Below are 144179 nucleotides of genomic sequence, written 5' to 3'. Positions count from 1 at the left end.
CACACAGCCCTACCATACAGTTACATACAAAAGCTGCAAAGATAAGCTCATTCATACTGTCAGTGTATGATAAAATGAGAGAACATTCATGTCAGGGAAGTGACCGTATTTTAAACGTCAGATTTTTTTGGGGAGGGGGTTTACAGCAATTTTCATTCTTGATGAGTTGCAGACATTTCAACCCCCAATGAAGTCAGAGGATTCTCCCTAGTGCACGGCAATTGCATATCATTTACTTCCCACGAAAGAGCCCAATCATCATCTTCAATATCTGACAATCTGTCTTGATCAAGTGCCATGCTATTTCCTATCATTCTCCACTGACTTCATATGAAAAATATTATAAACGTAGTGCTTCTACAAAACAATAACTACCAGGGACATATATCAATGGAAGAATGCTTCAAAGAACGCTTTTCTAGCAGCCAGGTTTTTGCTGCCCTAACTACCATCTACCTCTGAGTGGCACAGCTCAAAACCACAACACATAATCCTCTCTTGCAGATCTAACCTCTGAATCCATCCACTTTCACATGTTGTTTTCACTTCAACTACATGTACAAGCAATGATTATGAATAGCCAGTAAGACAACCCCACCACCAGACAGTCAGATAAGACAGTATGAAGAATGGAAATGTACAGGTCAAATTTTGCAATAAACACATCAGAGTAATATCCGAGAGTTATTTTGAACAATGCTTATGTGTATAACACGGTTGTGTTGGCTTGTTTTGCATTAGGCCCTACTTCGCAAACTAATGATGATGACACAAGTGCAGTGTGCTCTCAGCAGCCATTTATGACAAGGAAAGGCTGTGTATGCTGCATCATGGATGTAAAAATATACTTTACATCCATGGCTGCATGCTGGGCAGCCTAGACTTCTTGTTGAGACCAGTCCCAGTTCAAACAAGCCCTGCCTAAATGTAAACTTTCTTGCGCTGACAGATTTAAGAACAGCTATAGCCACCGATCAAGAAAGACTTTGGATATGACAAACACAGCCACACAGTACACGGGACTGTATGATGTTACGAGTCCAGTCAGTGGCCCAGATTCCGTACGTTTTAGGCAATGCGTTGTTGTCACCAGCAAGCCTACGCAGTAATAAAGGAAAACATGCCTACACAGTGCATTTTTAACGGAACCGAAAACCATGGAGCTAAAAACGATTAGCTCCATGCAAAAAACTGAGAGAATACGCGACTGAAAATAACCTAAATCGAACCTCAGCTTGTGCTGTTCGAAGTAAAGCGTGTGTGGCAATCATCTAGGGCAAGGCGTTGTTGAACCTGGGCGTGAAACGTCCATTGTTGAACAAACACGGCACGGGTAGTCGTTCTCAGTCATTTCATCATTTTACGTAAATGAACAACGAGAAAGTGAGGCAGCAGTATGATCATTACTTCTAATTAGGTTTTGATTATAGGAAAACAGACAAATAAAACTAATTTGAACTGTAAAACTGATTTGAACTGAAGGCGCGGTGTCCTCTGATCGACACAGTGTTCCGTGCCCGTGTTTATTTACACAAACATACGGCCGCGTCAACGATCATTCCTAAATTAGTTGAAGAAATCCCGTAACTACCACTTGCTAGCGGTTACACTACTTTAGAAACACAGATATTTGACGATAATTCAGTTGGATGATGAATGCTGTGGAAGGGATGACATTTACATTTGTACGGCATCTGGTGTCGTACGGAATCTGGTAGCCTAGATTCCCTTTCCGTCCAATTGCCTCCGTACCTCCGTCCTGGGTCGGAGGTACGGAGGCAAGCATACGTTATAGAATCTAGGCTAGGAATCTGGGCGCTGTGACCATGCTGTGACTGAGTGTAAGTTGCTGCAACGCGTTCCGTGTGTACAGACAGTGTGACCCGGCCACATGAATTCAATGATTCGATAACCATTTTGGTGGCAGCAACATTCACTTTACATACAAACAGTAATGCCATGCTAAGAAGTTTTCGGACTCACCTTGAAAGTGTGATAGGAGACGACGGCATAACAGAATTAGCAGCAGCAATATTAGCCGCCGCGAGCCTAGGTTCATCAGGAACAGGATGGCATTCGCTGCAATTTCGACGGTGGATCTGCAGTAAATGAGCTGCAAAATCTGTATGCGAAGATTTGGCATAATGGCACAGCTTTTCAGTTTGCCAATCATTGTGAGCGGCACGCAAATATATATTTTTGTTGCGTCTCGCTTTTTCCAAGCATCCCGCTTTCGCAAAGTCTCATACTCCATAGCCGCCATTATTTTGCAGAGATTAGTGAGGCATTCTGGGATATGTTTACAACAAGGGGGGACCCCCTCACAAGCAAGCGCGGCACGACGACCACTGCGCTTTAACCTAGCCAAGGACGTACGTTATCGGGAATATCTCTCAGATGTCCAGTCCTCCATCCACGATAACAGCAAACGCTTCTGGGGTTATGTGAAATCAAAACGCAAATTAACTCTGAATTCTTTGAACTTTGAATTTAACGGTAAGCATTCTAACTCCAGTTCCGAGGCTGCTCAAATGTTTGCAGATTTTTTTGCCTCTGTGTTCACTGAAACAATGATCCTAATCTGCCCGAGCTTAATTATTCATGTTTTGGACAATTATCACATGTTAATATATGTCCGGACAGTGTTAAGAAAGTCATCGCTTCTCTAGACTTGAACAAAGCGAGTGGCCCGGACGGTATCTCCGCCTGCATCATTAAACACTGTACCGATGTTCTTGTTGTTCCCCTCCAAATTTTATTCCAAAAATCCATTTGTCTTGGTCAGTTTCCTTCTCAGTTTAAACAGGCCAATGTTGTCCCCGTGTTTAAATCTGGTGGTCAATCAGCAGTTGAAAATTACCGCCCAATCTCCTTGTTGCCTCTTTTTGCTAAGATCTTCGAGGCAGTTATTGTTCCTCATATCTATCAACATATTAAACCAAATATTTCCATCGACCAGCACGGATTTGTCAAAAACAGATCCACTACAACTAACTTAGTGGATTATACAGATTTCATCTCTGTTTCACTGAACAATAAACAACAGGTAGATTCAATTTACACAGCAAGGCTTTTGACAGTGTTTGTCACACACTTCTCCTGTACAAAGCCGCCGGTATATGTGGTAATCTGCACAGTTGGCTGGCTTCGTATCTTCATCTTAGACGACAGAGGTAGTGTTTGGTAGTTGCTCGTCAAAATGGTACATTGCTTCGTCAGGTGTGCCCCAGGGTTCACTCTTGGGGCCACTACTTTTTGTTATGTTTATTAACGATATTTCACGGTTAGATATTTCTGCAAAGCTCAGCTTGTATGCCGACGATGCCATGATCTATCGCACCATCACATCCCTTGCTGACTGTGTCATGTTACAGCAAGATCTTGACAAATTTACACAATGGTGTAACAACTGGAAGCTGTCACCTAATATCAGTAAATGTAAATTTATCAGTTTTACACTTAAGAAAAGAATCATTTCCTCTCTTGATTACTCCATCAATGGTACCCCTCTTCAACGGGTCTCTGTTGTCAAGGATTTGGGCATTTACCTTACTTCCAACCTTAATTATTCTTTTCACATCAATAACATTGTTTCTAGAGCCTTCAAATCTCTTGGTTTTATTAAGCGTCTCTGCCAGCCATTCAATGACATTTCAGCAATTATTTCTCTGTATTTTGTTTATGTAAGATCTATTCTAGAGTATGGCTCTGTTGTGTGGTCACCCCACCAGCAGGGCCGGTCAGAAAAAATCGAGAGAGTACAAATTAAACTTGTGAAATACATTTGTCGCAAACTCAATGTTCACTGCAGTAATTCCAGCTACCCATTTTATTGCAGAATTCTGAACATTCTTAAGTTACACAATAGAAGACTAACCTTGACATGTGCTTTTTGTACAAAATAATTCATTCACATTATGATGCTCCAGATATTCTAAATCAAATCTGCTTTTATGCCCCCAGTAGAAATTTACGCAGGAAACCCCTTTTTAAACCAGACTTGTGTTCTGTTAATTGCAGAAAATTCTCGACAGTGCCCAGATGCATGTCTGTTTTTAATGATATCTCTTTTAAATGTGGTATAGATATTTTTTCTACGCTGTGTAGTTTTAAAACTATTTTATCCAGTCATTTTAACAGTTCTCCTTTTTGATACGTGTATTTTTTTTTCAATTTAATGTATCGTGCTACTTTTATGGTTGTCTTGTATATTTGTCTTGTGTTTGTGTGACTTTTTTGTTTCGCAGATCTGTAAGTGGGTTTACCCGTTGATCTGTGTATCAAATAAAATAAAATAAAATAAATAAAAATATATGCGTTAATTATTTCCAAATCGAGTCGTGAAAGTGCTATGCATTTTTTGTGTTGAACGTGCATGTAAAATTGTTTTACTGTATACAGATTCACGGCCGACCATACCGGACGATGCTCACTGGCTTCAAAGACAGTTTAAATTTCCTGTTTTATTCGTTTTCTACATCTACAAATTTACTGCCATTGCCAAAACGTTAAAATTATTGCAATGATGATGTACCCTCTCCTGCCCCATAACGGACGCAAGCCAACTTTCTACTCCATGATGTACTCGACTTCGCCTCGTACATTAAGTCGTGCAAAGGTCGCTTTCGTCCATTATGGGCCTGGAGTGGGTACATTATTGCTTGAACAATTGAAATCGTATGTTTGATTAATCCATGGCATTCTATCAGTCTTCAAAACAATTGTTCCAATCTCTTTAGTGTGTATATATGGCATAATTTTATGGTGAATTACGTGCATAATTTAGGGTGGGTTTTTTGAAATACTCAGTTTGTTGATTGAAGAACGTAGGGATGACAAGGTAATTAGTGTAAGAGCTTCTTAAGGACATTTCTCTGTGTGTGTCATACATACATACATACATACATACATACATACATACATACATACATACATACATACAACATACATACATACATACATACATACATACATACATACATACATACATACATACATACATACATACATACATACATACATACATACATACATACATACATACATACATACATCATACAGACATACAATAAGCCTACATTTAAGTAAATGACTATATTTGCATCAATATGCAATATCAAACAAACATTTATCGAGGTATGTGGCCGAGTTCCTATCCTGACGTTCACAAATGGTGAGCATGCTATCGAAATCTACTATAGCAATATATAAACCAGGGAATACTGGCTTATTTGTTGAAAATGTACCCTTAAGACCTATGTTTTGTAATATGTAAACTGTCAATTACTTTCAGGCCAAGGATTTTCGATCACGAGAGTTTTTCGTAGTATTGTTCGCCCATTCAGATGACTCTTCATGTAATCGTCAATCACAATGCATGTCTACTGTTGATGACAGCAAAGTCAACGATGTATACTACCAAACAGGTAAGGTATATCAAATATAATTAGATTGCCTTAAAGTTATCCTTAATTTAGGGCTGATACGAAAAGCGTCGATTTCGCGACCGGAAAACCTCACAATTTTGCTCTTTAGTTGCAAACCTATCAACTATTTCTCAAAGAACCTTGGGAACAGCGCAAATGTCTATCATAAATGTTCATACAAACTCGAGTCCTCATCTACAGCATCTAAGGACGTAAATTCTATTTTTGACAAATTTAATGCAACGGAAGGTAAAACTTTAAGACCCACTTCATGTACGATAATATCCACAATGTTTTCTAGTGTCCTTCGCCTTCGTCACGCTGAAATAATACCAAACTGTCAATAATCAAAGGTCAAACATTTCTTCTCTGAATTACATCTGATTGGTACCGGTAACGACTGAATATTTTACTCGTGTTTAACAGCTTAACTGGAATTAAATGCAACCTCAATATATTGAGAATTATTATACATCTACCATCGAGAACAATAGAATTTAGCGTGCGCTAAAAAAGCCGTACGGAACTCGCGCCCGTTCCGTACGGCACGGTTTCAAGGCGCCCCATTCCCTGCGGCTGTATCTGCGCGTTCACTGTAGAACGGTTTCAAGGGACCCCTTGGACGAGTGCCAGAACAAGTCTCGCGCGCGCTCTGTACGTACGTATGTGTGTAGTGCACACACTCCAAAACTTGCAGAAGCGCGTCCGAGGTAGCGTTCCACACTGGCGCGATAAAATCGGAAGAAAAATTGTTGACATTGCACGAAAACGGTCACTACTCCAACATTTTGATGCCCCGATCAGGAATGTAAGATGTATAATAATAAGGTTATTACGAAAATACCGCAAAGGATGCACTCGGACATTGGCGCCCTCGCATCGCCCTCCGCTTCGCGTCGGCGATACGCTGCGCCAATGTCCTCGTGCATCCTTTGCGGTATTTCGTAATAACCTCATAAACATAGAATGAAGAATAACCTCACTATATCGAGAATAATAAAGTTCAATATGTATTAACGGGTCATATATTAGAACCTCTTTCATTTCCCGCACTTTCTGTATTTAAATCTATATCGTAGCCGCCTACATTAACATTCATTTTCTGATAAATACGTTTTCTGTTTTGCCCAGTGAGCTCTACTTCTTCAGTGCACGAATTAAGATTGAAAAATGTGACGCTAGAAATAATACCCACAAAGTCAAGTGAGTAAATACACAAATCTATAATAACACCCCGTCACCTAATATAATGGCAATAAAGGCGGCAATAAAGGCAGTATATCTGGCATTAACTAAAGTGTGACGAGCTCAATTCCAATGATATAAACGTGTTAATTTCAATATAATTGTGGCGAACGTCAGACTTTTACTGTCTAGAATAACTTGATCTTTTTGACAATTTTTTATTTCATGACAATGAAAGACACGTCGAAAGTCCTCTGGTATTGATTTAAGCACAAGGCGAAACATGTCTCACTCAAGCTTTAATTAAATTTGGGATATTTGTATCACTTTAACATTTTGCAAAATCAACAGAGACATTGAGTAAAAATTGTGCATGTCTTTTGCTGCTAGACCTTGTAATTGAAATACCAGTCTCACACAACTTCGTAAATTCTATCAGAAAGCAAAACTACCCTATCTATTTTGCTTCAATATCCCGCGCATCCGTCTGTAGGTCAACTTTAAAAAGGTGTTCAACTCTCATTCAAAAAGACTTATTTGTTTTGTAGGTAGCGCCTACTGGACTGGCACCATGGTAACGACGTCACTTTTCCTTTGTCTTTATATTGCCTTCCTGATTGTTTTCATACTGTACCGGTAAATATTCAGTTTTTCCGAACAATCAAATTTGTTTTATTTAAGGGTTAACACATATATGGACTAAAGGCAAATCATTATCGATTTAGATGATTTTCGGTAGCGCTCTCGCAATTCACAAGCGTTTGCATTGAACAGAACCAAGGCATCCGGCGTCTTATGTCAATCAATGTTTAAACAGGTTCGAAACAACGAAACACAAATGTCTGCAATGATGTAGATTAACCCCACGTTATTTGCAATTCTAAAAGTTGTATTTGCATTATTATATTTATATATATATATATATATATTTATATTTGCTTTAACGTTATTTTTCAGTAAAAAATGGACAGACGGAAAATATGAAGGTATATGCAACACTATTTACTCTTGAAGCAAATTTTAGTAATCATGTTTACGTTTCTCTGTTAAATATCGAAATATTTATGTGAACAGGCTTCATTCATTACTAGACGAAGAAGTTAACATCACGCACGACATTGCTTCAGCAGATCCTCCATGTCTAAATAAACACCAGAAGAAAGACACCAATATTCAAAAATCGCTGTAAATCCCTCCCGATTGTTATCGCGCTCGATCGTCGTACGGAGAGGGGACGCCATTTTGTTGTTTACACTGAGAGCTGCCATGTCAACAGGCGTCGCGCGCGCGACATCGCTGTCACACCACGCGCTCTCTATTCCTGTTTTGAGGTAGATGTGCCGTGCGAGCGGCAGAATGTATGCTGGAGCTGGTCTACTAAACTTAACAGAAATACCATGAGAAAACAAGACAAGACTCAACATATTATAATTACTTCCGAATTCAGCAAACCGAAATACCAGTGTTCCTCCATAGACAGTACCGTCTATGGTTCCTCGAAGCCCTTAAGATTTTTACGTCGGCGACATCGCTTCGCAGGCATAGAGCGACAGCCATTTTTTTGTATACATTGTTTGCAAATTGCAAATGCAGTTCAGGAACACTCCAAAACCGATTATGTTTATTGTGAAATATCATGGCTGATATCTTACGGTCAACGTTACCACGATGAACCGATATGGGCATGGGTATATGATAACAGTAATAATTATTTCACCATATGCCCTTCCCGTCGCATTTTGATTGGTCCAGCTGAACCACGTGACTGACCACTAATAGACGGTACTGTTTTGTTTATATGCCCGTTCATATGAATAATAGGAATAAAAACTCAAAGTAGTTTAACTTTACCACTTTAAAAAATCGTAATCAATCACAAAATAAAATGGAGCACTTGTGGGCAAAGTTAAGATGCCCTTCTTTATGAAAACATCTCCGGATTTGCGAATTTGTACAGCAGGCGTGACAATGCGTCGCGTATTGCTCAGTTCTGGCGCACCGTTGTCGTTCGCTTTGGAAATTTTCGTAATTTGACGTTATTCTTAGGTTCTTTGATGATATAGTGGAAATAAAAGACTCCACCCTAATCATTAACGTTTATTTATGGATGTGAGCTCCAGGAAAGCCAAAATTAATGGTAGTGCTCGGCATGCCTCGCCTGTTAAATAAATAAACGTTAATGGTCAGCGCATCGCCCGTATTTATTTATTGTACTTTTTGAGCCAAGCACAAATTCCATTAGCAAGAAAGCAAAGTCAGCAATTATTTTGCAAGTTCACAAACTGTAATCTGCTTCCCTTCCCTAAAATTGAGAGAGAATCGATTGACTGCAATGTATTTGCACAAGCTATGGAATCAACGTGTACTGATTTAGGCATGTCCCATGATAAAATAATAATTGCACTTAATGAATTAAAAGCGGAAAAGTTTGTTCTTATTAAAGACAGAATCTCTGCTGGCATCGACAGTGGTCAATTAAGAATTTAACGATGAAAGGTTTACTGCTATTCTTTACCTTGTCGACATAAATTCTATATCGAGCGTTGTCATCTATATTGCATTCAGGTAATGGACATAATAATGATGGTGGCGGTGAGAATACGACAGAGGTATGACATCTGTTCAAGCTTATAGTGTCATCATTTGTTATAAAGTCTGTAAAAATGTGACGTCTTTTCATCGGAACAAAAACTATCAATACATTTTTTTCTTTACAATATATATACATATACGATCGTTTTGAAGCTGACACTGCACTGTGGCGGCCTGGAGCTGTCATCGATAACAAACATCATTTACGGCATTTTGTTTCTTGTTTAACGTCATTTCAACGTGATTGTTTAACAAATGAATTTAAGGTTCCAAGACAAGAAATGTGACCTTTTTAATCTAACAATTCTCTAACGGTTAATAAACTCAGAAGCCCGTAAAGTATACATTTTCTGAAAGCCTACATATATGGGAAAATTTTGGAAACCACAGTGTCACCATTATTTACATAAGTATCACGTGATAACATAATTTGCATAACCTTTCAAAAGTCGGTTTTCCCTATGTTTTGTCTCAATACTTCAAATACCTTACTCAAACTTGCTGGAATGCAAGCTGTCACAATGCTCTTTCAAAGCATGTCTCAGATTTTTTATATCTTGCTGAGTTTTTTTTGCAGCACAATTTTAAAGAAATCAACTATGGTAAAATTCACTGCTCTGTAAATTTTTCTGGCATAAAAACTGTTTAAGAAGGTTTAAAATAATTCTGAGACACCCTTTTGAAGATCTGTAGGATAGCTTGCACTCACATGAATTTCAGCCACGTATCTCAAAGCATTAAACAAAACATAGGGAAAAGCGATTTTGAAAGGTTATGCAAATTACCTGTCACGTGATAGTTATGTAAACAATGGTGACATTTTGGTAACCAAAATGTTCCTCTTTATCTAGGCTTTACGAAAATATACAATTTACGGGGGTTCTGAGCTTATTAAACACTAGAGAATTGTTAGTTTAAAATGGTCAATTTCTTGTCTTGGAACCTTACAGCAAATAAAGTAATATCGAAATGTAAACGATCACAGACTTCAAATAATACAAAATAAGTTTTTGAAAAAAAATTATTTTGAAAAGGAAAAAAAACACTTTACGATTACAAACTTAAATCGTTTGTTTTATGTTTGATTAAAACCAGCAAAATTTCATTTGAACATTTTTTAAGAAACAAAAATAAAATCATAAATGAGATAAAACTAAATTAAATGAAATTGGAAATTTCAATTAAAATAAAAGAATGGAAAGAATAAAAAAATCAAAGTAAAAATAAAAATGAAAATTCAACCGAGACAGTGAGTGAAAAACTCTGCGTGTCTTTTATTTGCTAGACCTTGTGCTTGAAACACCAGTCCTACACAACTTCATAAGTTCTATCAAAAAATAAAAAGTTGTCTATTTTACTTAAATATCCCCCATCTATAGCTGAAATTTCCAATAGTATCTACCTTTCATTCGAAAAGACATTTGTTTTGCAGGAAGCGCCTACTGGACCGGTATCAGGGTAACGACGTCATTTTTCCTATGTTTTATATTACCTTCTCTATTTATTTTTTCATACAGTACTGGCAAATATTCAGCTTTTTCGAACAAGCTACGTTTTTCAATTTAAGGGTTCACACAGATATGGACTACAGGCAAACTCTTATTGCTTTAAATGGTTTTTGATGACGCTCTTGGCGTTTGCAAGGAACAGAACCAAGGCACTCAGGGTCTTATATTTATCAATGTTTAGACATGTGCGAAACGACGAAACACAAATGTCTGCACTGATATAGGTAAACCTTACATTATTTGCTATTCTAAAAGTTTTATTTACATTTTTTAGTTTTTACCTTATTTTTCAGTCAAGACGGAAGAAATATAGGTAAGTGCAACACTATTAACTCTGGAAGCAAATTTGAGTCATCCATGTTTACGTTTCTGTAGTTTTGATGTAATTCAACGCCCTGCACATATTTGTGTGAACAGGCTTCATTCATTACTAGACGAAGAAGTTAACATCACGCACGAAATTGCTTCAGCAGATACTCCATCACTTTAGGGAAAATTGCGAGACTAGAGCGAGAAAATGACGCTTTCTCGCAATCGGTAAGAATCTGTTCTTATTCCCACCGCTGTTGGTGAGAAAACTTTAATCTCCATTGGAGATTGGTGAGAAATGCACTCCTTGGCGAGAATCAAGTGTGAGAACAATTCTCACTGGTGAGAATGGAAATTCTCACCAAGTCACAGTTAGAATTGAAATTCACAGGAGAGAATCATCAAGACTCCTCATTCATTCAGATTCATTCTGATTCTCGCCAATGAATGGGGATTCTTGATGATTCTCGCCAATGAACGGCGAGTCTTGATGATTCTCGCCAGTGAATTTCAATTCTGTGGCCAGCGGTGAGAATTAGAATAGATTCTCACTGATTGCGAGAAAGCGCCATTTTCTCGCTCTAGTCTCGCAATTTTCCCTATAGTGCATGTCTAAATAAACACAGGAAGAAAGACACCAATATTCAAAAATCGTCGTACAGGAGGTGGAACGTCTGCTTTAAGTCCCTCCCGATTGTTATCGCGCTCGATCGTCGTACGGAGAGGCGACGCCATTTTGTTTGTTCACACTGAGAGCTGCCATGTCAACAGGCGTCGCGCGCGCGCGACATCGCTGTCACACCACGCGCTCTATATTCCTGTTTTGAGGTAGATGTGCCGAGCGAGTGGCAGAATGTATGATAGAGCTGGTATACGAGAACTTTAACAAAAATACCATGAGAAAACATTACAAGACTCAAAATGTTACTTCCGTATTTGGCAACCCGAAATATCCGTGTTCCGCAAAGCCCTTCAGTTTTTTTTACGTCGGCGACATCGCTTTGCAGGCGGTGAGTGACAGCCATTTTTGTTGTTTTCTTTGTTTGGCATCAAATTGCAAATGTAGATCGGGAACACTCCAAAGCCAATGACGCTTATCGTGAAATATCACAGGTGATATTTTACTGTAAGCTAACCGTCACGAGGATGAATCGATAGGGGCATAAATGTATTATAGCAGTATTTCTACATGTTGAGTCAAGCACAAATTTAATTTGCACGAAAGCAAAGTCAGCAATTATTTTGCAAGTCCACAAACTGTAATCTGCTTCACTTTCCTAATATTGAGAGAGAATCGATTGACTGCAATGAATTTGCACAGGCTATGGAATCCACATGTACCTATTTAAGCATATCCCATGATAAAATAATTGCATTTAATGAAATAAAATCTCTAAAGAGATTGTTGTTATAAAAGACAGAATCTCTGTTGGCATCGACAGTATTACTGCTAGTTGTTACCTTGTTGACATAAATTCTATATCGAACGGTGTCATCTATATTGCATTCAGGTACTCAAGATGATGATGGCGATGACAAGACAAAGGTATGACATCTGTCCAAGCTTATAGTGTTATTATTTGTAATAAAGTCTGTGAAATGTGACCTTTTCTACTTGGAGCAAAAACTATTATGAAATATTTTTCATTACAATCTATGTAAATATGTAATCGTCTTCAATATTAATACTTTTGTTCTTTAAGACGAAAATATATAACTCTCCGAATACTCAATGCAAAATTTCTGCGAATAATGTTGCATTTTGTAGATGACTTAGTTATATTTTGTGTTTTTCAAAACTGTAACCACGTGTCTCTGCACAGGAGGAGATGTTGTATTCATTGTACTTCATACCAGTAGCTGTCTTCTACGTATTGCCTGTTTTACAACTCGTCTTCTCAAATCATATGGTAAGTAAAAGGTTAATAAAACCTGTAAAAGTGGATAACAAATGTGATTATTCTTCAAAAATATGCATTGATAATACAGTCGCGATCACGTCAGATTACGGGAGTCTCAGACAAGTTTCAAAGGTCTCATTATATTTTGTCACCTTCACGAGATGTGACTATAACCAATGCGAGAGTTTCTCTCTATGACAGAAACTGATTACATACACCTTTATGTGAAGAGAGAGAGAGAGAGAGAGAGAGAGAGAGAGAGAGAGAGAGAGAGAGAGAGAGAGAACATTTTACAGAAGACGACAAGTTACGAAACAATTTGCCTGAACTCTCTTTAACAAAATTGCTAAATAATTTTTAATCAACCATAGTTTATACAATGTTTAAATATTCCAATTAGATACAGAACTATACTGGTATAAATGAAGAAAAATGTTACTTCAACTTTATGTGTGCAAATTCACTGGGTCAACTGAGGTAAGTTCTGAAACTACGAATCTTCACGTCACTAAGGGTGGAGATAATAGGGCTTATTAGGACACTTCTCGTCATATTCGAGTGACAATGATAATTGATATTCCTTCAAAGAAGGAACCACAATATATCTCAAAGGGATAAAATACAAATATAAGTACATCAACACATCTTAAAATGAATGGTTTTAAGACGAAGTTTAAAATACTGGTATGGCCATCCAAGTTATTGAGCGTCAAAAGTAAAGCGAATTTAGTAACAATGGGATACCAATTGTAACAGGCGTGAAAAACAAAATTATTCTTAGGCCAAAGATAAAAATTGTGCTGTTTCGATAACCCGACCTACCCTCTTTTTTGCCCGCCTACCCTAAACTTTTTTAAGAGCTACGCAAACAGGAAGTAAAAAAAGAAATTGTAGCTTTGATATTAGTCCGTGGGCTAGAGGGGGTCTACGTGCACCCCCACAGGATAACGAACCTGTATTTTTCAGAACCCTTGGGATCCCTAGAATACGAAATGGAATTTTAACAGAAAAATATAGGGACGCAATAGCTGTTATGGTCATGTTTTGAGGGTACCGCAAAATCACGATTTTCCAAGCCAAATGCATTTTCGTCAAATCTGTCTTCTTGTAAGTCAAGTGCTGAGCTCATTGTTAAACATAACCTCACTTGTTTGGTATCATTAGAAAGGGAATTTATTCTTCTTTAAGATGACATATTGCATTATGCAATATCTTCTACAGTTTTTGTCAAATATAACCAAAACTTACCCCTTACCCCAAAATTTAACATTACAAATTACAGAAAATCTCAAATTCTACCAATTTTTTAGCTAGGCATAATAAAAAATGCAATGCTTTGTCTGAAATCTGTTTTATTTGATACAGGGACATGTCAGAATTATGAAATAGACTTTTAACAGAAAAATATTGGGAATCTACAGCTCTAACAGTCTATTTTGAAGGGTACCGCAAAATAATAGTGTTGCAGATTTGCATGCATTTTTGTTAAATTTGTCTTCTTATAAGTTATCTGCTGAGCTTGTTTTTGAATATAACCTGGCTTGTTAGGTATCATTAGTAAGATAATTTACTAATCTTTAGAATGACATATTGCAACATGCAATATCTTCTATAGTTTTCATGATATATAACCAAAACTTACCCCATACCCCTAAGTTTACATTGAAAATTGCAGTCATAGCTAAAACCAAATTCTACATTTTTTTGCTTGACACAAAAAATCTGGCCGTTTTTGCTATTAAATCTATTTATTTGTTACAGGGACATGTCAGAATTATGAATAGACTTTTAACAGAAAAATATTGGTAATCTACATCTGTAATAGTCATATTTTGAAGGGTACCGCAAAATCATAGTGTAGCAGATTTGCATGCATTTTTGTTAAATTTGTCTTCTTATAAGTTATCTGCTGAGCTTGTTTTTGAATATAACCTGGCTTGTTAGGTATCATTATAAGATATTTACTAGTCTTTAAAAGACATATTATAACATGCAATATCTTGTACAGATTTTATGAAATATGACCAAACTTACCCATACCCCAAATTTACATCGAAAACTACTGTCATAGCTAATGTCAAATTCAAGCAATTTTTTTACGCAGACATACAAAATTAGGCAATTTTTTGTATGAAATCTGTTTTATTTTGTACTTGGCCATATCAAAATATGAAATGAACTTGTAACAGAAAAAATATTGGGATTCTACAGCTGTAACAGCTGTATTTTGAAGGGTATAGCAAAATCTCAGTATTCCTGATTCGCATGCGTTTTTGTTAAATCTGTCATCTTATAAGTCGTCTAATGAGCTTGTTATTGATTATAACCGGGTTTGTTTAGTATCATTGAAAAGGTAATTAAGTAGTCTTTACAATGACATATTGTAACAGGCAATATCTTGTATATTGTTCATGGAATATGACCACAACGTACCCCATACCCCAAGGTTTATATTGAAAGTACTGTCATAGATAACGTGATCAAATTCCGTGAATTTTTAGCTAGACATGATAAAAATAGCTCTGTTTCGGTATTAAATCTGTTGTATATGGTACTGGGTCATGTCAGAAATGTGAAATAGACTTTTAACAGTAAAAATATTTGGACTGTATAGTTGCAACAGCCATATTTTGAAGGGAGATGCAAAATCGCAGTACCGCAAACTGGCACCTTTTTTGTTAAATTCTTCTTCTTGTAAGTCATCTGCTGAACTTTTTTTGTGACACAACCTGGCTTGTGAGGTATCATTAGTAGGAAAATTTATTCTTCTTTAAGATGACATATTGTAATATACAATGTCATCCATAGTTTTCCTGGAATATGGTCAAACTTTACCCCATACCCAAAAAGTTCAAATCGCAAATTACAGCTTTTTTAATTCTACCATTTTTTGCTGCACATGATACAAAAGGCAATTCTTGTTTAAAATCTGATTTATTTGTTACAAAAGTATGTCACAAGTATAAAATTAACTTTTAACGGGAAGATGATACAATTTAGTAGCCATTTGGATCATTTTTGGAGGGGGAACCCATATATTGCAAATGTATGTGTTAGGCAAATTTGCCCTGATACCTGGGTACCCTTCCAAATATGATCCAAAAGGCTACAAAATCATATTATGTTCCTGTTAAAAGTTAATTTCATATTTTAACATACTTTTTTAACAAAAACACATATTTCATAGATTGCATACAAGCATTGCCTTTGGTATATAAAGTTAATAAATTGTAAAACATGATAGGGTTTCAGATATGCAGTAATTTGCTGTGTAAACCTTGGGGTATGGGGTAAGCTTTGGTCCTATTTCATGAAACCTAAACAAGACATTGCATATTACAATATGTCATTTTGAAGTTTAGTAAATTACCTTTCTATTGATACCTAACAAGCCAGGTTATGTCAAAAATCAAGCTCAGCAGATGACTTTTAAGAAGACAGATTTAACAAAAAAGCAAGTGAGTTGGCATACTGTACATGTGATTTTGAGAGACCCTTCAAAATATGACTGTTACAGCTGTAGAGTCCCAATATATTTTCTGTTAAAAGTCTATTTCATATTTCTGACATTCCCCCATACCAAATAAAAGATTTCATATAAAGCATTGCCTTATTTGTTATGTCTAGCTAGAAAATTGGTAGAATTTGACGATAGCTACGAAAGTAATTTTCGATATAAACTTTGTGGTATGGGGTAAGTTTTCGTCATATGCCATGAAAACTATATAAGATATGGCATATAACAATATGTCATTTTAAAAATTAGTAAATTAGCTTTTCAATGGTACCAAATAAACATGGTTATGTGATAAAATAAGCGCAGCAGATGACCTACAATGGGACAAAGTTAACAAAACACATATGAGTCTGCACTGCTGTGATTTTGCAGTACTCCACAGAATATGCCTGTTACAGCCATAGAATCCCAATATTCTTTCTGTTAAAAGTCTATTTCATATTTCTTATATGTTCCTGTACCAAATAAAATAGATTTAATAGCAAAAACGGCCAGATTTTTTGTGTCAAGCTAAAAAAATGGTAGAATTTGGTTTTAGCTATGACTGAAATTTTCAATGTAAACTTTGGGGTATGGGGTAAGTTTTGGTGATATATCATGAAACTGTAGAAGATATTGCATGTTACAATATGACATTCTAAAGATTAGTAAATTATCTTTCTAATGATACCTAACAAACCAGGTTATATTCAAAAACAAGCTCAGCAGATAACTTATAGCAAGACAGTTTTAACAAAAACGCATGCAAATCTGCAACACTATTATTTTGCGGTACCCTTCAAAATATGACTGTTACAGCTGTAGATTCCCAATATTTTTTCCCCCGTAGAGTTAAGGTGAAGTACTACGAATTACGTCAAAATTAAGTTGTGGTGTCATTTTCTTGAAACTTTGCACAGATATTCTTGGAAGTTGTGCAAGTGCAAAAATGAAATAAAAAATGGGGGTCACCACGCTTGTTTCCATGGAAACGGACGTTAAAATGACGTCGTTAGAAATAAATAAAAATGATATAATTCACTTAAACTAAAGAAAGCAACTATAAACGCTCAGCAAATGAGTTAATTTTAATAAATACCAAGACTTAAGATCCATATTTATTGAATGTATAGTTTTCATGATGTTTGTGAAGAATTTTAACATAAGTATCGATTACAAAATGACGATATCGAAATTATATCACTATATAATTTTCGAACTTTCTTCCTGTCGTTTGAATGGTGTCATTTTGACCAAACTTGGCGAATAAACTCCTGACATAATACAATTTAGTTTACACTTTTAATAAAAGGGTGTCACCACGCTACTTTTTACAATATCTCAAGGTAAATGGGTAATTTGCGCCATATAAATGGGAGAGAAATGTTAAATTTTCGCTCACATTGAATAAAAACCAGCTTCCTAGGGGTCAAAATATGAGAAGGTTATAGGTCACATGCATTTCTAAGACCTGGGTCAAAAAATTAGGTAAAAGCGCAATTTCAACAATGAAAGGTGATGTTAAATACATGCGCTACAAAATAACCCATTTGCGGCAGGCTGGAGTCAAATCTGCGCAGAAACGTTCTAGCGTGTGCGCGTCCGAATTCGTCGCCCTTCACCTTAAAAGTCTATTTCATAATTCTGACATGTCCCTGTATCAAATAAAACAGATTTCAGACAAAGCATTGTAAGTTTTATTATGCCCAGCTAAAAAATTTGTAGAATTTGAGATTTTCTGTAATTTGTAATGTTAAATTTTGGGGTAAGGGGTAAGTTTTGGTTATATTTGACAGAAACTGTAGAAGATATTGCATAATGCAATATGTCATCTTAAAGAAGAATAAATTTCCTTTCTAATGATACCAAACAAGTGAGGTTATGTTTAACAATGAGCTCAGCACTTGACTTACAAGAAACAGATTTGACGAAAATTCATTTGGCTTGGAAAATCGTGATTTTGCGGTACCCTTCAAAACATGACCATAACAGCTATTGCGTCCCTATATTTTTTCTGTTAAAATTCCATTTCGTATTCTAGGGATCCCAAGGGTTCTGAAAAATACAGGTTTGTTATCCTGTGGGGGTGCACGTAGACCCTCTGTAGCCCACGAGACTATATAAAACTGAAGTCATGATGCCTTATGCTGTACTTCAGTGCAGTTGATGGCAGGCAATCTAGAAATTTTATCATTGTAATGGTAGTTCATACTGTGTTTGATAAGATAGACAGACTTATTGCTGTGAGTTTTTCACTTCATTTCAGAAAATTTAGCGCGATTACACTTGAGTAACATGTTGCATTCAGTTTAGGTTCGAATGCGCCTACGGTACAGATATTCTGATTCTCAAGTTATACAATTCTTCTCTGATCTCCCACAAAGGTCTTGTATAAGGAAACTTTTCGTCGTCTTAGTTTTTCTAAAATCGAACGTTTGATTGTTTTCATAGGGTTAACACAGGGTGGGTTAACACAGGGTGGCCATTTTGAATTTCAAATATCTGTAAGTCTTTGGTATTTTGTTTCTCGATAACCAAATTTGCATGGTGACTCCCAACCTTTATTTTTGATTTTGAAAGGGAATGGTTGAAATGTTTCTTGAATAAAGTTTTAGCACAGGTGTAAGTCTTTTTCTTTGGAGGCGTATGCTACCTTAAGTTGTGCGAAAGTTTGTTTATTCAGTCTTCGATAGTATCCGAGAAGTCTATGTTTTATTTTTCGGTTGGAATTTGGGTGATGTTATGCAGCAGATTGTTAAATATACTTCGAGTCCCGGTTGAAACCATCATATTCTCTACCCTGGGTTGATAGTTTGTTGATGGACAGAATTGTCCCCGAGGCTGTCTTCCGCCCAGTGTAAAGCGTTGTATTCATTGCTTCGCTTCGATATAGTTTGTGTGAGATGTATGATAGCGAGTGCGCAAGCTTAAGCGTGAGTGCTTCACGAACTCTACGTCGAGCGGAGAGGGCGCATACAGAATTTACAGGGATTTAGCCGAGCGGTTTGTCTGTTGGCCTCTGCGTGGTGATTGGGTGCCGTGCGCTGTGGGTTCGAGTCCCGGTTGAAACCATCGTATTCATTCTGCCACTGAGGTCACGAGTTACATTTGTACAAAGCTTGGAAATAAAGACAAGTTTTAAACAACTAATGAAAGTTCACGAACAACTAAAAACTGACAATTGCCCCATTTTTGCAAGAAATCAAGAATTAAAACATATAAAAATTCTACAACATACTAATTTGTATTGAACTTTTTCATCTGTAACGAAAATACTGAACCTTAGAGAACACTATGATAGCAACCGACACTAGGAGTCACTGCAAAAATTTTACAGGAGACATAGCCTGTACTTTTTTTTCAGTTATGTTTTGGGAGTTTTTGTGCTCGATTTATGGTTCCGATGAGGGTATTTGCACTGTTTGGATGGTACAACTCGTTTTGGGAAAATTTGCGTGCAGTAGAAAAGCGATTGTGCGCCGTCCATCGTAGTCTGCAAGCAGACTACATACTTTTCAGCACTCTGTCGTGCCAAGTGTATAAAACTAGTTCATTTTCAATAGGCGTTGTTAGTTTTTGGTAAAACTGTGCTTAAATGTACATAAAAAGCTGAAAAGAATCAACAATTGCACCTATAACTCGACCTTCGGATACTTACTAGCTCTGTCCATTTGGCTGTATTCATGTAAACATCCCAACACTTTGCTGTAGTTCCGCCAACATTGAAAATATGATTCATTAAAACATTGAAATATTGGTTCGCATCAGTACTCTCTAAACAAGAGAATGGCAGTACAGGCATAGCATATATCACCTTGACTCTAGATGAAAATTTGAACTGGTGCTGTTATTTACTGCGAAGTATTTCATAACAAATATGGAAATACAATAATCAAAGTTATGACATGTACAGCTGTACTTCATCAGTGATCGGTAATAAAGACATTTTCAATTTTGCCATAGATGATCAGTACACGCAAGAAAATAATCCTGAAATTTCCTAAAAAATATAAGCGCTCGCAGTCATTTTGTCTCCTGGTCACAAAAAGCACCATACATAGAAAATTGTGTTAGTTTTCCACAGCATCCTCCAACTGCAAAACGCTTCCGTGCTTTAGAGGCTGAGTGAATTCTGAGCAGTCGTCTTTTTTTGTTAGAATGATGTACTTTTGTAAATACATCGTTGCAATATGGCCCTATACGTTTTTGGCATGTAAAATGACCGCATTGTCCGCAATCAATTGTTCTACTTTCTTTTATTTCAGTGCGTTTAACAGTGTCTTCAGCAACATAGGGTACATATTTGTTGGCGTTTTGTACCTGTTAATAGTGCGGTTGAAATCTAAGCTTACTTCCGATAAAGGATTGAAGGTACGGTGATTTAAAACTTTGTAGAAACTCAAATAAACTGCAATGTGCACATAGCCAGAAGACATATATAAATGTTCCTGATGAGGAATTTACTCGTCTTCGTTCACCATTTATAGCTCATCAAGTTCTTCATATAACAAACCAAAATCACTACCAATGCCGTTCAGGGTGATTTACATCTGAAAAGCAAGATTTTGAAATAGTTCAAAAGAGCATGCCTTCCGTTACACTCCTGCGTAATGACAAATGCAGAAGGCAAACACAATTCTTCAATTCGATAAAGTCTAACTTTAAGCTACATCAGTGATACTCATTTATAATCTTAAATTACATGCTATTATCTTTATGGAAGGAGGATGATTTAGGGGCAATGAATTTTTGTCCTCCAGGAGATCATCGAAGGCAACAAAACTGTACAATTAATCGATACTTTTTTACAGGACAAAGGCATCAAGAAGTATTATGACCTCCATTACACTCTTGGTATGGCACTTATAATGGAAAGTGTTCTCAATGGGTCGTATCATGTATGTCCTAATGGTTCAAACTATCAGTTTGGTGAGTCCATCGTCATAACATTGAAATTTTGTATGTGTCCATCACGTTAGCTAGAGTTACTGTGGTTACTTTCAATCCTGTAAAAATTAAACGCTGTAAGTGAACTTTCATTGTTTTGACATTCCTGACAATGACGATGATGGTGATAATGAGAGAGAGAGAGAGAGAGAGAGAGAGAGAGAGAGAGAGAGAGAGAGAGAGAGAGAATTTTGCAGTAGACGACAGGGTACGAAACTATTTGCCTGAACTTTCTTTAGCAAAATTACTAAAGTTTTAATCAACCATATTTCATACAATATTTAAATATTCTAATTAGATACAAAACTATAGAGGTGTAAATGAAGAAAGCAGAAAATAAGACAAATATGCACCGACAAAAGTTGTTTTCTACTAGTTACTAAATCTCGGCAATCAATCTCATCATCGACGATAATTACAAAGATGCTGTTACCCTGATCTCAGCGACCGAACAGACAGACAGACACACGCACACATGTATACATGTGTTATCGTGAGAAATTAGAGGGATAGATGCCAAAGGCAGAGTGTTGGGAATAATAACACAGACTACTTCAAGCACAAATTGATAGATATGTTACTTAAGTTTTATGGATCTCGAAATTTTCAGACTAACTTGTCCTTAGGTCTTAGCTGTCATCTAAATAGACGTCCCATCCATGTACATGAATATAACTTTTCTTCCAGGCACCACCAATATATGTATGTACATTATGGTATGCATTTCGACACTGAAACTATTCCAGAATAGACACCCAGACAAGCTGGCCAATGCATATATTACATATACTTGCCTTGCTGTTTTGGACATCGTTGCTTTCTCTGGTTTGGTGAGTTTCAGTTGCTCGATCAAGCCGTGATTTATAGAAGCAAGACACATTACTGCAAGTCTTTAAATTTCACACTGTTTTTAAGTAAGTGTGTTGTGCTAATCAACCTTATGAGATTTTAATACGCATGAATTGAGGCTAAACATATACATATTGATGCAGACCGGCTTTGTAATGGACTCGTCAGTTCCATGCTTGCTTGAATTCTATTGAAAGATAATCTGATAATCTCAATTCGTTATTCTCTGTAAGGTGTTTGGGACATTCTTGGCATTCTGGATCATTTTTGTCTTCGTGCACATTGGCATGTCATGCATCCTAACTTGGCTGTATTATAAATATGACGTCGACGAAGGACACTTGCCATGGTTTAAAGGTAAGAGTCAATCTGTTAACTTATTATAAAACGCTAACAGGCTCCCGTATGTATTTACTAAAATAAACGGGTGTCCAAATATCATCTGGAATAATTATCATATCAATATTGATTTATGTATGTCTGTTATTTCAGAGACACATTTTGTGACACGCGTTATAGAATGGCGAACCTTGAATTATACGTTAGACGGTATCAATATCACTTTATCCTTTATCACTTTGAGTAAATGTTTGCTTTTAGCTTTAAATGTATCCGAAGGGAAGCCATTCTGTCCCCTCAAAAGGCGTCAGACACACAAATCGCTAGTTTTACAAATGGATTCGTTGTGAAATTAATCAGACATACTCCATTCTTTTTGTTTGCCTCGACAGAAACGCCTCAAACCGGCGAATCGGATAAGAAAGCGGCGATTGTAAGTGTTGCATGCCAACGTTTAATGCTTTAACGTCTTTAAACGTTTGATGTATGATAGTTCTATTTATCTGTACACAGTTCATTGGACCACGTCCTAAATTTTCATGAACTTGTCTTTTGCTGCATGGCCTTCGAGGCTAGGGCTGAGATGCTGAGGTCTTGATGATGGGTTTACAAAAATATTAAATATATTTAAAATTGTGCCAAAAAGGATTCTTACAAATTGTAAGCTATTAAACTTTTGTTGGATATTGGTTTGTGTGTCCATGAAATATGACAAGTGCAAGTTTTTCTTGCTATGTACTGTAGTTATGTTTATAAAACGAACTTTCTCTTTCGAGTCCAAGAAAGCATGTCTAAATGCTTAAAGTTAAACACGACCTATTTTTGTCAATGTCGTAGATGACAACTATTTTTAGTGCAGGAGCAGGGAAGGATAATGTAGGAAACTACATTTGTGGTCAAGATAAAAGATATTGAAACAATTATCTGAAATTGAAGTCTCTTTAATGGCACGAGGATTGTCCAAGCACATAATTCGGTCCTGACCAGTGTAATATTTGTACAGTCAGCAGGAAGCTATTAAAGATTGGAAGTCAGCAGAAACATATTAAGATAGTTTGCGCCCCGATAGTGAAAGGCTTAAAATTTTGCCTAAACTTTCCTAAATGAAACTTTCGACCATTATCTCAAGATTTGCTATATTTGAGATTCGAATGGCAGTCATCCCTGAAGCTTTAAAATCAGCTTGCACTTGTCAGAAAAGAGTTGTAGAAATTTGAGAGTCCGAATATCTGTTCCAGTGGCGCGTTCTTCCTTTAAGGAAAGAATCCCCGTAGTTTGCTCTGCCACTTGTCTATGATATGCAAGATGATATTGTCCCCATTGACCAACCACACTAGTTTTTATCTATAGATATTGTTGACATATATGTAGAAGTTCCCTTTCCAAATATGACACAGTGGTCGCTCTAAGTTTTATTTCTTAATAATTATAGAAAACGATTCGTCGTCAAAAAACAAAATGTTCATGTCTACGTTGAGTAGACTGTGATTGCCTGAGTAGTTGTGTATTTTAATTAGAATTAGACATGCGATTTATCCATTTTTTGTTGTCTGTTTTGTTCCAAGGGCAAGACAGTTCTGATCGTTGTCCTTAATTTATTCAATCTCTCGGTGTAAGTAAATGTCCATTATCCATGTGGAAGTTGCTGGCAATTGTCTATTAGTATGTTATGTGAAAGAATACATGTTTGTTTTGCTACAATTCTATATTGATACTTATCAGCTTTATTACAAAACCGAAAATGTTCGTCTCCATGGCAGTGATTACATTATGGTTTAGTCTGACTTTTCATTGCCTTGCATAATGAATATTTTCATGTTTGCTCATTGTGTTCATGCTACTGTGTGTCTGATTTCCCCCTTACATCATTGAGAATTGATATTTTCTTCTATCGGTTTGCTCTTCAATCGAACTATTGTGAGAAGTAAAGCTTGTTGTCTTTGTCTTCCCATATTTGTTCCCAGCAATCTATTTGCATATATATGCGCGTTTCTTCTCAGGAACTTGCTGTTAGTCACGCTTTTGATTTGTCCGTCGTAGCTCGCCTTAAAAGAATGATATGATTTTAATTTCTTTGTAGTTTCGATTCTCTCCAGAGCATCCATTTTGTAATAGCCTAGCTTGTTTGTACTTTACAATGGCCTCTGGAGAGTTCAAAGCATTATTTGACTGTTTTAGAACAAAAGATACCAGAAACCGATGTATAAGTTGATGTTCATTTAATGACTTAGGAAGTCTGTCTGTCTATGTGTCCGTTTATGCTTATCTTTCTCTGACTCTCTGACTCTCTCTGACACACACACACACACACTCTCTCTCTCTCTCTCTCTCTCTCTCTCTCTCTCTCTCTCTCTCTCTCTCTCTCTCTCTCTCTCTCTCTCTCTCTCTCTCTCTCTCTCTCAGTGCCATAGCTGCTGCTGTTGTACAACCTGAAGATTTTGAGGATTATTTGTTGGGAATTTTGGTGGTCAATTCAGGCTTGTACTTCTTGTTTTACACAATTATGAAGGTAAATAAATTACCCTACAGATGCGTACTTGAGCTTGAATTTACAAAAAAGTACACCTGCTGGTAAAACACGTAATTTGAACGATTTCAAGATAATTAGACGTTGACGATCTTTAGTAATCGTTCCATGACGATGATCTTGTCCAATGTAACTCTAAGCGTTCTTAAGAAATATATCATCATCACACTAAAATCGCTTCGTGTACTTATTTGTAGTATTTTATAAATCAAGTTTGATTCTACCAAGGGACAGTCAATTTACTGATCGGTCTCACAATTCCCTGATACAGGTAGTTTTAGGTGAGAGATGGACAGTGCCGCCCATCGTGTGTGCCATAGTTGCGTGTTTTCTATGGGTACCAGCATGGATCTCATTAAGTCAAGGATTAACTCGCTGGGAAGTAAGTGAATTTACTATATATTTTGCTGTAAAGTGAAAGCTGTTCAATATTTTAGAAAATAGGAGGTAGGAGAAGTTGCTCAAAAGAGGTTTTTCAAATCTTTCTTGTGTTGTTACAAGTTACGATGTCAGGTTGAAACTGTATCAATATTAATTTATATCCCGAGCTATCAGTCAGTAATGTACGAGATCTTTGACCCACAGCTGCATGGCTGATAGTGATGTTGCACATGTTTCCTCACACTGCATAAAAACCCTATAATACTTACTGTATTAACATGGATTATTGCCTGTATTTTAGATGAAGAGTGCATATACAGATGAATACATTCAAGAATCCAATTTTTGTATTCAGCCTGTATTCATGTGGATTCATGTGAATTCACGTGTATTATACTATAATACAGGCAACTCATTAATGTGAATTTATCTGAATTATTGGGTTTTCATGCAGTGTCAGGCTTCCTTTCTTCCCACGTTGTTACTTCGCCACTTGATAGCTCTTACCTTTATATTCACATATGCGTACATGAACATTATACACACGCACAATCACAAACCAACCAATTCCTTTGCAGTCAGCGACATGAGTTGACGATGGCTTCAAAGAAGATATCGCCTATTAATAGAGTAAATCCCGCCATTTGTTCATGCTAAAATATTCTGGGCCATAATTTGAAAGATACCATTTGTATTATGTCGCGGACAGCACATGCAAACTAGAACTAAATAGTCTGAGAAATATAATACTTATTTTCACAAGATGCTTCGCAAAACCCTTCTGAGTGAAATAGTTCCCGATTATGTTGCGTAAGAGCTTCTGCGCTACCAAAACGATTGAGAAGCGAAGCGTCAGATCCAAAATTGCTGAAGTGCTTTGCCTGGAATAGTTAGTAATTCAATACCGAATTTAGATTACGTCCTAGTGTTTAATATCATTATACTCAATTTTTTTCTTTGAATTTCTTTTGTATTCCATTTGATTGTGCTAATTTTTGAAGATTGTTCAATGAGTCCGGCTCTGTCTACTAGGTTTAGATTTTCCTCGGGATCTGAACTTCAGCTTAATATCATTAATTCTACTTTGCATGTGGTCAATTAGGACACAAAATTCAAAGTGATATTCACTAAATACCTACGTCTTCAAGCACATATTCGTCTCCAATCACTTTTTTGAAATTGTTGCCAGTAATTACTGAGCATGCTGAGTGTGCCTCGCCTCGTACGTCTCTTGGGTTGGATAAAGGTCATGACCTCAGACGCGGTCTATAAACTTGTCTGAGCGAAAAAATACTTTACATATGTACCACAGTTTACTTGCATCGAAGCCCGCTCGTACTACCGGTATTTGCACTGCAGTGCAATACCAAAAACATTATGCCATTCCTTTATGTTAATGAGTATTTACCAATTTTGACCCGGAACTATTTTTGTTGAAGTTTGAGTCTCAGACTGGCAATCAGTCATTGATGCTGCAGATTGAAAAATGTAATAAAACCTTTAGACATCGAATATTTCATTTTTTTCTGCATTTTGTCATCACAGATAATTGGTAAAGTGTAAAATGTATGATAAAACCAAAATATAACTTCGCTGTAGGCTAATGTGGTTAGTTGATTAAAATTAGTTCAGTGTAGAAAAGAAGGTAGAATAAATTCGGATTGGTGAGTAAAAAAAACGATTCAGTACTTTCGATAGGATTTTCTGACTCGATGTGCGGCGTTAGATGTTCGTTGTCTGCTCGCAAAGTGATTCTTTTTCACCCTGTGGAGTGCGGCGACAAAACGTTGTGGGACGTACGCCACACTGTTCGATTGATAATCTTGTTAGACGAAAGTTGCAATTTGTGAACCACTCACAGACCTTGATTGGCCCTTTCCGAATATTGTCTCAATTTTATACCACGTGGGGGGAAGTTTATCTTGAAGGAAAGTCATTCATTGATGCCAAGTCACAACTTTGAACAAAGCGAGAGCCCGGGGATGTTTGAGTACGATCACCCGGCCTCGACAATCACCCCAGAGACGTTGGCGTATCATACCATGTAAAGTTTTCTTACTACTATCTCGCATTACTTTTTTGCGGATATTTTATAAATCACACATTTCCAATCGCGTAAATAACAAGTCATCGTTGATGACACAGTCCCCACTTGTTAATCAGTATTTTGATTACAGGTCCTCAAAGAGGATAGAGTCCTCTTCATTAGGTCTGTGATAAAAATACTTTGACAGATAGCGCTCAATGGCCAGAATGACCTACATACAAGAAAGACCTACATTTGTATGACATAGGTAATGTCCTTGTACCAACTTTGAATAAAATCGGTTGAGATATGCCTGAGTATTATGGCTCTGTACATGAAAAAATCGTAACAAAATGGCCGCACGGCAGCCATATTGGATCGTATCACATAACAATTGACATGCATATGTATGACAGTAGTCAATCTCCTTGTACCAACTTTGAATAATTCGCTTGATACATGTCTGAGTATTATGGCTCTGTACATGAAAACATCGTAATAAAATGGCTGCCTAGCGGCCATATTGGATCGTATCACAAAACAAATAGACGTACATATGTATGACATAGGTCAATGTCCTTGTACCAACTTGGAATGAAATCGGTTGAGATATGCCTGAGTTTTGGCTCTATACATGAAAAAATTGTAATAAAATGGCCGCCTGGCGGCCATATTGGATCGTATCACAAAACAAATCGACGTGCATATCTATGACATTGGTCAATGTCCTTGTACCAACTTTGAATAAAATTGGTTGAAACATGTCTGAGTTATGGCTCTGTACATGAAAAAATTGTAATAAAATGGCCGCCTGGCAGCCATACTGGATCGTATCACAAAACAAATTGACATGCATATCTATGACATTGGTCAATGTCCTTGTACCAACTTTGAATAAAATCGGTTCAAACATGTCTGAGTTATGGCTCTGTACATGAAAAAATCGTAATAAAATGGCCGCCAGGCGGCCATATTGGATCGTATCACAAAACAAATAGACTTGCATATCTATGACATTGGTCAATGTCCTTGTACCAACTTTGAATAAAATTGGTTGAAACATGTCTGAGTTATGGCTCTGTACATGAAAAAATTGTAATAAAATGGCCGCCTGGCGGCCATATTGGATCGTATCACAAAACAAATCGACATGCATATCTATGACACTTGCTCAATGTCCTTTTACCAACTCTGAATAAATCGGTCGAAACATGTCTGAGTTATGGCTCTGTACATGAAAAAATCGTAATAAAATGGCCGCCTGGCGGCCATATTGGATCGTATCACAAAACAAATCGACATGCATCTGTATGCCATATGAAGTAATCCTTGTATCAAGTTTGAATGAAATCGCTCCAGGCATCTCAGAGATATTTGCGTGAACGGACGCACGCACGCACGGACATGACCAAACCTATAAGTCCCCCCGGACGGTGTCCGTGGGGACTAATAAGCTTATGCTCCATGCACTGAGAATACACCAAGGGACGGACTACGTCGCATAAGAACATTTTCACGTCCTTTCGTGTGATGATCGACCTTCGCCACTCCATCCCGGTGTGAGCCCCGGCCGGACTGGATGTGTTTAATCACGGCAATTTGACAGCATTACTTGAAAAGAAATACACTACATCCCTACTCATTGTAAAACTTTATCTTTCTGACATTATTATCCAAACATCCTTTCACAAACTCCTCACTTTGCGCGATATGCTGGATATGCACATAAATATACGTTTTCCCAGGCCAGGAGATACGGCGCGCCTTTCATCGGCTTGCAAAATACATAGGAGTTCGTTGACCTCATTGTACGTCTGGGCGACCGACTGGGCGACGCGCGCGAAATCGAAATATCGTTTAAAAATTGGAAGTTTTGAATAGTTCATGTTGTTTAAAGGTTACAATTTTTAAAAGTTCATGGCTCCTATCATATTCATATCTATTGATCTAAATCTACGCCTCTTTTACGAGCGTATACCGTTTCGGTCAACAGGTTCATGTTTGTCTGCACTGGCGAAACATCGTCGGGGGTGCGATTCCGCGGCTTGTCCGGTGTGTTCGTTTGATGCCGCTAATTCACATTAAATCAAACCCATTCACAATTTGAAAGACGGGACGAGTAAACAAAGGTATGGCTGGAGTAAATTAACATGTCTCGGGACATTAGACGCGTAAAGATACTTGAAATTAGCGGTTTTCGTTTGTGCTGAATTTGTTCCGTTAGAACATAGGGTAAGCGACGGGGGTCACGTATAGCGGTCGGGCGCACTTACAAACAAAAAGTCGGTCGCGAGCCCCCCACCGGAGACGGGATATTATAATTATTAATCGCAAAGACGGAGATAATTTAAGCAAACAAATTAAACCAGGTGAATGTCAAAATAATCCGCAAGAAACATATCAAAATGTACCTCATTAAATGCGATTGTGTTTTTTTATATTTGCCTTTATTATAATTTCTCGCGCGGGGGCACCGTCAATTGTTAGGGTAAGCGAGAGTACACGGATTTTGCGAGAGATTTTGAAAAATCGCATTTTTTATCAAAATTATGAATTTCTATCAACATATTCTGTACCACCGTGTTCCTGAAGGAGAAGAGAACGTGTGGCCACAAAACAGGTTCTCTTTACGATCTGTGCTTGGAGAACGGGGTGAAAAAAAGATCCGGGCGTAAATAGGTCAACCTGAATTCTTTTTACATATATAGTAATAATTATGAAATGTTGATGCTTTCAAAAAAAAAAAAAAAACGTTTTGGTAGTGCGTCAGGGTTGAGCTTCTCCTCTCTCTTCTGCTAGGCAAACTTGATAAAATCACTGAACGTATATGAATTATGCTCGACATTGTAGTCAATGGCGCGTCCCTTTTATATACTTATGCAATTAGGATGTGCCGTATCGTATTGATAATATTAATTTTCATTATCATGATATCAATATCATATTTCGTAGACTCTTTACCCTACTTCGCATGCGCCTAACGAGCCGTTTGTATAACGTTGCTTAGATATACATTTGTGTGAAGTTGCTAAAAACGCATACAGTAGGCAAGCTTTACCGGAATTAACTTTTCTTTTGAAAATAAAATACTTACCAAGTGATGTGATGTAATTAATTTGACAGACAACTCCGGCAATATCACGTGAAGGCAACAAAGACTGCACCTGGTTTGATTTCTACGACTACCATGATATTTGGCACTTCTTGTCAGCTGGTGCTTTATTCTTCACATTCCTAGTAAGTTCAGTGGGTTCCTTAACATTACTCGATCACAGAAAATTTGCATACATCAAGTTGTCCGTGTGCTAGACTAAGGGGGTCTACGTGCATCCCAACAGGATAACAAAGCTGCATTTTGGGTGGAATTTGAGATTACCTGTAAATTGCGACATAAAGTTTAGAGGTGTTGGGTAACTTTTGGTCATATTCCATAAAAATATAGAAGATTTGTAATTTTACATGGTATCATTTTAACGAAGAATAAATTGCATTTCCAATGGTACCTAACAAGCCAGGTTGTATGTATGTTAAAATTAAGCTCAGCAGATGGCTTACAAAAAGACAAGTTTGATAAACTGCACTTTGGTCGCAAATCCCGATTTTGCGGTACCCTTCAAAACATGACCGTAACGGCTATTGCATCCCTATATTTTTCCTGCTAAAATTCCATTTCGTATTCTAGGATCCTAAGGCTTCTAAATACAGGTTTGTTATTCTGGGTTTGCACTTAGACCCCTCTAAACTACTGCCTGAAGTATATGTAGACCATGGGTTTAAATTCGTGGGACAAATCGGCAATATGTAGTTTAGGCATAAAACTACTTTTGTGTGGCCCTCCAAATAAAATTAATGTCACGATTAATACATGAGATGGAATTTCTTTACTGCATGGTTCCAAAACTTATCGAAAACCAATAACAGTATGTCACACTTGGTTGATTTGAGGCACGAGTTTGCCAAGTAAGAGCATATGACATCTCCTTTTATAAAATTTTGGCTAATAATGTAGCATGTATTTGTTTCCATTACAGACGTTGTTGACAATTGATGATGGCCTGGACAATGTAAAGAGAAGGAAATTAATAAATTTAGATTAAAATTTGGTAATTTTGTAAAACCAATCAAGAAGCTTATATCGTTGCATGAGGTTCCGACTACTAGATGACTGTGAACAATGACTTTTTTGGTTCTTTGAGCTGTATCACTGCTGCTTGCAGATTATTTAATATCAAAGCATTAGGATAAAGAACTTGCAAAAATCAAGTCCACAGCTTCAGCCCACACCAGGAAGTAGCCAGTAGAATAAAACCATTTCCAAAAAATAAGACTGTAAAATGTTTTTTATACACCAAGAGCTTTAAATGAGCCCCCCCCCCCCCCCACAAGTGGCAGATGGGAAACGAATTGTAAAAGTTGGAGAGTCAGATATATGTACCCCAGGCGCACTCTACCATAACATGCAGAATAGACTTGTATGGGATTACACGAAATCTTGTAGGTCAGATAGTGTTGATACTGTCCTATGTGTATCTTCCAGTGAGCTGATGTACATCTTTCTGCAGCAAGAGCCCCTTTGAACAAATCAAGTTCTCTTGACATGCATAAATGTCAGATCTGACGAGTACTAAGTTCTAAACATGAACAAAATAGCCACATGGCAGCCATATTGACATTACTGCAAACATATGAACATGTTTGTCTCTGATTTCATATTGTCCAATATCAAGTTTAAAGTAATGACTCTAGAAAGACACATTGACAGAGCATTAAATCCAGGAGAACATGAAAAATTCCAGGTTGTTTTTAGATTTATTCATAGTACAACGTTTTTCTGTTTGCTGGCATTTATGGATAACTTGCAAGATCTTTAGGATTTTATGTTTGCCTTTGTTTTGTAGTATCAGCATTACAAAGGATTGCGTTTGTGCTTTTCATTGATGTACACTTTTACTTTCATCATATATTGTATACTATTAGCCATTGTTTATTTTCATGTAATTCAATGCAGAATTCTTCTGGTACAATAATGAATTATTATGTAAATGATATACAAGTCAGTTTAAAGTAGGATATGTATTTTCAACAAGTAGTTCAGAGTTTTGATCAAACTTTCTTTACGCATTGGTTAATCAAAATATATCATACTTATCGTCTTCATATATTAGATATCATTTCTACACATATTACAGGAAAATATTTTTTCATCATGAATTAATTGCCCTTTGAATGACCCTCTATGACACTACAGTGACATGCCTAAACACCAACTGCTTAAAAATATAGTTATATCTGCAAAAAGCATGCAAGGAAGTTTTTATCTTTGCATACACATATAATAGAATCATTAACCCAAAAACTACTTCATTGTTTGGATGGAGACAATTATGAAAGACCGGGTATATTTTGAAAAGATTTGAAGAGGTTTGTTTTGAAATTAATTGCTATCTACTGATTTGTCATGTGAATATATTTTGATATAAATCAGTGGTTTAATAAATCATGACATGGAATTATAAACCTGTGGGAAGATAACGGGTTATTGTTTACAGATACTTTAATATTGTTCAAATATGTGCTTATTTAAATACACACATTAAAAGGTGGTATTTGTTTTTGTAATTTGACTTTACCAAGTACGTCATTCAGCACATGGTGTGTGCATATCCTTGTACAGAATCAGGATTTATGCAGGAGTATATCTTACAGTATGGTATTGACAAAATGTCCAAAGAAATACCCCTTTGAGTCGTTCATGTACATGGGTATAACCTTCCCTGTACCCTGGTATGTCTTATTGCATACATACACCTACATACATACATGCGTACCGACAAACATACATACATACATTCATACATACACACACACACACGCATATACATATGTACATACATACATATTAATGATATTAGGTGTACATAATATTAAACAAATCTTTCAACCAAGATGCATATTGTCAATGACAGGCCTCTAGGGAGGGATCATGTCACATGGGTTAATCACCTCATTGACAAGACTGTTTTTGATGAAAAAATTCTGATCAACTCAGTCTGTTTGGCTGTCACTGAACAACCCTGTGTAAACATAGGTATAAATATACATGTACTACATGTGAACACATCAATGAAAATTGGATAAGAAACACATCACAAAATAAGAAATTTGTTCACAAACATATGCAGGATATGTTAATAGTTTTGAATACCGGTAATATGACATACACAAGCACTATGCATTCATCTTTCTGCATTAATAAGCATGATACATGTTAAGTCCAGTAACAGCTAATCAAAAGTGAATGGATCGATACTTGCATAAACATTGATCGCCATGCACTAGTTTGGTATATACATTGTGACAGATAACAATGTAAACAGACTCACACTGGCACCATAGTCGCTTGTGAACCGATACATGACAGCTACTGTAAAGTATGCATTAGAAAAGTAGAAAGTTGGGAAACGGAATGGCCACTATATGAACATATCGCAGAATTTGGAGACGAATTTCCCTAACAAAAAAGCAATTTATTTAATCAACCAGCATCACCTCCTTTCAATAACATCTCTGAATAAATACCTATTATACTCTTTGCATGCAAACTTATGTCCTGTGCAGTGTGCGAAATTAAGAGAAAATAGCTTCAGGTTATAAGGGCCTGCACCAAGCCAAAGCTTCAGGTCCTTACAGAAAACTGCGGTCCTCAATAAATAGAAGAAACTGTTGTTCACGAATTGTATTGGCATTAAAGTCAGCACTCTCTCACCCAATACAATGCGTTTGCATGTTGTAATATTTAATTTTCCATGTCCTTTTATCAATATAGTCAGCAAGTATTCACTCCAAAAGACTATTATTTACATAGCTTGCAGAAAGTGTAAGTGAATGATCATGAATCATTCATCTACATTATCTGGAATCTGAAAAAGATCACAGCCCTCATCTTCTTCAATGCCATGCGCATGCATTTATCAATGTTTTCCACCATTGGGGGGACTACGGGATTAACAGGAGAATTTGACATTTTTCTAGCCATGTCTAATCCCCTACTCTCGGACCATAAAATGATGTCAAACACCTAGGGCCGGGAATACAGGCTCATGCACTGACTACATGAGGATGATGAAAGCGAGAAAGTTTGTCTCTCACGACTTTCTATGGGGGATGGTGTTCTCTACATGGCTGTGTACAATTATACACCACACCAGGGCATGTGATATTGTGATTTGAAAAAAGGTTGGCGAGCTGAAAATCACTTCTGAAATTAGCAAACGCGAGTGGTAGAAGAGTGAGTGAATAGCTTAGTACCCTGAAAACAGTCATGAGTATAAGGGGAGTATATGAATAATTTTTTTATATAAACATTGATCACTACGTCTTTTTATTGTAATGTAAAACAGAAGAGAGAAAATACTTAGTATGTATTTTGATATGACGTATGGATTACTTTCAACATTTTTCAAAGAATAAATATACTTAAATGTAGCCTCTGTTGCTTTCATGAAGAAATATATGAAGTTATACTTTTAATTAAAAGGGCAAGTATCATAACTTTTTCTTGATTGTTTTTTTATACAAGTCTTTTCATTCAAAACAGCATACGGTATACATATTAGATAAATTGATATTAAGACAAAACCTACAATGAGAACAGTGCTGTCGACTGAACATACCGTATTTGGTTTTGAACATGGAGGTATTTTTTTACCTCCATGGTTTTGAACTACGCTCGATACAAGGACTATAGGTATTACACGACTGCCCGATTGTGCTACATGTAGTCGACAGTCAAGTTCACGTTTTGCCTCGATTGTTTATTGACCGCTAAAACATCTTGCTTGCTCGTTGGTCTTCAACCAAAGTTCACAAGGTCGACTGTTACCACGATATATTGACTTGATAACAAGTGTACATTTTATAAAACAAAGCGCCGACCTTATCATTACAGTTTTGTCGAGTTGCACGATCCGTCGTGTATACTCTTAGAGGCCGAGAGTAGGGCTTCAAATTGTTTCGATGGCCTAAATGTCGTAAAAAATTACGCCTTTTAAGATTTTACGGCATCATTAACTGATCGTGTCGCGATGGTTTTCAGCAGTATCGAGTGTCTTTCAAACTTTTAAGAGTCAATTTAATAACTTTAAGCTTTCAAAGGGCGATGAGACCCAGCAATCATTCAGGCAAAATTTTTCGATCAGAAATAATGCATTCATTTCCGCGAGTGGCGATGTGAGCCTTTCATGGTGTCAGCAATTTCTATACGCTCTATGCGTATTTTTCCAATGAAATCTTGCTGCAGCAGCATGTTAAACTGCTCTATGAACGGTTTATGTTTTGGAAGTTTCAATTAAATTAAATCAAAGCAAAGAAAACAGAGTCAGTTTGATAAAATGGAGGGCTGAATTATAAAAATTCCGAAGAGTTTGGAGTATGAAACTGGTGAAGTGATGTAGACTATTCGTAATTGTAAAATGTCACAAAACAAAAAATAGTGTCAACGACACTGTGCTCCCATTTTACAGAGATACTAAGTACTAGTACACACATGACATTACATTCTTACATGTGATTACTAAGAAAATTCCATTGCAAGTCCAAATAAATCTTATCCCCAGCAACATGAAATGCTCCATCTCATAATGACTTTTACACATCTGACAGAAAACAATCAAGAATATCATGTTTTAAAGCAATCTAACAAATACTTTGGGAGTAAATGATTTTTTGACAAAAAATGGGAAGAATTGTCCCAAAATACAAATATGAAAATTTCACCAAAATTTGAACAAATCTGACAAAGGCCAACCCCAGGATCATACCATACAAGTTTTCAAGGCAATGGGATGAGCGTTTTCAGAAAAGATTTTTGACCAAAAACGGGAAAATCGCCCAAAAATACAACTTCAAAATTTCACCACAATTTTGAAGAAATGTAACTAAGTCACTATAAAGAGCCTGCATACCAAGTTTCAACCAAATCTGGCCAATGGTTACAGAGTAGGATTTTTCCCTTTTTTCCCCCTCATTTGCAAATTTTTGACTTTGACATGTTCATTTGAACAAATTCACATCTCCACCCCTGGGTGCACCTGTCCACCAAATACTAAGGTGGTAGGTGCTGTGGTTTGAAGTTTTCAATGTGGCCAGACATACATACATGCCAGAGGTCCATATATCTTTCTTTCATGAATATGACTTTGTTTGTGTACCGTCTATTTACTGTCTGTTCTGTGCTGTTTTGTGTCTATGTTTACAACTATTGTCTTATGAATTCTGACCTAATGTCTTTGGAGTATGGATTGGTATGATTGCGATTATTATACATACATACATACATACATACATACATACATACATACATACATACATACATACATACATACATACATACATACATACATTTATTTTTACAGCTTTAAACCTCCAACAGCCGACCAACCTATCAATATCAGCTTGTTCAACTTGATACTACTGCTTATAATAATATAAACAAGAGTTAATTACATTCTAATTAAAGTAAACATGCCTTGCTTATCAAGATTACGTCATAAAAAACGCATATCTGTCAGGTTATAAAGAATCTTCAGCTGGTTATTTAACCAAGCACAATTTTACTCTCAAATTACCATTGCTATTTTTCACAAACTAAGTCTTGGTGAATGAGTTGAGACTAGGTACTAAGAGAAAGCACACTGAAGAGACAAATTTTGCAACTTAAAAAGTTCAAGGTCATCAAAGCATTATAAAGAATAATGTAACACTTTCATTGCACTGTTTACACAGATTGCATTATTGCTATAAAGAGAACATAAGGAATCTTATAGCCTAGCTTTACAATAAAAACCCTATCACTTTGACAGCTCTTTTAATTGACCACCTTGTTTTTTTCCTCAAAATGTAATTTTTATCCTTATCAAGTTGACCAGAAATGGGAATTGGAACTTTATCTATCTCTATTTATTTGATCAACCTATCATGACAAAACTATTTTGAGCAATTTCTTTTTGATAACATGTTTTAATCATCCAAGATGGTAAGCATTTCACAATGAACTGTCAAAAAAGTTGAAATTTCTAGTAATTCTACACTAAAATTATTTTGGCTTTGTTGATTTCCTAATTAATTCAATTATTTAAAATCATATTAATTATTTTTTCTGGGTGAATTGATAGGGTTTATACAGTACAAGAGTTACATACAATGTAGTCAAATTCAGTTAAATATCAATTACCGTCTAACATTGCATCATTCCTATAAATAACACCTCAGTCTGGAACAGCAGAATCATAATCTGCTCATTCGCACAGGCAGTACTTGACTTTAAATGGATGACCTACTACATTTCACCTGAGTACCAAATTTGAAAGCATGGCTAAAACGTACCACAAATTTGCAAATTTTGCTTGAGTTCACGAGTTATCTTCAGGTCACTCCTAGGAACCTGCACACCTCATTAGAAAGTAATGGCATACACAGTTTCAAAGATGATTTTTTTAACCATTAATGGCAAAATTGCCCAAAAATACAAAATTTAAAATATGCAAATTTTGCCATAATTTTGATGAATTCTATTTTGAGTTATCACAAGGCAGCTGCACACCAAATTTTAAAGCGATCCAACCATTGGTTTAAGAGAAAAAGATTTTTTACTAAAATGGCCCAAAAAAAGAAAAAAAAAATCATTAAAAATAGAAAGCATCAAATATTGAAATCAAATCTATATGTTTAAATGAGAGGGGCCTAAGGTACCTAAAACCAAATATGACAATAATCTGATGAACATTTCCTGAGTTATTGATTTTTGACCATTTTCGCCGGTTTTTCTACCTCATTTGCATATCTATGAGACTAAAAAGTTCATTTTAACAACGGCACATCTACACCATATATGGCATCACTACACCAAAAATCAGCTTAATACGTGCAGCGGTTTGTGAGTTTTTGCGTTGGACGGACAGACATCCATACATACATACATACAGACAGACATCTCACATACAGACTTTTTTCAACCATATAACCTCCCAATTGCCATATATGTATGGCAAATGGGAGCTAAAAATTACTTATATGTTGTGACATTGTCAACCGCCCCTCCCCCCGGTCTGGCATACCATAGAGATCGAATTCCTCACTACAAGGACACAAAGTGCGATCAATATCCCCTGTTGCCCTGCACTCCCGCAGTGGAAAACATTGATAGGTGCATGGCATTCAAGTGTGAATCACATTATTCAAAGTCAGTCATCATCTGCATCGGTACAGGTCTTGACGGAGAAATTTTCATCATTTATTCAAATTCCAGTCGGTCATATGGACCGACATGTTGCTAAAAACTTTCGGCCCGACGAGAAATCTGTCGATCTCAGACCGTCGGACCAACGTTAATTCGCACACTGGTCCTGTGCATTTTTAGGTGCGATTTCCAATGGGACCCACACTTTCAACGTGAAACAGCAACGTTCTTGCAACAGCAGCGCCAGTTTATTTGAAAGTAGTGGTGCTACCGTGACCTCTTTGGGACAGCAACGGGTGGTCAGGGTCTGGTTTTAAAGTATCGGCACTGTGATCGGTTATCTACTGTCAGTCCGTGATCATTAGAAACATTAAAATTTAGGGTACCACAATGATTGCACAATGACACCCACTGCTGTAGCAAGAAGGTTGTGGTTTCATGTTGAAAGTGTGGGTCATGTTGAACTGTTGGAAAGTGCACCAAAAATGCACAATGAAGATCGTTTTTGATGCAAAATGGTGGCCTTTCTGTCTATCAACCAACTTTTCTAATGTATATATGTACCACATCATAGATGTTGTGTATCGATTCACAAGCCACTGTGACTGGCTCATGTAGGTATGAATACACCCTGGTTGAGTGAATCTCATGGTCAAAGCTGAAGGACCTCAAGGACTAAAACTTTTGTCACTCTTACCAGAGGTTACATTCAATGTTGAACACTGGTACAATGTCTCTTCGTTTCTAAAAGCTTAAGGTAAGCACAGAATGACTGTAGCATTTTTTGAAACTCATTTGTCCCCAGTGAGCTACATTCATTCTTGCTGTAGGACAAATGCTGCATTTGCTTCAATCATCCAAGCAGAAAATACACACAGGATATTACTCCGCATTCCTGAACTCTTTTAAGCTCTCTTTTATTTTTTTAGATCTATCCTACCATCTTTGGAGAAAAAAAAAGTTTCAACATTGAGGTAAAAGGATTTAATCTATTTGCATCATTTCTGTTTGGAAATGTCCAACTTCAATGTTAAATAAGAGAACTGGACTGAACGATGGTGATCAAAGGGTTAGGGCCAGGAACATCATCTTTGTTTTTGTGAAATCCTTTGAACATACATTTCCTATGGGATATTTGACGTTGTAATTATGTGTGGTTTGTGCAAAGTTCACAAAATAGGAATTATATTTTATAAGAGGTGTGTTGTCTTCAAGGCAAAAGCGTTATGTAATAGAAATATTTTGTTCCTGAATAGCGTGTCAACATCAGCACTCTTTTAAACTCAGGTAGGCATTAACCCCTTGACTACCAAGACCAATGTATTCCTATATACCAGGGCCCTTATGGAAATATTGATAAAATCTTAGGTGTTGTCATTGCATGAACACTGCTTAGAGTAAAATTAAGTAAGTACCAATAAACCATATATTTTCTGAATCATTATGAAATGTCCCACTTTTTCATACATAACTTTTGTATTTCCAGGTCACGTGACTGATCACATGACACATGTGACCAGAGTTGGCAAAGAATATGAATATTTGAAGCATCAGGACGTGTTTTGAATCCATAAAATGACGCAAATTTGAATACAGTTGCAATTTCATGGCATTGTCCTTACATATATGTATAATGACTACCCTTTACTTTATTTATAGATGTTATCATGTACCTATTTGAGATTTTTCTCACAAAAGGCAGAGTAAATGAACCACAAACATCAGCATCTGACATGATTCTGTATTTGAAAATCAACACATTTATATTTGTAAACACCTGCTTTATGTCTTCCTTGCAGAAACATGCATCTGAAATGGTTATGATTTATCAAAAATAATTCACAATATTTAAAATACATTTTAGGGAACAACAAATCACATGACGAAACACATGACCAGTCATGTGACCAGTCATATTGATAATATGGCTGCTATAAAATTTCACTGGCTTATAGTAAAAAATTGTATTTCCTCTAGTTTCATTCACGAATATTGCTGTTAATAGAACATATTTACATATAAATCATTTGTTTTCAATAAATAAACATTTTCATTTCATTAAAAAAAACAAACCATAAACATCTTCGCGATCGTCCGTACTTCTGAAAACTGTAAACAATCAACGCGACGCTTCTGTGATCAGCCTGACCTTTCAGGGTCGAGGTCATGGGTCACGACATTTGCTTCCGGATTTTGGCCATACTCGGACGTACGGGGGCGCAATCACATTCAGGCCAGATCGGAATACACCAGTCTTAGTCGCGCTGCGTGCCGACGCCGAAATTACGGGATTTTTAGCGACAAAAACGAAGCAAATACGCCTATTTAACTGTGCCGGATATTTCCGGCACTCAAGGTATATGGTAATTCAATATGGCGCCGGATATATCCGGCGCCATAGGTAGTCAAGGGGTTAATGACACATTAAAAAAAATGAGCATGTTGTGTGGTGTAATGCCGTACTGCTTGTTTTGAATTGGCTGGCAATACAGAACGGTGCAAATCAAGATGATAACAAACCTTTAGAGAATGTATCTTGAAACAGGCTGTGACATGTTCGTTTTGAGAACTGTGCTAAAAAGGCTTACATTTTTTTCTTGATTTTGTCTTATCTGTGCATAATTGCAAGGGTAAGTATTACACACTTGCAATGAAATACAGAAAAGACTTTTTACAGTGAAGTACTAGTTTGGCTCCCACTGCTAATCATCCCTAGATTTGAACAGACTATTGCCATGGGTTCCCATGTAAGCTGCCCATTGCTGCTGACTGTATGGCAGTATTCTACTGCAGTGTTTGTTTGGATCGTCCAGTCTGGGATCTCCCTCACAGGTGCATTTCAGTCGCATTCTGTACACTGTCATCTGTCCCATGTGAATGTTGAAGGGGTTGTAGTTGGTTTGAGATTCATGAATGGCATCATCTCCATCATCGTCATCATCTGCAAGAGTGGTACAGAAAATAGAGTGAGTTGATTGAGAGAGATAGAAATGTGTAGGTTTGAAGAAACCACTGATTTTAAAGAAAAAAATAATCTGATAGGAAATTGTGGCAGAGAGTATGATATCTTGTACTTTGTTGGACGGATTTTAAAAAATGTTTCTGTTGAAAACTGGACTTCCCTTGTACAGCTTCAATGCCTGATAGTATTTTACTCACAAGGAGTACACATTTAAATATCACTGGGATCTCCCATGATACATGTCCATACTGTATACTGCTGAACTGGTACCAGGAAGAAAAGAGAAAAGTCACTATACTGGTATATGTAGTTCAAAAAATAAGAGTTTAACTAGTATATGTCAAAACATTACTCATGTGGCAAAGAAACTGAACAAGGTGCACTCTGCTCAAATTCAAAGCTGTGAAGACAGGGCAGGGTAAATATTATGAGGGTGGGCAATGAATAATGTGATTAAATCAAGGGGATTTGCAAGTGACAGGTGCAGGCGAAGCATTGAAGACAGTACATGACAGGGGTTGGTGAAGCATGGAAGAGGGCAACACACAGGATTGAGCAAATGACTGGGGGGTGACGGATTGAAGAGGGCAAGGCATATATGTGGGTGAAGCACAAAGGAGGGTAAAGCATAGAAGAGGAAAGTCCTACAAATACTACACAATCTTTTTCTTACAAATCAACTCCACTACTGCTGAGCACTGCATCATCCGGTAGTGTACATTACTGCAATAGACACATCTGAATGGTTAACTCACCACTACCCAGACACATATCCATTACTTTATCTTCATAAGCATCATGGTCATCTCCATAGTACTGATCTGTAATTAGCAAGAATGTTGTCAGTTGTGTCTGCTAAATGTGAAATTATTTCATAGTATTTATTACACTACTTGACACTGCCTATTCTTCCCCTCCCATCTGATATAAAACACTGTGACACGGCTACCCTCTACGGACAGACCACTTTTATACATGTATATATTTATCACTTTTTTCCAGTCCCCTGGATGGCCACCATACAAATGTTTGATTGTGCTCTACTTACTGTTTGGATCAAATCTCTGTACTTCATTGTCCATCATCTCATCAATGCATTTCTGCTGTACAGGCAAGATCACCCTGGTCTTTGCTGGGTAAAACCAGTATGTAGCAAAGATCACGTCAATGCTGTGTTCGGCATCAGCATTTGAGGAATTCAACACAGGTGCTAGTGTGCCAGTTGAGAGGAGTCGCTGCATGCCGCCGCCATCGTGCGGACCAACATGGCGCCTGTTTCTCTTGAGTGTTTCAGATATGCTTCTTTTGCGACCTGTATTACCAGTGCGATCATTGTGATGTGTATGATGTGTGTTCATTGCATTCCCTTGGAAGACACTGTGTGTAATCCTTGCCTTCGTTTTCCCTTTTGGTTTGTGGCTGCCTGTGTACTTGGACTTGACATCAACATTTGAAGAGACAGCGCCACTGTTGCCATAGAGATCATCCTCTGTGACAAAAACTTTTACAAACCTCTGATTAGAATTCAGAAACTGGATATCATCACCTAGCACTGAACTTCTTTTCCTAACTACCCTGGCATTATCCCTATTTGAGTCGCTATCTTCAGACTTATCATTGTCTGAAATAACGGCAGAGTTTCTCCCCAGTCTCTTAGAGGATTTCTCGCTTTGGAAGACAGCGTTCCTTTTTTCTCTGTCACTCCTGGAATTTTTCCCTCTAAATTTGCCTTGTTTGTCTCCAGTGGCAAGATTCTCTGCTGGTTCAAACATTCTATATCGATCCCCTTGATAAGGCTGCCCTAGAAGATGTTTCCAGATATCAGTGGGGTAGTCCATAGATTCAAGCTGTCTGTACGCTGTCTCAAAAGGCTCTTGGGTACTGTACTTCCCATATGGGTTTGTCAGATACCGGTAAGGTCCATTTATACCTCTTTGCTCTCCATCCATCGGAAAGTCTCTGAAGTTGCCAAGGTAATTCGTGTTAGAATCTCCATGTCTGCCTGGTACACCCACAGTCTCCCCTAAATAAGTTTGCCGATCGTCCGTGTCTCCATGATATCCTGAGTCCAAGTTCAAACCCTGTGGCCATGTTGTTCCAGAGAAATACGGGTACCTCCATGGCGTTTGCACTTGCCAGTCACCAGGATATGTTCTTGTTGGTGTCTTTCCTTGGCGATGGTTCTCATCATCATGAGGAGACCAACTCCCATATCTTGTATTTCCATCATTCATAGCTTCATCATAATCCCGATATTTTTCTTTTCCAGATCTGGTACCCTGATTGTCTTTCTTGGGCTTTTTCCTTTTGTCATTCCCACTAAATGAGCTGTGTAGTTTCCTGTTGATGGGGACGTGCTGACACACCTGTTTTTTACTTTGCTGTCGGCTTCCGGTTGCAGTGTTTCCTTTCTTCACGCCTTTCTCAAGTTGTCTCTGTTTCGCAAGATGTTTTGTGTAAGTTTTCTTGAAGTGTGGATGTTTCTGGACATACTGCCAGGCCAGGGAGGATGTGTTGACAACATTCTGGTGCTCCACTTCCCATCGCTCTTCTGTTTTAATGAGACAGAAGTTTGAAACACAACAAAATTTTAACAAAGGACATGCAGATGTACACGAGTAGACAGACAAGCCCTTAGGGTAAGACCGAAAAGCCCTATGTTTCAAATGGCATGTTTATACTGTAGTGACAAACATGAAAGAACACGGCAACAAACTCTCAGAAATACCAATATGAAATTTATATTTTCATATTCATTTGTAAGAGTGCAAGTGCTGAGGTGTGTAGATCACTGTCCTTTCTCACTCACGGACTTCAAACCATACCAGACCCCTCATACAAATACAACTAGGGCAGGCACACTTGCACTCTAATATCATACGGTTCTGCAATCATGACATAAATTTGATTTTGGTGTGTAAGTAACATGTTACAGTGGGTTTCAATGCGGTGCCACAACTCTGTTAGTGAATTAGATATGTATGTGCAATGTAACGATTACCTTGGGTATCATCACACATGTCAAAGTCATCAACTCATTGATAAGTTACAGTAAACCAGCATGGAGCAGTGGCTCTGTCTGGACCCATAGCTGAACAGTTGCTTGCACTTGATCTACAATGTAGCTGTTTTTTTAGTAACAATTACAGCTGACAGTTAGAAGATGTTTGCCGAAGCTAAAACTGTCTGCCACATACACTTGAGGCACCCAATTGAAACCCCCTGTGATTATGTAAATTCACTGATTATCATTAATTGACTACACACGATTCACATGGTACACTTGTTGATGAAGAGAGAATCACTGACCAGAGTTGTAGACAACTGTGCCTGGTGTATTAGACTGCCTGTTCATCATGTACATTCTAGTATAGCCTTTGGAGTTGAACCGTAGCTTACACATGTCAGATCTGCTCTGTTCATGGACGTTGGTACCTATGGAAGATTAGATTTGGTAAATGTTAGAGGCTTTGAAATCAGAGGAGACAGGATCAGGATATTTATGTGAGAACATTTTTGTCACGTGCGACTGCACAGAAAATACAACATAAAGAGAATAAAGGGTAACTCTATGTGACTTGTGTATCATTTTTCTTAAAACAAATTTCAACACTGGAAAAAGGTCAAAAAGACCATTCTGATTTAGTAATGTGTTTTTCTTCCAGCATGCAACCAAACAGCCACAAATACTTCTATATATAGGAATTATTCCTTGTGCTTCAATCTCAATTAGCCGTCACTTCTGATGTGTTAACTAGTATTTTTTTTTTCTGTTTGAAAATTAGTTTTTTGTCTCATTTCAAGATTATGCCGAAATGGCTAGTGTTTAACATAACCACTTTAAGTACATACTTATTGTTATCGACTGAACTCTAATGCAGACTAGAATGCAGCTGTCAACAGTAACATCCCATACTTGAAGTTGTATTATACAAATACCATAGTGTCAATAATTTGTATTTCAAGTACTTTTGGGAGAATGTACAAGTGCTTGTTTTCAGAGATGAAATTAATTAAAATATTAAAAGTAAGATTTAGTGTCCCCTTAGTCAGCAATACAGCTCTTTCTCCATACTACACAATAAATCAATTTATTGAAAAATTACCAACTGTTTTATCGCTGTACTATTACTCACTGCTTACACAGTATACTGGTTGGTCTCACCGTCACATACCCGTAGTTCTGATGCGCCAGATGACGTAAGGATACAAAGATAATGGGTTTAAGGTCACAGTGTGATCTCCCTAACCTTCGATAAATGTGAATTCTTCATCTTTGTCACTGTCACGCTTCTCACAGTCTGAGATCCAGTACAGGAAGATGTCGTTGCCATGGCCTTCAACACTGATTGTCAGGGGTGAGTTCTGAGATCCTACCGTATCTCTAATGTAGGGGGTCAGCAGTGGTCTGCCTGTTTTGCCATCCAAAATGGTGCTCTACAAAGAACCCAAATAACCATTAGTATGTCTTATTCTTCAGTTCTGGTAAGGTGTGTTTGATGATTTTAAATCTCTGCTGCTGTATTATGGGAACTGAATTGAAATTGTGAGTTCTGGCGATGTTGTAAAATATACAAATACTGTTCTTGGCTATTACTGTCTTGGTGGGAACAATACTTGTGTAAGCTAATGAGCTTTAACAAAGCCATGCTTGCAATCAGAGATAAGTTTGCACACCCTACACTGCTTAAAAGTTTGGATTTCTCTGACTATAAAAATCTCTGTTGCAGTGCTATTAGAATTCAACAACTACCAGTAAAACGAATTCTTGTGGCAATGTGGTTGGATAAGATGACTTGGCTACTTAATTTTATGGTTGGGAACAATGTTTGACTAATTGAAGAGGAGTTTGAAAAAAGAAGTTAACAACTGGAGTAGCCATTCGTCTACCGGTACTTCTAAACCTTCTGGTGGTGTTCCAAACATATCTAACCACCTGTACAGGGCTTTGACAAGAAAATATTAAAAATAAAAACCAACAAAACAAAATAAAGCACATTTCAACATTAAAACAAGGCTTACCTGTGAGTAGTAGTAAATAGGATAGCCAGGGCCGTGTGCATACTTGATCATGAAGTCAGGTACGTCATCGTCATTATAGTAACCAGCAGCTGGTGTACTAAAAACAACAACAGAAAGATAAACATTTTCATTATTGGGTGAGTTTATTCATTTTGATTTGAATACCTCTCTGATACAAGGTCAGTATAAAACAGTCGGGTACCCTGTACACTGACTGATATCATATCAGACACTGCACGGTTTGCAGTATTCATTAGAAGGGTTATAACTGGTACAATTTAAGTCATTTCTAAACATAGGGGTTACTTTCACAAATGATTTCATAACTTCATTTGTATTCATTTTAGTGTCGTGGAAAATATACGGAATTAGGCTTTTAGACCCTAATACAATGGTAAAAACATATTAAATAGTTAGGACACATAGCACAAATCACTGTGTAAATGCAGAACTGACATGTTTAGGTAAAGATGACCAATCAGACAGTTTAAATGATTTGATCTATGCAGGATTGTCAGAGAATGACAAGTAATAGAGATCTTGAAAATTTGGGAATGGAAGGAAGAAACAATAATGAGAAGAGAATTCATAAAATAATATATGAAAGACAGAGCTGAATATCTTGACATGCAACTTGCTGCTTTCCTTTGTAAGATGTATAACTGCATGCTGAAGAATGCCCTCTTGTGGTCACATTGTTTTATCTTTTTGTTTACAAGTAAAGGTATGGTTGGATGTCCTGTGATCTCATGTTTAAAAATAGTTTTGTCTAAACTTGTATGTTATATTTTGACAGAACTCTTGTACTTTGATTGACAGTAGCAATGAACAGAATGCTTTGAGAGCAATACAACCACTATCTCATTGCTCATCACCATGTCTGCAAATGTGCGTACATGACAAAATTATCCTGTACAATCCTGATGATCTGTAAACAGGTCCACACTCACCATCGATAACAATAGGTATGTATCACACTATGGTGGTGAAAGGGTTAGTTCTAATAATCTTGTTATATATTGAAATACAGAGATGTCCTCGATAGATTTTGCTATCATTACTGTTTACACTTTCAATTGTCTTTCCTGTATATGGAGGCAAGGACTAGCATGAAGTGAATACCAGCAACAAGCAAAACGGTTGTGCCAGATTTACCGTATATGCTGTATCTCAACTCCAGAGACATGGTAAAATTATTTGACATTAACATTTTACTCCTGAAAAATAAATAACATTACTAAGATGAAAACTTTAGAATTCAACAAATAATACTCCTTTAGATACGGTAAAGTATCATGCCACCAGCACTATTAAATTTAACCCTCGAATGCCAAGGTCAAATTTTTTCACCTGTATAAAATATATCCCAGTTACTTTTTCAAATTTTTCTCAAAATTTTGATGAAAAACTGTAGCTAATGAAAAGTGATATCCATTTGGTCCAAAATTGTCAAAATATTACATAAAAATATTAAACATTTGTAAAATCTTGCACTGAAAGTTTGGTGAGAAAAAACTACAGCACTCAAATAGTTAATCTGTTCACTCCAATTTCCTATAAAGAGGTCCATAGTTACCATCAATAACTATATATTTGGGCTGCACTATGGCTGTGAAAGGGTTAAACTATAAAGATACCAGTATATTGAAGTTGAGACACTAGCAATTTAACCTGTTCACCCCTGATTTCTAGTGAACAGGTCCACAATCATCACTGATAACAACGGGTGTGGGTCAAACCATGGTGGTGAAAGGGGTTACCTGTATGATTCTGACATGGGCAGGGTAAAATTCCATAGGTAGTCAAATGTCTCTCCATTGATGGCCAACACAGAGGAATTGTACATCGCCATGACGATATCTCGGACACCGTCTCCGGTCAGGTCAACAAGCACAGGTGGTGTCATCACCCCTTTAAAGTTATCTCTGTACAACTCCTTAGCCTACCAAAGAAAGTCAAGAGTTGGTAAATAAATATGCTGGTACATGTATTACCATAGTGAAATATTAATGTCCAGCTTGTTGGTTTTTAGAATGTTGACAGCAGCCAGAAGCAATAGTTTGTATCTCAGAATTACAACTTCCAATTTGTTTTGTATAATGCAAGGTTTCTAACCAACAAATACTGTCTATTGATAATGACTTGTTATTATTTAATTTGACTAGTCAAAATAATGCCTATTAATATAATTTGCATACATGAATGCATTTAATTATAAAGAATTTGATGTATTTATTTCGAACTATTGTGCACATGTAATATAGTCCACAGTGAAAGTATTACATTACTAAGTCAAAGTGTGTGTTTTGTGAGCGCAGCTCAAAACTAACTCCCCTAAAGATTATTATTCATTTTCATATTGTTTATATACATGAATGCATTATTTATTTGTGAATTAAATCTATTTACTCAGCGCTATTATGTACATGTACCACATGTATAGTCTTAAGTGCTAGCAATTCTCAGTCATGTTGAGAGTAGAAACTCACTTCCTACAGGATGACTGTGCATTTTCAAGAACAACTGAATATGTTATTCAATGTATGTACATTAACAAATATTAAGTGAATCAATAAACAGCACTATAAACAGCATGGAAAACAGAGAGAGAGAGAGAGAGAGAGAGAGAGAGAGAAGAGAGAGAGAGAGAGAGAGAGAGGGGAGAGTTGGAGGGAGGAGAAGGGGAGGGGAGGATAAGAGAGAGGCAAAGGAGGGAAAGGGAGGGAAGGAGGGGTGATAAGGAAGGATGCTAGATGTGCAAGTGTAATACCTGATGAATGTGACCTTGATAGAGTTGCTGTAGTCCAACAGCCCAGAGAGAGCCACCATGTGTTTCACCGCCAGTACCAAACAACACCACTTCTCTGCCTTTGCTGTCGTAATAAATCTGTTTGAATTGAAGCGCGTGGTCAAAATGTGTCAGTAACATAAATTTCTGATGTTGCAACAGTTTTTATTTACAGCCTTACAAGCACACAAACTTCAAATGGGTAACATCTATCTCAAACTTGTAAGATCTGTGACTTGAGAAACAGAGTTGTTACATGGTCATCTTGTGAAATATTCAAGGCCAAGCAGCTTTTTTTTTTCACCACTTTGTTCGTCAAGTGCAACTTCTTATTCTGCCCCTTAAAGAATGTTAATAAAACCGAGTACTAGGTAGATTTTTTAAACAGTGTCTATTGTTTACATTTGAATTCTACTAGTCCACAGCAGAATTCATTCATCAACAATGACAATTCTAGTACTGTGCTGTACCAGACTCTCTGATAGCAATTTGATAGACCATTGTCAATGAGTAGGTTGCTGCTTCCGGTAGATCAATATTTCACATCGGATAGACCGGATACTGTGGCAATTTGTCAAACAAAATAAACACAACTGATACAAAAAATTACACAAAATGAAATTAATATTAATAATAAATGATAAGAGACAGAATATTTCCTGGAAAACCACAAATGAAAAAAGGAAGCAGTGTACGAGAAACAGGAAATTATTGAATAGATCCACCTATCTGACAGAGATATAAGCTATGGTGTATTCAATCATGATATCTGGTTTTACACTGTACACTGACAGGGTAAAATGTTCTCCTTTTTAACAAAATGTTAAGGGGATTCCCCTGAATGGTTTATCATAGGCTGTATAAACAGTCCTGTTAAAATTTGAAAGGTAACTAACTACATATCTGTGGCTCTGTGCTCAAGATCCAGTGCATGTTATTAGTTTCCCTCTACTGTCATTCCATATTCTACTGTCAAAGGAAATAATGTTTTAAAGCTGCAAATAAAATTTGTCATAATGTTTTTTTGGTCATATTTTTTTCCAAAGGAGTTTTTCAGACGCTTTTAAATTATCACTTTTATAATACCTTTAGTCTACTGTTTGTGAGGGTTTATCTTGAAGCTGTGGAGTAAATGAGGCTTGCCTTGTCTTGTTTCTGTGAAATATTTAATTTATTTTTACCCACAGACTTCAATTTTTCAAATATAGGCAATTTATTGCAAAGTCTACATAACTGAATATTTTCTTTTTGTAAGTTTTTTGCATCAGTTGTGATTATTTTCCGTGTTTGACCAATGCCAGATGGTCCCTGAAATTTATGCCTGATCACAAAAGAGGATGATTTAGATTTCCTTTTGGAAAGTTTGGGCCACAAAAATATAAAAGTTTACGTTTCGAGGTGCGTATTACCTCAATGAAAGCCTTTTAAACTCTTTACCACCATGGTTTGGCCTGAAACAATTGTTATCAATGGTGAATGTGGACCTCTTTACAGGGAAATGGGGGTGAACAGGGTAAGGGTGGGTGAAGAAAATATCCAAGATTTACCAGTCTAAAATTGAGGTTTTTCTTGATTTATAAACTTACTCTACTCTCATAAGGTTAGATACACTTTGCTTGTGTACCTCTATGATGTGCAAACGCACAGATTTATTTTTCATTTCTGAAAATTCAGAAACACTGAAACTGGGTGTACAATTCTCATCTTTACAGCTTGAATTCTATTCAGGTCAAATAATATACTGCTGTGACATTTATTGCAGTATTTATTGTAGTATCAGAAGACAGGAGTGGTTCTGATTACTGGCTATCTGTCATTTATAAGTAAACAGGAACTACAAATACACTTCAAACAAACAACTGTACGATTATTGACATTCATATCAATGGCTTTGTTTCGTAATATCAAATATATTTTACATACTTCTTCTCTATGATTAGTACTGTACCAGTATTTCGAAATACATTAATCTTTACAGCCCTGATACGAGTTTTGTGGACCGAGGTCATCGGGGGAAGAGCCTGAGTGTAGAGGTAGTTCAGATATGCACGTGAATGCATGCCCATATTTGGACGCAGTGTACCTGACTACAAATTTTGAATCGCGCGTACAGTTGTTTACAGTAAAACGTTCTAAATACAAAAATAGGTCCAGAATTTGACAAGTTCATCCAAATTTGGTCACCAGGCCGGGGCGTAATAAAATGCATGGATGTGATGGCGCTTTTCACCATAGCTTTACACAGGCACATGAATCTAGTTATATGATAAACTCTTATATTGCCCTATCATAGTAAAAGCAGCGTTGGAAACTACCGCCCGTCCTCCCGTCCGAGACGGGTAACTTTTCAGTCGGACGGGAGGAAAATTGTACTTCCACGTCCGTGTGTCGGGCTCTCGATAGTAGGCCATACGGCATACCCAGTAATCTCATCGATCAGCTGCTTATAAAGGAATATAAAGGAAAATGAGGGCAACTCCACACATCGGCTCTACCAAGATTGTTCAGTATTACGATATGGTGAATAAGAGGATCATTGCATTTATTTTGTGTGGAATACATGGCGAGACACCGGTGAATTGATAGTGCTTTGACCCTAGTCATGTGATCTGGGTCCCCGGTAAACCGGTTTGTTGATTGAGTGATTCGTATGGGGTTCCTTCATCAGTCGCTCTCTTGTTTTGTATCCCCTCCGCTTGGTTGTGTGATGAAGTCATCTTCGTCCTCGAAGAGGAGAAGCCAGATTCGTTATTGAGAGAGTTAGCCACTATTGACTGACTCTATAGTGAGTGATCCGGTGTGTGGTGACATATTATAATTAACATGACCCAGCATGTCGACCGGAGTTTCTGAACGCTTATAAGGATTTTTGTTTTAGGGCATTTTTGAGCTTTGCTAGTGCTCGTTATGTTAACAGTAAATGTTGTACTAATCTGTCAACAATTAGTTTGTTTTAGGCCGAACTTTTATAGTTTTGTGTCAATTTTTCATGGACTTTGTAATAGATTTCGGGTCGATATTGGTGCCTGCTTTCCGGTGTTTGAAAAGCATGTTGTGAAGGGCTGTTTCGAGAAATAAATCTTGTTTCTCTGTGTTTAGCCATTCCCAGGTTTCATGGTTTCGTTAACAATATTTGCTGTAAACGGCCTTTGAAATCGGTTTGGTCTGAGGAGAGTATTGGTTTATTTAATTCATGCCGCCAACTTTGATTACTTATATGGCAGCTCTCTCAGTTTTTGATTTTCTTTGCCAGATGATGTTTTCTGTATTGCTCAGCAATCTTTTCAGTTTGGTTGATTGTAGTACCAATTCGATGACAGATTGCATCTTGGTTTTATACGATAAGTTGTGGCATGAAATGGAGACAAATTAAAAAAAATTCAGTTTCCCAATTGTTAAAACCAAATATATAGGGGGCAGATGCTGCAGTCATTTGTAGCAGGACAGGGACTGGACTCTGATTATGAATCAGACTTTTCTGATCTCCTGGAAAGTGATGTTGGTAGTGACACTGACTTGATGTAATCTGTGCTTGACTCATGTCAGCACTGATTTCATCAAGGAGACCATGCACAGATCCATGATGAAATGTCAGTACTCGGTTATCAACACAATGTATCAGAGTGTTATCAGCATTGTTATTGTAGAAATTTTGTATTCAAGTCCGGATTAGAATTCATTTCAAACAGTGGAATTCAGAACAGTTTGTTTGTAAGATCACAGTTAATACTCATGTTGAAAATAAAGTTGTTTACAGTTTGAAGTACATAATGGTTTTGTGTTTTTTGAATGAATGGATTTGTCAAAAATTCAGGACAGGCAACTTTCTGGCAGGACAGGCAAGTTTTGAAAGTTACCAGTCCTGATGTCTGGCAAATATTTTGGCCAGTTTCCAACACAGCTAAAAGTATTTGCATGTGCCAGCGTCTGCTGTACAGACCGTCTGTTTCATGAGATTTATGATTTCCTGGTGCCTCAAGGACAGTGCCAGTTCTGTGCTTGCCTCTGTGCATTCACTTTTGTTTCACTTTCATGGTACCCACACTGGACGACTGCCAGAGTGTGTCTCTCTACATGTAGGTGTAGTTGAACAGGCTGTCAAAACGGCCTCCTTGAAAGTCATGCATATACGGGATGATAATAATGACTGTGTTATTTTTATATTCTTTGTCCACTGAGCCAAGATAATTGTTTATCTCACATAACAATTTCCAATTGATAATACATATAACGTATATTATTAACCTGTTCACCTAAAAACATTTTCTGAGTACGTTTTGCTACAAGTCAAAATAACATAACACTCTATCGGTATGTTAGGCACTGGCTTACAGGGAAATAATACCGTTCTGGATTTACCAATACTTTACTACCCACGTTGAAAAGAACTAAAACAAATAGATTATTTCTGTGTTTCAAGATTACACAACTGAGTGGCGTGTTTGTTCGTACAATGTCATTGTGTAACTTTACTTGAAGACTTCTGTGTGAACTGACCGCACTGAGCTCAGAGTGAGTGGTGATTGTAATCAGTAACAGTACGGTACACACACGGAAAAAAGTCAGTCTACGGTGACAAATGTTACTTTTGTATTTGCCCGTGAATGCAACAACACCAATGTCGATGATTTTATAATGGTAAATGTTGATGCATGGATCGTGATTATTACTAGTAAAAGAGAGAACAAAAGGTCTGACAAAGTTTTGAAAATTTCATTCACAAGTTTGATAGCATTCTGAGCTCTCTAAATTACTTTTACTACGCCATAACTGCTGGCCACAATTCACAGTCAACGATTGTGATAGCATTCTGAGCTACACCTATCTTGACGCACAGTGTAGTATTGATTTTACTACACTAGCTACAGGTTTACAGTCCCTGTACACTATTCTGTGTAGTATACGGAAGTAGGAAGTCGGTATTTGCTATGGGATTATTTAAGTGTCAACATTGTTATATTTCATTTACCAAAGTTTGCGCAATTCTTGTGATAAATCTATTTCACACCATTCTATTATCATTACCCTTCATTCTGCATATCCCCAAACTGCAGTCAAAAATTGTGCTCTCAAAATTCAAATTCTAGAGAGTAGTAATGTGTAAATTTACAAATGTAAGAATGCCAACTGTACCACTGTCTTAAGTTTTGATGCCCACGTAGACAAATAAAACTGATCGATAATTCCTACGTCAAGATTGTTCCGCTGTCTCCAGGGAAATGCCACAACACTATCAATATTTGTTCAACTATCAAACATTGCAAAGCTGATATCCTATCAACCTGGACAGAAAATTTAGGAGAGTTCTTTCTGAAATTATTTTATGTTACATTGTTACAATACTTGTTCCATAATTACAGACAGTTTCTCAGTCCCTTACCTCTTTAATACCCAAATTTAACTCTCAATACAACATGTATTGGAAATAAGAAAATTGTGCTTCTTTTCACCATCCTAACTCCTGAGAGTTTTAGACATAAAATTATTCACTTAATATGTTCAAGAGTATTGGTGGTAAGCCTGCGTTGGAATCATCTCCTAAAATTTCAATTAAAGTTTCTTATCAAAAGAAAAAGAACCAACGAAAAGATTCTGTATAAAAACATATGTAATTAATATAATACCAATTGTTCACAGGGAGTTAATTCTCGGATATGTTATTTTATTTCTCATTTTTATTTTCACTATTATATACAACATTATTAAAATCAGGTGAGGAAAGCTTGGAGATTTGTCTTTTTTGATCATTTTTAATCATTTTTTGCTTTTTCAAATGTTGCTCTGACAACAAATTTGTTTGATAATTTCTGTGCTGAGAAGTTTTAGTGGATGCTGGATTCAATTCAATGAAATACAGGACAGGGAAATAATTAATCCTTTGAGTACTGTAATTTTTCCCACCAAAATTTTAGTGCGACATTTTACCAACATTTGTGAATTTTTCAAAAATTGTTTTGATAATTTAGGACCAAATGGACATTACATTTCATGGGCTACTTTTTTATCAAAATTTTGGTGAAAAGCTGAAAAACATAGGGCCAAAGTCCCTGAAGCTACTATAGACATGGATACAAAATTAAGTATTTCCTGACTATATGAAATTATCTCACTTAGGTCATCCTAGGGACTTGTAAACCAAATATTAAAGCTGTCTGACCAGCGGTTTTGAAAGAACAAGCAACTCAACAGTTGACAGAGCTATGCTGTGTTATGTAGAGAATAACCTTTTGTGACACATGTATTGATGAAGAAGGTGGATATCTTTGATTAACATTGTAAGTGAGTTCTGTTGAATAAGTTGAGACTGTACATAGTCAGAGAAAGCACACTGAAGACACAAATGTTTGAAACTTAAGAAGTTCAAGGTCATCAAAAGCATTATAAGGAATCATGTAACTTTCATTGCACTGTTTACACAGATTGCATAATTGCTATAAATAGCACATGAGGAATCTTATAGCCCTGCTTTACCATAAAAACCCTATCACTTTGACCACTCTTTTAATTGACCATTCTATTTTTTTCCTCAAAAAGTAATTTTATTTTATCCTTACCAAGTCAACCATAAATGGAAATTAGAACTTTCTCTATCTCTATCTCTATCTCTATTGACTATTTTGAGCAATTTCTTTTAGATAACATACAGGGCACAATAAATGACGGTTCAGAATATGTCAAAGTTGGGATTCAGGAAAGTTGCCTTTACATGTTTTAATCCTCCAAGATGGTAAGCATTTCACTATGAACTGTCAAAAAAAGTTGAACTTTCTGATAATTCTACACTAAAATTATTTTGGCTTTGATGATTTCCTAATTAATTTAATTATTTAAAATCATATTAATTATTTTTTCTGGGTGAATTGATAGGGTTTATACAGTACAAGAATTACATACAATGTAAGTCAAATTTTGGCCAAAAATGACAAAAAAATTCCTTAAAAATACACATTTGCATATTTCATCACAATTTGAACAAATCTAAGTTGGGTTACCCCTAGGGACCTGTATACCAAATAACAAAGCTGTCTGACCAGCGGTTATGAAGAAGAAGATTTTTTATCAAAAACACCTTTTTGGCATTAATTTGCCTATTTTCAACAATATCAAAAAATAAAAAAAATAGTTTCTCAAAATCATATTTTTCATCTACGCAAAAATATCAAATCAGTTAGTACTGCGGTTCTCAAGATATTTGAGTGGACGGACGCCTCACAAACGGACATACATACAAACATACATACATACATACATACATACAGACTGACGACGGACGCCGGACGGATACCCATCCCAATAGCTTCTATAGACTATAGTCTATAGTAGCTAAAATTGACTAGGGTATATTTTATGAAGGAGACAAAAATTGACTTTGGCGCCAAAGGTTTAATAGTTTTTACATTGACAGTCTTTACACTTTATGGCAGTCTGCTGTCACATTTTTATCATGATACCGATAAATTGATAAACTTAATTGGTGCTATGGATTTATACAGTTTTCACTTCATTGAATGCTTGGTAGACACAGGGGAAGAACAGTTGAGAACTGTTCCGATTTATTTATTTGTACGTAAAACCTTCATATTTTTGTATTTCCCTGTATCAGTTTTATCCAAACTACCAGGACTGCGATCAAACTCCCTGTAAAAGCCTATTGAAACCCACTGGTTTTCCAATGTGTCAGTGGGCCGACTACTTAACACGTACACACAAACAAGATTACAATGTTTCCAAACAGACCTTTGACCTCTTGCATATTCAGCCTATCAGGCGCTCAGATTGCAATGAGGAACTTGATATGTCCTATTGTGAAAGGACTGCTGGCATGTCGTGTGTCGGAAATTCCAGAAACATGGAATTATTATCCCCTAGATACTGCGGACTGTCTGTGATTGGCCCACGTAGGAGATATCCTGCCAACCTTCTTTAAAAGGCCATGCTGTCTTGAACTTTAAGTATTCTGGACATCGGACTCTGGCCAGGCGCACTTTAATACAACAAGCACAATACTTGTTTTTTTGCATTGGTGCATGGAGTGACATTGGCAATAGTATCATCGGTGTTACAGCGTGTTATTGGAATCTCATTCAACGCAATTACCTGCTGAGTAGACGAGAAAAATTTCCTTGCAATATTTTCATTTTCTATCCCTGCACTGCCATCCATTCCTTGACTTGAAATTGCAATTTCCTGAAGAAAAACTAATTTTCTGTCACATCAGTGATATCAACAAGCAGCAACAAGAGGTGAGAAAACCAAACATTTATTTTTTTGCCTGCATAACTTACAGAGATATCAAGCGTGCACGAGTATTTTGATTTTCAAATATCGGTAAATGTCAGGCAATGTATTAATCATAAACTTTGCATAATCATAAACTTTGTATGATGACTCAGATTTTCCTTTGAGATTAAAAATAGGACACAGTTTCCTCGGGTAAAATTTGACCAAAAGTTTCAAACTCAAAGTTTTGATGCACGTATTACCCTAAGTCTCTTTATTGGTAAATGTTTTGTCCTATTCTCTGCAGATCTATCACAATGCTCTCCGGTAAATCAGTCACATGTAAGTCAACGAAGAAGATCGTCAGGCAGATCAGTGACATCAGTGCCAAGGTCTGCCCTTCCGCTGCCAACCGGTACATCGGTATCACAGAGACCTTGATCATTGGCAAACGTCAGGAGGCCATTTGCGAGCGACCAGCATACCCACTGCCATTGAGGCATTCGGATGATGTCGGCGACGTGGTTGTACAGAGCGTTGCGATTACGCGCCAAAGTCAGGCAAACTGCTGTCTACAGAAGAGCAACTCGGCAATGGTGCAGGCAGTTCTGTACACATCAGTTACAGCAACAAGTTGTAAGTATAGACAGTTGATGTTTAATCCCTATGACACTTTGTCATATCAGTGCAAGATTTCAAAGGTGTGTGTTCTATACAAACAGATTACACATACGGTATAATACTCAGTGGCAACTCTGGTTACTGTTTTTATGATTGTCACCAGAAAGTCAGACCTGAAAGGGTTAATGATAATTCTATGACACTATACACAACAAGACAACTTCATTTGAATTTCAAGCAGTGTACCAAGTCATTGTGGCTCGTCTTTCTGACAAAAAAAATCAGTCTTTACAACTCTCTAACATCGACATGAAAACTTGTCAGCAAATTTACTGACATACAGTGTAAGAACTGTCCAAATATCATGAAGGACAAGGGAAATCATAGAGGTCTTGAGGAGAGGTGTCCCATTTGGTCACACCTACACTGTATTTTTCACAAAGCTAGTGGTTGTACTCTAAATCAAAATTTACTTCACAGTCAGCCAGAAGTTAGGGAATCACACAGAATAGGGGAAGAAGATTGTTGTACAATCTATCTGATATCAAAAACAGTCAGACTAAGAACAAAGACGATATTTCAATGCTCTTATCTAAGTTATTTAATCTGCAAACTAACAAGCTATCATTTGCTGCTCAAATTTTGGCCGCTCCAATATTTATTTTATCACTTCTCTGTCTGTGTTTTGGCGGAAAAAAGAAGAAGTGGATCTGATCACGATAACTGGTAATAAAACATCCAAATCACTACCGGTGATAAAATAATTAAATCCCATGATGAGAGGAAATATGTGCAGGGAAGACAGTTTTTGCTGAGAGTGTGCTATCATTGCGTAAGACACGGGAAGTGATATATGACGCGGTTGTAGTTCTGTACAAAGTTTTATCCAAGTTGTATTTTTTTCAACAACTTTGATGGAGCTGTTGCATCTTTCACATGATATGAGATTTCATTTTAAAGTTAATTCAGAACAACAGGAAATGTTGGAAATAGTTGTTAACTATTGCTGACTTAGAGAGGCTCTTCAGATTTACCACTATTGTCCCTATTAAAACTGAATCTAAAATTTAACTCCCCAAGTTCACAACATTTAACAAATGCAACATAAATGATTCTTTAAACTTCCAATCTAACCTATTTGATAGATAACTATTTTCCCTGGACTTGTATTTACCGGTACTTAAGTTATGGGATAAGTTGATGACTATTGATAGGTGAAACATTGTTTGTTTCGACAATGCATGTAGATGGCAATAATATTGAAGTATTTTTCAACTTTCAGGTCATATTAAAGAACACTACTACCAAACCAGACACATTGACCGAAAAATGCCAGTACTGCTGGAGTTTGCCGAGACAGCTGGCTGCATCGTGGTCTACTACATACGGCAGCGTTCCCAACACAGGGTCTACGTAACAGACAGACTGTCCTGTCCCACACAGGAGAAGACAACAGATGATCCGAGACTGTTCTACAAGACGCAGAGGTCTGGCGGAGTGGTGTACGAGAGCAGCAAGTACAGGGGACATTTCCTCTGCATGAGCGGGAAAACACTGACTGTGAGGAAGAAGTCTTCCAAGATATTCACACCAGACTTTCTCTTTGAGGTGAAGCCATACAGGCACAGGTAATAACGATTATTAAGATAGAATACCGGTACACCTCAGGTACAGATGTTTGGACTCAAACGTTTACAATATTGTTTTAGACTACCACTTGTTGGGGCTCATTTTGGAGCCCTTGGAGTAATAAACTTTGTCACTGCCTTATTTTTGTGAAAATCAGAAATTAAAATGGTTCTTATTGAGTTAACACAGGTATGGCGGCCATTTTGAATTACAAATATCAGTATGTTGATGGCAATTTGTTCTTCTGGCACCAAATTTGCTCGGTGACACCTGACTTTCATTCTTGATCTTGAAAGCAGATGGCTAGAAGATTCCTTGAGGAAAGTCTTAGCAAAAGTTTAAGTCTTTGACTTTCATTGTGCATACTGTACATTAACACTGTTCTCTTGAAACTGTTGTGAAGGTTGACAATCATCCACATACCGGTAGTAACGATATAATCAAAATTGTTAAATCTGGACAACTAGGCTTCATTACTATTGAGTGGAACTAATTCACATTCATTTTCAAATCCTCCATTAGATGATGAATCTAGGGAATGATGTGAAATACAACCACTCAATATTAATGTTCTATAGTCAAGATGTATAATTTCTACCATATTGTTATTTTGAAAGTATCTGATTCCAAAAAAAACAACACTTTTTTTCACAACGAGGCTGTGGTTTTAACCCTGTTACTGTCTCTCATACCTGATTGTGCAGGGTTGGGAACAATGTGGGTTAAGTATCAAAGTTGAAATGAAAGAGTTGGGAGGATGTTAGGGCTCTCTGTATACCAGAATTCTGGGCTTTCTTTTTCAGAAATGTATAAACTTGCATTATTTACAAGGAATGTCACAAATGATAAACATTCAGACATATTTATATTCTGTATTTAATGCCTGTGGGTATCTCTAATACAGGTTTCTGTTTTCCTTATTTGGAATAATGCTTTTCCTAATATGGATGTTTGTTTTCCATATTTGGATTGATGTATTTGCTGATTGGATAATATGTTTTCCTTATTTGGATTTATGCTTCACACATTTCTAGCTTATCACTCCACTGGCACATCAGTCATTCATCCCATTCTGGGTGAATTTAGGGTTCTCAGAAGCTGCAGAGTTTTGTTGCTGTTGAGAAGTATGGTGTCAGGAATCAATTAAGAGTAATTTAGAAAAAAAAAGACGAAATTTCTCATTTCATTCCAAGGACTGAAAGTTTTTCTATGCTGAATACATACCGGTGATGAGGCTGAGAGAGCTGTTATAGAAATATCCAACCATTAATGCCTTGGATAACAGCTTAGGTATAAATTCATCAAACTTATATCTCACAGTCACATCATAAGATATATCATACATAACTTATGCGGTGCACCTGAAATACACTGGATCCAATTTACATCATTGAAACCATAGCTTTTTCTTAGGAGGCCCTCCCTAGCTTTGTGAAATTGCACTACCAAAATTTAAATGATTTTTTTCCAAATGTAACTTTTCTTGCTAAAAACACTGCTGGTTTGTTCTTCAGTATTTCAGAATGAAATGTGAAAATTCCAAACAATATGAGCTAGCCAGGATGGAGTTACATACCTGCTCTTTCACAATGTTGAAAATGGGAGATAAAAGAATCCATGAAATTTGGTGCATGGATTTGCATACATCTACACTTCTTTCTAACCCAATCTACAATTGCTTGACATCCTAAAGAGTAAACCATGCCAATATTTCAATCTTGGAATTACCAAAATTCAATGATTTTTTGCAAAGAAGAGCTATTGGGCAGAAAACACTGTGAAATATGCAACATCCCTTAAATCATGATACATGATAATCTATAGATACATGTAATGATACACCTGGCATGCAAAGCTTGAAACGCTTTTTTCTTAAGGTTCCAAGACAAGAAATTGACCATTTTAAACTAACAATTCTCTAGTGTTTAATAAGCTCAGAACCCCCGTAAATTGTATATTTTCGGAAAGCCTAGATATAGGGGAACATTTTGGTTACCAAAATGTCACCATTATTTACATAACTATCACGTGACAGGTAATTTGCATAACCTTTCAAAAATCGGTTTTCCCTATGTTTTGTTTCAATGCTTTGAGATATGTGACTGAAATTCATGTGAGTGCAAGCTATCCTACAGGTCTTCAAAAGTGTGTCTCAGAATTTTTTTAAACCTTCTTAAACAGTTTTTATGCCAGAAAAACTTCCAGAGCAGTGAATTTTACCATAGTTGATTTCTTTTTAAATTGTGCTGCAAAAAAACTAAGAAAGATATAAAAAATCTGAGACACGCTTTGAAAGAGCATTGTGACAGCTTGCATTCCAGCAAGTTTGAGTAAGATATTTTTGAAGTATTGAGACAAAACATAGGGAAAAACCGACTTTTGAAAGGTTATGCAAATTATCTTGTCACGTGATAGTTATGTAAATAATGGTGACACTGCGGTTACCAAAATGTTCCCATATATGTAGGCTTTCAGAAAATGTATACTTTACGGGGGTTCTGAGTTTATTAACCGTTAGAGAATTGTTAGATTAAAAATGTCACATTTCTTGTCTTGGAACCTTAATCCAAGTGTGGCTTGTTTTCCATTCATTATCTGGACTTTGTAAACACTGTGTGTTAATTATGGCATATCCCATGTTGGGATAAACTGAATTTACTGAAGAATAAGTTATTCATTTATGATTGGCATACCTGAATAACACTATGCCAATATCCATATGGCATAAATCAGTGTTTTCTTGAGGGTGCCCTTAATGATGAAGAATACAAACACACCCCTTAGGATGACACTGAATTGTACTGTAACCTGTCATCAACCAACTGTTCTTCAGAATCGCCAGACAAGGCTTCTCATGTGTGTTCAGAGTGTTCAGTTTCTTTTGCTGTATGAATTTAAATTTTCTGATGAGAAGTTTCAACAAGATTTGACATTGACACCAGTTGTCATTAAATTTTCAACCTGCCTTTACATCCCTGTACACGGGTAAAAGTACTGTTGTCTATGTAGAACCTTTAGGGTTGTACTAATTTTTAGAGGAAACCAGGTTTATGTACGGTACCTTCATAAAAGACATTTCAGACTTCAGTACATTTTTCACACTTTACTTCTGACAATGAATATTTTAAGGTAAAAGATTTGTAGTCTGGGGCTGAACGAATGAACAATCAGCCATACTGCTGGTAAATTTAATTATTAATATATCTGAAAAAAACACGAAAAGTCATAGCTATATTTCCTTTTTTCTGAAATAAAAATGTTCTGCTTGACTTGAAGTGCTTAATGCCTTCACTATCAGCTTTTGGTAAATCCCTATTGTTTTCAATGGCATAGGTGATTCCATATTAAGATGGGAGTGAACAGCTTATAGACTTGAACCCTTCCAACACAATGGTTTCACCTCACTCTAATGTTTCTGAAGATGAAATGGAGAAATCTTGGTATGAAGGGATTAATCCCTTCCACCCCTATTTCTTTGTACAGAGGTCTAACCTTACCATAGAGAACAATGGGGCCATTACCAAAATGTGGTAGGACGGGGTTAAGCTTACTCTCTAGGAGTATCACCACCATGACATGGTTTCAGTTCTTAATGTACTGATATTACAGCCTTTCATTTTACACTTACTGATGACTTTATCATGATGATAAATATATCTATCACGTTTTTTCACACTCATGTTGTTGTATACATGTATTTTACGTCAGCTTTTCATTTTGCTTGTTGTGTAGTGTGTTATGGGAGACTGACTTTGTATAGCTGTTTTGCACATGTTTTGGTCACCCAATACTACATGTATGTAGACCTTTTTTTAGTTTATGTTGGATAAATCTTAATAAATTAATAAATAAATGAATGAATACAATTTTGCTGTATCTCTCCCTGCAGTCCTATTTTTACTGCATTAATCAATCTTATTATAAACTTTTTAGCCATTTGCTACTTAATTATATTTTAAAAGATTCTTTATGTAGAGAGCTGTCAAGTTATATCACATACAAATATGTTACTGTGGTTTTATATTTTGTACTCTTTTGTATATTTTTATTTTACATTGTTTACTATATAAAAACAAAATAAAGCAAACACAAGACTATTTTTCTGTGTGTTTTTCCTCCTCCACCTCCAACCACCCCCTTCCATTTTGAAAACATATTTTATGGTGTAAAACACACTCTTGTGGTCAGAACTTACAAAGCTATAGTAGTGTTTAAACACCAAAACACAACAATCTACCAGACATGCCAAGTACAACACAGCCAGCAAAGACCAGGGATAGATCTATAATCCCCTTATCCTGCCAAGGTCACTACCAGGTCAAGTGGGTTAAAGCAGCCAGGCATAACAGGTCTCACATTTTGAATTTTATTGAAAAATTGAAGATTTGAAGGCCCCTGAAAACAGATACTGTGAACATGGTATTTACAGACTAGAGCTGTTATAACAGACCAAGCCTAGTGGGTGAAAATGTGTATAGTTTTGGCTCAATACCGCTGTTTACTGACTTGGCTGACGGGGAAGTGATACTGTCTGGCAGGAAAAGGGTTACAGACGCAGGCATTACCAACAGACATACAATCAACATATTCACCACAAAGACGCATGAATACAGGATATATACAAGCACAAAACTGAACAGCTAAAGGGCCTACCCCAAACCTGATGAGGATAGGGGGCAAAAAATGACAGCCACAAAACCAGCATAGATGAAGTAGCACAGTACAACCACGAAATTGCACAACACAATGTCCAGGCTGGCCTTGCACAGATTAGAACATTGATAGCTATGGTACACCGCATACAAGGTACAAAACATACGTCACTGACAAACACTTTGCACAAAATAACCAGAATAAGCCACGACGGTATCACTATACACAATGTGGAACACAATTGCCACAAGCTAGCACAGGGCACACACTTGACAAGCATCAGTCATCACTGATAAAGTACCTTAAATGACAACACTGTGAATAAACAACTATAATTTTTTTGTACCAGAACATAATACCTGTGGTGAATAGTAGGACTCCTGTTTGTCTGGAACTTGCACCCAATTTAAAATCTCTCCAGTTGAACCACTGAAAAATATCAGCCTACCTATCTTCTCAACGGGTTTACCTTTCAGAACAGAGACATTGAAGCCTCAGAATGAGTTGTGAAATTCAACACTGAGGGCGCTGTCACTTCTGATCTGGATATGGAATCTATGTAACATGGCTAGTGTAGATTGCAGTCTAGGAGAATGGTTCATGTTGGTACACATTGATAACAATTAGAAATTAGATTTCCAGCTAATAATGCCCTATCACTACCTATCACAATGACTATTGCCTAATAAATGATATGGAATGAATGGAAGAAAGTTACAGACTGAGGGCACATTCTCAGGAATGTGTCTTTAATTCAGTTTATTTGTCTGGAGAACACAAGATTATTGATTCAATGACTTATCTGTTTCTATCACTGGGCTAATAAATGTCTAGAATGCTACAGGCTTCAAAGGGAATCAAAGTCATTGACATTGACTGTCTGTGTCCATCCATAGAGAAATTGATGTTAGAAAAATATTGAGCTGTAGTTTTATCTCATATTGCTTCGACAATACACTGATGGGGCTAAACATACTGTATACCACTATGGGTTCCATATATGATTATTGATTATACATTGACAATTTGTATCTTTATTTATCTACCCAAGTTTATTTATTTATTTATTCGATAAAGCTTTGGTACATGTCAATACCAGTGTTGTTTTATGTTGTTGAGGTGAATTCATTCGCAGTATTTCTTCATCAACATAAAACAATGCTCTTTGATTGAACCACCAAGAAATAATTTCATTAACATTCATTGTAAATTCATTAGATTTATCTGCGTAAATATGTAAAATGAAAATCACCAATATGAGGAAGGTATAAAGAAGTTTAAAAGTAAATGTAAATTTCTGGTACACCAGCATTGCGGATCACACCATTTTGTCTGGGTGTCACAGGGTAGACAGGTAGGGGCAGTTTTATTTTGCCAGTGTGATATGGCCTGGCTATTAAAAGCATTTGTTCAGTTTGAGACACCTGCTTACCTGGTTCCCTGAGGGGATCACCTCCGTGTATTATGAGCACATCTTGGATGCCATCTCCGTTCATGTCCCTGATAAACTGAGGTGTGTACAAATTGCTGATGTCTATCTTGGCTTCATGCTCGTCAAATCGCCATAGCAACTCTCCCGTGGCACCACTCACTGCATGGAACACCTGAGACAAAAGGTAGAACTACGTCAATTCACGGCGTGGAGCCAGAAATATTTCAATTTCACTTGCATGATAAGTCTATCCAAGTCTCAAAACTCTTTCATCTCAAAACACTGAAATGGTCCTGGGATCCTTCTGTAACTGGTAACTTTGAGTGAGCTATGCGACTTACCTGTACATTTCTCCTTATCATCATTCCATATTTAAATTATTATACTGGTATTGTTTGATTTGAATGAGGAGTTGGGAATAAAATTCTCTATTTTCTTGTATTTTGTATGTCAAATGAGACAGTGGTCAAATTTATTGAAATTTCAATTTGATTTGACCAAACATCCCTCATTGAGTCACAGTCCAGCCACAGAGACAGGGTGTCATTTGAAACCCATTGTTAAAGTTGAGCAAAGAGTTTCAATACATTTTGTACAAACAATGAAAATATTTCTGACCTAAATGTGTGTCGTATTATATTCTTGTGTCCATTCAATGACATTATAGAATAGAGTTCATTCCAGTACATTTCCATCTGTATTCCACATATGATATAAAATTAAGGTATGGTAGAATGCGCCTCGGGGACAGATATTCTGACTTTTACCATTCTTCCCTGATTAACCGCTTGTGGGAACTTTTTTAAAGCTCTTGAAATATGAGAAAAATTTCACTGTCTGTTCTTTTAAAATCAAAATCATAATTTTCCCACATAGAGTTACACAAGCATAGCGGCCATTTTGAATTTCAAATAGCAGTAAAAAGTCAGATACTCTGTTTTTCTAGTACCAAACCTTGCAAAGTGACCCCTGAATTTTTTTCTTGATTGGCAAAAGAATGGTTGAAAGTTTCATTGAGACAAGATTGAGCAAAAATTTCAGTCTTTCACTTTTGAGGCTCACACTACCTTTCTGTAATGATGTACCGGTACAATACTGTTGTCTGTCTGTCTACATGTACAGTTATAGTATGCAATATTTACCCCTCCTCTTCCAGCTCCCAGGCAGTCTCTGACCCCATCACTGTTGACATCAACATTACAATTGACACCGAACACTTCATGTTCAGTGTAATGCCTCCATAGCTCTTTGCCGGTTCTTCCGTCAAGTGCCAGCAACCCCCCAAGGCATGGGTGTGAACCATTGAAGTAGAGGTCACACAGTATTGGTTCTGCAAAGTAGCGATCTGCACCTGTATACCGTAGAATAGATGGAAGACAAAGTAAGAGATGGAACCAGATTTAAGTCAAGTACAAGTCAAGCCTTGGCTTACAGAACCTTGGTTTGGCTACACTTACTGTCATTTTTAGAACAAAAAATCAATATTTTTCTTCAGTATCATTTAGTTTCTGATTCTACTAACTAGAAAATGAAATATTGATTCTACTATTTGGAAAAATGAAATACACAGATACTTGATGCATTTGGTGTATCACAAGAGATTTAAAGGAAATGGGGTCCTCAGAACAGCACCTGTGTGACCTTCTGTTTTACAGACAATTTTGTAAATGATTATGTAAAGTTTTAATCTGCATATTTCTAGTAGACTGTTTGCAAACCAGGACTATTAAAATCCCTGCCCTCTGAGAGGTTCAGATAATCAACATTTAACTGTACCGGGTACTAGGCATATTATGCATATTGATGTATTTATTGATACATTCTTGACGAGAGAATTCTGTCAGTGCTCTCATGAACAATTACTATCATTACGCATAGATAAAAGAGGTGGAAAGTATACTGTGCACTCCCAGTACATATTGATGACATTCAAGATAAAGTGAAGTCCTGATATTGGAAAGGCCCACTCACTGCAAGATCATGTTACTCATGCTTTGGTTAATAATGACTTCTTTCGAATTCACCGCCTTCAAAACCCCTTCCTTTGCAAAAAATTTGGACACTGATTCATTCATTCATGAGAATGCAATAAATAACTGAAGTAAAAATTTTCACCATTCAACAAAGAAGGTCAAAGGTTACATGTCTCTTCAATTTTCCCTTTTATCAAAGAGTGGAAAATTTGATCTGGAAGTTGCATGTACACATATCGGAACATTACCTGATTACTGGTATTCAACTTCATTTGAATACTAAATGAAGAGTGCAATGTACCCTGTGGTTTTCTATGAATACTATATTGCAGATAATGCAGTGTATGATTAAAACAATCATACGGAAATAAAGCTTTTGATTAGTCATTGATATATTTACATTTATACAGCAGCATTACTGCATAGCAATTTCAAAAGGATTTACGTGTACAAGAATTTTCAGGTTGTTAGCCCATTAAAAAGTTATGTAAATGAAGATTTTTCTGATTGCTTTGATATAAGCAATTACAGGGACCTATTCATGAATATTTGTCACTTGAGTGATGAATAAATGAATGAATGAATGAATGAATGTACGTACCGGTATGTATGTAATGTATGTGTATGTATGTATGTATGTACCGGTACATGTCTGTATGTACCGGTATGTATCTATGTATGTATGTATGTATGTATGTGTATGTATGTATGTATGTATGTATGTATGTATGTATGTACGTACGTATGTATGTAATGTATGTATGTATGTATACTACCGGTATGTATGTATACATATGTACCGTATCTATACTATGTATGTACGGTACCGGTACATGTATGTATGTGAAACTATATTTGGGCAATGAATAATGTACCAGCTTCTGGTCGATAATGGATCAAAGCAAACTTTGCACAATACCGGTACAATGCATGAGGCAAAGCCGACTTCCTTATGGAGTGCAAAGGCTGCTTGAATCCATTATGGGCCAGGTGGGGGTACACTAGCGATATCATTTTATAGTTTTGGCCATGCCGGTGAATTTGTAGAAAACACCTGGGGCCACAATACTGTGTAAGAGGATACATTATCAGTAATATTTTAGAGGGATGATGTCACAAAATTCACCGGTATGGACAATATAATGTATTGCAATCGGTGAACTTATGCATGGTGTAAAACACCTCATGGTCAAGGTCATAACACAAAGCTCATATACTGTGATGTCTTCAAGCGTGAAAAACTAGGTTGTACATGTGTCTAGTTGATGGGCCATTTCATCCAATTGTGGTTGGTACATCATGCAGTAATTTCAATACTCTAGGGGGTTACACACAGCCTGTCAATCACAATGGAAGAAATCAAGTACATGGACATCTGGGACTCACGGCAGATCAATTTAGTCAATTCACAGAGTACAAATTGGCTACTTAACAACTCTTCAACAATAACTCCACACACCGTATATGACATTTACATTTTTTTGTAAGTCCCCCTCATAGCAGGTGTCACATACTGTAGTTCACAGATATTTTAAACGATATAATTCAGTTAATACCAATAAAAATCTGTACGCAGGTTCACCAGGATTACAGGGAGTGAATATGTGAGTCTGTTTTAAGGTGCTTCCTTGAAAGGGATAACGTCACTCTTATTTGACCTTTACAGAAATATATTGCGTTTACACTCTTGGGTGTCTGTGTGAAAGGTTAAAAGTCTTGTGTGTAATTTACTTTGAATTAATAAATCATCACGGGTGTTAACATGTGGGGCATGTTATAAGTTGGCATGTTATAGTTGGCATGACTGCAATGTGAATGCATGCTTTCACACACTTCTTCCAATCATCTTTTATCTGCAAAATCACAGTGAACTCTGCAGTTCAGGGACTTTCACAGACTCCGAGATAAATTGATTTTTCCCCTTAAAAATTCCTGGCTAATTGGCCGTCCCGCTAATCTCATCAAATCTGATAAAGTACAGGATGTCTATTACAATACTTGGTATGATCTACAACACGCTTAACGCACTGCGGAACCTGACTCAACAATACGACTGCTTTAAGAAAACCGACTGCAAATCATGAGAATTTTATCGTGACATTTTGTGAGAAATATTGTCAGTGCAAAGGTCGGATGGAATATCAGCACCATTAGGGACCCTGACAGAATGAGTGAAAAGGATTACTTTGAATGAGTGATGCAGGTTGTCATAGCAACAACTCACCTGTTGCAAATCCAATCACGACATCAGGTGTTCCGTCCCGGTTCACATCGTTTAATCGGAACGCTGCTTCCGTCAGCAACTGATGGAGAGTCCTAGTCCAGACCTCTTCAACCTTGAATTTAGAACACCCCACCACGCTGTCTTGATCATGACCTTTGTTGCCATGACGACTACTGGAAGGGTCTCTGACGAGCACTTTGATGAGCTGGAGGCCGAGGAAAGCCATCCCAACCAGCAGGCAGACCAGTAGAACAAGATAAATGACGCTTTTGATGACGGCCTGTCGGTGCAAATGATATCGTTTTCGTCCGAAAGGCTCCTCTGGTAATTTGATGCGTTTCCGCGGTGACATGAGAGGTTTGACAACAGTGGCGTGAGGGGTTGAGAAAAGCTCATCGTCATCCTCCTCCTCCTCATCTGTGCAGATTTCCTCCTCTTCCTTGCCCACTGAGGTGTACAAGGCTGACATTCTGTCTCGTATAAGTGACCGTATTGATACTAGTGATGTCATCAAAGCATTTTCAACAGCTCAACGGTTCATATAAAAATTGCAAAACTTGTCGTGCCTAAGTTCACTGTGAATGCTTGAGATAATTGTCTTTGAAATGCTGCTGTTCCTACTAATAACCTGTACCAGCAAGTTTACTGATAAAATGTTGTTTATTTGATGGCAGTGAAGAGCAACTGTACCACAGCACTGGATTGAGAGCGTGACTGATCAGTGTACTGTACCATTGTTTTCAGGTGGAAAGATTTACTTAACAATATTATGTTTGTGCTCTTAGCATATCAGTACAGCAGTGAACATGGGAATGTTGCATCAACATCTCTTGTGATGTCAGATGAACGGAAAAGTACCATACTTTGAAGTTGGGAATCCCTGCAGGCGTGGCATTGTCAGATTACACATGTATGTTATAAACACCTATTTCTGGAGAGCAGGCTTTAGTTTTGCGAAGGTGAACAGTACTTGTGCTGTCAATGCTGAAGAAAACTTGCTTTTGCTGAATTCAACTTGACTTCTTGTATCAGATCAGTTTCCATGGATGTCCTACTGGCTGAGCGGTGGTATACCATGCAGGGAAATCCTGCAAAAAGTTGTCAGAGTGTTCAGCTAATGTATGACCTGTCACATAAATGAAAATACAGAAGTCAAAATCAGACTGATCAAAATAAAACATAGCATTGCAACATCGCAACTGTAGGCTTTTCACTGAATACAGCATCATAGCTGATAAGTGTCATAGCAAAGATTAGGTAACTGTAATTTGCATGGTGGAACTATGGCTAGACTGCAGTACCAAACCAATATAATCATGCGGGCATTATACGTAAAATCACATCTTTTATTTATTTGGGGCTAATGAGGCATTTTGACCTGCAAGAGCAACATTCTCAGAGGGCAGATATAACGTCAGTCCTTTACAAAATTTAAATTTGCAATGCATTGGTTTCCCAGAAACGGCTATAAAATGTTCACAAGTGCTTCATGCAGCTATTGATTCACCTGTTTTACGCAACACTATTTTCCTGAGAAGCGATCAGCTGAGAGAAAATATTTCCTAAAAAAACATTTTGTCAGATTTTTGCATTTGACATTTTGAAACAAACATCCAATGAATTTTGTAACAGCACACGTACCGGTAAGTGTATTTGTACTTTACAAATGTCATTGACGATTTCTTACTTTCAGCTCACTTAAGCTCTGTCTGGGAATATCTAATGTAAATTTGAAAATTTTTCATCTGCCAGTCATCCTGGCAAACAATTACTTGAGGTAAAGTCTATAGTTTATTCTTTTTTATATGGGATGCACCAAATTGTATTTTTAATATTTATTGTGCTTTCATCCTGAATTAAACTTATCACTATTATTATTATTATAAATACATGTAAATTGATGGGTTCCCTGATACAAAATTGATAAATTTCATTCTTCTTTATTGATGTCATTCTTCGTTCATAATTTCAAAGATTTCTTATATTGATAGGGGTATAAAGTATGTGTTTTACTGGTATATGAAATTTTGAAGGGCTGTGATTAGTATTTAGGCAGAAGACGAATCTCATTACTCATACTTGTTTACCGTATGTGCCAGTACATTCATTCATGCCCTGTGCAACAATCCACTAAAAAGATTTCAAACGGCGTTATCACATTATTCACTGACACACCAAAGAATACTGCACATACATTCCTTGGATCATGTGTCTTTCAGAGACGAGTCAATGAATCTTTGATGAAGCAATTATGAAAGGTTCCAGATATGCTTTAATAATAGAGCACCTCGTCGCCTTTGACAGTCGAAGTGTTCAATTCTCAATGTAATGTACTCAAGTACTAGTAGCTGAGGCTTTCCACATGCGTGGTTCTGATCAAGTGAACGATTGAACTGGATTGGAATGTGTGGGCAAACACAATGCAGGTAATTTACTGTCTTTGCATATAGCTACAATGTATTAGGCAATGGTAATTACTTGTATTATATAGAGTTTGCCAATCATTGGCAAAGAAGTATTTTGAGGATTTTTGTTTTCATAGATTTCAAAATAATCTTAGTAACTTGCACTTCACATTTTAATTTCAGTCCATCAGTCATATACAAATAACGTACTAAAGAAACCAGGCTCAACCCTCTGCTTCTATTGTTTGCGGTTTAAGGTTTGTTACTAACTATAGCTGAATGCGTATGACATCAGACACTACTGCCTGAAATTCCACAAATTTTGTTATCGCATACATGGTTATTGTTGCAGCTTGTACCGGTAGTCTGAGCCATAAATTAGTGTGACTTTTACTAGTATCTGTTATAACACTTGCTTAAATTATTTTCGTAATCCTTGCGGATAATGCAGAAAAATATTTTTTTTTTTACAGCGCTATTGGCAATGGTCAATACAGTACTGTACACCGTAACTTGATGTTTTAGAGGTCCAGTAGCCGTAGCTTTTGATGATTTTTCAGTGTTCATGGCTCATTTTCAGCAATGCTCAAAACACTGTCAGTGTATGTGATTAATCACCTGCCCCTTTTAAGGCATTTGTATTCAGCCAAGTTATAACCAGTAATTGAAAAAATCCATCATAAATGACATGCACTGCGACACTGTTAATTCTCCAAGATGAATGTTATGGCATAATCACGACACTGGACATGCTTTGGATATTTTACAAGTGATCACTGTAAGTGTTTTTAATTTTCAAAGTGTTCAATGCGGCAAGATTTTGTTTAATGCAAAATTTTTGTTTAATTCTAAATTATTTGCTAGTACACAGTCTTCCATTCCACTGTCTGTGGTTAGTATCCAGCTCTTCTCTCTGTAACACATTGGAATGCCCTGCATCATTGCTTTCGGTCAAGTGAATTTACCTCTGGACAAGTTGTGTTCGTATCGTGAAAAAAAAATATTTTAACCATCTAGAAATAGAAGAGTACTGCTGAGATAATCATTTCAATGTCATTTTGGATATCACTACTGCAGCGTTATAAGGTAGAACGCACCTCGGGGACAGACATTCGGACTCTCAAACTTTTACAATTCTCTTCTGATATACCACATGTGGGGGTTCATTTTAAAGCTCTTGGTGAAAGAAAACTTTTCACCGGCTAAGTTTTTCGAAATTCGAAAATTTTTATTTTTCTCCATAGAGTTAACACAGGGATGGCGGCCATTTTGAATTTCTAATATCGGTAAATCTTGGGTAATTTGTTTCTCTAGTACCAAAATTTGCACGGTGACCCCCTATTTTATTCTTGATTTTGAAAGAGAATGATTGAAAGATTCATTAAGGAAGTTAGAGAAAAAGTTTAAGTCTTTCACTTTCGAGGTGCATACTACCTTAAGGTAGATCAATACTACTCTGTTCTCAACTTTCCACATTCTCAGTACCTTAAATACGATTGTGTTGCTTACGGCAGTCATAAAAGTCTGGGCGGTCCACCATAGTTTCAAATATGGCAGATTTTGACAGATAATACAAATAAGACAACAGAAGCAAAAGTTAAAGGTTTACATAAGAATTTTTGATGCCAGGAATGCCTTAAAAGATAAAAAAGATTCAATGAGTTTAGCAAGTTTCACAAACAAACAGAAATTGTTGCCATGACAGCGATAACACTTGTAATTATGATAGGACTGGCTCATAGGACTTGCGATGAGATTCAGAGAAGTGGACTTTTTACCCACAATGCATTTCAATATAATGTAGTTGCAGTGTCCCCTAGCATAAGACAAAGCTAGCCTTTGAGTGTCAAAGTCAGTTTTTATCGCCGTTATAAAATATAGCCAAGACAATTATTTTTAGGTCTAAGCATTTTTTCAAACATTTCCCAAAATTTTGATCAAAAAGTGTAGCCTATGAAAAGTGCTACCCATTTGGTTGAAAAATTATTGAAAGAATTTCAAAAAGTGGTAAAATGTTGCAGAAAAATTTAGGTTGAAGAAATTAGAGCACTCAAAGGGTTACAGGTAGTGAGAATTGAGCAAAAAAAAACCATTTTCTGAAGATTCATGTACTGCACTGCATGTACCGTACTGAAATCCTCTACATGACTATATACGGTACTACCGGTAAATGACAGATTGAGCATTTAAACTTGTCACATGGCCAAGTACACTGTACTTTTCAAAAATTAACGTACCTGTGTAACTGTAAGCATGAAAGTGTGTGTCTTGAAAAGGGTGTTGAGTCTGTGATATTGAAAATATACCGGTATGTACCAGTGCTGACTCCCACAGTGTTACTGTATCATTATTAGAAAATAACAGACTCAGGTATATATGTGATTGTCTCTGTGCTGATAGGCCTCTGTTTTCCATCACTAAAAAGGTAATAATGTGACAATAACTTGAATATGATACAGTTATGAATAGGACTGTTTTGTCTGCGTTCAAGTTACAATCAACACTGGTACTTTGGTACATACAGGTTTCATACAGAGAGAAGATTTGTTCTGTGTTCCTGTAGATTTTTATGATTCGTGTGTTGTGGTACATATGCAGCATGCTTTCCGTGATAACTCAAACGATAAAAAATTGAAAGAGTCTTCGGGGACAGGTGTTCAAAGAAAAGAGGAAATTACACACACCATGGCCAGCACGCAAGGAGCTAATACCTGCAATACTGATCTGATGGGAATGGACGTGACATTTCAGTCAGTCAAGATCTGTGAGATTAACACCAAGTATGCCTCTTGTTGTCTGTTATAATAGATTTACGTGTACAGGAAGTCGTTGTGCCTGTCCAACTGGAATCCATCCATAGCTTGGGATTTGCTTATTGATCATTTGAATGAACAGGAATTCTCATCAAATCATCGAAAAGAGAATGAAAGATGGAAAGCACATGCCCTATGGGAGGAATAACTCAGCTGCTACATGGTAAATTGACTAAAACAATCATTTTTACTACATTGTGTAGGAATACCCAACTCAACGTAATTTCTCTGGCGACATACTTACGTAAAAATTTGTTTCAATGTACACAAGCTACAGGTAAGAATTTTTCAGGACACCTTGTACAAAATTTCTGTTAATGACAGTACACAAGTAAAGTACCATCAGCAAACAACATATGTGCAAGAAAGTATTAAATGCAAACTTAAGAAGCTTGATTGAACCATGATTGGGTTGTTCTTGCTCAAAAAATCTTTGTTTAACCCTTTGAATGCTGTAATTTTTCCCTTAGAGCAATATTTTACCAATTTTTATGAATGAATCTAATAATTTTGGACCAAATGGACATAACATTTCATCGAGCAAAGTTTTTTAATCAAAATTTGGCAAAGATTTGAAAAAAAATATTGACTGCGGTATATTTTATAAAGGCTACAAAAATTTACTTTGGCACTCAAGGGATTAAGCAAGAAACTTTGGGGTAACATTGAAAAAAAATTAACTATCATAACACTGTTAAAAACACTTGCTTTTGGACTCAAATGCAAATAGCCTTCACCCCCCCCCCCATTTCAAATGGTTTATCCTTTAGCTTGCAACTTCCTGATAAGTTACCGTATAGTCTCTTGCTACTCTCATGAAACCTTCATTCAGAAGAATTGAAGATACTGTGACTTGGAGAGGATTTCAGAGCCGGAAAACCTTGCCCACGCCGGTGTAATATTTAACGACAGATATACTACAAACACAAGAAGACTAGATCATGAAGAATTTACGACTCAAGAAATGTCATCTAGCCATGCCTGATCCTGTGTCATGCAAAATACATGTACAATACCGGTAGGTTGTGATTTTATAATTTCACAGGAATATTACCCGCTAGACACATATACAATTCCACTTTACTTGTGGCCAAAAGTTTAAATAAATAAATGAAAAAAAATATTTTATTCAATGAATGACTGAAAATTCAACAAACCCCTCCTTCTCCAACCAAATAGGCAAAAGTGAATCCTGGTACAGTACTTAAACATACCCAAAACATCAAGCAGTTATTTTTGCCAAAAGTACCGCATATCTTTTGGTTTTTGGTGTCCTGGTATAATGTACCTATAATGTTCCTGAAGTTCAGAACATGTGAATCTCAAAAGGAAGCTTCAATGAAGTAGATCATAATATGAATGATAAACTAAAGATGATGATGAATGATGAACTAAATTAGAGAACAGGCACACTGGAAAGGAACATAGACAGTAAAATTTTATCAGACTTGCCTTCAGTGAAAATCATTGGTGTAAAGCTAGCGAGGAGCTTTCTTCCCAATCTGTAACTAACTACTGACAAGTTCTCCCATATGGGTACCTCAGGGCCAAGCTCTGTAGTTTGAGAAATATCGCAAAACAATGAATTATAATTTGATGGTCTGGCACTAGACACAGAAACAAAGTCACAGAATATATGTTTTGGACTTGAACATGTACTGGAATACATTGGCAAAACACTACGATACATGTATTTTCTTGATATGTACAGCAGTTCCTACTGTGCATTGGCAAAATAGGAGAGCCACAGTTATATCACTAAGATGTGAACAGTATAAAAAGAGATTTCAAGTAGGGAAAATTGACCCACCACTCTGCAGTTGAATCTGTATATTTGTTAATTCTCCACCACCTCTGGGAAGCAACACCTGGTCCGCTTAAAACATTTATGACGCAAATATCAGTCAAATCATGCCAGTATTACCAAACACATTATTCTTTGATCGTGATGGAGACCTGGCTGCCTAGTAACCGGAACAAGAAACAGTCACTACCTAGGCAACCAAGATTTAGGAGCCATGTTGATAGATGATGGTAATTTATTATTAAAGAAAAGTACACAAAACTATGACATAGTACTTCCAAATATTGAAATTGGAGACAGTATTCTATCCATTAGAATAATGCCAAAATTTATTGATTATTAGTTAGTCATAAATTCACTTTGTATGGTTGTGCTGGTTTTCCAGATGTTTAAGTCAGACACGTATTACATACATCTGCACTATATGCTTTCCCATGGAAAGACAAAAAGCACTGCAGAGACACAGCAATCATTTAACCAAATGTTCCCGGTTCTACTCCGCAATAAAATGGACAAATGGTGTACCACAGATTTGGTATGCCCAAGAGATCATCATCAAATAAAGGTGGTACAAACCAACCAATGTGTACAAATGCATTTATGGAAATACACATATATCTGTGTGGGTTTGTATGTGATTTTGTTTTTACCCTCTATAACTATCGTCCATGGGACTTTCAGGTTTAACCATTACACACTAGCAAACACTGACAGACATTTCAAAGCTAAAATTTAGAGAACATGATAAAAATTACAAGCTCCTAAATTCTATTTTAGTTTAATTTGAACCTGATTCCAAACATTTTAGAAAAAAAACTATATTTGCCGGCGTGCTTTGGAAAAAATCCGGAATATGGTACACTGGAAGCTGCATGTCACTACAAATAATCAGAAACAGTTATGACATTGAAAAGGTGCACAGTAAATACATGTATACATGTACCTCATTCACACTGCAGCAGTGTAGAAGATTTTGACAACAGGTGGCAAAATTTAAGTGTAGGAGGTTACAAATAGTGTGTGGGCATATGCATTTGTGAAAAATCATATGTCCCTGATTAATAATTTATTAAACTAAAAGCTTTCACAGCTTATCAATTTTGGCTGAAAGTCAGTTGTTTTTGCCCACTGCTTGCTTTTTTCTAGTATCCCTGCACTGTAAGAAGGTATGCCCACATATTATACCATATACCCTGATATCGCACTTCATCATATTCCCATGCCCATACTGCTCTGTCCTAGTAACGTGCACTGTAAAATATCAGCTGTGATACTTTACGGTAAATGTTGAGATGTGCATGATAAACATTCATGATTTTTGGAGTTTTTCGAACTGAAAGTATACAATGTAAACAAAGAAATGGCTGCTACTCTGTAGATGTTGCCGACATAAAAATACGAAGGGCTTTGAGGAAGAAGGGTATTTCAGGTAGCTAAATATTGAAAAATAAGTTGAATTTTGTAGTTGTTGTTCATTGGTTATTTCAGGTAAGCCTACATGTAATGTACATTATTTGTACATTTTCAGAGATGAACTAAAAAAGAAGTTTCTTTAATTTTCTTTTTAATTTAATACTATGTAAAAAATTAATATTGCCCGAAAACGTAATATGAATAATTTTTGTAAAAAATATACATTTTGTCTTGAAAAACACCAAAGAAATTCATTACAATTTTGTTCTGGTTTCAATCACATATAGGAATTAAAGAAATAGTTCTGACTGAATAGTTTGGTACTGTACCGGTATGTAAGCATTTCAATCTTTTATTGACTCTTATCTCCGTTATTATAGCTCAAAGAAGACAGTCTCCACTGACTGTAATTACTTCTTGGTCCTTAAATTACCATTATTGACTGGAAGTAAAGCCCTCAACACAGGCAGTTTACAATTTCTTCGGCTTCAGAAGTCCATACAGTTATCGTTTTTTTTAATTATTCATTTTATTGTATTCAATGCTGAACCCATTAGCAAATTTGATAACGGCTTCATCCAGTTTGGTATGCTATCAAATTTTCAGCTGGGTATCCAGCTACTCGAAGCTCTGTCCATTATCAGTCTGTATTACCATAATAATGTTATCAACTTTACTGCCAGGAAGGTTTCTTCTCAAATTCTCCATGCAGTTATTAGCATTCATTGTCAATATTGACCTCATTGGGACCATAAATCTCAACAGTCATTATTGACCTGAACACTGTTATCGACTTCAGTAATTATTATTGCATGGATGGAAGCACAACGGCTATAATGACAACTGTCAGATTCAACAACTTTGCTGACCGTCATTAACCCACACTGTTCATATTTTATGAACAACCAACATTACAGTACTGCCACTCTATTACATCCATTACGAAACTGCAATATTCAATTATTTTCCTTTCATATTGTTCAATAGCATTCAGACCTGAATTCAGACCTGAAAAATGTTGTTCACTTTCTAATTAACACATGACATTGACTTATAAGCTGTGCCTGGAAATGTAAGAGGATTTGACAGCCACCTTTACTTGAGCAGCAATGTTTAAGATATATCTTAAAATTAAGACGGCTAGCAATGGTAAAGTTGAAAAAAATATTGTTGGCATTATTAAGACTGTAACAGGGTAAGACATGGTCTGTTTCATCAATTTTTTAAATAAATAGATAATTGACACAGATTCAACACTGTTCTTGGTCAGCCTTAACCGCTTTGTACCTGTAGCATTTTGCTATCTTTGGCACAAATTTACACAATATTTCTTATATGGAAGGACCGCATCTTTTTGTAAATTTTGCATCTGTTCCACCTCATTTATTTCTACAAATTTTTGTTTGCAAAATCTTTCATTTTGTGAAAAAAAATGCATTCTGTACTTATTCACTGTAAAGGGATATGTCAGGACAAAAAGCAAGAAGACGCAATGTTTTCTATACAATAGTGATATTCAGAAATGGTTGATGTACACTGTTTAATCAGAGGAATCAAAATAGTTTAACCTTTTTCTTCACATGGCGTCACAGTTAAAAATCACCAAAACAAAGTTCATTTTATTATGCTTACATTTTGATGAACAAGCAACTAAAACTACCTTCCATATGCTTCATTTGATTTGACTTGATTTGATTTGATTAGATTTGATTTGACTTGATAACTAAATCATCTGCTCAGTGCAGATCGGCATTCTTGACACGGTGGGTGTTTTTAGTTTTGAAAGAAAATAACACAGACACACATCTTTTCGTTGTTCAGAACATGAATTTCTCATAGTTTTGGCGATCTCGATGCCACAAAATTTACCTTCAGGGAATGGATGAACATCTGCAGGGGACTAACAAAAATTCACGCAGGATTTGAAAATTCAAGTTACTGTCTCAAAATCACAGCAATTCTGGCTCTGCAGTGCAGACTATGTAAATGTGCACGTTCACAGCCTTCAAGGTGTTCATGAGATTCTTGGCTGTCTACTAAATGTCAGGCACCATCACGCTGTGAAGCCTACAAAATATCCTGTACTGCCTCAAGGGTCTAACCCATACCAACAATTGACGTAAGTAAATGAAGAGGATGATGTATAGCTGATAAATATGCATGGTTGGTTGTCAAACTGTGATGGATAAGTCTGCAGTGCTTGAGGCAAACTGCTTTGCAGTAAACACTGTATCTGAATTACTGTTGGACTGATTTTCACAGGGAAAAGAATTGCTTTTTCTGCATAAAGAGTAAAGACCAAAAATTACACCAGTACATCAAGACATTGTGATTAGTCAGGTTGTATTGCATTGACTCCAACTTTCAAGTTTCTCTATGGAATATTTTTTTTGTCTTGATATGAAAGAAACTCAAGCCATTCCCGACTTGTATTGTTTGTCCTTTCAGTGACTGTTTTAAGCACGTTTTAAAGACTCACCTTTTTGTAAAGCACTATTACTAATGTTTTGGAAGGTCACCATTTTACCGGAACCGCTGATGCTTGATTTATTTTACGTTTTCTGCTACTTACTCTGTATAATTTTAATAATGTTTTTTGTATTTTGACTGTTTTTACTCTGCAGAAATTTTCATCATTTTTAACCATTTATGTTTTTAGCCTATTTTGATTGTTTTAACATTTTAGTTTGTCATGCTTTGCTGGTGTTTTATCAATTTTAAATGTGTAAAGCGCACTGAGACGTATGTGTAGTGCGCTTTAAAGAAATAAATATTATTATTATTTTACTACACCCTCCTATAAATTCAACCCTTACAGTGCCCAAAGTCAATTGTAACCCCAGTCAAATTTTTTTAAGATTTTTGCCAAAATTTTGATGAAAAACTGTAGCCAATGAAATGTGATATCCGTTTGGTCCAAAATTATCAAATAGTTACAGAAAAATTCACAACTGGTAAAATGTTGCACTAAAACTTTGGTGGGAAATATTTTTATGTTTTTTGTAATTTTAGCCTTACCGCACTCCTTGAGTGTGTTGTTGAGCAATAAAGTAAAGTAATATTACAGCGCTCAAAGGGTTGATATTAGTGTATGGTAAATAGCAGCTAAAAATTGAAAACTTAAGAACTGAAAGTACAAGATGTGTTATAAATTTCCTCACAATAATTTGTAATTTTGTTTGTCATATAAACAGTAACTGCAAATACCTGATCATATATCATAGCTGCACAGCAATCAATAGAAAGGAAAACAAAGAGGGAAAATGCTAAATGCTAAATTTATGTCACTTGTTAAAATTAGCTGTGGCCTGTGGGCATGAATTATGGTTTACAGTTCTGGTCAATGTTTTATCTGAGTCTTCATTTCAATAAATCACTGATTAGTTTTTTAAATGCGTGGAAAACTCGAAGAAATATTTCTAGATTTGAGTACAAATTAAAAAATTACAATTGTAAAACAGTTCACAATTTTGAGAGAGAGAGAGAGAGAGAGAGAGAGAGAGAGAGAGAGAGAGTATGTAAGAGAGTGAACGCAGACGACAGTCGCAGTTGGGACGTCAGTACTGCAAATTTTGAGGCGATACGCTTGACTCTTTGAGCAGAGAGTAGCTTGTCGGTCAGCTGAATACAGTACCATTGTCATAATTACTAAAATTGAATCATTTCCAACTGCATATCATCAGGAACTTTTTGATGGAGTGCGTATCGTTTAAACGTACTATAGTATAAATTGGAGGTTGAACGAGACACACAAATTTGCATTTTACCCACAGCCGTGACTTCGGGCAACCTCACGGTCGGTCGACAAACTGCAGCAAGATTTTGAAAGAATCGCGCGAACGTACAAGATACTCAGGAATATATCTAGAGCAACACACAAGAACCGAGCGATATGTTCAAGTTACGCACCTGTAAAGTCTTGACAAGGGGAGCAAGAAAGAAGATAACGTGCAACAATCGGTCCGTAGGCAGCACGAGAGACCTGTAGAGTGACGGTGCGTCGAGCACACTGAGCAACAAAATTAGCAAAGTCGCAAATCGTGAAGGGTAAGGTTAATTTTATCTTTGCTGACTGGCCATAACTAGACCACCTAACTCCATCAAAATAAACAAATACGACAATCTGCAAATTGTCAATTACTGTCATGCTAACTAAAATAAGCAAATATTTGAGCATTTCTGCTATAGAAACGTTTCGTTTTGAAATTTAATCAGCAGTTTTGCGACAATCTATCTCACTTTTGTGTAATAGACGCTAGATTTCACTACCGAAATTTAAGTGCCGCAAAAGAGTATCTCTCACTTACGACAGACAAGACACGGAACATGGCGGCCAACTTGAATGTCAGACTTTGTACAACATCGCGATTTTCCATTTAAGGACTTTTCTCTGTCATTATTTACAATGAAAATCATCAGGCAAGTGCACCTACATGCACAAATTTTCGTAAGATTTTATTCAGTGGACCATAGAAGACGCGTGGTTGTTACCGGTGTAGGTGAGTATAGGTAGCCCTGAGGGTTCCCAGACACTTCGCACCAAAATGGGTCCTACTAATTACTGCCCGTCACTGCCCGTCACTGCCCGTCAGGAAATTAGCCTTCCAATTGCTGTAATCAGTCGATATTTCAATACCAAAGACCACTACTCTTTGTAAAACGAACGAAATAATATTCCAAGATCCGAAAAATGTTGATTTTCGAACGAGTAGCAACGCTAATCGTGTGATCGTACATGCATCAACATTGGCCATACATACTGCCGTCGACGTCCGACCACTGCCCGTCACTGCCGTCGGGAAATTTACCTTTCAACGACTGTAATCAGTTGATATCTCATATCAAAACATTACTTACTATACACCCAAACAAAATTGTCGTCCCAGACCCCAACAACGTTGATTTGCGAACGAGTGGCAACGCTGATCGTAATCGATGTCCGAACACTGCCTATCATCACTGCCCGTCGAGTAGAGAACTTAGTGTTCCAATATTCACGTTAGTTCTGAGACCTGACTCGGGCATTTGGAGTAAAACAGACTCTTATTTTGTAGCTTTCTTTTTTTATATAAGTGGTCTTTGGTATTGATATATCGACAGATTACAGTAATTGGAAGGTTAATTTCCTGACGGGCAGTCGACGGGCAGTGACGGGCAGCGACGGGCAGTAATTAGTAGGACCGCACCAAAACCACTTCGCACCATACCATTTCGTCCCATACCATTTCGCACCAAACCACTTCGCACCAAAACAACCTCGTACCAAAACCACTTCGCCCCAAAAGTCACGTTCCCAAACCACTTTGCCCGAAACTTGTCGCTAACTGGTAAAGCTGAAAATAACCACCTTTCTGTCATCCTGCCAGCATTCCTGGGACTGAAATCTTGAAAGTGTACGCATTTTCGCGAAATTGACATCGTGCAATTCCACGCACGGCACCTGAGTTGTAGCATTTGCGCGTTTCTTTTTTTCTTATTCTATTGTTTATGGTTTCATGCAACAATGAATGGTTCGTTGTAGCCAAAATGTCCTAACACATTAATGCTTCCAAGTTGCAGGTAAAAACAACCTTATGATACGTCGTAACATCGTTGTTTCAGGACGAGTTGACGGTACTATACTTTGGGCGAAGTGGTTTTAGTATGATGTGGTACTTGGGGCGAAGTGGGGTTGGGCGAAGTAGTACTTGGGACGAGGTGATTTGGTATGAAATGGTTTTGGGACGAAGTTGTGTGGGGCGAACTGGTTTTGGTGCGAAGTGTCTGGACCTAGCTGCGAATTGTAGCTCTATGGTGAGGCGGTCGGTGAGTTTTGGTTTTTGCGACCTCGCTCACCAGTAGAGCTACAATGCCGAAGGCCCTGTAGCATACAAAATAAGCGCTGCCACACATGGTGCGGCATTTTCATGTAAAATCCCACATATTTACTGCATTTGGTCGTACCGATTTATCAGTACTGAAGACTAAACACTATACTACACTAACCTTGTCGTTTATGGGGTTTGGTATTAGCACAGACAAGTTGATCGCGTTCCGTAAACATTGAGCATGTTTCTGGGAGCCGCCATTACCGGAAGTTGGTAATGGCGGCTCCAAGAAATGTTTTTGGAACGCGATCAACGTATTTGAACAAATACCAAACCCCATACACGACAAGGTTAGTGTAGTATAGTGTTTAATCTTCAGTAATGATAAATCAGTATGACCAAATGCAGTAAATATATGGGATTTTACATCCGACTTGGACCGCGCACGAAAAACTACCTTTCTAACTATTTCCGGCCGAAATCAACTCGATTCTGCTCTCAAACACTCACAGACTACAAAAAATTTGCTCTCGTGACGTCCTATTCACGGTCAAGGGTCATGTTGCCGGTCATACCTGGCTGCAAAATTGTAGCACTACGGTGAGGCTGTCGGTGATTTTTGTTTTTTTGCGACTTCGCTCACCAGTAGCTACAATGCCGATGGCCCTGTAGAGGTGAAAATAAGCGCACCCCACTGGACAAGGCGTGTTGGATGTGAAATGCTACATATTTACTGCATTTGGTCGTACCGATTTATCACTACTGAAGACTCAATACTATACTTCACTAATCTTGTCGATTATTTGTAAAGTTTTCATGTGTATTATCACGTTCAGACAGGGTGGCGTCTTTCTACAGTAGCATTCTCATACCAGCATTATACAGTGTTACACCTGTCAAATGACTTCATGAACAGATTCCAATGAAGACAATGACAATGCTGACAGCTTATCTAAAGGATAATTTACAAGTTGAATGCTGAATAATTCCTTTATGGAATGAAAAGTACGTCTAATAGAAATGTACCAATTTACAGGCACATTGGATTTTTGACGTCTCAATGTGAATGAGAAAAAGGACATAAAAATGACAATTTCCCTTTTTTTCATATTGTTTTGTTTTTCTTCTGACTGCAGGTATTGTATGTCCACTCGGAGTTGGTACACAGCATGTGTGGAACAGACTGATTCAGGGACACTGCGGTATAACTAGGATCCAAGGTGAAGGCTATGACAAGATACCGTCTCAAGTCGGTGAGTTTGAAGACTTCTTAAGAATGTTCACTGACAAATTGTTTAATGCAGTGTATTTGTCAAGGCCAGTACCCCAGTAAATTTTGCCAAGGTTTCCGAGTCATGTTAGCGGGGTTCACCCTTTATAACATCAATGCAATCCCATGAGGGGACAACAGAAATGGTTATAATGTGGTTCTCAATGTGCTCAAACCATCGAAAGAACACTGCATTAGGAAAGTAAAACAAGAACTTATGCCTGATTGATATTTCAGATGGAAACACTGTATGTACCGGTACATGGCTGTTGATACTGTAGAATTCGGTCAAGTGCAACTTATGAAAGAAAATTATGCTTCTTTTTTTATGTTGTATGTTGCCATGGTCACAAGCTCATCACTTGTAAGTGAAATACATGACCCTCAGATTTGTCCGTTGTACTTGCAACAGGAGTTAATAATCCTAGTGTAGCCAATTTTACTGTGCCATGTACTTTAGTTACATGTACATGTATAGACTAATGTACCATCGTTCAATCAGTCATGTACTATTTGATCAATCAAAAAGCACTATGCCTGAAATAATAAATTTTCATTACAGCTGGTCATGTTCCCAAAGGACATGGTGATGGAGAATTCAATGCTGAAAATTATGTCTCCAAATCAGTGAGTATCTCAAGATATATCCATATGCCTCCACTCAAAGACCACTCGTTATGTTGGATTGACCAAATTTGAAACTCTTTTGATATTGCAGACCAGGATGTACCAGATCAGTGTTCTATTTCGGTGGCCACTGTCCCTCGGCAGCATGATTATTCTCATTCAAGTTTTGTTGGTTTTTTGACAAAAATGGCCCATGGCAAGTTTTGACGGCTGTCCATGACAAATTCTATCAGCTTTAAATTGTAAATGCAGGATTTAGTTAAATACTATCATCACTTTACAAAATGCACAGCCTCTGGACTTACATAGACTTGCATACTGGCGCAGTTGACCACTCATTGCTATGTTGATTGAACCATTCCTGCTTGTTGCTTGTTATCCTTTCCAGAACCACTTACTGTAACCTCATTGCCACCATTCGCGCTGTAAAGTACCCTTTCACCCCTCGTTTCTCTGTAAATACATCCACCAACCCTATTTCAAATATTTGTGACAAGCTAGTCATTCTAGTGGTGAATTGATTAGACATTTTATCACAATGTTAACATGTCACTTCACAGGGCAGCAATGATTTGCTTATTTCATGTTTTGCAGCAACAACGCACCATGTCTGAAGCCACTGTCTTTGCCCTCTCAGCAACACAAGAAGCACTAAGCCAGGCCAGGTGGGCACCAGACAGTGAAGTAGACCAGCAAAGATCGGTAAATTAAAATTATTTCTGTGCACTTTCAATGTCAAAACTCTGTATTGAGTTCACCCCAAATTTAGCCTGTTCGCAGCGCCCTTGTGTGACAGACCCTCCTGTCCAAGCAGTGGGATGCCACTGAGAAATTTACAAAGTTCAGTAGTCATCAAAAACTTTTTTCCAAGATAAGTCATTCACAATCACTGTGACATGCACTGTGTTGATCATAGTCTCCATCAGGACAAGCAAGTAAAAAATCCTCAATACATGTCTCTGTCAGACAAGGCAAAGAAAAGAACATTCTCATATGTTTTCTGTAGTCTTTAAGAGTCAATTCTATGTATTGCATGTGGGATATGTTATCCTATGCAGTCTTCATTAGGTATCGTTACAGAGCCTGTCATTTGTACACATGGTTGTAGGATAATTAGACATGAAGTTAATATTTGACATCATGTTTCAGAATATCCAAATAGCTGGTCCAATATTTGGCATCATGTTTCAGACTATCTCTCAGTAGTTGGTCCATATTGCGCATCACGTTTCAGATTATCTCAGTAGTTGATAGACTGGAAGGTACTACACTCCCACTCTTGGTTCCTCTTTACTCACAGGGGAAACAAGTGTGGGAGCGCCCACGTGTGACAGACCCTCCAGTCTGAGCAGTGGGATGCTACTGAGAAATTTACAAAGTTCATGAAGTTCTCGTTTTAGGCCTGTCAGTGGTTGACTTCCAAGTTGCTTGTCTCAAAATTGATTCAACTTCAAGACAAATGACTTGTTGAGGGCAGTAACACACATATTGCTGGTACACATATTCAAACATTATCTGCTGTATGTTTTGTTTGCTTTCTTCATGTACAGTACATGTCTGTTAACATAACTCTCATCATTGTTTAAATTCATTAATAAATAAATAATGTTTAAAAAAACCAATAAACCAATTTGTTGTCAAAATATAAAATATAAAATTACTCTGATTGCATTAGAATATGCCTGTTCAACCAGACATGACCCTCTCATTTTGTGATGTGTACATCTAGGGTGTGGCCGTTGGCATGGGAATGGTCGGATTGAATGACATTGTAGATTCTGGAATTGCCCTTCGAGAGAAGGTAAGATATTGTATAAGAAAATATTAAAACACATCTGTTGGTGCGCAAGGTTAAATTGGATATCCTTTTGTATTTGGCACTTTTAAATGGAAGGGGGAGGTCAAACTACACCCGTATTACTTCCTTGCTGATAAAACAATGTATTTCATGCACAATGTCTGGTGCATCGTGTGAGCACAGCTGCGGTATTTAAAGTTTACGATGAGCATTGTGACAAACATTTTTTATCTTTCATCAATCACCAATGACCTTTGAAACAGTGTTTACCCAGTATATTGTTTGTATGGTCCCATTCCCTGGACGGTACTTCTGATAAACCCTTCACTAAAAGGTTAAAATAATGTAATCAATTTTCCGTCTGTTGGATCACTGGTTACACTTTTAAGACTGAATTAAGTGAGAATATGCTCAATATTGATAAACTTGCAGATCAAACTACCAGTATCCTTTGCCACTTTCATTTCATTTACTGTGTTATCTGTCAGTACCCGTCTGATACAGTTTGCATAATTGATGTTTGCTTTCGAAGAATCAAATTACATAAATTATTTGCAGCTTTTTGCTTTAATTTCTCATAATTCTTTAGATGTCATGCGGTCAAAGTAAACTTCACAAAAATCAAACTTTTTTTAAAGAAAATGAGATAAATTGCATCTCTAAATGAGCTTTTCACTTCCATAAGTGTGAAGCTGAGGAATTTGGGCAAAAATCAAGCTCAATGTTTTGTGCAGTACTTGTAACCATATTGGCACATCTTTACAGTATGCTAAACAGCAGAACTTTACACTGACTATTTAGTGTTGCATATGCTATCCAGGAAACGTCAAGAAGGATATGATATTATTTTAAGAAATAGTCAAAGTTTGCAACACAGTATTCAGTGTTGTCCTTAGAAGCCGGGTGCCGGGTAAATAACCCGGCTGTTTTGCATTTTTTCCCGGCTACTTTTAACGTCATTAGATTATTTTTATAGACCTGTATTTTCGGGATTGCACTGCCAGCTGTGTTAGACGGCACACATACGATTAGCAGTTTCGCGACCCCTTTCCCCGCATGGAACTGCACAAACATAAAACAGTTTCTAAATACCCGTTTGTGGCTTTTTGAGCCCGATCTTTTATTTGTTAAATAGTGTGATTGGCTGATGGACGCGCCCATGGTGTTGTCTTTGTTACGAGCAGTGTAATTGGTTTGATTAGTATGAAGGTCATCTTAGGTCATGATTTTTAACGATGGCGTCAAAAAGAAATGTGGCGTCGGCCACCGGCACCTTGCCGATGGAATATTTTTTCCCGAAGAAAGCCCGTTCGAAGGTATACTTGATTCCAAAAATATATTTAGTTTATGTATGAAAAACTTCAATTTCGCTGAATTTGTGAGAAAAAAGCGCCGAAAAGATGTGATTTTGATCGACGATTCGGAGTTCATGAGACTGCAGCTAGCTTTCCGCCGCCGCGCTGGCTGCAAACGTCACGGTCACTACGAGTATGATCTTCTCAACAAATCAAGTTATTCTCAGAGCAATACCGACGCATTTTCTAGATTTAAAAAAAATGAGCTAGAACTGATTTTTTTAGAAGCAACTGTTTATTTGAATGGGTATTTTTTTTCATTGATTATTTTTACGTACTAGAATCCACGGTCACAGGTATGTGTGTTGCCGACCGTTGCCGACCGGCACATCATCGTCACGGTTCACGGCTTCACCGTGGCGCTGATCCCCTGTTGCTTAAGGCAACAGGGCAGTACGTCGTGGATTCCGGCATGCGTTCAATTTCACTGCGTCTTCTCCATGTTCTCCATGTTGGGTTGCCCGATAGTGTATTTCGATGGACCCTCTGAATAATTTTTTCACGGACTCGTGGAGCAAATTTGAAAGAAAATAGAGTTGTTTCCTTCCACGCAATAGGCCTACTGCGTATCTGCTTTGATCAAATTTGGGGACAGCGAGACTCGATGATCATGCGCGGTTAGCATTTAATTTGTTGCAACATTCCTGTCAATCACTCACTTTGTGTCATAAGTTTCAGAAACTATCGCTCGCCTGAAAATTAGCAACGTAGTAAGTTCGTAGGCACAGCTGACATGGTAACGTGCCTCTGACTCGACGATGCCGATTTTTCAGACTACACTCAGAGAATCCGAAACTTTCCACACAAAATGAGTGATTGACAGAAATGTTGCAACAAATTTAATAATAAGCGGGCACTCATCTCGTTGTCGCCTAAGCTAAGTCGCGGAGAGTGCTTTCGCAAACATTTTACTATTATCGTTTGCGTATAGAAAACTCATAACAATGAAAAAATGCGTAGAGACTCAATCCAATGCGTAATTACGCATTGGATCGACTCTCTACGCATTTTTTCATTGTTATGAGTTTGCTATATACGCATTTTTTTTCGTAAATGCGAACACTGTTACAGTGAATTATCTTACTGATGTTTTTCTTAACAAAAGCGAATGTGTTTTGATTAGAATTGAGTTTGATGGTTTTGGGAAAACTACTATGTGATAATGAAGAATGGGAAATGAGCAATGAAATAAGCAGACAGCGGGTGATTTAAGATTAAATGTTACATCTTCACTGCAAATAAAACATAAGTGTGTCATAAATAATACAAACAAAACAAAATCATTTGTTTGTTTTGTTGTATGTGAGCCACGTCTAAGACACACAACAAAAGTACTGTTTCAGTCTCAGCTAAATGTCACCTCAGATGCCACCAGAGAACACCATTTCCACTCCAAAATTTCATTTTTCGCCTTGCGAGAGGGGGACACCCCCCTCTCGCGCTCTCCCCCCTCGTTCGCTACGCTCACTCGCCGCTCGGTCGCTTCGCTCCCTCGCAGTCCACCCGTCTACTTTCTTTAATTACCCGGCTACTTTTAAATATAAGGACAACACTGCTGTCACAGTATTCATTTTCTTCATGTATTTTCAACCTTATGTAAGATCATTACATCTTCCAGTAACACTGATAGGCATGATAGACATTTTTTGTATTATTTTCAGGGTTATAACAAGGTCAGTCCGTATTTTGTGCCAAGAATACTTGTAAACATGGCAGCTGGTCATATCAGTATACGCCATAAACTGAAGGTGAGAAATGCTACATTTATTGTCTGCATAAAAAAAGTCAATTTTACAGTTCAGAAAGCACCTGATGTACTTTCCTAATTCTTGGCTGCCATTCGCCTGTAGGGTGCACAGCCAATGGAAGAGTGGGTATACACACATGTGCACTGTAGTTTTGACTCTGGACCACTTGTATACCTCATGTTGATATAACAATGTAACTATAAACAAACCCCTAATTTTGCCCTAGAATGCCTTTAGACCAAAGTTTGTGACTTTGGCAGGGGTGTTTGCAGCAAATCTTGAGTGCTGATATCTGCTGTAGAGTATCTTGTCAAACGTGCAGAAGACTTTGACACCCCCCTTCCCACATTATTGACAAATTTAGAGTTTTAGCTATGTAGTTCGGACTTTTCTTGGGCTCACTGGTACCAATTGTTCTACTTCAGAATAAAAAGGACGCTATGTGTTCTACAGACTCAGTACTCTCAAGAGATCACTTGATGGCAGTATAAACAAACCAATGTGTACAAACATCTATGGAAATACACATATCGTTACATGTATATATGCACTTGGGTTTGTTTGTACCGTTTCCATTCAAATTCCTGGTTGAACTGATTGTGAGCCATGTCTCCCCTTCCTTTGGTTGCTGTCCCATTTCCTATGAAATCCACATGTCAAAAACTAATAAACCCTTCAGTATTAATGGCTCTCCCCTCTGTACAGGGACCAAACCATGCTGTGTCCACAGCGTGTACCACAGGATGCCATGCGCTGGGTGATGCAATGAGACTCATCAGGAATGGAGATGCTGATGTCATGGTAGCTGGGGGGACTGAGGCCTCCATAAACCCCCTAGCTATGGCTGGATTTTGCAGGTGAGTGTATGAGGTGTACAGTGATAAAAGGGATATAGGCTGCATAATCAACAAACAGCAAGATCTACATATTGGTTCAAAGGATTTGTTTGGCGCGTCTCACTTTTTCATCATCTGTTCTGTCAGTTATGTCACCACACTTATTTATGCTAATAATCACCCAACCACCCTCACAATGTCAGTGAAGTGAGGTGCGCTAAATTTGAATCATTTAACTGATATGCAAATCTGAAACATGTGTGGCTATTCATGATATGTCCGTAATGGCAGCATTTCAAATGGAAACATCATTGGCCCAGCCTCCTCATGTCAAGCTGCTAAGGGTATGAAACAATGTTGATTTGATGGCCATGTTTTCAATCACCAGCCTTGCAGGGGAGATATTGTGCACTGAGGGAGCTTGCCACCTTCTCTTCATACATTGTACATACATACACTATCTTGGACGTGCTGTAAACGGCTTTGTCAAGTATGACCCATAGGCATTCAGTGACTTTGCCAAGTATTGTGAAGTGGAAAGGGAACTTAACCCTGATTAAATATTGAACTTATTTTCTATTAATATTCATATTTTGTAACTATTTATATGTTCCTTGGACCCCATCTGCCCACTGTCAGGTACAGATTTTGAAAAATGTATACCATTGTGTGTCCATTTCAGAGCCAGAGCACTGAGTACACAATTTAATGACACTCCCGAGACATCATCAAGACCATTTCATCCAGACAGGGATGGATTTGTGATGGGTGAGGGCGCTGCTGTGGTTGTCTTAGAGGTGAGCTCATGACAGATCCACTCAATACATAGCCTAGTTTGTCTACCATTGGAATTTCTTTGTAATGTCAGTAGGTGTAATGGTTATTGTATAATTTGATTTAGATAGCTGGCCATTCATGCAAGTATAGATCATAGAATTTCTGAACGGCACACTGATATTTCTGAAAACCATGGAGATGTTTCTGAAAGATAAACATGAAAGATTAAAGTTCTACACACTTGTTGTTGGCTTTTAAATCAGTTTATAATCATGGTGTATTTGTACAGGTGTACCTTCAGTCAATCATCCTTCAAGGTTTTTTCGTACCATGACAAAGATTTAACATGACACAGAAATGTAAATCACCATTATCTGTCAACAGGAATACAATCATGCATTGAAGAGAGGAGCCAGTATGTATGCAGAAATTCTTGGCTATGGTCTCTCTGGTGAGTGAACCAAAATGTTGTACGGTTGGATTTGAGTGATGCTTGTGTATGATCCTTCTAGCATTATAACACAGGGTTATCACATGTTGTCTTAGAGTCGTCATACTCTCAAACTTTTATAATATATATGATCTTGGCCTACAACTTTTTTGGGATAATTTTGAAGCCTATTGGGTAAATGAAATTTTCATAGTTTTGATTGGAATTTTATATTCCTCCATAGAGATAATTCAAATATTATTCATGTTGGGTAATTTGTTTCTCCTGTACCAGAATTTGCATGGTCACATTGGTGACCTCTAACTTTTATTCTTGATTCTCAGTGAAAGAGAATGGTTAAAAGTTTCTTTGTGTAAAGTGTGATCAAAACTTTTGCGTCTTTCAATTTCAAGGCCTGAACTACCCTTAAAATTGTCTTCATTGTGAAATCTTTTGAAGATGTCAATTTAGAACCAATTGTCAACATTTCAGTAGCCCGGCATGCTTAATTTTAAATCCTGATGTTTGAATGTTTGGCAGTGAAAATCCTGTAATCTGAGCCAGGAATACGAACCTGTTCCAAACTGTGAGCATGCAGCATGCTATTTGAGAACTTCCACTAATGCCCGTGATATATCCTTGACACCAGGTGATGCCAGTCACATGACAGCCCCAAGTGAGGATGGGAACGGTGCAATACGCTGCATGCAAGCTGCGATCAGAGACGCCCACGTCAACACCGAGGACGTCACTTACATCAACGCCCATGCTACCTCAACTCCATTAGGTAATGAACAGTCAACATTCTCTTTGAAATTGATTTAGAATGGCAGAGTTACAGAGGCACTGCGGGTCTTATTACTTGACACAGTGCCGACTGCCTCTACTTATTCCATGGGGTTGGTTTTCTCAGCCCATACAATATAGAAATCCTTGGTTTCTGGAATACCAGCAGAGGGGCAACACCACTATTTATGCTCATTTTTCTGCAAAACAGTATTGCCAAAGGAAATTTCTCCAATTCTAGCTCAATAATTTCTTGCAAGCACATTCTGATCTTTTTCCACCAAATTCAATGAGAAAACGTAATTGTTTTTCGAATTCATTCGTTCTAATACCTTGTATGCTACATACTGCATGCATTGTTTTTTCATCCTTATTGCAGCATAATGCCAGATTGAAAAATGTGGCAATATCTTCTCATGACATTCCCTAAATTAACTCAGAAAAAAATTTAAGGAAGTACACCTCAAAAGTGATAGACTTAAACTTTTGCTTCAACTTTCTGCAATGACATTTTCAACCATCCTCTTACCAAATCAAAAATAAAAATCAGAGGTCACTGTGCAAACTTTTGAAGTACAGAAGAAAATTACTGACATTTACCAATATCTGGAATTCAAAATGGCCACCATCCCCGTGTTAATGTTGTGGGAAATTCAAAACTTTTGATTTTCAAAACACGTTAAAAACTTTTCTACCCAAAGGGCTTTAAATGAACCCCGTCAGCTGTAGACCAGAAAAGTATCATAAATATGTTAAAGGCTGAATATCTGTCCCTGTGGTGCTTTCTACCTGAAGATACATGTCTTTGAAGCAGAAAAAGATTTTTCTATGTTTAATCACAGGATTGTGGATTTATCCGCTGTTTCTGTTTGGCAGGTGATGCAGTTGAAAATCGAGCAATCCAGACAGTGTTTGGGAAACACAGCAGTAATTTAGCCGTGTCTGCAACCAAAGGTGCTACAGGACATCTGCTTGGTGCAGCTGGGGCCCTGGAAGCTGCATTTACTATCATGGCTTGTCACACTGTAAGTTGATTGGCTTGTCACACTGTAAGTTGATTGGATATCACACCAGAAGTTGATTGACTTATCAAACAGTGAAAGTTATATATTGGCTCGTGCATAAATAGGATTTTGACTACATGGTCTCTGTTCACACTGTGAATCGCCACTAATCATGAAACTGTAATTGCTTTGACCAAATAGACTGAGATCATGCCAGGTTTCCTGGTTAGTACCCAGTGGGTGAATGTTCAGAGGTAGCTGTTACCTTTCACCCATCCTGTGGATACAACCATAGCAATAACTCTTGTTTCAATCTCTCTTTTCAGGGCATACTACCGCCCACATTAAACCTTACAGAAACTTCAGCGGAATTCAACATGAACTACGTACCGTGTACATCCCAGAGTTGGACAGCGCCCTCTAATGGTAGGAGAGTTGCCCTCACCAACAGCTTTGGATTCGGAGGAACAAATGCATCGCTGTGTATAGCGAGTGTGTGAAAACACATCACCATAGTAACTGATGGCTTGATTGAAAGATAAATAAACTAAGGGACTGTGGTGTATGATTTTTTTTTTAAAGTTTCAATACCTGGGACACTCTTGATTGAAAGAAAAATATGTTTTCTCTCCGAAAAAAGACGTGGAAATTATCTGACTAGGCTTGGATACGTGAAACATATGCTTTTCTGGAGCTGTTGATGAGATACACCCATATGTGTAATATCACACACAACACAATTGTTGGCTGTTCTCTGGAATATAACGCATAAGGCAACATTTGGTTGCTCTATTTCTGATGGAATGTGTGCTCGGAACAATTCAAAATATTGGAATAGAGAGTCCGACGTGAACTGCATATGCTCCGCTCTTTCAGCTAAAAAAACAAACTTGAATTGGGTACTCTGCTAAAAATTCCAATTAATGAATTAATAAACCACTCTTTTAAAGAACTTTTTTGAAACTATGAGAATGTAGCATTGTCATTATTTCCTCGATCTTGTCATCCTCACAGAGAGAATCAAGTTACAGAGTTTTTTAATCTGTATTATCAGTGATTTGTTTGTGCTTTGTGGAACATTTTCTTTACCTCAGGACTGCTTGTGTGGTGCTGACACTTGCATCACGTATTTTGTAAATTTGCATATGTTTAGTGTGTTCTGTGCAGCGCACTGTGACGTATGTGTAGTGCATTTTTAAAGAAATTTTAATAATAATAATAGTAATAATAATAATAGAGTTGGCTGTAGAGAGGGTTGTTTTTGAACCAAATGTGGAGGGTGGTTTTTGCAAGCACCACACATATCACAACCCTGGTTCACAGAAAGCTTTGGTGTGGTAATTTCTGCTTTCAAGAACTGGGTCTCAGACACTCGACTGATTTGTTGGTTCATGAGTAAAAGTGGCAATACAAACAGTGTATGATGAAGGAGAGCTCTAGTCTTTGCTCATGCTGTTGAAATGAGTCATAGTAACTTGATCTCGTGCAGTGATCCACTGGGAATTCATTTTCAATTGTCAACTGTACTCGGCATCAGACGCCATGCATGTTAGAAGTGTGCATATAACAGACTTTTAATATTGACTTAAAAGCTATTTGCAGAATATAAAACATCAAAATTACTCCATTGATTAGACAGTGAAAGTGAATTTTACAGGGTCAATATGGCTGTGAGTTTTGATGCTTTTTTGTGCACTTTTTTCCAATGTCAACAACAAAGTTTTTTTGTTTTACCTCCCAAGGCATGTCGGGACACCGATTTAGCTTGTCACCACAGTGTCTGTATGTGTAAAATGCACCATCATTGTTAAATCTAAATGCTTCTCTTGACCAGAATTCACCTGTGAACAGTAATAATACAGTTGATGAGTTGACTAGCTGAAGACTGTACATCTGAATATGCTTTGGGAATTAGACCAATAAACTGTAGTTGACATCAAAAGTGAAAATAGGTGGAAAAAAAATCCATCAAATGTACAGCTACTGGCCCGTAGCATTTTCTGCTAATAAAGCTCAGGTTTCAATTTGTAGTGCTGTAATGGGAAAAACCTAAATTCAGCCATTCATAAAGTCTGTATGTCATAGACCAAGCTGAATAATTTGTTTTAATGTATGCTTTAGCAAACTCATCAAAATAAGGATTACTTGACACATTGATTGTCTGTGGATACAGTGATTAATGAATATAGAAGAAGAGAATAGGAAAAATGTGAATAACGGAAAAAAAAAAAAATTGTATCTTTTTCCTTTAGATAGGGAGGGTCAGTCTGTTGTTTGACCGTTCCACTGAACACAAAAATTGTGTCTCCCAGGATTTGTTTTCTACATGCTTATTTTACATGCACGCTCATCTGGGACCCACATAAACACAGGGTTGTAATAGGATCAAAGGGAGGGTTGGCATTTTTCTGGATTTTTGAGCACACTCATTGGGATGGTATCTTTAAAAGTGAATGTTGGTTTAGATAGGCACCCCTCTTCTGATAACTCCAGCCTCTAAGAAATTTATTTTCTTTTTGCGATGCAAATGTAGTTGTAGCCATGGCCCCTCAGAGAGTATAGTGTGAAGTAACACTTCATCACTTTATTGCATAACAATACATTTTGTAAAGTGCAGTATAGCATGGAAAAAACTAAGCATTGCATAAACATTGTTGTCAATGTCTTTACCTGCAGCTGCTGGGGGAAACATTGTGTTTGTAATATATTTCATGAGAGACAGCTTATCTTCGGAACTTAAAATGTACAAAAAAAACTTGTCTCTTTCATTTAAACTACCAAATATTGGTACAACTTAATTGCAGAAAGGAAACTTTTCTATCATTACTATATTTAGGACACTTCATTTAAATAGTGAAATTCACCCTCCACAAAAGATTTACAAAACCTGTTTTCACTTTCACGCACTCTCTTGCTTTTAACACGGTCCCTCCACAGTGGAGGGACCGTGCTTTTAACAATACTCAGACCTCAAGAGCCTAGCCTGTAAAGTATTCAAGTGACTGCTTGCAACTTGCACCGGGACTGTCACAGCGCCGCCAGCGGTTGTCATGCGGACGCCTCTGTAACCATTGTATTTCGACACAACCTAAGGCGCTATGGTCGAGGTCAAGTTTTGATCTGTTTTGAAGTTGTAACGATGTGCCTGTACGTGTAGGGTCCCCCAGCATACGCAGCCGGCTTTTCGTTTTTTACTGGGGATGCATAACGAGTCGACCAAACATAGACCAGAAATAGGGAATGGGAATATTCTGAATCATAATACTAGGCCATGTTGCCCTTGGCTGCTGCCGGTGACAATGACCTCCGGCTAGCATTCGTCGAGCCGATTGTACGGACGTGAACGTCGCTATTACAAGGGCAGCCACCGGCAGATGTGTGTTCTTATCATCAAACGGGACATCGAAAGTCGCTAGAGTAACAGTTGAGGTGTAATCTATTTCGATATCAAGTATGGCTTTGACACTGACAGGCCTGGACCAAGTGGGTTGGTACACACATGACCCTATATTCCTTCCGAAAATGAAGTTGCATGTAGATTTTCGTGGTGCACGATTTACATGTTACTCAATGCAGTCATTCAATGCATTGTTTGAGTTTGCAAATCAACCTATAGAACCAGTCGTAATCAATTAAATAAGGAATATTCGACGGCCTAAATCTAGCATTTATGTAGATAAGCAGGGAGAGAACTAAGAAATATATAGTTGTGTGGGTCAGCTTACCCTGATTTTGAAGTGGCAAGAAGGGCGCAAGAGGAGAAGGGCAGGACTCGCGAAATGCTTTCACTTTGCCCTTGCTGTTTTTGTACACCATGGTTCGGCGTACAAAACGACCATTGTTTTTTTTTCTGTTCGCGAATGACCGCGTTATTTTATTACCATGTCTTCACTATCTTTAAATTCTGCCAGTGAAATAACCAGTATGTGTTCATAAACATTGCTGCTCAGGGATGCAGGAAATGTCAGTTACTGGTGGCAAATGTCCTTATTTTGTTATAAACCAATATAGTTTTCACTGCTGGAAATTTAACCTCATACCTGACAGCTTGTTGTTTTTGAGGGCTATTTTCTATATCCCAGCACTTTATTTCACATATCCTCAATCTCCTTTCATTTCCACCAGCCAATCCCTGCACCATCAGCAATCAGAAGAGAATTTACCGTCCAAATACTTAAATAATGACATTGCAATGCACTTTACAAAGCACATCTCTGATAAGTGAGTTATTATCTCCAACTTTGAATAATGAAACAATACTCATTACTACACATTGTGTGAGCACACTGTATAACACACCCCTCTCTTTCCCTTTTCATATTTCAGAATGTTCAAACTTCTTCCAGGAAATCAGAATCTTTGACAAATCGCGTGAAATAATGGAAACATTTGTTGCAGCCTGTGAAGGGTTAACTAAACAGTATCACAATGATGCATTGTCTGTCAGTGGTAAGAAAGTTACATTCATCATTTTAATTTTAAAGTGTAACTCTTTGCTCATCATCCAAATTAGTAATTTTTTTTAATCAGAGTAAATTGTCTAGAACTTTTAGTGTGTTTCCTTGGACTTAGACCACAACAAGAATGAAAAAAAATATTTTCTCCTTCCCACCTACATACCCTACTTTTCGAAGGCATGTGAGGAGAAACATGTAATTTACAGGCCTTACTGCTCTTTTCTAATCTCAGTGTGTTAAGAAAAATCCAACATTTTTCTGAAAATGACTGTTTTCAGTCATTTCTTCTGTGCAAATCAGAAACTGTACTCGTTAAATGTTAATAATTTTGACTGCTCACTTTTGACCCTGCAATTTTTTGAAGAAAAAACAAGTCTGGTACATGTAGCACCCCAGTTCATCTGCCATACATTACAATATCCATGGATAGAACACACATATCTGTTGCGATAGGATGTGAATTGTAGCTATAGGATGTGAATTTGTAGCTATAGGATGTGAATTTGTAGCTATAGGATGTGAATTGTAGCTATAGGATGTGAATTTGTAGCTATAGGATGTGAATTTGTAGCTATAGGATGTGAATTTGTAGCTATAGGATGTGAATTTGTAGCTATAGGATGTGAATTGTAGGATGTGAATTTGTAGCTCTGTATAAATATTTACTATTAGCTGCTCACTATTCCCATCCAGAACATGGAGATGGGGTTGCAAATGCTCATACTAACTGGCTGTGTGAATTCTTTAAAACCCCTTAAAGGGATACAGTCATCAGAACTGCACTCAAGGGTCGTACGGGGACCCATATTACCAATGTAAACACTGTATCCAAGGTACCAATGCTAATTGATGAAAGTTAAAATATATCTGCAAACATAATCTACATTGTATAATTTAAAATGTTTCATCTATGATGAAGAGGTGCATTTTAATTTTGATATTGTTCACGAAATGTATTTTTGTAAACAAAAACCTGCACAGAGTGCAGTTCTGATGACTGTTTCCGTTTATTGGATAGAGGACCCAACTTTTCTGTGAAGCAATTAGATCCTCTTGAAGGGTCCTCCCTCAGCTTTGTGAAGTGGACCCCCTAGGGTGATATCAATTTGTAACAATTTTTTGGTGTGGAACAAGTGTTCTTCAGCCCTGCAAATTCTTTTTGTAGGTAAAGGACTAATAACTCTAACTTTTGATGAGTATTTTTTTACCCCTGCTATGTCATTGCTAGTTCTTGTTCTACAACCAAAAGCATGCCACCCACTAGCCTGTCAACATAAGGTCTCCATGTGTTATGTAAGTTGTTATATTGGTTACATATTAATTCTAGCCAAGACCAGAATATATAATTGCCAACCATAGTAAGGGACTGGTCAGTTTCTTCAGCCTAGGGGGGGTGGATTCATGGGGGGTCACCCTGTTTTTGACTTTGGTGATAGGGGGGGTCACCATGTTTTTGAAATGCCCAATAGGGGGGGTCAGTGTGTTTTTGAATTTTGACACAGGCTCATCATTGCCTAAAATGCTAGTGTCAGCCACAAATTTCATCATTCAGTTGTATTTTTCGGGCGCGCCCTTTGGGCGCGTAACTATAATAATCAGTCATATTTTTCAGCACGCCCAACTTTAACATATCAAGCATACATACATCAGAGATATCTGTATGTTCAAAATTTTTCAGCGTGCTCTTCAAGCGCATTACTTTAATATATCAGACATTTTTCAGCATGCCCTTCAGGTGCATGACTTTAATATACCAGGCATATATATCAGAGATATCAGGATGTTTCATATTTTTCGGCGCGCCCTTCGGGCGCCATACTTGAATAAATCAGAGATATCTTGATGTTTGCTAAGTGAAAGTGTAATATTATGAAATCTGCATTTCATATGAAAAGGATGACAAATTCTGTTCTCTCTATGAGAATTCAGTATGAGAAAGCAACTTGCACAAATATTTCACAATATATATATTTGATACAGTGACTTATTTTAGAGATAGAAAAATGACAAGATATCTTTCCTTCTCATTGATACAATTATTTTCCTTTGTTTCACAGGTTTTCTGTAGAAAGATGCTTTTTTATGAACAAAATAACAGTTAAAAAAGGCAGTTTTTGTCATTATTAGCTGTGCTTTTATGGTTTCAATGTTACAAGAAAAGATCCTCTCAGACACTGTACACATCAGATTTGGCTAAAAAAGCTCTCTATGGCTCCTCAGGAAATCTAATTGGATGGTTGGCAAGTCTTAACACCCATCAAAGTTTTTGATTCACTGCTTTTTCCTCTTTGATATTAATGATTGACATCCATTTCTGTACAACAGTTCAGGACATCTGGTTAAGCATAGAAAGTGTGAAATACATTCACAGCTCATTCAAAATACAGCTCATTCAAAATGTACTGTATTCAAACTTTAAGATTGACACTTTGAAAGTCCTATCTTACAACTGACATGTCAACAATTTCATTAAAACATAGAATGACTATTTAAAATATAAATATACCGGTATGTAAAATGTAAAATATAATACATACATATAATATATATATACATATATATATATATATATATATATATATATATATATATATATATATATATATATATATATATATATATATGACGACATGTCCACCTTTTATTTTACCTATATATATATATATATATATATATATATATATATATATATATATATATATATATATATATATATATAATATATATATATATATATATATATATATATATATATGACGTTATGTCCACCTTTTATTTTACCTATGTCGCGCCCCAGGGGGGGGTCACCCTGTTTTCGAAATTTGGAATAGGGGGGGTCACCCTGTTTTCGAAATTTGGAATAGGGGAGGTCACCCTGTTTTCAAAATTTGGAATAGGGGGGGTCAGCCACTTTTTGACGTCGGCAAAAATAATCCACCGCCCCCCCCCCCCCCCCAGGCCGAAGAAACTGACCAGTCCCTAATGCAGTCTACACATGTACAGGCTGAGTTTACAAGCTGAATACTGTGTATCTCATCATGCTTTCTGGAGTAGAACAAGAAATGACGGATGACATCAAAACAAAATTATAGTGAAAATTAATATGTCTTCACAGATATTGCAATCATCGTTGGAAGTATTGCTCACTATTATCATGTATCAATGGACAGCAAGGCGACTGAAAAAAAACACATAAAGATTTAAACGAGGAGAAAAATGAAAACATGAACAGATTCAAGAGTCTTCCAAGAAATTTGCAACTGATCTCCAATATGACAGACCGTTTGTTTGCCAGCAATGTGGGGATGCTTTTAGATGGAAGAGGAACCTCAAACAGCACCGATTGGTCCACAAAAACGAGAGACCATTCATTTGCAGAGAATGCGGGAAAAGCTTCAAAAGCAATGGCTGCCTGACTATGCATCTGCGGATACACTCGGACAACCGAGAGTTTGTGTGTGACAAGTGTGGCAAATCCTTCACTTACAGCAGCAACAAGATCAGGCACATGCAGGTCGTACACTCGGACGAGAGACCGTACAAGTGCGGGGTGTGCGGCAGGAGGTTCAAAGAAAACGCCACGCTAAAGACGCACATGCGCAGCCACACACAGGAGAAACCGTTTGACTGCCAGGAGTGCGGCAAACAGTTTGGGCGAAAGTCCACGCTGAAGACTCATCAGAAGATACACAGAAACGAACGGGCGCATGTGTGCCATATCTGCGGCAAGGCGTTCACGCAGAGTGGCACTCTGAAACACCACATGAGAATCCATACAAATGAAAGACAACATGCATGCAGGGAATGTGGTAAAACTTTCACATTTCTGTGCAATTTACAATCACATGTGAGGACCCACTCAAGTAAGAATTCTCTTGTGTGCAAGGAGTGTGGGGAAACGTTCAGTACCAGGTACAGGCTGAAGAAACATGTTCAGAGCCACAAAACAGATTAATGTCTTGTCTTGAAAACACTGATGGGATCTTAATGCTGGTACCGGTATAGTTCAGAGCTGTTCCGATCATAGCAGTGGAAATTGCAATAGTTTTTGAACAGTGTTGTGAAAATTAGACTGAAAGCAAAAGTCATTGGAGTATGGAAGGTTTTTCAAATGGGAAGTTACAGGACGGTGGGCACACAATAGGGGGTTTACTGATGACGCAGCCATTTGCATACACTCGGCAGAAGTTTTTTAATGCTCATAGCATTGCTTTGACCGTATGAGAAATTTGAATAATCATGATGGGCACTTTCGTGACATATGCAAAGGGGTCAAATGGTCGTACAGGGGACACAGTTTGAAACATTTGATGACATGATTTGCGATAATCCAGCTTTTATAATATAAGTAGGTTCCTGTAAAATATTTTAACTTGGTCACTGAGTTTGGTTTCATCATACAAGCAGTATTTAAGACTTCAAACAGGAACTTCCCCTTAAAAGCCGGATCATCGTAAATCTGTGCAAATGTGAAAAAGCCACGCTACTGATCGGACATGTCGTGTTTGGTCCCAGAATCCCTTAATTTTGCAATGTTTCAGGCATTCATTGTCATTGAATCTTGCATATGATGTCTCTGAATATACCGTATAGTGACTACATTTTAGATGAAAATAAACTGAAAAAATGTTTCGTCTCTTCGTCGGAGAACGCATGTTTTAAAATATATTCCCTGTACGACCATTTGACCCCTCTTTGGTATGTCACAAAAGTGCCCATCATGATTATTCAATTTATCATACGGTCAAAGCGATACTATGAGAATTCAAAAACTCATCAGTAATCCCCTATTGTGCGCCCATTTGCCCTGTAATTTCTCCTGTAATGGGTTAACTTTAAGATATTTTGAGAGAGGTCAAAAAATACATCAACATATTGAACTGTTGATTGCAGTTTCACTGCATTGTCGAAAGTAATTAATTAATGGATGATTTGAAATTGCAAAATAATGTGTATGCTCTCTCAACTTATAAAAGGCAACTAACAAATCTTTCATATTCCATAATTTTATTAATGTGCAATATAAATATGTGTACACAGGGCTAAAACTCCAAGTATCATTTTTTTACCAACACACACTGTGCATGCCAGGTTACACTATACCAGTCATGCACCAGCTTCATATTTGAAGTCATCCCATCATTCCATGCAAGTTTCTCCTGTTGTATTTGACAATGCAGTCTTATTGTAGGTCTTCTCCTTTTGGAACTAATTCCATGATAAGGTTGTATATGTTATTCTGATAGAGATATATGGTATTGTCATCATTGCTGTCAGAGTTGACGTAACTTTATTTGACTTTGTCAACAAAACACTTAAAATGTGAAAGATTTCTTGGGGAAAGTTTAAGAAAAAGTTATAGTCTTTCATTTTGAAGAGCCTACCACCTTAGAAAGGGAGGTCGTCAGACTGGGTTAAAAGATCATATGGGACGCAAACGACCAGTGTAAACCCTACCCTGTATGCCCAAGGTACATTGGTAACTGGTGAAAGTTAAGGTTCCAAGACAAGAAATTTGCCATTTTAAACCATCAATTCTCTAGTGTTTAAGAAGCTCAGAATCCCCGTAAATTGTATATTTTCAGAAAGCCTAGATATAGGGGAACAGTTCGGTTACCATAGTGTCACCATTGTTTACATAACTATCACGTGACAGGTAATTTGCATAACCTTTCAAAAATTGGTTTTCCCTATGTTTTGTTTCAATGCTTTGAGATATGTGGCTGAAATTTGTGTGAGTGCAAGCAGTTCTAAGGGTCTTCAAAAACGTGTCTCAGAATTTTTTTAAACCTTCTACAACAGTTTTTATGCCAGAAATACTTCCAGAGCAGTGAATTTAAGCTTAGTTGATTTCTTTAAAATTGTGCTCAAAAAAAACTAAGCAAGATATAAAAAATCTGAGACACACTTTCGAAGAGCGTTGTGACAGCTTGCATTCCAGCAAGTTTGAGTCAGATATTTTGAAGTATTGAGACAAAACATAGGGAAAACCGTTTTTTGAAAGGTTATGCAAATTACCGTGTCACGTGATAGTTATGTAAACAATGGAGACACTGTGGTTACCAAAATGTTCCCGTATATCTAGGCTTTCAGAAAATGTATACTTTACAGGGGTTCTGAGCTTATTAAACGTTAGAGAATTGTTAGATTAAAAAGGTCAAATTTCTTGTCTTGGAACCTTAACACATGTTTGAAATAGAAATATTGCAACCATGTCAATGTGATGCATTTAGATGCATGAAGCAGATCGCCTCCGTTGAACTGGTGTTATTGATGCTGCCTTTGCAAATAGATATTTTGAAATCATTCTTGAGACACTTGTGTGCAATGCAAAATATTATCTTAACTTTATGAATGTTTACACTTTGTGATTATTTTCTCAGGGATATCAGCAAGCAGTCACGTTACATGGACCACATGAAAAGTAATCCATGTTCAGGGAATTTCTTTCTAAAAAAAAATGACGCACTCGGGCGGCACATTCACCATTCAATGGGAGTACCCCCTCAACGGATAGATTATAATATTTAATTTAATACAATTTTGATCCATGGCAAACAAATAGAAGCCAGATCTTTTCAGACATGGAAAGTGCATTCCGTATGTATCATCCTTCATCATTGACTGTGACGGCCATACTCAGGTCCAGAGTTTTACATTTTTTGTTTTATACATTGTAAAGACAAACTGCGTGTTTCATGCTATGCCTGTAGCTAGTTTGTGTCATTTAGCAAATTGATAGGTGATGAAGCTTAACAATTTGTAATACAATGCTAACATATCTTGTAAGACATACTAAAATACAGATAAATGCATACTGTTATCAATAATTGTACATTTTGAAATAGAAAGAGAGATCACTGGTTTGCCTGGCCACTTTAATGGGTTTAATAGTGTGCTGCAACTAGTTCACCTGATTGTCAAAAAATTGCAAACTGCAGATAAAAGTTCTGAAGAGAATTCAACTGAAGATTTGTCTAAAAATCCTGGTACTATCATGAGTATAATAGAACGTTCTCATCTAGACACCCTTATGCCTGCAACGTGTACCATGTATTCATTGTATAAGTGAAAGGATTATATCTGGAGAGTATTGTTTCACATGTGTAATATAAACTGAAAAGCCAAGATAAATATTCAGGGATAAGAGTTAATTTTGGTTACTTGAAGTGCAAAACCAAATGTCTTTTGGAAAAAAAATTCAAAATGTTGGTGACTTTGAAGGATGGAGATATTTGGATGCAGCTTGGCCCAAATTTTGACTGTAGATTTGTTGGTCTGTCTCTTGTGACAATAAAATTTTTTACAAACACCCTAATTTGTAACTCACATTTGGTATATGAATAGTTATGTAAATACGCAACGGCCTGTTGTGATTGTGAATGACAATCCCATACCCATCGCAACTTATGGTCCCTGTCATCATCATGTGATGAAAGCTCCAAACTTTGTGCTTTTTTCCCATGATTCAAAATACATTGAGTTGATGAAGCCCAATAATGCAATTCTGCCACTATTTTTATCTGTTGTAATGAACAATCACGAGAGTTATAAATGGCGAAAAACCGTTCTTCCAGAATAAGTGGCCAAAAGCTAGCATGTATGTAAAAATCAGCCTTGGTGAACTTCCCCATTCAGACGTTTATGAAGGGATTAACTAAAGGTGGTATGCGCTTCGAAAATGAAAGAGTTGAACTTTTGCTCAAATTTTCCTCAGTGAATCTATCAACCATTTTCTTTCAAAATCAAGAATAAAAATGTAGGGTCGCTGCAACAATTTTGGTACAAGAGAAACAAATTACCAAGGATGTACCTATATTGAATATTCAAAATGGCCACCATCCCTGTGTTAACTATATAGAAATTTTTTTTCCCGAAAAACAAAGAGTGAAAATTTTTCTTACGCCGAGATCTTTAAAATGAGCCTCCACAAGTGGTAGACCAGAATAGAATAGGAAAAGGTTGAGAGTCAGACAGTCTGTCCATGAGACGCATTCTACCTTTGAGCCATTATCTAGAATGTAAAACATCAATATTACCCTGCTCGATAAGACATTGAAAGGAAATTTTATAGGGTTAGTGGCTGTAACTGTTGTTTATTTATTCACTACTTTAATAGCTTTTAATGTCAACAGGATTTATTGTTCTACTCCCCAAAGCATGTTGCAACACCTATTTAGCTTATCAAGACAGTGTCTGTATGTGTAATTAAATGCACTGTTATTGTTAAATCTGAATTCTGTAGTCGGGACCAGAATTCACTTGTCAACAATAACAATGCAGTCTACACATGTACAAGCCGAGTTGCCAAGCTGAATACTATGTATATCAATGGGCTTTCGAAAGTATCGACCACGAAAGTGTAGTCGACATGCAAAACAAAAATAATGCAAAAAATAATCAAAAGATACAGCTACAGACCCTTTGATATTTGCTGTTGATATTAAAGGTTGAATTTGTAAGTGCCATCAAAAGAGAAGCATGCATGATGCCCGAAATTCAGCCATTCATACGGTGTTACATAAAAAAAATTGAATAATTCGTTTTTAACGTATGGTGCATCTAACTGATCAAGATTATAGGGTTTACTTGACGCATAGGCTTTAATAACTGTCATTAAGCAGAAGAAAAGAATTTGAAAAATGTCATGAATTGAAATATATATAAAAGTGCATATTTTCTCTTTATAAAAGTGGGGGAGATAGGAAGGCTCAGTCAGTTGTTTAACCTTCAAGTTCACTGTGGATGGTCACTCGGGATTTGTTTCGTACAGACTTGTACCCACGTACATTGTAAGAGTCAGAGAGAGGATTGGCATTCTCATGGATTTTTAAACTTTACTTTACTCTACTTCACTTTACTTTACTTTATTGCTCAACAACACACTCAGGGAGTGTGGTAAGGCAAAAATTACAAAACTCAAAGATGCAGCCTTCAACAAACACTGGATGAAGCTGCTGCTGGGGAGGAACTAAAGCATAAGAAATAAATTTAACAAGACCCCGAAAGGATAAAAGTATTTTTAGCTCATATTTGGTATGTATATAAATATCGAAAAAAGCTAAATATTTAAGAAAGTTTGTGTGGATAGGCACCCCTTCTGATAACTCTAAACCCAAAGGAATATACTCTTCTTTACACTGCAAATGTAAGTGCAGCCGAGGTCAATCGGAGAGTTAGGTGTAAAGTAACGCAACACACTTTTATTGCTTTTCTAAAATACATGTATATCAGGCCCGATCGCCTGAAAAGTTTGGGGTTTGCATACGTCCGAGTCTGTCACAGCGCCGCCAGCGGTTATTGTGCGGAAGCATAATTTCCCTTTATATCTCGACTCAACAAAAGGGGCTGTGATCAAATTTTGGTCTGTTTTAAAGTTGTCGGTACGTGCAGGGGTGCGCGATCATATTTTCGTTTTAACTGGAATGCATAACAAGACCAATTAACAAGACCGAGCTACGGTAGATTAGACATGTTCAATGGGAATAAATCTGAATCATAATACAAAGCTAAGTTGCCCTTTGCTGTGACGGTGACAGAGAGTGACAATTGTTTTAATGCTTAGATCTAAGCCAATATCCCATGTCAGCTTGCTCGAAAGTGGACTGCGACGTCAATACAAGGGGCATGGCAGCCACCGGTATATGTGTATTCCCATAATCAAACAGGGCATCGAAGGTCGTTATCGCTAGAGTTGCAGTTGGGGTGTAATCGATTTACATATCAAGTATGGCTTTGACAAACCTGGACCAAGCCGGTAGGTGTACTCATAGAAAGTCTATGGTGTACTGTACTACAAAATTATCCTACTCTTGTACTACCGATACGGGGCGAGGTTCCCTTTTCAAGTCGCTGTCTACACTCTTTCATTGTATCATGTATAGTCATGCATGATGCTATGTTCTCTTCACACCCTGTGAGTACACCATGGGATACAGTTTCAGAGATTTGCGTTAGCTGCAAAATTGTAGCGCTGCTGGTGAGCGAGGTCGCACAGACCAAAACTCACCGACCATCTCAACCCTGCATTACTTAGTGCTACAATTTTGCTGCTATTAAAGATTTGCGTGTGATGCTTAGGGGAGAACCATTTGATTTCTTGGGGGGGGGATATGGAGAATTTTGAGAAAAATATTTGTCACCAGGTGAGATAGAACTTAGAAGAAAAAAAAATTGATCCTGTCATATGGCCTGAGAAAAAAAAATTGTCATAACAGACAGAAGTGGAAAAAAAATTGTCACAATGCACCAGAAATTAGCAATGTTTGGAAACCTTATTCTCATGTATTCTTTGCCAGCTATGGCGGCGCGAATGTTTTTACCACAAGAAATTCTTATGTTTTTTTTTCTCAGCACTTATGATATAAGCATGCACTACATAGGTCTACTTTACACCTCAGTGCACTCAATGTTTTCCTTCCCTTTTCTGACCCAAGAAATCATATTTCAGGATTTCTTTTGCAATATCTCAATGGCATAGGCACTATCTAAAGGGCGCTATTTGACTTCTGTAAATTGTGAAAATTTAAAACACAAGACAGGAGTCAATAAACTAGTGTTAAAACCAACATATTATTCTCTCAATATAAATATGTTAGACAGATGTACAAGTTGACAATGAAAAATTGAGGAACAACAAATATAATGAAATACAATGTGTGAGCCCTGTTTCTCTGACCACAAAAGATAACATCTTCCCTGAGAACTTACATCGATGCTTGGTCATGTTGATTATAATATGACACCAAACACCGGATCGCTCACTATAGAGTCCGTCAATAGTGGCGAACTCTCTCAATAATGAATCCGGCTTCTCCTCTTTGACAACCAAGCGGAGGGGATACAAAACAAGAGAGCGACTGATGAAGGAACGTTACCCCATTTTTGGTTCTTAAACACCGTTAAGACGAATCACTCAATGAACAAACCGGTTTACCAGGGACTGAGATCACATGACCAGGGTCAAAGCACTATCGATTCACCGGTGTTTCGCCATGTATTCGAAGGAATGTGAGGGGGAGGGGGTCACTAAAAAAATTGAAAACTTCAAGGGGCGTTACTCAAAATGTGGAGAGGAAGAGGGGGGTGGGGTTACTCAATATTTTTGTGCAAAATAAATTGAAACACATCTCAGATTGCACCATTGCACACATCCATTTCTCAAAATTTTCAATGCGAGAGGGGGGCACCCCCTCTCGTGCTCTCCCCTTGGGTCTTCTAACAGTTTTACTGGTAAAAGACAAATTGATAATACCTCTCGGATTGCACTACACTGCACCGTGGCGCACATCAATTTCTCAAAATTTTCACAGGATCTAGGACAAAACTGAACTGTTGTAAATTCATCCTTTATTATCACAGAAACATGTTTTAATTTACCTCAGTTCAATGACCATTTTCACAGTCAAGCATGTACCATATTCAGGCTTTTTTTTAGAAGCTGGCAGCTGGAGAAATGACACAAGAAGGTCACAGATTTTCCCATCCTGTATATTCATTTGTCGTCAGTCTCTGGCAAACAGAACTGTTCTTCACAAATTGTATTGTCATTGTTTGGTTGTTGAATATTGTGACTCAAACACCGATCATGCAAAAAATGTAAAAAATATCAGTATTCAATGTCATTTTCAAACAGGTTTTACCGAGTGCAAAATAAACTGAAACTCCTCTCAGATTGCACCATTAAAATAAATACATCAATTTCTCAAAATTTCCAATACGTTAGGGGGAACCCCCTCTCGTGCTCTCCCCCTTGGGGTATTCTAACAGTTTCACTTAGTAAAAAAATTAAAAGACACCTCTCAGATTGCACCAGACTGCACCATTGCACACATCAATATCTTAAAAATTTCCATTGCAAGATAGGGGAAAGCCCCTGTGACACTTTCCCCCTAAGCCTCTCGCGTGTTCTCCACCTGTACTTTCAAATTCTGCCCGGTCAGATATCCTAGTGAAAACCCTGTCATAATACCCATCCAAATTAAACAATGTACTATATGGTTAGATACTGTGTGAGCTTTTTATATCTTTATTTTATTGTGACTTTGAATTTCATTTTGATGGGTTCACCTTTTTTGAACCATCATGAGATAATTGATGATAGTCTAGCATGGTATATCAGGATTTGAAAGGTCTTTACTGTTGCTGTATTTTGTAAATTTTACAATCACATGTATTGGTATTTAACTTTTCTAAGTGGGGGGAATCAGTCAAAATTTCAGAGTTAGAGAGGGAGGTTACTCAAATTCATCAGGGTTGGCAAGGGGGGTCACTCGAAATTTCTGAGTTTCAGGCCATAAATAATGACAACTCCCTTATATACAACGCATTACAAACTTGATGACCAATAAAAAAAATTTGCACTGCTACTCCATTTGAAAAAAAACTGATGCAGGTCTGACAGTAGAAAAAAAAAATTCTGTCACTCTGACAGGAAAAAAAATTTGCTTCCATACCCACTTCCTCGATACCCCCCCCCCCAAATCAAATGGTTCTCCCCTAACCCTGCGTATCGTGCTGAATGTTCCCGGCGTTATAAGGTCTCCCACCACAGCCTTTCTGCAGTACAGTCGCTCGAGGTTTTGCCTGGGTATTTGGGTCGGACAGCAAATTTGCCGTCCGACCCAAATACCCAGGCAAAACCTCGAGCGACTGATCTGCAGCTAACCACAGCCCTGCTGACTCTCATTGGAAAATCCGGCAGACGCGGTCACGATTTTGACCGTGCACGAAAAACTTACCTTTTCTGACTATTTTCGGCCAAATTCACTCGGTTCCGCTCTATGCCTACCCGAATAACTCAATCGCTCACAGACTGCAACAAAACTTGCTCTAGTGATGTCCCAAGCCTTCGGTTTACCAGCAATTCACGGTCAAGGGTTCAGTGGCCGGACATTAGCAAGATAAATAAGGCAATATCTCCAACTTTACACAATGAAACAATACTTGTTACTACACACTGTGTGAACACACTGTATAAACACGGACATGCTCTTCCCCTTCTCATATTTCAGAATGTTCAAACTTCTTCCAGGAAATCAGAATCTTGGACAAATCACATGAAATAATGGAATCATTTGTGGCAGCCTGTGAAAGGTTAACTCGCCAGTATCACAATGATGCATTGTCTGTCAGTGGTAAGAAAGTTACATTCATAATGTTAATTTTAAAGTGTAACTATTCGCTCATCATCCATTATCCAAAATTTGCACATTTGAAATTCAGTTACATTGAATTCATACAAAATCAAAAAATATCCAACGTTTTTATGACAATTTAGTTGATGTTTTTCGGTCACTTCTGCTATGCAAATCAAAATTCACAGTAAAGTTACCAATTATTATATTAGGCCAAATGAAAGGTTATATCAGTTTCCAATAACCTGACCTACCCCATTGACCCTATATTCTTTTTGCATCTTCAAAATATTTCAAGTTAATTCTCTGTAATTCTACCATATTCTACCATTATTTTATTGATCTTAGCCATCAAATTGAAAAATTCTTCCGACCTGCCTACACTTAATTTTTGGCGGCATTTACCAGAAACACAATTTTTTTTTATTTGGTTTTCCTGGCAACTTCTGATCTCAGTGCATCAAGAAAAACCAGCATTTCTCTGAAAATTTTGTGAATGTTGGTCAGTCATTTCTCCTGTGTAAATCAGAGACTAATTAGTCAAATTTTAACATTTTAACTGCTCACTTTTGAATCTGTAATGTTTTACAGAAAAAGACATCAGATAATACCCTGGTCAGTATTCATACATTATAATATACAAGGATAGAATAGACACATCTGGTAAGACAGGGTGTGAATTCATAGGTCTGTATATGTATTTGTCATTAGTGCACACAATTTTCATGTGGAACGTGGGAACTTGTGAGATTGGGTTGCAAATGCTCATAATAGCTGTCTTTGTGAATTCTGCGGAAAACCTAAAGAACAGGGGATCAAACATTTTTCGTGAAACAAGTAGGCCCTCTTAAGTGTTTTTACGTCCTTCAAGTTTTGATGATTTTTTTCACCATTTTTGTTTTGTATGTCAGTTGCAAGTTCTTGTTCTATTCCGAAAAAAAAACAAAAACATTTTTACAACATCCACTATTTAGCTTGTCAACATAACTTCTGTATATGTTAAATACTGTTATTGGGTACAATTGAATTCTAGTCTGGACCGAAAATTAACAGCCATCATTTAGTGCAGTGTATTCATGTACAGGCTGAGTTCACAAGCTGAATACTGTGTGAGCCCAACATGCTTTGGGGAGTGGAACAAGTAATTACGAGTTATATCAAAACCGAAACTAAGGAAAAAATCATCAAAGGTTGGCATTACAGGGCCTTGAATAGTACTAATATGGTAAAATATGTCTTTACAGAGATTGCAATCATCGTTGGAAGTCTTGCGCACTACTGTCATTTATCAGCAGACTGTGAGGTGGCTGAACAAGGACGCTGTACAGATTTAAACAAGGAGAAAACTGAAAACATGAGCAAATTCAATACTCATCCAATAGAAATGGCAACCGATCTCCAATGCGACAGACCATTTGTTTGCCAGCAATGTGGGTACACTTTCAGATGGGAGAGGAACCTCAAACAGCACCGATTGGTCCACAATAATGAGAGACCGTTCATTTGCAGAGAATGTGGGAAGAGCTTCAAAAGGAATGGCTCCCTGACTTCACATCTAAGGATACACTCCGACAAACGAGACTTTGTGTGCTACAAGTGTGGCAAAGCCTTCAGGTACAACAGCAGTCAGATTAAGCACATGCAAGATGTACACTCAGACAAGAGACCGTACAAGTGTGGGGTGTGCGACAAGCGGTTCAAACAAAAAGTCGCGCTAGAGATGCACATGCGAAGCCACACCCAGGAGAAACCATTCAAGTGCCAGGAGTGCGGTAAACAGTTTGGGCGAAAGTTCACGCTGAACACACATCAGAAGATACACAGAAACGAACGGGCGCATGTGTGCCATATCTGCGGCAAAGCGTTCACACAGAGAGGCTCCCTGAAAGACCACATCAGAATGCATACAAATGAAAGGCGGTACGCATGCAAGGACTGTGGTAAAAGTTTTGTGAACCTGTGTAATTTGCGATCACACGTGAAGACCCACTCGAGCGAGAATTTGTTTGCCTGCAAGGAGTGTGGTGAAACGTTCAGAACCAGGTACAGGCTGAAGAAACATGTTCAAAGCCACAAAACAGATTAGCGTTTTGTCTTGCAAAGACTGATGGGATCTTAATGCCTTTATTGGTCAGAGCTGTGTAATGTTCTGATCCGAAACAGCAGCAGTGGAAATTGCAATAGTTTTTGAACAGTGTTTTGAAAGTTACATTCAAAGTAGAGGTCACCAGAACATGCATGAAATGTTCTGAAGTATATTAACTTTGTCTCTGTACAGTGTGTCACTGCTGGCAATTTGAGATTGGTAATGGATTACAGCCTCGCTAGCTGTATCTTTTAGCATTTTACTCAATGTTTTACTTTCAATAAGTTGGTGAGAATGTATTATTAAGATTGTGTATACACTTAGTATTAACTACCCTCTGGGGCTGTACAATGTATATGCAATCTTGAATAAGATAAAGATTACACTGCGATTCTAAATGTTTTCCCAAACATTAAATCGCAGCTCCATGCGGAAGAGCAAAAACTGTGGATACTGGGCATATCTGTACTGAAATCTTCAATTAACTGCACGGAATAGGCCAGTGTAATGCATAGGGGTGAATATTTTCCATCTGTGACATTGTGTGTTCTGTTTCCTTTGTAATATTACCAATTTTTGAAAATGGCGGGAAATGAAAATGGCCATTAAAATTTGAATTTACTCGTCAAATGTTTCACAAAGGAATGGTTTCCTAATGCAGTAAAAGTCGGTATCCCTTCAGAGGGTAGAATTTACAGAAAAAAACTAAGAGAGAATAGGAAGATATTTTGAGGCCAACAAATTTCAAGAGTTACCGGTACAGCTGGTGGGGCTTTAACCATAAGTGATTTTAAGAGTGGTCAAAAAATAGATTAACATTGTAAACTGTCGAATGCAGTTTTACTGCATTGTCAAAAGAAATTAATGTATGATTTGAAATCGACAAATAGCGTGAATGCTCGCTCGTCTTTGAAAAAACAAGAAAAAATCTTTCATATTCAATAATTTTATAAATTTGCAATATAAATATGTGTATTTAGGGCTAAAACTCAAAACATCAGTTTTTGTCAACACACACGTTGTACATGCACGATTACACGTACACACCAGTATGCACCAGCTTCTGATGTACCTGCAAAATGACCGTTATAGGATGTCAATATCATGTTCAAAGTCATCCTCCCGATCTTCCCTTGCAAGTTTCTCCTTTTGTATTCTTTGACCATGCAGTGTAGTTTTAAGTCCTCTGCTTTGGATCTATTACCATGTTTAAACCAAAGAGCCATTCCAGGATCTGGTTTGCATGTGTCTAATGCTATTCTGAGAGAGATATATTGTCATCAGTGCTGGTGAAGTTGATGTAAATTTATTTGACTTTGTCAACAAAACACGTAAAATTTGAAAGATTTTTTGGGGGAAAGTTTTAGGAAAAGTTTAAGTCTTTTAGCTTAGCCGAGCCTACCACCTTAGAAGGGGGTCGTCAAAACTTGGCAAAAACGTTGTACGACCAATTTAAACAATGTAAACTCTGTGTCAAAGGTACATTGGCAAGTGGTAAAAGTTAAAACATGTTTGAAATAGAAATGTTGCAGCCATGTCAAAGTGATGCATGTAGATGCATGGAGATCACCTCCCTTTAAAGGGAAACAGTTGTCGGAACTGCGCCTGTGCGAGTTTCTTGTTTACAAACAATGTATTTCATGCACGATATCAAGATGCACCTCATCATCATAGCTGCAACATTTAAATATACGATTTAGATTATGACAGACATGTTTCAACTTTCATCAAGCACCGTCGTACCTTAGATACAGTGTTTACATTGGTCGTCTGGGTAACAAATGACTTTTGAGCGCAGGTCCGATGACTATCCCTTTAACTGATGTCGCTGGTGCTGCCATTGCAAATAAATACTGTGTAACCATTGCTGAGACACTTGTGTGCAATGCAATAATAAGATTGTCTCAATTTTATTAGTTTTTACACGAAATGATTATTTTCTCAGGGATATAAGCAAGCAGTCACGTTACATGTACCACATGAAAAGTAATCCATGTTCAGGGAATTTTTTTCTATAAAAAGTGATGCATTCAGGCGGCACATTCACCATTCAATGGGAGTACCCCCTCAACGGATACATTATAATCATTTACTTTTAATACAATTGTGATGCATCGCAAACCAATTGAAGTCATATCTTTTCAGACATCGATAGTGTATTCCAGATGTATCAGCCTTCGTGATTGACAGTAGCGCCCATACTCAGGTCCAGAGTTTTATACTTTGTGTTATTATTTGTGTGCATTTGTCATTAAAGACAAACTGCTTGTTTCACACTGTTCCTGTCACTAGTTTTTGCCATGTGGCAAATTGATAGGTGGTGAATCTTAACAATTTTTATATAATATAAATGCTAACATATCTTGTAAGACATATTAAAATACAGATATACCGTACTGTCATAGATAATTGTAAACTTTGAAATAGATAGAGAGATCACTGTTTTGCCTGGCCACTTCCAGCCAACTCTAAGGTCATCAAGTGAGTTTCAGTGTGTGCTGCTATTAGTTCAGCTGATTATCAAAAAAACATTGCAAAGTGCATACGAAAGTCCCACAGAGTACTCAACTGAAGATTTGTCTAATAATACTGCTACGATGAGTATAGGAGAACATTCACATCTTGACACCTTTGTACCATGTATTCATTGTATGAGTAAAAGGACTATGGTATATCTGGAGAGTATTGTTTAACACGTGCATTATAAACTGAAAATGCAAAATAAACATTCGGGATAAGAGTTAAGTTTGATTACTTGAAGTGCAAATCAAACTTCTTTTGAAGGAAAATCCAAAATGTTGAAGGATGGAGACATTTGGGTGCAGTTTGGCCAAAACTTTGACGGTACATTTGTCAGTCAGTCTATTTTGGCAATAAAAAAAATGTGCAAGGACTTTAATTTGTAATATGAATATGTATTCCAAAGAGAGTTTACATCATAAATTTGTAGCAACTGTATGTGTATAGGTGTGTATGTATGTATGTATGTGAGTATACCGGTATTTATGTGTGTGTGTATGTATGTATGTATTCATGTGTGTATCTATCTCTATGTATGTATGTATTTTTGTATCTATGTCCAGCATCAATACAGTGCATTTCACCTAGGTACCGCAACTCAGCGTATGAGACGAACACAATCCACGTACAAAACACATGATTAGCTTTAGTATCACGGACACTTTTCAAAGCCACCGACTGGTCGATTAATTACAGTAAACCAGCATGGGGCAGCCGCTGTCGGGACTGAGAGATAAACAGTTGACTAGACTTGATCTACAATGTAACTGTTTCTTTTACAATTTCAGCTAAGAGTTCAAGAGGTGAAGGTCTTCTCAACAGAAACTAACTAAAAAGCCACACATTGTAGATCAAGTGTATCTCTCAGTCTAGACAGAGCGGCTGCCCCGTGCTGGTTTACTGTAATTAATGAGTCAGTGACTTTCAAATGTGTTGTAATACCCGAGCTTATCGTTTGTGTTGAAGGTGAAATGTGTCTGTCTCATACGCTGAGTTGCGGTACCTAGATGAAACACACTGTAATTTGAAAACTGCTGCACCGGCTGTCTTAATACTTGTTGCACAGGTGACCTTAGAAGTTTAGATGTGAATTTGTTCACATGTATATATAAGTGTCAAAAATATGTAATGAGGAGAGAAAGCAAAATTCTGTATTCATTTTCCTTGTTTTGGTTGTAAAAATATACCCTGAAAGGTCTTGTCCAATTGCTTTGTTTATCTGATATGAAGATTCTCACAGATGATCTGTATCTGTTTTGTTCAAATCATGACAAAACTTGCAATATTGTAATTTTTGGGAAATTTTGCTGTTTCTGGTAAAAAAATGCAAAATATCTAATTCTTGAATTCCCTCGTCCAACTGCAAAAACACTCATGAATTACTTTACATGTCTGTCACCTGTGTATTTGGGAGATGCATGCTGAACTGTGGACGGGAATGTGTTCAAATGAAGTTACCATTTATCAAACATATGCAAATGAGCAAAAAAAAAATGCAAAGTTTGGTAAAATCTCAATAACTCCAACTTGGGTTACTTTTAACATATGTATGTACAGTGTAGGTACCTTAGGTTGACCTGATGTGTGTTGGTCTCTTCATAGCTTTGTCCTTTATTCATTAAATTTTGGTATATTTTTTCAATTTGATAAGAAATTGATTTCTCTATAATTGCGTGCTCAGTCAGTCTGAAATTAAAGTAGGGAGTGTGCTCAATCATAGCAAAACTTGCAAAGTTGTACCTTTTTTTTTGCATATTTTTGTCATCTCGGTCACAATATTTGTTTCTCAGAATCTGCACATTCGATTTCCTTAAAATTCAGTTAAAAGGGTCCATGGGGTATTGTTATCGGGATGTATAAAAATTATGGTGAAAATGTCAATATGGTAGATTTTTGGCAATTTTTAGCTACTATAGACTATAGTCTATAGAAGCTATTGGGATGGGTATCCGTCCGGCGTCCGGCGTCAGTCTGTATGTATGTCCGTTTGTGAGGCGTCCGTCCACTCAAATATCTTGAGAACCGCAGTACTTACTGATTTGTTATTTGTTGTGTAGATGAAAAATATGATTTTGAGAAACTATTTTTTTAATTTTTTGATATTGTTGAAAATAGGGAAATTAATGCAAAAAAAGATGTTTTTGGTAAAAAATCTTCTTCATAACCGCTGGTCAAACAGCTTTGTTATTTGGTATACAGGTCCCTAGGGATAACCCAACTTAGATTTGTTCAAATTGTGATGAAATATGCAAATGTGTATTTTTAAGGAATTTTTTTGTCATTTTTGGTCAAAGTTTGACTTACATTGTATGTAATTCTTGTACTGTATAAACCCTATCAATTCACCCAGAAAAAAATAATTAGTATGATTTTAAATAATTGAATTAATTAGGAAATCATCAAAGCCAAAATAATTTTAGTGTGGAATTATCAGAAAGTTCAACTTTTTTTGACAGTTCATAGGGAATTGAGGATTAAAACATGTAAAGGCAACTTTCCTGAATCCCAACTTTGATATATTCTGAACCACCATTTATGTTATCTAAAAAAAATTGCTCATAATAGTTTGTCATGATAGGGTGGTCAAATAAATAGATATAGAGAAAGTTCTAATTTCCATTTATGGTTGACTTGGTAAGGATAAAATAAGATTACTTTTGGAGCAAAAAAATAGAGTGGTCAATTAAAAGAGTGGTCAAAGTGATAGGGTTTTTATGGTAAAGCTGGGCTGTAAGATTCCTCATGTGCTATTTATAGCAATTATGCAATCTGTGTAAACAGTGCAATGAAAGTGTAACATGATTCCTTATAATGCTTTTGATGACCTTGAACTTCTTAAGTTTCAAACTTTGTTTCTTTAGTGTGCTTTCTCTGAGTACGTACAGTCTCAACTTATTCAACAAAACTTACTTACAATGTTAATTTGAAAGTTAAAATGTGCTTGGTTAATAGGATGAAACTACTGATATTAAAAGATAACCAGCTCAAGATTCTTTATAACCTGACAGATATGCTGTTTTTTTATGACGTAAATCTTGATTTAAGCAAGTCTTGTTTACTTTAATTAGAATGTAATTAACTCTCGTTTATTTGCTATTGTAGACTAATATAGTCTGCTGAAATATTCAAATCTGTATTTTTACGGAATGTTTTTCCATTTTTTGGTCAGGCCATCCTGAAATGAGCTATCAAAGATGTCCACCTTCATCAATACATGTGTCACAAAAGGTTATTCTCTACATAACACAGCAGAGCTCTGTCAACTGTTGAGTCGCTTGTTTTTTCAAAACCGCTGGTCAGACAGCTTTAATATTTGGTTTACATGTCCCTAGGATGACCTTAGTGAGATGATTTCATACAGTCAGGAAATACTTAATTTTGTATCCATGTCTATAGTAGCTTCAGGGACTTTGGCCGTATGTTTGTATTAGGAGCAAGTCAATGAACGAACAAACGAACACATGACGATCCAAACATAAATATTCTGGCTTCATTGCTAGAAGAACAGGAGATCAACAATATCGACGTGACATAAAACAATAAAGATATACATATATCTTAGGCGACTGAGGAAGAGACCGCTCTGGTTTCGAAACGTGGGGATAAAAAGAGAGTCAAGTTTGTCAAAGACACATCTGACTACGCCCACGTCTCGCCATGGCTTATTTTAAAATTAACGATTCGTTTGTTAATTTTCACACTAACAGCCAAAACATTTCAGACACTAAACACACCAAAGCACATACAAGACGAGATGAGTGATGTGTGAAGCCACTTTCCCTTTATTACACCACATAAATAACAACACGAATCTTAGATTCATCAAAATTTATCATTACACAAGTTAACAACAGCAAAAATCAATGCACTGGGTAAGGGTTGAAATTCATCCCAACACCAAATCGTCCTCACAGAGTTCTCTCATACAAGACGCAAACATTAGGAGAAGGAAAATCCAATACATATGCGACACAAATTGACCAAAAAAAGACAAATTCAAACACAAGTCTCGATGGACTCCACATACAACTAAGAACACAAATCGGCAGATTTGAATTCTTACATAAAACATCAGGCCACCTGAAATCTACGCTTTAAAAGCCTGATCAAAGGCGAAACACTAAGATACATCAGAACTTGCAACACAAAAATGACTGTTTCAAAGGTCAATACACTTTATGCAAGATTAATCGAACATGGCTAAGGGACGGACCATTAGATCTTGGGAGGGGGGTGGTCAAAAACAGAAAAAAAATTCAGAGCAGAAAGTTAGGGAAAAAAAAATCTTCAAACTAGTTTGCAAAATAAAAAAAAATAAATAAGAAGACAAAGGCGTAAAAAAAATCTGCAAAAGTCTTTAAAATTTTGAATTTTTTTTAGATTTTACCGACAGAAAGCAACTTTCTGTATTTTTTAGTACATCCTCCCGGAACATTTTTAATTTTAATTTATACATTTAGAGTGACTGTATCCCTTATACTGGAAGTTGTGATTATCTTATCTTTTCAGGACTTTTGTATTCTGATCACTTGAAAATTATGAAATTATAGAACCTGTTTTCTACTTGTTTCCTGCGTACAAACCAAGCAGGTACACTAGGTAAAACATTGAAACTATGGTATGGTTGTCAAGACAGAAAGTTGTATTTGCCTTTTAAGATCAAGGTAAACAGATGCAGGCCACATCAGTTTCATTTTTTTCACAGCATTTTATTGCAATGATGAATGCAAGAATGGGTGAACAAGTAGAAACACGTCAATAATGATAAAACAACATATCAAGTCATTATGTATTATTTTGCTTTTAAAAAGGCATTTTCAATTCTTTTTTCTCAAAAAACAGCCTAAAAAAACAACAGCAACACATGTTTTAACATTCAACAATACACTACGTAGAATGCCATCTATCCAACAAATCCCAACACAAAAACACACAAAAGGGGTTGAACTTTGAAAGTTTCTCGATAGCAAATACTGAATAAATCTGCATGAATAATCGTTTTTGTTTAGCAAATTTCAAAGAAATTGGACAAGCCCTTTCAGAGAATACAGATTTTTTGACCATGAATGGCATATAATTGCCCTAAAAAGACAAATATTGAAATCTCAACACATCTATACACATCCAATCAATTTGGACATGCTGCTACAGAGAAATAGATGTTTTGATCAAAAAAGGGCAACAATTGCTCTAAAAACACAAATATGCAAATTTAACTATATTATTTAGCTTATTTTAGCTTCTCAGCTTGTCAAAATCAATTGTAAATCATGAGATATGCATGATGTTTGGTGGGGTGAATGAAGCCATTTCACCACGCAGTAGGAAGGGAAGCCAGGAAACCAAAATAGTCAATTTTCAAACTATAGGAAGCTACTGAGGAGCAAGAAGACCATGTTTCAGAGGAAGATGTGTAATCCGAAAAAAATGCTCCCAAAGTGCCACCAAATAACACCATTTTTAGCTCACGTGTGTAAACACGTGGGCTAATGTCATAGCGATGTCTGTCTGTCTGTCCGTGTGTGTGTGTGTGTGTGTGTGTGTGTCTGTCTGTCTGTCTGTTTACACGATAACTCAAAAACGCCTGAACGGATTCAAGTCAGATTTGGTACACAGGTACCATGTGATACTTGCAAGAACTGATTAGATTTTGGTTAGTGTGGCTTGCATATTAATGAAGTTATGCAATATCGTTTTTTTCCATACAATGCTTTCCCTATGGAGACGGTAATGACAGTGTAGACATATATCAAGAAATACTGCACAAAATTTCATGAAACTTTTCACAGATGACAATCTCAGAACATTATGATGATACTGTGAGTGTCATGTCAATTATCTTCTCATTTGCATATTTAATGAACTTTTGTTATTAGTGAGATTTCTCTGAAACTCCTGCACCAAACTTGATGATACTTGCAACAAATATTGATCTAATATATATCTAATTATACTTAGAAGCATTAGGCAGTGTCAAGTTAATAAATAGCTCATTTGCATATTTTATGAAGGTTTGTAATTAGTCATATAACTCCGATATAACTTCACCAAATGTGATGAAATCTGCTGCAGATACTGTTCCGACTGATATCTAACTGTAGTGTAAAGCATTTAGAAGTGTGAAATTAATTAAGGGTTCATTTGCATATTTAATGAACTTTGTAATTAGGTATATAACTCTGAAATTACAGCACCTAAGTCAATGAAATTGGGTACAGATATTGTTTTGTTAAATATCTAATTGTACTGAGAAGCATTTGGCAGTGTCAAGTTAACAAATAGGCATTTGCATATTTTATGAAGTTTAGTAATTAGTCATATAACTCTAAAATAACTGCACCAAATGTGCTGAAATCTGCTGCAGATACTGATCCGACAGATATCTAATTGTGGTGTAGAGCATTTAGTTGTGTGAAGTTAATTAAGGGTTCATTTGCATATTTAATGAACTTTGTAATTAGTGATTTTACCCCAAAATTAAAGCATTAAATTTGATGAAACTTGCTACAGATGTTGATCTGATTAATATCCAATTGTACTGAGAAGCATTGAGCAGTGTCAAGTTAATAATTAGCTCATTTGCATATTCCATGAAGTCTTATAATTAGTCATATAACTCCGAAATAACTGCATCAAATGTGATGAACACTGCTGCACATACTGATACGACAGATATCTAACTGTGTTGTAAAGCATTTAGTAGTATAAAGTTAATTAAGGGTTCATTTGCATATTTAATAAACTTTGTAATTAGGTATATAACTCTGAAATTTCGGCACTAAAATTTGGTGAAAGTTGCTACAGATATTGATTTGATAAATATTTAATTGTGCTTTGAATCATGGAACAGTGTCAAGTTAATGTAGGGCTTATTTGCATATTTAATGAACTTTGTAATAAGTGACATTACTCTAAAATTACAGCATTAAATTAAATAAAACGTGCTACAAATGTTGATCAGATGGATATCTAATTGTCCCATAAAGCATTGAGCAGTGTCAAGTTAATTGACAGCTCATTCGCATATCAAATAAAGTTTTGTAATTAGTGATTAAACTCTGACAGTACTGTGCGAAGTCTAAAAAAAACTGCTACATATAGTGATAACATATTGTTCTCATTGTTCTGTGAAGCGTACTACTATTAATGAACCTGTTGTAAAACACGTGAGCATATTCAGTTCATATCTGGTATTCTCTATTTTTCAAAAGCTCCAACAGCAGGAGGGGGACACCCCCCTCCTGACCTCCCCCTGCAAAAATACTCCCCAAGTGCCACCAAATAACACCATTTTAATCTCTATTTTCCAAAAGCTCCAATGGCAGGAGGGGTACACCCCCTCCTGACCACCCCCCGCAAAAATACTCCCCAAGTGCCACCAAATAACACCATTTTAATCTCTATTTTTCAAAAGCTCCAACGGCAGCAGGGGGACACCCCTCTCCTGACCTCCCCCCGTGACCGCTTGCATGGCCGCTTGTGGTGCTTGGCACCACATCTTTGCCCTCTTTATCTTCAGACAGCGACGAACTAAAAAAATTATAGATCTGAAAATTTACTCTGAAAAAAAAAATTTGCACAGCTAATCTCAATTGGAAAAAAAAATTTCAGAAATTTACAATCGTAAAAAAAAAATTTTCACAATTTCATTGTGACCACCCCCCTCCCAAGGTCTAATGGTCCATCCCTAAAACAACAGGAAATCTCCAGTCACATCGCAAGCACAGTTCGCCGCACGAGTTACGCAACTAGAACACAAGCGAATAAACGAAGAAACAAAGAAAACACTAGTCTTCACAACGAAAATTATAGCAACAATATATATAAGAACACAAGCTATAAAAGCAGCAATGTGCCAAAACTGGGAACACATAGACAAGGACGAAACACTAAGCCTGAATGAAATATTTCCACAACACCGATCATCGCATACAAAAGAAATCCAAACATTAGCGATATACTGATACAGGCCAAAGTCCACGGCATTTTTTGCTCACGTGTTTACACACGTGGGCATATGTCGCAGCGATGTCTGTCTGTCTGTCTGTCTGTCCGTCTGTGTGTCTGTCTGTCTGTCTGTCTGTTGGTCCATTTTCTCAAAAACGGCTTATCAGATCAGAATCAAATCTGGTACATATATTCAGTTAGCAAATGGCAAGAACTGATTAGTTTTTGGTGGGTCTGGCTTGCATACTTTTTGCTCATTTGCATAATTAATGATTTTAGAAAAAATTGATATATATTAAAACAACTACACAAAATTTGATGAGATTTGCTACAAATGTTGATCACACCAAGATATATCAGCAGTGGGGGGGGGGGCCATTAAGGGTGACATGAAAGATAAATGCTAATTTGCATATTTAATGAAATTTCCCAACTAGGGATATATGTCTGATTTGACTTGATCAAAATTAACCAAACTTGGTATGTATATTAAAGATACTATGATTTAACATTATTGAAAGTCTTTAAGCGTTTTAATTTCAGCCAATTCCTAATTTGCATATTTCATGAACTTTGTTAATGAGGAATATATATTTGAAATTACTGGACCAAAGTTGATGAACTTGCTACATGTATTGAAGCCACTATGATACAACATTTTTGAAAGTCATTAAACATTTTTACTTCAGCCAATTCCGAATTTGCATATTTAATGAACTTTCCCAATTAGGATATAAATCTGAATTAACTTGATTGTAGTTGTTGAAACTTACTATATACATCAAAGATACTGTGATATAACATTATTGAAAGTCAAAAGACATTTTTACTTCAAAAACCTAATTTTAATATTAAATGAATTTTCATAATTAGGTATATTTATCTTAATGGACTTGATCAAAATTGATGAAACTTACTATGTATATTAAAGACTCTATAATTCAATATTATTGAAAGTCATCAAGCATTTTCTCTTCAGCCAATTCCTAATTTGCATATTTAATGAACTTTCCTAATTAGAGATATATGTCTGAATTGACTTGACCAAAGTTGACAAAAATTGCTACACATATTGCAGATACCATGATACAACATTACTGACAATCACTAAGCATTTTTACTAAAGCCACTTCCTAATTTACATATTTAATTAACTTTGCTTATTAGGGATATATACCGGGATTTACTTGATCAAAGTTGGCAAAACATGCTATGTACATTGATGATTATACCAGGTACTAGATCAAAACAATATCGAAAGTCATTTCACATTTTCATGTCAGCTTATTTATAATTTGCATATCTAATGAGCTTTCACAGCTCGGCATATATGGCTTGAAGGACTTGGCCAACGGTAATTACACTTGCTAGATAAAGTGGTGATACAATAAGAGCAGTAAAATTACTTTAATATTTTTATTTCAGCTAATTACATATTTGTATACTTCATGACCTTTTAGAATTAATCGGCGGTGATTATTGTTCATTATGTTGATCATAATAATTTCAATGAAGTTGCAAACATGTGGCAAAGGTTCAAATTTACACATAACTTCAATATATAATGAAACACGTGAGCATTTACAGTTCATATCTGGTTGTATTAGGAACAAGTCAATGACGAACGAACGAAAACATGACGATCCAACATAAATATTCTGGCTTCATTGCTAGAAGAACGTTAACAGGAGATCAACAATATCGACGTGACATAAAACAATAAAGATATACATATATCTTAGGCGACTGAGGAAGAGACCGCTCTGGTTTCGAAACGTGGGGATAAAAAGAGAGTCAAGTTTGTCAAAGACACATCTGACTACGCCCACGTCTCGCCATGGCTTATTTAAAATTAACGATTCGTTTGTTAATTTTCACACTAACAGCCAAAACATTTCAGACACTAAACACACACAAAGCACATACAAGACGAGATGAGTGATGTGTGAAGCCACTTTCCCTTTATTACACTGCGATTTCTCAACTTATTCTTGCCTAGCAAGTTTAAGACGAAAGAGGGCATGCACGAGAATACCCTGCCCATGTGCATGGGTATCCATCAACGATGACACAATAAAACTCCGTGGCACTACAGAACCAGATTATCCATATTATCACATATGGAGACATCACTTCCTCAGAGCTTTTATATGCGACACGAGGATCTTACGACAGAACAAACGAGCTAAAGTCAACAACAAAATAACCAATCACAAACGCTCAATATCAACCAATCAGAAGGCAAGTAAAACAGAGAAGTCGACCAATGAAAATGACGAGAAGTCAAACACAATCGACTTAACACAAAGATAAATAGTATTCAAATACAAGCGATTTCAATATATCTCACTACGAGCGGCACGAAAGCTATGTCCTAGGCCTTCTTGATCGACATTGGCATTCAATGGGCCAAACCAGACGAGACCGACATCGATCTGACCATGGAGGTAGTAGAGAAGGAGTCACAACTGAGATAATTACGTTTATTACTATTGTTCACCATTGGTTTAATCCCTTTATGTTCTTGTTTAAAACCCCTTTCCCGCCATCTGCGTTGCCGACGGTACCTTCGCAACCGAACCGAGTGAAATTAACCTAGGTTTGCTAATGCGACTCAGTTTCTCCACAGTGTCATAACACATGCGCAAAGACTGTATTTGCGTAGCTTGGGTCAAGTGCGTCATGATAGTGTAAGAACCGACACGTTCCGTCCACGAAAAGTGAAGTTACAAGGAATTTAAGTTTTTCATTCTCAAAATCTTGGTAATTTTAACGTCGTTTTTTATATACTTTACATTCGATCGCAGGAACCTTTCCTTGTTAGAATGAAAGTTCTGATCACGAACTTTTTAATCATGTACTGAGTATGGTGCAGCGGACTGCAGCACTGCCGTGAGCGTGGGTTAAACTTGTAGCGTTTCCCGGTGTTTATGACGCGACGCCAGGGACGCCATAGGCGACGCTGCGACGCTTTCAGTTTCAATGCATCGTACATGTTGTTTTTATATCGCGACCATTCATAAAAGTCATGGATGTAGCAGTTAAAAGCTATGCTTTCTATTTAACCTTATCATTAATGCCAGTACAACATAATAAAACACGGCAAGAACGAGAACTGGATTGGAAAAAGTTGGCGTGTTAACAAAGCTGCTCTACGATGTATGTCATTTTTTTTTGTAATCGCAAGCTATGATCAACTCAGTTTCCGCGCCTTTGCAGATACCAAAGCTCCCTTCCTCAATTATCTGTTCCTCGACCTCTTTAACATCGTGTACATCAAAATCAGTGGAACGACTCGAACTTCCCGACGCGACGCTTGGACACGTGACACCATGTTTGAAGATCTGTCAACTGCCGAGGGACGGCCGAAACACCCGAACGACCCCGAACGAACTTAATCTTGTTTACTAAATCCGAGAAAACGCGTTCGCAAGTCCCGTTGGTGCTAATGGAGTAGTTTGTAAGGCAAACAGCGGCAAAACACATGGTCCCTTTGATCTCCGCCTAGTTGTGACTCCTTCTCTACTACCTCCATGATCGACGCTCCAGTCATTTGCTGTCAGTCCGACACCAGCATAGCGCAACCCGTCATAGTAGGTAAGATCAGGAAGTCTTGCAATACGACTTGCTTCACTCTACTCGTTACAGGAGGCGACAACTAAACAAAGCGGAGCATTAAAAAGCTTCTGCGACACATAAACTACACCAGGGAGCCTACAAGTACGCCTTAAAGCATACTTACCAGGCCACTACCTAGTGCTGTTATCATCAAAAAGTGACAACATCGGAGCACCACGGTGACAAATTATTTGTCACCTTGTGCTTTGACTACATTCCACTGCATCAAGCACAGCACAGCCAAACAAGAAAGACATTCATCGCCAAACAATAAACAGAGACTGACAGTTGTCAAGATCCCACAACACGAAAGACAACCAAATGCCTCCAGAGCCGAATAATTTATTGGCCAAACGAAAGGCTATACACAACCCAAAACACAAACGTCCAGAGGGACGAACAGAATCGGGTCTGTCTTTGAAACCCATAGCAGACGGCCTTTTTCAAGGCCAGCAAATTCTCCAAACAAGAACTACCGTAACACAAATGCAAAATACAAGTTTACACAATACTGTGTCACCAAACACAGAAACAGGAAAAAACAACAAAATTGCCAGAAAAAGACGTTATTAGAGGAGACAACAACCATATTATCTCAAACACAATGAAACTCCATACAAATGCCGAACATAGCATAAACATAAATAACAACACGAATCTTAGATTCATCAAAATCTATCATTACACAAGTTAACAACAGCAAAAATCAATGCACTGGTAAGGGTTGAAATTCATCCCAACACCAAATAGTCCTCACAGAGTTCATCTCATACAAGACGCAAACATTAGGAGAAGGAAAATCCAATAGATTATGCGACACAAATTGACCAAAAAAAGACAAATTCAAACACAAGTCTCGATGGACTCCACATACAACTAAGAACACAAATCGGCAGATTTGAATTCTTACATAAAACATCAGGCCACCTGAAATCTACGCTTTAAAAGCCTGATCAAAGGCGAAACACTAAGATACATCAGAACTTGCAACACAAAAATGACTGTTTCAAAGGTCAATACACTTTATGCAAGATTAATCGAACATGGCTAAAACAACAGGAAATCTCCAGTCACATCGCAAGCACAGGTCGCCGCACGAGTTACGCAACTAGAACACAAGCGAACAAACGAAGAAACAAAGAAAACACTAGTCTTCACAACGAAAATTATAGCAACAATATATATAAGAACACAAGCTATAAAAGCAGCAATGTGCCAAAACTGGGAACACATAGACAAGGACGAAACACAAAGCCTGAATGAAATATTTCCACAACAACCGATCATCGCATACAAAAGAAATCCAAACATTAGCGATATACTGATACAGGCCAAGTCCACGGCATTTTTGTATGAGGAACAAGTCAATGAACGAACGAACGAACACATGACGATCCAAACATAAATATTCTGGCTTCATTGCTAGAAGAACAGGAGATCAACAATATCGACGTGACATAAAACAATAAAGATATCATCTTAGGCGACTGAGGAAGAGACCGCTCTGGTTTCGAAACGTGGGGATAAAAAGAGTCAAGTTTGTCAAAGACACATCTGACTACGCCCACGTCTCGCCATGGCTTATTTTAAAATTAACGATTCGTTTGTTAATTTTCACAGCCAAAACATTTCAGACACTAAACACACCAAAGCACATACAAGACGAGATGAGTGATGTGTGAAGCCACTTTCCCTTTATTGCCCTGCCTGTCGCATTTTGATTGGTCCATCTGAACCACGTGACTGACCACAAATACACAGTAATGGTCTGTTTACCCATGCCCGTGAATATGAATAATAAGATTAACAACTCACAGTATCGTATTTTACAGCTCAAACATAATCAATCACAAAATAAAATGGAGCACTTGTGGGCCAATTTGAAATAGTTTTTTCTGAAAATATCTCCAGATCTGCAAATATTTTAAAGCACACATGACAGTGCATCGCGTATTGCTCAGTTTTGTGGCCCAGTTGTCGTTCGCTCCGAAAATTTCGCAAATTTTGAAGGTTTTCTCGGGTTTGTTGATTATATAATAGAAATAACAGACTCCACTCTGACCACTAACGTTTATTTATGGGGGTGGGCTCGAGGAAATCCCAAATTAACAGGCGAGGGTGCGGCCTCATGACTTTTACAAACTGATGACCAAAAGTTAAACAACCGTAAACGCACCGTTACTCGTGCGATAACCTATGCTTACTGCATTGGAATGCGGGAGAGCCACCGTAATTTCTCTGTCAGCACTCTAGTGAAAATTGCTTCATTGTTTTTTTCAACATTTACATTTGTAGTATACAAGTGAATTGCATTTTCACATTTATCTGCTTGACCAGAAAATTCATCAGCCTTTTGCTTAAGTAGGTTTATATCTTCTTGTGTATACTGGCCAACTCTGGGATGATTAAGTAATTCTGCAAAATGTTTACCATCTTTCTGTCTGCACAGGCGCAATAGAGAAATAAATATGCAAAAAAGATGAAAGGCTACAGTAGTATTTGTGAAATCGAGCTCAAAGGTCATCGAAGTCATGTGACATTTTGCCAAAAAAATTGTATCCTATAGTTATCCTTATATACCAAAAATCAGACCTCTAGCTCTATTGGCTTGCCCAGAATTAGATATGTGCATAATTAATAAGGTACAGGATATGGCACCATATGGTCTCCCATCATACCAAATGTGAAAGGTGTAGCTTTTGTGGTTATTGAGTTATGGCCATATATGTATATTTGGGTTCAAAGGTCAGCCAGGTCACATAATATTTTGTCAAAAAAAATTGTATCTCATAGTTATCCCTATATACCGAAAATCAGACTTCCAGCTTTATTGGCTTGCCAAAAATTAGATATGTAAATAACTAATGAGGTACAGGTTGTGGCGTCATAAGGTTTCCCATCATACAAAATATGAAGGGTGTAGCCCTCATGGTTACTGAGTTATGGATATATATGTATATTTGGGGTCAAAGGTCATCAAGGTAACGTGATATTTTGTCAAAAAAATGTATCCCATAGCTATCCCTACATACCAAAAATCAGAACTATAGCTCTATTATTAAGCCCAGAATTAGGTATGTGCATAATAAACACAGGATGTGGCTGGTTATGTGACATTTTGTCGAAAAACTTTGCTCCCATAGTTTTCTCTATGTCAGCCTGCAGGATTGACTGTGACGGTCATACTCAGGTCCAGAGTTTTATATTTTTTTGTTTTATACATTGTATGACAAACTGTGTGTTTCATGCTATGCCTGTAGCTAGTTTGTGCCATGTAGCAAATTGATAGGTGATGAAGCTTAACAATTTGTATTACAAATGCTAACAATATCTCGTAAGACATACTAAAATACAGATACATGTATACTGTTATCAAGAATTGTACATTTTGAAATAGATAGAGATATCACTGTTTTGCCTGGCCACTTTCAGCCAACTCTAAATATCTTGCTTGAATGGTTAGCATGATCATAAATCAAGATAATGATTTCCTTAATATAAGAAATTTTATCTTGTTAGCAAAATTAAATGACTAACAATTTCTTAACAAAACTTATATTGAGAATACTTTTCCTTGAATCAAGAATATTTTTCTCAAATCAAGAAAGATTTACTTATTACTTGTTCAGCTGAATACCAAATAAGATCTTGCTCGAAAACGTTGTTACAATTTTTCTTATTTGAAGAAAATTTGTCTCATATTAAGAAAAAATTTCTTGTAAGAAAAATATTTTTAGCAGTGAGGTCATTTAATGGGTTTAAGTGTGTGCTGCTACTAGTTCAGCTGATTATCAAAATTGCAAACTGCAGACAGAAGTTCGGCAGAGAATTCAACTGAAGATCTGTCTAAAAATGCTGGTACTATCATGAGTATAATAGACGGTTCACATCTAGACACCCTTATGTCAGCAACTTGTACCATGTATCCATTGTATAAGCGAAAGGATTATATCTGGAGAGTATTGTTTCACATGTGTAATATAAACCGAAAAGCCAAGATAAATATTCAGGGATAAGAGTTAATTTTGGTTACTTGAAGTGCAAAAGCAAACTTCATTTCAGATTGGGAAAACAATTAATACAAAATGTTGGTGACTCACAGTGAAGGATGGAGCCTCGGACATTTGGATGAAGCTTGGTCAAAACTTTGACGGTACCGACGGTGTCATCACCAAACTGTGAATGGTCACTCGGGATTTGTTTCCCACAGACTTGTACCCACGTACATTGAGAGGTGTTGTAAGAGGTCAGTAAGAGTCAGAGAGAGGGTTGGTATTCTTTCTGGATATTTGAACTTTACTTTACTTTACTTTACTTTACTTTACTTTACTTTACTTTACTTTACTTTATTGCTCAACAACACACTCAGGGAGTGTGGTAAGGCAAAAATTACGAAACTCAAAGATGCAGACTTCAACAAACACTGGATGAAGCTGCTGCTGGGCGTGGGGAGGAACTAAAGCATAAGAATTTATTTAACACGACCCCGAAAAGATATTTTTTAAGAAAGTTGGTTTGGATAAGCACCTCTTCTGATATACTCTAAACCCTAAGGAATATACTTTTTTTTACAATGCAAATGTAAGTGCAGCCGAGGTCGATCGAAGGGTTAGGAGTAAAGTAACCAACACACTTTTATTGCTTTTCTAAAATACATGTACATATATATCAGGCCCGAGCGCCTGAAAAATTTGGGGCTTGTAAACGTCAGAGTCTGTCACAGCGCCACCAGCGGTTATTGTGCGGAAGCATAATTTCACTTTATATCTCAACACAACATATTAGGGGCTGTGATCCATTTTTTCCTGTTTTAAAGTTGTCGGTATGTGCGGGGGTCCCCAACATGCGCGATTACATTTTCGTTTTAACTGGAATGCATAACAAGACCGAGCCAGATTTTAAAATATGGAATGGGAATAAATCTGAAGCATAATACAAGGCCATGTTGCCCTTCGCTGCTGCCGGTGACAATGATCTAATCAGCACAATGCTCGCAAGTATCCCCGGATCCCATGTCAGCTTGCACGGAAGTGGACGTCGACGTCAATACAAGGGGCATGGCAGCCACCGGTATATACGTATTCTCATAATCAAACAGGACATCGAAGGTCGCTATCGCTAGAGTTGCAGTTGGGGTGTAATCGATTTACATATCAAGTATGGCTTTGACAGGCCTGGACCAAGCCGGTGGGTACTACTATCCTACTCACAGTCGTTTGGAGAGCTATTCAGCGCTGGGACTATTCGCCCCATAGACGAGTATACAGAAGCGGGGTATTTCTCGCTTCTGTATACTCGTCTATGGGGCGAATAGTCCCAGCGCTGAATAGCTCTCCAAACGACTGTGATCCTACTCTCCCGATACAGGCCGAGGTCCCCTTTTTACGTCGCTGTCAAAACTCTTTCATTGTATCATTTATAGTCATGCATGATGCTATGTACTATACACACCATGTGATACAGTTTCATAGATTTGCGTTAGCTGCAAAATTGTAGCGCTTCTGGTGAGCGAGGTCGCAGAGACCAAAACTCACCACAGGGGTATTTCTCGCTTCTGTATACTCGTCTATGGGGCGAATAGTCCCAGCGCTGAATAGCTCTCCAAACGACTGTGAACTCACCGACCGCCTCACCGTAGTGCTACAATTTTGCAGCTAAGATTTGCGTGTGATGCTAATCTTACGTATCGTGCTGTGTGCAGTCACAGGGCCTGGCGAGAATTATTAGTGCATAAGTTATGAATATGATCAATAAATGTTTTGTATTAAACTATCCTTCATTATACAAGCCTTACCTGTGTCTAGTGTGTGCCTATTACTTTAAATACGCTAGCTATCCCTGTGTAGTATTTCAAAGAAAACAGTCTATATCTGTTAATTGCCCTCCCTAATCCCCTTCATTAATTTGTTCTGTCGATCACTGACGCGGGGGGGGGGGGGGCTTATCGCCCTGACCAAATACCTCGTTAGCAGCATGCTAACGAGCTCATAAGGTAGTAGCTACTACCTTATGAGCTGCTAACGAGGTATTTGGTCAGGGCGATAAGCCCCCCCCCCCCCGCGTCAGTGATCGACAGAACAAATTAATGAAGGTGATTATGAAGGTGATTGTATAATGAAGAATAGTTTAATACAAGACATTTATTGATCATATTCATAACTTATACATAATTCTCGCCAGGCCCTGTGGTGCAGTGTGTGTTCTTGGCGTTATACGGGCCTCCCACCACAGCCCTGCTGACTCTCATAGAAAAATCCGGTGGACGCGGTCACGATTTTGACCGCGCAAAAACTTCCATTTCTGACTATTTTCGGCCGAAATCAGCTCGATTCCGCTCTATGCCTATCCAAATAACTCAATCGCTCACAAACTGCAACAAAATTTGCTCTCGTGATGTCCACGCCGTTGGTTTACCAGCGATTCACGGTCAAGGGTCCAGTGGCCGGCCATCAGCAAGATAAATGAGGCAATATCTCCAACTTTATGTAAAGAAACAATACTTGTTACTACACATTGTGTGAACACACTGCATAAACACGCGCATGCTCTTCCCCTTCTCGTATTTCAGAGTGTTCAAACTTCTTCCAGGAAATCAGAATCTTGGACAAATCACATGAAATAATGGAATCATTTGTGGCAGCCTGTGAAAGGTTAACTAAACAGTATCACAATGAAGCGTTGTCTGTCAGTGGTAAGAATTAATTTTAATTTTAAAGTGTAACTATTCGCTCATCATCCATTATCCAAAATTTGCACATTTGAAATTCAGTTACATTGAATTCATACAAATATCATAATATCCAACGTTTTTATGACAATTTCGTTAATGTGGTTTGGTCACTTCTGCTATGCAAATCAAAATTCACAGTAAAGTTACCAATTATTATATTAGGCCAAATGAAAGGGTATATATCAGTTTTCAATAACCTGACCTACCCCATTGACCCTATATTCTTTTTATTCCTCGCGGACGAAGTCCGGCGGGGACTTATAGATTGGGTCCCGTCTGTGCGTCCGTCCGTCCGTCCGTCATCAACAGTTTCTCAGACACTGCTGAACCAATTTTGTTCAAACTTTGTACAAAGGCATAACACTATGACCTACAGATGCACGTTGATTTATTTTGTGATACGATCCAATATGGGCGCGAGGCGGCCATTTTGTTGCGATTTTTTATGTCTTTGGACCATAACTCAGACATCCTTGAGCAGATTCTGTTCAAACTTAGCACAAAGGCATAACACTATGGCTTTCATATCCATGTCAAATTATTTCGCGATATGATCCAATATGGGCGCGAGGCGGCCATTTTGTTGCGATTTTTCATGTCTTTGGACCATAACTCAGACATCCTTGAGCAGATTCTGTTCAAACTTAGCACAAAGGCATAACACTATGGCTTTCATATCCATGTCAAATTATTTCGCGATATGATCCAATATGGGCGCGAGGCGGCCATTTTGTTGCGATTTTTCATGTCTTTGGACCATAACTCAGACATCCTTGAGCAGATTCTGTTCAAACTTAGCACAAAGGCATAACACTATGACCTACAGATGCATGTCGATTTATTTTGTGATACGATCCAATATGGGCGCGAGGCGGCCATTTTGTTGCGATTTTTCATGTCTTTGGACCATAACTCAGACATCCTTGAACAGATTCTGTTCAAACTTGGCACAAAGGCATAACACTATGGCCTACATATGCATGTCGAATTATATTGCGATACGATCCAATATGGGCGTGAGGCGGCCATTTTGTTGCGATTTTTCATGTCTTTGGTCCATAACTCAGACATCCTTGAAATGATTCTGTTCAAATTTGGCACAAAAGCAAAACATTATGCCCTTCATATGAACACCAATTTATTTCATGATATGATCCAATATTGCAGACAGGTGGCCATTTTTTTGCCATTTTTTCATGTCTTTGAACTATAACTCAAACATTCTTGAACCGATTTTGTTCAAACTTGGCACAAAGGATAAGCACTATGGCATACATATGCATGTATCAATTACCTTGCGATAGGATCCAATATGGCTGCAGAACTGCCTTTTTGTTGGAATTTTGCATGTCTTTGAAGCGTAATTCAAAGGTCATTACACCCATTTTGTCCAAATTTGGCACAAAGATCAAGCATTGTGGCATACCGGTACTTCGTGACGTGTTCGAATATGTCTGCCAGATTGTCATTTTTTTCCAATGTCGCTGCCAGATGGTCATTTTTGGATTTTTTCATGTCTTTGAGGTTTAATCATATGCAAATATTCCTTAACCAATGTTGTTGAGACTTGGTACAACGATAAAGTGCTATGGCATACATATGCATGTCTACTAATTCTTTGCTCTGATCCATATGGTCAATAGACAGACATTTGATTTCAATTTTGGTGTAATTTTTTTATGTCTTTGAAACATAAACATAGGTCACTGTCTCGATGGACTGATTTGTTCAAACGTGATACGAAGATAAAATACTATGGCTGCATTCTTGTGCACACTAATTTGTTTCATTATATGATCCGAAATGGCTGATAACAACAAATTACCCGATCCCATACCATTTCGAAAATTCCACCAAACCATGTATATGGTATGTGCCATCATGACACTAGACGCAGTGAGGGCATCGTTATGTGTGATATAATCAAAAGTTCCTTCAGTGGTCATTACTGGCAGAGATGAGTCATTTATTGAACGTTCCTCAGATTACTTTATTATGCAAGTCACAGGCCTGATGCACCCGTTGCATCAATGTCATTCCACAGCTACCAAGACCACAGCTATATGTACCTAGACACCAAAGGTTATAACAAAATGGACAAGCGGGGACTTTGTCATCAACGATGACTTGTTGCACTTTCGAAATATTTCAAGTTAATTCTCTTTAATTCTACCATATTTTATTGATATAAGCCATCAAATTGAAAAATAAAAAAAGTTCTTCTGACCCGCCTACCCTTAATTGTTGATGGCATTTTACCAGAAACACAATTTTTTTTTTTATTTGGCTTTCCTGGCAACTTCTGATCTCAGTGCATCAAGGAACACCAGCTTTTCTCTGAAAATTTTATGAATGTTGGTCAGTCATTTCTCCTGTGTAAATCAGAGACTAATTTGTCAAATTTTAACATTTTAACTGCTCACTTTTGACTCTGTAATGTTTTACAGAAAAAGACGTCAGATAATACCCTGGTTCATTATTCATACATTATAGTATCCATGGATAGAATACACACATCTGGTAAGACAGGGTGTGAACTCATAGCTCTGCATATATTTGTCATTAGTGCACACAATTTTCATGTGGAACTTGAGAACTTGTGAGATTGGGTTGCAAATGCTCATAACAGCTGTCTTTGTGAATTCTGCGGAAAACCTAAAGAACAGGGGATCAAACATTTTTCTTGAAACAAGTATGTCCTCTTACAGCGTGTAAGTGTTTTTCCATCCTTCAAGTAACTCTTGAGTTTTGATGATTTTTTCACCATTTTAATTTTGTATGTCAGTTGCAAGTTCTTGTTCTATTCTGAAAAAAAAAAAAACATTTTCACAACATCCACGTAGCTTGTCAACATAACGTCTGTACATGTTGAATACAATTTGAATACAATTTTGAATACAATGTTGGGTACAATTGAATTCTAGTCTGGACCGAAAATTAACAGCCATCATTTAGTGCAGTGTATGCATGTACAGGCTGAGTTCACAAGCTGAATACTGTGTGACCCCAACATGCTTTGGGGAGTGGAACAAGCAATTACGAGTGATATCAAAACCGAAACTAGGGAAAAAATGATCAAAAGTTGGCATTACTGGGCCTTGAATAGTACTAATATGGTAAAATATGTCTTTACAGAGATTGCAATCATCGTTGGAAGTCTTGCGCACTATTGTCATTTATCAGCAGACTGTGAGGTGGCTGAACAAGGACGCTGTACAGATTTAAACGAGGAGAAAACTGAAAACATGAGCAAATTCAATACTCATCCAATAGAAATGGCAACCGATCTCCAATGCGACAGACCATTTGTTTGCCAGCAATGTGGGTACACTTTCAGATGGGAGAGGAACCTCAAACAGCACCGATTGGTCCACAATAATGAGAGACCGTTCATTTGCAGAGAATGTGGGAAGAGCTTCAAAAGGAATGGCTGCCTGACTTCACATCTAAGGATACACTCTGGCAAACGAGACTTTGTGTGCTACAAGTGCGGCAAAGCCTTCACATACAGATGCAACCAGATCAGGCACCTGCAGGTCGTACACTCAGACGAGAGACCGTACAAGTGCATGATGTGCAACAAGCGGTTCAAAGAAAAGGCCACGCTAAAGACACACATGCAAAGCCACACCCAGGAGAGACCATTCAAGTGCCAGGAGTGCGGTAAACAGTTTGGGAAAAAGTCCACACTGAAGACTCATCAGAAGATACACAGAAACGAACGGGCGCATGTGTGCCATATCTGCGGCAAGGCTTTCACACAGAGAGGCTCCCTGAAAGACCACATCAGAATGCATACAAATGAAAGGCGGTACGCATGCAAGGACTGTGGTAAAAGTTTTGTGAACCTGTGTAATTTGCGATCACACGTGAAGACCCACTCGAGCGAGAATTTGTTTGCCTGCAAGGAGTGTGGTGAAACGTTCAGAACCAGGTACAGGCTGAAGAAACATGTTCAAAGCCACAAAACAGATTAGTGTTTTGTCTTGCAAAGACTGATGGGATCTTAATGCCTTTATTGGTCAGAGCTGTGTAATGTTCTGATCCGAACAGCAGCAGTGGAAATTGCAATAGTTTTTGAACAGTGTTTTGAAAGTTACATTCAAAGTAGAGGTCATCAGAACATGCATGAAATGTTCTTAAGTATATTAACTTTGTCTCTGTACAGTGTGTCACTGCTGGCAATTTGAGATTGGTAATGGATTACAGCCTCGCTAGCTGTATCTTTTAGCATTTTACTCAATGTTTTACTTTCAATAAGTTGGTGAGAATGTATTATTAAGATTGTGTATACACTTAGTATTAACTACCCTCGGGGCTGTACAATGTATATGCAATCTTGAATAAGATAAAGATTACACTGCGATTCTAAATGTTTTCCCAAACATTAAATCGCAGCTCCATGCGGAAGAGCAAAATCTGTGGATACTGGGCATATCTGTACTGAAATCTTCAATTAACTGCACGGAATAGGCCAGTGTAATGCATAGGGGTGATATTTTCCATCTGTGACATTGTGTGTTCTCTTTCTTTTGTAATATTACCAATTTTTGAAAATGGCGGGAAATGAAAATGGCCATTAAAATTTGAATTTACTTGTCAAATGTTTCACAAAGGAATGGATTCCTAATGCAGTAAAAGTCAGTATCCCTTCAGAGGTAGAATTTACAGAAAAAAACTAAGAGAGAATAGGAAGATATTTTGAGGCCAACAAATTTCAAGAGTTACCGGTACAGCTGGTGGGGCTTTAACCATAAGTGATTTAAAGAGTGGTCAAAAAATAGATTAACATTGTAAACTGTCGAATGCAGTTTTACTGCATTGTCAAAAGAAATTAATGTATGATTTTAAATCGACAAATAGCGTGAATGCTCGCTCGTCTTTGAAAAACAAGAAAAATTTGCAATATAAATATGTGTACTCAGGGCTCAAACTCAAAACATCAGTTTTTGTCAACACACACACGTTGTACATGCATGGTTACATGTACACACCATTATGCACCAGCTTCTGATGTACCTACAAAATGACTGTTATAGGATGTCAATATCATGTTCAAAGTCATCTTCCTGATCATCCCTTGCAAGTTTCTCCTGTTGTATTCTTTGACCATGCAGTGTAGTTTTAAGTCCTCTGCTTCGGATCTACCCATTCCAGGATCTGGTTTACATGTGTCTACTGTTATTCTGAGAGCGATATATTGTCATCAGTGCTTGTGAAGTTGATGTAAATTTATTTGACTTTGTCAACAAAACACGTAAAATTTGAAAGATTTTTTGGAGAAAGTTTTAGGAAAAGTTTAAGTCTTTTAGTTTAGCCGAGCCTACCACCTTAGAAGGGGGTCGTCAAAACTTGGCGAAAAGGTCGTATGGGACATATACGACCAATGTACAATTTAAACTGTGTGTCTAAGGTACCGGTAAATTGGCAACTAGTAAAAGTTAAAACATGTTTGAAATAGAAATGTTGCAGCCACATCGATGTGATGCATCTACCGTACATGCATGAAGATCGCCTTCCTTTAGGGAAACAGTTGTCAGAACTGCGCCTGTGCGAGTTTCTTGTTTACAAACAATGTATTTCATGCACAATATCTAGATGCACCTTATCATCATTGCTATAATATTTAAATTATACAATTTAAAGTATGACAGACATGTTTAAACTTTCATCAAGCACCCTTAGATACAGTGTTTACATTGGTCGTGTGGGTAACATACGACTTTTGAGTGCAGGTCCGATGACTATCCCTTTAACTGTTGTCATTGGTGCTGCCATTGCAAATAAATACTGTGTAACCATTGCTGAGACACTTGTGTGCAATGCAATAATAAGATTGTCTCAATTTTATTAGTTTTTACACGAAATGATTATTTTCTCAGGGATATAAGCAAGCAGTCACGTTACATGTACCACATGAAAAGTAATCCATGTTCAGGGAATTTTTTTCTATAAAAAGTGATGCATTCAGGAGGCACATTCACCATTCAATGGGAGTACCCCCTCAACGGATACATTATAATCATTTACTTTTAATACAATTGTGATGCATCGCAAACCAATTGAAGTCATATCTTTTCAGACATTGATAGTGTATTCCAGATGTATCAGCCTTCGTGATTGACAGTAGCGCCCATACTCAGGTCCAGAGTTTTATACTTTGTGTTATTATTTGTGTGCATTTGTCATTAAAGACAAACTGCTTGTTTCACACTGTTCCTGTCACTAGTTTTTGCCATGTGGCAAATTGATAGGTGGGGAATCTTAACAATTTTTATATAATATAAATGCTAACATATCTTGTAAGACATATTAAAATACAGATATACTGTCATAGATAATTGTAAACTTTGAAATAGATAGAGAGATCACTGGAGAGTATTGTTTCACATGCGCATTATAAACTGAAAATGCAAAATAAACATTCGGGATAAGAGTTAAGTTTGATTACTCGAAGTGCAAAACCAAACTTCTTTTGGGGGAAATCCAAAATGTTTAAGGATGGAGACATTTGGGTGCAGTTTGCCAAAACTTTGATGGTACACTTGTTAGTCAGTCTATTTTGGTAATAAAAAAAATTTGCAAGGACTTTAATTTGTAATATGAATATGTATTCCAAAGAGAGTTTACATCATAAATTTGTAGCATCTGTATGTGTATACCGGTAGTTGTGTATGTATGTATGTATGTATGTGAGTATATTTATGTGTGTATGTATGTATGTATGTATGTATTCATGTGTGTATCTATCTCTATGTATGTATGTATGTATTTTTGTATCTATGTCCAGCATCAATACAGTGCATTTCACCTAGGTACCGCAACTCAGCGTATGAGACGAACACAATCCACGTACAAAACACAGGATTAGCTTTAGTATCACGGAAGCTTTTCAAAGCCACCGACTGGTCGATTAATTACAGTAAACCAGCATGGGGCTGCCGCTGTCTGGACTGAGAGATAAACAGTTGACTAGACTTGGCAATGTAACTGTTTCTTTTACAATTTCAGCAAAGAGTTCAAGAGGTGAAGGTCTTCTCAACAGAAACTAACTAAACAGCCACACATTGTAGGTCAAGTGTATCTATCAGTCTAGACAGAGCGGCTGCCCCATGCTGGTTATACTGTAATTAATCAATGAGTTGGTGACTTTCAAATGTGTCGTAATACCCCAGCTTATCGTTTGTGTTGAAGGTGAAATGTGTCTATCTCATACGCTGAGTTGCGGTACCTAGATGAAACGCACTGGAATTTGAAAACTGCTGCACCCGCTGTCTTAATACTTGTTGCACAGGTGAACTTAGGAGTTTAGATGTGAATTTGTTCACATGAATATATTAGTGTCAAAAATATGTAATGAGGAGAAAAAGCAAAATTCTGTATTCATTTTCCTTGTTTTGGTTGTAAAAATCTACCCTGAAAGGTCTTGTCCAATTGCTTTATCTGATATGAAGGTTCGCAGAGATGATCTGTATCTGTTTTGTTCAAATCGTGACAAAACTTGCAATATTGTAATGTTTGGAAAATTTTGCTGTTTCTGGTAAAAATATGCAAAATATCTAATTATTGAATTCCCTCGTCCAACCGCAAAAACACTCAAGAATTACTTTACATGTCTGTCACCTGTGTATTTGGGAGATGCATGCTGAACTGTGGACGGGAATGTGTTCAAACATATGCAAATGAGCAAAAAAAAAAATGCAAAGTTTGGTAAAATCTCAATAACTCCCACTTGGGTTACTTTTAACATATGTATGTACAGTGTAGGTACCTTAGGTTGACTGATGTGTATTGGTCTCTTCATAGCTTTGTCCTTTATTCATGAAATTTTGGTTATATTTTTTCAATTTGATAAGAAATTGATTTCTCTATAATTGCGTGCTCAGTCAGTCTGAAATTAAAGTAGGGAGTGTGCTCAATCATAGCAAAACTTGCCAAGTTGTACCTTTTTTTTTTTATTTTTTCGCATATTTTTGTTATCTCGGTCACAATATTTGTTTCTCAGAATCGGCACATTCGATTTCCCCGAAATCTACCGTAGTTTAAAGGGTCATTGGGGTATTGTTATCAGGATGTATAAAAATTATGGTGAAAATGTCAGTGGTAGATTTTTGGCAATTTTTATATTTGTTGGTTATCATTGCCTTATTGCTGCCTATTCACCACGACGCCAAAATTCAAGAAAGGAAATCAGATTTGACAAAACATCGTTCGCCAAAGTGGCGAAATACAATTCGCCAGAAATTTGATCGGGTTTCAGGGTAAACAAATGCCGAAATGGGCCAGTTAAGACGTCTCCGTGTTTCTTTACACAGATTCCGCCTTCGACCATGCACACGGTCTGTCTTCCCGAGTTCCAATAGAATGTAACTTTTTAAACCAAAGAAAAACTATACCAAATAATAACATACAATAACTAAAATTAAAAAAAGAATGAAAGACGACACGCGCATTACCATCGTTGAATGTTGTAACTTAAAATGCACCTTTTAAGAGTGCAGCGTACGTAATTTATATGGGAAGGGCAAAAAGTTTCAACCAAATTAGGGACTGGACATAAATTACA

At 37.2% G+C, this 144179-nt stretch overlaps 6 protein-coding genes across 13 annotated transcripts in view; 4 read left to right on the top strand and 2 right to left on the bottom strand.

The window, feature by feature from the left end:
- The window catches only part of LOC139127035 (uncharacterized), a 5705-nt gene extending 3520 nt beyond the window's left edge, over positions 1 to 2185 (bottom strand). The window contains exon 1 of the mRNA XM_070692959.1: positions 1984 to 2185. Coding sequence (XP_070549060.1) covers positions 1984 to 2173 — 190 coding nt within the window. The 5' untranslated portion in view covers positions 2174 to 2185. The remainder of the gene's footprint in view (positions 1 to 1983) is intronic.
- A 38160-nt stretch (positions 2186 to 40345) lies between these two features.
- On the bottom strand, positions 40346 to 71368 carry LOC139127071 (uncharacterized). Its single transcript, XM_070692993.1, has 12 exons — positions 70247 to 71368; positions 67192 to 67400; positions 66050 to 66221; positions 64977 to 65086; positions 49477 to 49593; positions 48467 to 48648; positions 46707 to 46803; positions 45935 to 46121; positions 44994 to 45119; positions 42733 to 44235; positions 42440 to 42505; positions 40346 to 41663 (listed from the first exon to the last, which is right to left on the bottom strand). The coding sequence occupies exons 1-12, from the start codon at positions 70755 to 70757 to the stop codon at positions 41425 to 41427; spliced, it is 3519 nt and encodes a 1172-aa protein (XP_070549094.1). The 5' UTR covers positions 70758 to 71368; the 3' UTR covers positions 40346 to 41424.
- Positions 57495 to 62194, top strand: LOC139127010 (uncharacterized). The gene is made up of 3 exons (XM_070692941.1): positions 57495 to 57737; positions 58022 to 58350; positions 59618 to 62194. The coding sequence occupies exons 2-3, from the start codon at positions 58032 to 58034 to the stop codon at positions 59965 to 59967; spliced, it is 669 nt and encodes a 222-aa protein (XP_070549042.1). The 5' UTR covers positions 57495 to 57737; positions 58022 to 58031; the 3' UTR covers positions 59968 to 62194.
- An 11670-nt stretch (positions 71369 to 83038) lies between the features above and the next one.
- Positions 83039 to 96622, top strand: LOC139127091 (3-oxoacyl-[acyl-carrier-protein] synthase, mitochondrial-like). Of its 3 annotated transcripts, none has more exons than XM_070693013.1 (12): positions 83039 to 83180; positions 85625 to 85741; positions 86321 to 86385; positions 86980 to 87087; positions 88115 to 88186; positions 91200 to 91286; positions 91992 to 92143; positions 92805 to 92919; positions 93284 to 93350; positions 93979 to 94116; positions 94992 to 95140; positions 95446 to 96615. In XM_070693013.1, exons 1-12 carry the CDS (start codon positions 83087 to 83089, stop codon positions 95617 to 95619), a joined length of 1338 nt encoding a protein of 445 aa, XP_070549114.1. In that variant the 5' UTR covers positions 83039 to 83086; the 3' UTR covers positions 95620 to 96615. The 3 variants fall into 3 exon arrangements, with proteins under 3 accessions (XP_070549114.1, XP_070549115.1, XP_070549116.1); XM_070693014.1 differs by having other exon boundaries at positions 94992 to 95164; positions 95446 to 95585; XM_070693015.1 differs by lacking the exon at positions 94992 to 95140 and having other exon boundaries at positions 95446 to 96622.
- A 1820-nt stretch (positions 96623 to 98442) lies between these two features.
- Positions 98443 to 117727, top strand: LOC139127060 (zinc finger protein 501-like). Of its 4 annotated transcripts, XR_011550915.1 has the most exons (4): positions 109088 to 109333; positions 112590 to 112712; positions 113957 to 116914; positions 117690 to 117727. XR_011550915.1 is itself a non-coding variant. In XM_070692983.1 (3 exons), the coding sequence occupies exons 1-3, from the start codon at positions 98573 to 98575 to the stop codon at positions 114796 to 114798; spliced, it is 999 nt and encodes a 332-aa protein (XP_070549084.1). In that variant the 5' UTR covers positions 98443 to 98572; the 3' UTR covers positions 114799 to 117727. The 4 variants fall into 4 exon arrangements, 3 of the variants coding, with proteins under 3 accessions (XP_070549084.1, XP_070549085.1, XP_070549086.1); XM_070692983.1 differs by lacking the exon at positions 109088 to 109333 and adding an exon at positions 98443 to 98606 and having other exon boundaries at positions 113957 to 117727; XM_070692984.1 differs by having other exon boundaries at positions 113957 to 117727.
- Positions 117728 to 133309: 15582 nt separating this feature from the next.
- On the top strand, positions 133310 to 141824 carry LOC139126934 (zinc finger protein 501-like). 3 transcript variants are annotated; one of them, XM_070692851.1, is made up of 3 exons: positions 133342 to 134070; positions 135472 to 135574; positions 138749 to 141824. In XM_070692851.1, exons 2-3 carry the CDS (start codon positions 135505 to 135507, stop codon positions 139588 to 139590), a joined length of 912 nt encoding a protein of 303 aa, XP_070548952.1. In that variant the 5' UTR covers positions 133342 to 134070; positions 135472 to 135504; the 3' UTR covers positions 139591 to 141824. The 3 variants fall into 3 exon arrangements, with proteins under 3 accessions (XP_070548953.1, XP_070548952.1, XP_070548951.1); XM_070692850.1 differs by having other exon boundaries at positions 133370 to 134070; positions 135452 to 135574; XM_070692852.1 differs by lacking the exon at positions 135472 to 135574 and having other exon boundaries at positions 133310 to 134070.
- The last annotated feature ends 2355 nt before the right edge of the window (positions 141825 to 144179 follow it).

Source organism: Ptychodera flava, unplaced genomic scaffold (genome assembly GCF_041260155.1).
Source record: "Ptychodera flava strain L36383 unplaced genomic scaffold, AS_Pfla_20210202 Scaffold_28__1_contigs__length_4768798_pilon, whole genome shotgun sequence".
Lineage (NCBI taxonomy): Eukaryota > Metazoa > Hemichordata > Enteropneusta > Ptychoderidae > Ptychodera > Ptychodera flava.
The sequence above is the reverse complement of the archived record's forward strand: the minus strand, read 5'-3'. Positions and strand labels throughout refer to the sequence as shown.

Bases quoted from the DNA above. Each gene is read 5' to 3' on its own strand.
- LOC139127010 (XM_070692941.1), top strand. From the start codon at position 58,032: ATGCTCTCCGGTAAATCAGTCACATGTAAGTCAACGAAGAAGATCGTC. The intron at 58,351-59,617 runs GTAAGTATAGAC...TTCAACTTTCAG, and splicing joins ATCAGTTACAGCAACAAGTT to GTCATATTAAAGAACACTAC.
- LOC139126934 (XM_070692850.1), top strand. From the start codon at position 134,043: ATGGCTTTGACAGGCCTGGACCAAGCCG. The intron at 134,071-135,451 runs GTGGGTACTACT...CTCGTATTTCAG, and splicing joins GACAGGCCTGGACCAAGCCG to AGTGTTCAAACTTCTTCCAG. The intron at 135,575-138,748 runs GTAAGAATTAAT...ATGTCTTTACAG, and splicing joins TGAAGCGTTGTCTGTCAGTG to AGATTGCAATCATCGTTGGA.
- LOC139127071 (XM_070692993.1), bottom strand. From the start codon at position 70,757: ATGACATCACTAGTATCAATACGGTCACTTATACGAGACAGAATGTCA. The intron at 44,236-44,993 runs GTCAGTGATTCT...TCATTAAAACAG, and splicing joins CACAGTTGTCTACAACTCTG to AAGAGCGATGGGAAGTGGAG. The intron at 41,664-42,439 runs GTGAGTTAACCA...CCACTCTTGCAG, and splicing joins GGATATGTGTCTGGGTAGTG to ATGATGACGATGATGGAGAT.
- LOC139127060 (XM_070692983.1), top strand. From the start codon at position 98,573: ATGGCTTTGACACTGACAGGCCTGGACCAAGTGG. The intron at 98,607-112,589 runs GTTGGTACACAC...CTCATATTTCAG, and splicing joins GACAGGCCTGGACCAAGTGG to AATGTTCAAACTTCTTCCAG. The intron at 112,713-113,956 runs GTAAGAAAGTTA...ATGTCTTTACAG, and splicing joins TGATGCATTGTCTGTCAGTG to AGATTGCAATCATCGTTGGA.
- LOC139127091 (XM_070693013.1), top strand. From the start codon at position 83,087: ATGAAAATCATCAGGCAAGTGCACCTACATGCACAAATTTTCGTAAGA. The intron at 87,088-88,114 runs GTAAATTAAAAT...GTGTACATCTAG, and splicing joins AAGTAGACCAGCAAAGATCG to GGTGTGGCCGTTGGCATGGG. The intron at 95,141-95,445 runs GTAAGTTGATTG...CTCTCTTTTCAG, and splicing joins CTATCATGGCTTGTCACACT to GGCATACTACCGCCCACATT.